Consider the following 144,179-nt stretch of genomic DNA (forward strand, 5'->3'; position numbering starts at 1 on the left):
GGAACATCCCGGCAGCGATGGAGGCGGGAGGGAGGTCTGGGGAGACCGTCATGGATACGTGGGAAATGGGATTTATTAAACGCTCCTGCAATTTAGCAAACGGGTCTCGAAGCTGCGTGTTCAGCCTCTCACCTTCTCCCTCATTACGTTTTTGTCAGAGGCAGCTTTCAAGTTTGAGCAGTGAGGGGCAATTTTCTTACAATTACCTGTGAGCTGCAAGGAAAAGGCAGAAACTATCCTTTGCCATTTGAAAACAAACCCCTCTCTTTTTGTTTCCTTTTTAGTACATCAGTAAAAAAAACGTCAAGTGCTACATAAGCATTAAACAAGTTATTACTGATAGCAGCTGATGGGTAATTTTCCCCAAGGTAATCATTTCTTCCCTACTACTTCAACAGATTTGGGAAGCACAAATAAAATCTCCCTTTTTGTTCCTTTTTTTGCAAGACAGCTGAGCACATCTGACAGCAAAGCCTCAGTGGAGGGATGCAAATTGTCATATTCTGTAGGGTGACAAACAGCTTCCCTCCGCGAAGGCACAGCCCCCAGAAGAGCTCATGTCTGCAGGGACACATAGCTGTCCAGACCTCTGCTAATTGCCATTAGTTACTGCCACTTACCTCCCACTCTGTCAACTCACAGAGCTCACGGCAAGCCAGCGAGCACTCTGCCCTTGGGGCTGCTCAGAAACATAAGTTCACCGAAAGAAACCCAGGATTAAGGAAAAGAGCCCCCTGGGAGCCCCTGTCCACTTATCCTTCTGCTTTCACGTCCCTGTTTTTATATATTTCACAACTATGTTTATCATTTTCAAATAGGTTTCAAGGGTAGGAATTTGGGGAAGGGAGGAAAGACACAAGTTTAGAATTAATTTATGCATGTTTAAGGAGAAACAAAAAATACCTGGTATTGGCACACAGCATCCTGACTTCTCCTTTTCTAGAGGATCGTTCACTTCCAACCACAACACCACAGTGAAAAAACCTCAGCAAAATATATGTGGCTCCTCTTTCTGATGCAGAAGATGCGGAGATTCAGTCACCCAAAAATGAGAGAATCTTACTAAATGAGAAAGCCAAAATTAGTAAAGAAAGCCCAGTACATTCTGAGTAGCATTTCCCAAAGCCTCTGGAGCGTGCTGGAGCCAGCAGAGAGGGATGTGCTCAGGTGAAGGCAGGCAGCTACCTTCGGGTACGATTCATGGCACACCAGGATTTTGTAGAGCCTGCAGAAACGGCTGGCTCAGGTTCGAGGTCATTAGAGGTAAAATATTGCTACCCAGCCAAAGAGCTCTGGAGACTGTGAGTTTCACACACAGGCAAACCGATTATTTGTAACCCGAGGACAGCTTTAGTGCTATTGTTCTTAGGGGTATTACTGTTTGTGATTTCAGGGGAAGCAGGATGACATCCCTGGGATATTATTTACAGAGAGGTATGTGAGCACCGGCTCCTCTGCACAGATAACTCAGTGTGGATGCTGCAGCTCCCCTTCTATCACAACTGGAAATCTCTGTTGTGATTTAAAGTGTGGCACGGAGTGACTCCCAACCAGTGGCACAGTCAAAAACACCTTCACAACAAGATCTGCCACCCTTGAAAATTTATGTTAGAAAAAGATACAGGAGGCAGATTTGGGATTTAAATGCTGGAAAGTACCTTTATGTGTGGAAGGTACCAGTTAAATGGAAACCAAGCAACGAAAGCCTCAAATACAGAAAATTCTCTTGTGTAGGTGATTCCTTTTAAATAGGGGGCTATCCCAGCACCTAAAAAACTGGCATTGAAATGGTCCCCCTTGAAACTCATGTTTGTACATCCTTTAAAGGAACAGCTCCCAGGCATGGCAAGGTACAACATCCATGGCAATAAGTCCCTGACTGTAGAATGCTGTTCCTTATGCCTATGTGGCAAAGCTGAGAAACTGAAGGGGCAGAAAATCACCAAACTCCTAAATGACTTGTCTCTGGGCACTCATGTTCTGCTCCCACCCTCTTAAAGGCTTCCAGGGGACTGAGTAACATCACACTAAATACTGACAGGAACCAAATTACTCATTCACATGCAGTCACAAACTCCATCTGTAATGTGGATCATTTGCTTGGGGGATGAGACTGTTTTGATTTCAGTGAGAAAATAAACATCCAAAATTCAGAACATCTGTAATTGGTTCACAAAGAAGGCTGTAAACTGTCTGGGTAAAAATGGCACCCTTGCTGGTGCCACCACGCTGGGAGACCCTGTTGGAGTGGATGGATAGGTGCCACCAGGAAACAAGAGGTGTGTTATGAGGGAAAAGAGCAGGAAATGTTTAATAACATATGCAGTGAATAAATCCTGAATAATAAATCTTCTGAAGCAAACATGGAACTGGGCAATTGGATATTGTAGGAGGGGAGAAAAGAAGGATAATTCATCATATAAATAATTCATTGCAAGTTTTAGCACCAGCACTGCTGTGCATTTGGTGTGGAGGACAGATGACACTGTGTGCTTGCACATGTGTCTGATTGTGTGTATATATAATTTTTTTGCCCAATTAGATGGTTCTCATTGTGGTGCAGATATGAAGATCAGTTATCAGTAATCCATTGATTAGCACTTGTTGTTAGGGGAAGGGTATTGTTATTTTTTAACTGAGGTGCTACCCCAGACTCATCAATTGATTACGCCTGATAATCCAGGCTGTGGTGGGGTTTAGTTATGCAGCATCACACAGTGCTCACTGTCTCAGAAGAGGAATGGTCTGGACAGCAGGGGCCTCGGGAGGCATCTGGGGAGCATCTGGCTTGGTAGCTGCTGCTGCCTCCCCCAGAGGAGCAACACATATGAATGCTCAGGTGGAGCCCAAGCAGCAACAGTGTGCAGGTAAGCCATGAAACAGAACGCTGTGAGCACAGAAATGATGCTCCTGCTTCCAGCAGGAATGCTGATGTTGCTCACTCGGTTTTGCTTGCCTGAGGCTGAGCCACAGGTTCCACTTGAGGAAGAGGTTTTCCTGCTGCCTGTTGGGCTGTTTGAAGCAGAGTGACCTGTGTGAGCAGCAATGGCCTTGCAGGGCTGCACAGAGCACGAACCCGTGGGAACACCTTCCCCCAGCGCTGCTGCTTCCCTGAGCACAGCCTGGGCAGGCAGGCATGGAGCAGTGTGCCCTACACACATTGCTGGCTCCCTGCTAGCCTCAATTACGGGTTCTTTGGCTAATAAGAGACATTTTCCTTACCCTCTCCTGGGAAGAACCAGAAGCAGGTGCAGCAGTTGGCGTGCAGCTCGGATCGAACCCAGTGTTTCTGCTGCATCACTTAGCAGTGCTGGTGGGAGAAGCTAAAACAAGACCCCTCGACAGCAGAGCACTGTTAATACAATTTCATGGCACCCCATTATGTGCCCTCGGCTTTCCCCAGACACAGTGCAAGCTGATACATTGCACTGACCCCACGAAATTACACATTTGGGCTGCCCCCAACTCATTACTTGCCTATTTTATCCAATTATGTTTTATTTATTAAGTTAATCTTTAAACTCTCTTGGCGTTGACTGTTTTACACCTCCAGTGCATTCATTTTAATCCTACTGCTTTATGAACTGATTAACAAGATGTATTGCTCCAACAGCACAAAAATACAACACAAATCTAAAATGTGGTCCAATCGAATCAGGTCCCCAGCACTGGCATTTCCCACATCACCACTGGATAACACCTGCTGTGAGACACTAGTGCAGCACTTGTTTAATTTGGCCAAATTTGATGTAATATCACAAAACCAGATTAAATATTAATGATTTCACTTTAAAATCCCAAATCTGAATAGGAAAAATAATGACAAGCAGAGCTTTCATGCTCCAAGCATTATTTCTTAATCATAACCTCATTCTAGTAAGAAAGAAAAATGATCCTATTTTGCATAATTTAAATAATCTAATCTACTTTCCAGATAAAGTTGTTAACAAACCATTGATTTAATCTCAAGTGCCCAACAGACTCCTTAAACTCTGATGCAAAATATCCATTCCTTTAATTAAAACAAGTGAATTTAATAAAGATAAATGGTATGATAATGAGTTGTATTAGGAAGTAAAGGCTACTTTGATCCAGAACATACACCCTTTAATTCTTATGTGACTGGGTGTTCCCACAGACACAGCCCAGACCCAGGTTCTTGTTGCATTCCTGTCTTCAAAGAATAATTGTTTTAGACATGTCACTGCAAAGTGTTGATTCAAGTCACTGTTTTCTGACCACACCATTACACACTCACACACAATGTAGCGACAAACTCTGTCCTTCCAACAGGAACCAGCTGTGCAAAAATAGTACTTGGAACTAAACCATTTTTTTCTGCATTTAATGCCTCCCATGCCCTAAACTTCAGCTCTATGTACAGCTTTGTTCTGCTCCTCATAAACCTTCAGTGAAGAAGTAGGAATTGCAGTCCTTAGGGCAAGCTTGAGGGCTCCCTAAGTCCTGTGCAATACAAAGCACTGGAACATACTGGGCAGGAAACTAGAATGGATTCAAAGAACAGATTTTGGGTTTATCTGATGGCAACAGATCAAGAAAGATTTACCTTCACACAGGACAGACAAGGGGAGTCTGTAGGAGATGTCCATGGTATCAACTTCCTCCTCTACTTCTTCTTCCTCCCTCAAGGTGAAAAGCAGCCTTTGACATCCACAGCTCTCATTCCAAGACTGAGACTTTCCCTTCTGGTTAACCAATGATAAGAAGAACGCATGAAATCACAAACTCTACTCAGCAGAAGCACCCAACTTACCACCATGACAACATTTTTCCTTTTGGACTTTGCCAGAAGGTCCCCAGCTGAGTGCAACACGAAGATGCCCAGAATTCTTAGCATTTCTGTACATCCATGGCATGGAATGTTTCTGTGTGTAGTAGATGTGGCCCTCTCTTGACAGAAGAGCCCTGGATGAGCAGTGACCCGTGTCACTGAGTGCATCTAATGAGCAGACACCCTCAATTCCTAGGAAATCAGAACATGCCATCTACTTAATAGACAGAAAACACTGAGAAAGAGGGAAATTGTCAGCCATTGACCAGTGACACCAGTGCTGGGAGAATCTGATATACAGCAGAGCTAAGATTTGAGTCTCTGTAATTACTGATAGGGAGCAATGAAGATGAGAACCTTTCTCCTCTGGGGAGCCCCAGGTTTCAACTTCACCTGTTTTCAATGTCTGCACTACAGGCTGTAACAATACAAAAAGAGGTTAAACTGAGCCTGGTGCAACATCTGGCTACTGCAAGACTGCAACTAGCTGCCACAGCACTTAAAAGTACACATTCAGCTGTGTTAATGCACATGTGCTCCTTTTTCCTTACCCAAGTGTATCCAACAGCACTTGGCAATTAGCAGGGATGTTCTGTGTGCTGGCATTCACAGGTGCACAGTGGAGGAGAGTGCCAGGCAGTAACTGAGTGGGATGGTCAGCTATAGATTGGTTCTTCTAAAGGCATTAATGAAGGGAAGCTCATCCTGTATGATTTAGAATAAAAGATCCTCTGACTGCTTTCCTCCTCACAAAGTGAGAAATCCAATGGTATGAGGCAGCAGGCCTGCTTCTTGTGGCTGAAACTACAGGCTGTTCAGTATGAACACATTTTTTGGTTGGCTGGTGCAGCTTCAAAATGAATCTGATAGCAAGTGAGTCAAACTCAGCTTTATGTTGTCCTGAGGACATCCCCAGTGCCATCAGGATGGCTTTGTTGCATTACAAGGAACATAGGTGGGCTGCAGTGACTTGCCTGTCTCATTAGGAGATGAAAATAGTGATATCCATTTGCTTTGTCTTCCCCAAGAAAGTGACCTCAGGCTGTGCGTGGAGCACGGGCCGAATCTCCCGGGTGCTCGTACCACCCATGTTGAAGATAAGCACGATGTCCTCATAGCCAGAGTGTTTACATTGCTCTCTGATGTATTGCTGGAGTAGTTTGACTACACGGATAACAAATGTGCTTCTAAAACACATTTTTAAAGGCTTTTGAAGAGCAAATGTGAGTGGTGAGGTGCATACCCAAACTAGCACGGTCCTGGTGGCAATGACACGTAGCCGGACCTCTGAATCCATGGATTACGTGTTTCAGAAAACTTTGCAGGCTAAGACATGCTTAATTCTGCTTTCTTTGCCACACTCCAAAGTTTTATTAGCTGCCCTTTGGGTAACTAAGTTTAAGGTTGAACACTTTTCCTTCTCACTCCCCAAATGTGTATTTTTTTCCTGTAAACCATTAAGCAACTTTTCCAGTGCTTTGATTTTATGTGGATTTAACCACTAAGGGATGTGTTTATTATACTTAAACATGGGAAGCATACTAAAGGACAGAGGGAGTGAGTGCTAAAACAGTTCTGCAAAATGAGACAGCGACAAGAAAATGGAAACATCAATGAAAGCTTCAAGCACTTTTGGCTGCAAAAACACATTTCCTTTTTCCGCATCTTTAGTATGGAACGTTTCCTGTTACAAGCAAGCACTTGGAAAGCCAGGCTTGCTCGATGTTCCTGAAACAATCCAATAAAAACGAGGTCTATGCCCTATTTTCCCAACCTCTGCAGCAGCCCGCGGGAGCTTTATCCCTCAAACACGAGCTCCATCTGGTGGGCTTTCCCAAAACGCCGAAGCATCCATCCAGTCCTCCTGGGGCCAAATACAGGTGCCACGAGCTGGGAATTTCAGCCACGACTTGCTTCAAGGGATTAGTTTTGGTCCACAGGGTCAAAGCCAGAGTTACAAAAGGCGCCAAGGAGAACTGACAGGACCGGCCCCCTATCGGCACTTTGCCACAGAGCTCATCTTGCTTTGGTGTGCCCTGACTGAGCTCAAAGGACAACAAACTGAAAGTTTCCCCTGCCTGGCTGGTCAGCAGAGGGAACTCACCATTTGTGTCCAGGTGTCTTTGAATTCCTGTGCTCTGGAAATAACCTACATAGTTGTCTGAAATGCATTTCTGATGTCAAGCCTTACAAAATCCCTGTGCAACCAGTACCATGTTCTTTACTGATGAGAAAACTGCGAAACTAAAAGCTACTTCAGTTTCCTGAGGAGAAGCACCTACGGCAAACTGAGACAGGTGTGACTCGTGTCTGGTCACGTGGCAAACCAGTGGCAGGAGCCCAAATCCCTCAGCACCTCCTCCAGCTGCTGCACACAGCCTCATTAATGGGAGACAGCACAGCCCAGGAATGACAAAGTTCTCAAGTTTGCACTCCAGGATGTTATCACAGTTCTGAATCCTCTCTCGTAAAACACAGGGTCCTGTGAAAGACACTCTGCTGCGCCTAAGTAGGACATCAATTCCAAAGATCTATAATTGCTTCCTGTCTCAAGGGTATGGATGATAGAGGCCAGTGCAGAAGATTACAAGCTAATTGCAGTAAATTGCATTGGCCAGGAAAGCAGAATCTGAAAACACACGAGATCGAAATGATAGAGAACACAATTATGCAAAGCTGAAACCCCAAAATCTTATGGAACAGCACAAATCTGCCTGTGCCTTAAGAACAGAGCGTGTGGGAATGCACATAACTTGTTTGCCTTCAGTGGTGGTAGGAGCCCCTCAAATGTGGCAGGGCAGCAGGATTCCTATGGATATGGGGACAGCTCACACACAGCCTCAGACCTGCGTGTGCACTCAGCAAGCCCCACTAGTTTGCCTGTTTTTCAGTAGTTGTGAGGAGCAAAAGGCACAACAGAGACGCTTCTGTTTACCACCCCCTTGTAGCCCAGCACATCAGAGCCATTCAAAAGAAATTATTTGGAACTCTGGATAACTGCTTGTTAGAAGGTGGGCAATTAAAAGAAAAATGCCAGAGGAGAGCTGGATGTCTGTGTGTGGTCCTCAGGGAATCCCACGGGAGAGCTTGCCTTGAGATATTAGGAAATCTGTGCAGATGAGCTACTGCCAAAGCCATAAGGGCCAAGGAGGAACTGATGGGATACATTTATTTAATCTTTCCTCTCGTTTTTGCAACAACAGTTGGAGGAACACAGGGAATCAACCAAATCAGACAGCATAGAAAGAGCATCCCTGAACTTACTGGCTGGAAATACTTCTGGGTGTTATTATTCCAAGTGGAATTGTTTGCTTAAAGATAATTACTTTTTTTCTCAACACCAGCTTTAAGGGTTTTTTGTACCAACTGACGAAGTATTTTGTAGCCCCAGTTTCTACTCCCACTCCTCCACACAGAACTGGCATTTATTGTCCGCAAACACCCCAACCTGCTATGCCAGAAGGAATGTTCCTAAAATCACTGCTTAGAAAACACACTGCACACAAGAAAAACACATGCAAAAAACTCACAAGCCCCAAGTTTCTTACTGGAATCTGCTTTCTCGTGGGGTCCATGGGTAGCTCTTTTTTTTTTTTAATTCCTCTTCTGCTAATCTCTCTGGGGATAATCAGAATCCAAACTTGGAGGAGGAGTTCCCTGTGGCAAACCTGTGCCCTCTGGGAGAGGGAAGTGCTCCATCACACCATACAGAGAGTGTTTCCACAGTGCTGACCAGCTGACACAGGCACTGAGGGCAAACTCATGCAATGCCTTCATGTACAACCGAGAGCTGATAATAACAGTTGCCCCAAGGACAAGCCCCCCAAAATAAGGCCATTCCCTACCTGTCAATATCCCCAGTGGTGCTGAGAGAGCAGGTGGTTCAAGGGGTCAAGGATCCTTTCTAAGATTTGCAACTGTTGGCTCAGCAAGGAGAGAGGGAAAGGAAACAGCATTTTAAAACCAAGCAAAGGCACAATAGGAAATATGCAGCTTAGAAGCCACTCATTTTCCCCATGCCCACCATAATCTCTGAGAGCAGGGTAGGATGCAGTACCTCTGTTCTCAAATGGTATTTTGTTCCTGCTAAGAAAGGAATGGGAGGATGGAGAGCTAAAGAGAGAAATGGCATTAGCATGAGCTGCAGCTTAGTCTGTAGCTGCCTCAGTAAAGGTCTGGCACTATCTGACAAGGCAGCTCAGATGCTTCCTTAGTTCATCCCACTTTTCCAGAGAACACAGTACAGTTTCTCTGTGAGGCCAAGATGATGATGCTGACCATGTCCACAAAAATCCCATTGCCAAATCAAAGGAAAAGCAGCATCAAAGCACTTCAGCCTGGCATCAATAATGACATTTCACTGTATTGACTAGATCAGCTCCCAGCCCATCACCTCATTTGTCATGCACTAATTCATAACCTTCTCCTGCTTTACCCAGAGCATTACAGATTTCCTCAGAATTGGCCCAGACCTGGATTACAAATGTTCTGCAATTTGCATGCCCATTCCCTCCAGAGCCAATAAAGCTCCTTCCCAGCTCAGTCACATATGCAGTTCTTTGATGAATTTTATGATCCCCAAAGCAGAGATGAGCCTGTACAGCAGAGACCAGATTTTGATACCTTTACTGAGACAAAGTTCCCACTGATGAAAAGGGACAGGTTGGATTCCATCTTCTGACAAAGGTGAATTCACCTATTTCCAAGCAGAAGAAAAATAACGGGAATAGATGAAGACACTGGAGTTACACCAGCTGTGTAGCATAGCTCTATTTAACACTACTTTTGAAAATGGGAGGGAGGGCTCAGAAACAGCTGCCAAAGCATTGTTTAATTAATCCTGTTGTTAAAAACATCAACTTGTTAGAAACAAGTCCCAACTTGCATACATGAATGTGCACATATATTACTGACATTTTATGTCAGTGTGTAACATACTCATCCCATGTTTATTCATCATGGCCTGCCTCTCTCCCTCAGAAAAATTTCACCAGCTCTGCAACCTGTGGGACCAGGGATGGAGACCAAACAGGCAGCATGGCCCTGGGTCACTGAAGCTGTCTCTCCTAGGGACAGGTCTCACCTGGCTGAGGTCCTGTGTGGATTGCCTGGTGTCTAACAAGCCCAGAGTACTGATGCATAAGATTTCCCTGAGCTAAAGAGTTCCCCTGCCTTCTACCTGCCCACCTGTAGGAGGCCAACACCCTTGAGACCTGCTGGCCTATCAGGTGTGACTGAAGCTGGCAAATATGACATTTCACAGGTGATACAAAGGCACAGGGAAGGTCTGGCAGGCACATCCATGGGCTCAACCAGCACAGCTTCATAAACCCTGCTCCACGGGAAACCAGGCAAAAAGCACAGATCTATTCTGCCTGGGTCCCTTCTCCTCTGTGCAAAGGGTCATACCTGTGTTTGGGAACTCCTGAAAATAATCTGCTCCTTGTAACAAAAACTTGTGCCTTGCACAATGGAAACCAGCTCTGTGAGGTGAGGGAATGGCCTGGGAAGCCTTTGGAGAAGCCAGGGTTTTTCCTGTACTTTCTCACTAGAAAGGAAATGTGTTTAAATTGCCAGGAATGGTTTTTCTTGTTAGTCTAAATGATGCCACTTTGGACAAATGCAGCTTTGCCCTCAGCTGTGCCCACTGTCCTCCTCCCTGCTGCTGAAACACCACCTGCTGAAGGAGGCCAAGCACAGGGAGGGTGTCCATTGCCATTCCAAACTATGGGCCTTTTCACATCCCATGGACAGGGAGGAGATGGTGGCTTAGCTCAGGAAGCCCCTCATTGCCAGAGGAAAAACAGAAGCAGAACAACAGTGTGCTTTTGTGAGCAGGACAGACCACTTTGGAGCCCAATTAAATCCTTCTAGTAAACTCGGAGCACTCTTATAAAAGAGTAAATAAAACCCACTGGGAACACACTTCTGCCTCAGCAGTGTGCAAACATAAAGCTGGCACTGAGAAAGCAAAGCGTGGTGGCAGGGAGTGGGCTCTGCCAGCCCTGAGTGCAACAGGTCACTAGCACAGGCAAAGCTTCTCAGCCTGGGAAGACTTCAAAATTAGACCCTGGTGAAGTTTGAACTCCAGGCTAAAATTAAATCTTTTTTTTCTCTTACTACTATGCTCTCCCCTGGGGACACAGTATGTTATGTGGCCAGGTTGAGTTTTGGCAGCCTTGCTAGATTTCTTTCCTAGAGGGAAGAGCATTTGTATCTAAATATTTAGCTCTTACCCTCCAACCTAATAGCTGAACTGTTATTTTCTATAATAGAAACAGGCAAGTACACACAGGAGCACCTGCACATACAGTTCCCAGACCACCTGGAAGAACCTGAGTTTCCTACACATGTTTTTGCTATAGAGAAAGGACAATCTGTGCAGCTTAGCAGAGCCAGACTCGGCCTGCAGAGCCCCACTGGGTTTCTGGGGACTTCAGAGGCAGAATGTCTGCACCATTTCAGGGACTAATACGTCAAAGTTTAAAGTAGCCTGAATAGTTTAGTGGAGATTTAGATGCCTGCAACAGAAATGTAGTAATTTTGGGAACAATTGAGTGAGATGAATGACGTCTGGTTGGTAGTCATGAAACACTGAGCCTGTGTTGCACCCACTGGCACACATAAATTGAGGTGCAAGGCCTGTATCATTTTATTCCCAGGTGAAGAAAGGCTTACAGTCCTCACAGGATTAAGCTGATCTAAATAAAACAAAATTAAATACTGCTCATAAACAATACTGATGTTTACATACAGAAACTAAACAAATTTGGGCAGAACAGGCTGAATGAATAAGAACAAACAAGAAACTCTTAAGGGATATTCCTTCCTTATTAATACTCTCCCCCTTCCTGGTGCTACTCAGAGGTTTTTTTGTTTGCATTTCCCACATCCCTTATCTGTGCTTTCAGGTGCAGAAAGCCACACAACACGCTACAGCTTGAATGTTTGCATTCATCAAAGTGAAAACTTCTATGAACAAGAATTCGATTATTTGGAAAAGGTTTCCTGGCAGTACAGGTCTCTTCCAGTGGGAATTCTACTTTCTGCAAACCTCGTCTGACTCAAAAAAAGAAATTACAGGTAGATGGTTTGCTGTGACTCCAAAGTCAAGGACTGCAAAGGAATGAGCATGGGAAGTGAAGCCTGTCCCAAGCACCTGTGGAACAGTAGGAAGTTATGGTCAGCTTGTGAATAGTAGCACTAAGGCTCCACGTGGGAATACTATTAAATTAACAGCACATTCAGATTAATTGCCTTTTTTTTTTCTTTTTCTGGGGACTTGTTTTGTTTCAGTTGCCCAACAGGTACCTCGCAGTGCAGAACTGCAGTGCACAGAGGTCACCCTGCAGCACAGAGGGCTTGATTTGGGGGCAGGTTTCTGCTTTTGCAGCTCTCTCTTAGCTGTGCTTCCAAGTCCTGTGTTATTGGTTTATCAGACAGGGATGGAAAAGCAGCTCCAGCGCTCTGACCCACCACACCCCAATGCTCAGGGAAGTCAAACATCCCTTCAGAAGTCAGGAGCAGTGAGATAACAACATCACACACACGCTTTGAATTCTAATTATCACTGTTAATGATTAGGAACAATCCCTGTGAAAAACCAATTTTGCTGGCGTTACTAAGACAGACTCAAGCCTGCTTTTCGTTAACCATAGTGCAATATTCATGCCTCAAACCTGACTTCAGTGGGTTCCCTTCCCTTCCAGAGAAAGGGCATCACTGGAGGCTCCAAGTCCCCTGTTTGGGACCCCCACCCTGACTTAACTCTCGACCACAGGGGAATTCTAACAGGGCATAAAGTAATCCCTCCCTTGCTGCTGCCAACATAAGAGAGTATTGTTATCCCAGTACATAAGAAATCAGCTTTTCTCCTGTGACAGCCTTTCTTTCTTAAAAGAACACTGAAAATATGGGGTGATTCCCTGCCCCTCCAAAGCTGTTTTGGGCTCTGAACAGGTCACTTATGCAGAAAGTCTTTTATTTGGAATATCCTGCTCTTTGGTGCCTGTGACTGTGTTCCTCTGGTATCCTTGCTAATCCCTTCTATGCGGCATAACTCGGATTGTTGCTTCTGACAATATTTCTACAGATTCCATGCTGGGTCATGACTATAAAGAACAGGCTGCATATTTGGCACTGAGGAGAAAAAGGGGCAAAGAATAGGAATGGCAAAAATACCAGCTCTTACTTCAATCTTCAGAAAAGGGCAGGTTTTCCTAACTTTTAGCACAGGGACATAATCTGGCTGGTGCTGTGTGCTTAGCCTTAACTAGCAGTTTAAGTGACTGCTATATTTAGTCAAAGAGAGAGCTGGTTTCATGGATAACTTGCAAAGTATCTATGCATGTGCCAGCCCTCCAGGATTAACTGGAGGCTGGCACATTGCTTTAACTGGATTAATTTGGGATTAACACGACTAAGAGCTGAGACACAGGAAGCCTGGACACAGGGAGGCAAAAAATGAAAACCACCTCCAAGAAAATTAAAACATGCCCCTCTCCTCTCTCAGCTAAACCAACTAACTCTATGAATGAAAGAAACCAAGCAGTTGACAAGGAGGCCAACAAAGGAGCTCTGCCATTCCCCAAAGCTGTAACACCTCTCTTCATCGGGTCACACAATACAAGCACCAGCAGCACACATCGTGCCCTCGCTCCACCAGATTTGCTGCTCCAAATCCTTCCCCTTGGCCATGGAAAGAACCTCAGGCCCTCCTCAGCCTGGTATCTCCCATTAGACCAACAAAGTTGTGATCCACAGGCTTAGCCTTGCATGGTCTGGACCCCTCCAGTGGCCACCAGGCTGTAGTGGCCAGTGTGGGCCTGTGGCTCTCACTCCAACAGCCCCTGGGCAGGAAGCACCTGGGTGTTTCCCTTTTACAGGGCAGGTGGGAGCTGTAAGTGAAAACACAGCACTAAGCAGCATCCTGGCTCCTGGTGGGAAAGTGTTTTATTAACCAAAAAAATATTTTCCACCCTGTGGTGTCTTGCAGACCTTTACACTTGCATCTGCATGAAGCAGGGAAACCCTTCTGTCGTTCTCATGACAAAGCCAAAATGCAGGACCCATTTTTAAACCACAGGATTTTTTTTTAAATAAGCGTGAGAAGTCCAATCTGATTAGAAATATTCTCTTGGTCCAGCTCAGGTGCTATGGGCAAGGCAGAATTTCCAGCTCATGACATACCCAGCCCATTGGAGTAGGAAGAACAGGAGGAGCTGGAGCAGCTGAGATTGCTTCACCAAAAGGTACTGTCATGCACCACCTGCTGTTTCTCATTCTATTCTAGACTACAGAAAGAGAGGAGAGGGGCATGAAGACCAGAAATTTGGGGCATCTCATAATCCTAATTACCCAGAAACATGTTGTTGCCATGTTATCCAGCCTCCCTACCACAGGATAGTGTAGGTCTGTATTTGGGGCACTCCAAGTGCTATGCCCAAAGCATTATCATGAACTCACTAAACTTTTGTACCCAGAGTTTCTCAGGCCATTAGAACAGCTCCCAGTTTTTATCAGCAATTTCAAAGTAGCAATTTTTCCTTCCTAAAACAAATGACAGCCTAAGGAGGGATGATAGTTAGTGATTTATACAGACAGACAACTTACTTATCACCAATGAAATCTTTGTGTCATGCCACACATTATCTAAGTGTAAGAGTAGAAAGAAATACCTACAGATACAGAATGGAATAAGCATCATCATGGCTGTCACCAATAGGCCTTCAGAAGAAAAACACAATTTTAAAATAACATAAATTTCTGGCAAGGCACAGAGCTTAAAATACCTGGGAAGTAAAACAGTGTTGAATCAAAACAAAAAAACTTTAAGTCATGTTGGTGTCACATCAGCTCCACAGGAAAAAAAAGGACAAAAATTCCCCAAAGACCTTAAGCTTTTCAGGGAGAACTGGGAGTTTTGATATCCAGTTTTGGCAAAGCCCAAGGAAGGAGAAATGCCTGTTAAAAACAGTCTGGTTGATTTTAACTAAAATAACTCACCCTCTCAGAGCTGTCCGGGTCACTGCAGAAGCAGATCCTTTGGGGGTGTTTGAGTCTGACAATGCTAATTCAAACAGATGACAGCACCTGCATTTGGGAGACATACATCATTCCAAGAAAACCAAGACGAAAAGCAACTTGCAGGCATTTTATATGCATTGTCAAAGATACAAATTCTCTACTATATAACAGAAGGAACACCCCACACTTAGCGTGGTTAGGATTTGTGTGAGCCGAAGTTTAGTCCTGCGCCCAAGTCTGACAAACATTAAAAGACTGTGACTAAGCAGAGAAAAAAAAGATAGCCCTGCAAACACTATTTTCTTCCTGTGAATAGCTCGTGTTGAATCGGCAGCTCGGGCCAGATAATGCTTGCACAAGCTGTTAGATAATGAGTTAAGCACCACAAATGGCAGGAGTGGTTAGTTGGGGGAAACAGTGGGAATAAATGAAGAAGGGGCTGATGCCCCCCCACCCACACAGAAGTTCGTCTGTTCGGGGGCTCCGCGGCATCGCTGAGCTGCCCACAGCGCTGGTCACCTGCTGAGCGCTCGCATTGAACCGGGTTACATTGTAATTGGATTTTCCGAAGGCACCGCATTAGCATTTTCCATGATCTCACCCTTATTAGCCAAATCGCTAATCAGGAGTAGCGGCTGCATTGTTTGCTGGGTAAATTATCTGCTGCTGTGGTGTCTGTGAGCCAGCTCCAAACTCCGGCGGAGATAAAACCCCCCTCTCTCTCTCACAGAGACCTGGGAGTTTATTCTGTAGCCAGTGCTGCAGTCAGACTGTTTCTATTGCTCCTGGAAAAGCGATTTGTCTCCAGAGGCTGCTCCGGCCAGGGCTCTGCTGTGTCCTTCCCGAGCCCATACCACGAGGAGGGAATGCCAGGGCTTGGATCCGGGGCGGCAGAATCCATCGCTCCACAGTGTCAGAGCAGAGAAATCCTTTCCCATGGAGTGTTCCCCATTGAGACCAAAATCAAATGCTGGACATGTTTAGTCCTGTAAGGTTCTCATTTCAATGCACAGGCCTTTGAACACTGAAGGGAAGGGAAATACCTGTTCTAAAAGCAGAAGTGACACATGCAGGCAATGTTGCAGCTGATGGTTCTGTCTTGGCACAGCTCAAAAAAACTGTTTGTGCTGGGTCTTAAATCCACAATAACTACTCCTGAGCTATCAGGAAAACAGGCAGGAGCTCTCATGTGGCCTCATGGTGCAAAAGTCTGCTCCTTCTCTCAGGTGGGGTCCCAGCAGGTTCAGATACCTGTCTTCCAACAGCTGCCTTCCTAAAAGCCTGAAGGGAACATGCAATCTTGCAAATAGATCATAGAATCATCATAGAATCGATTGAGTTGGAAAAGACCTCTGAGATCATTAAGTCCAACCCTTGGTCCAACTCCAAGTTTAACAAGTCAGGCTTACTGAACAACCACCCGCCATAATTTTCTGAAAAAATTTAATTGTCTAAATACAATTTCACTTAAAAAGCCAGGTTTTATTCTTGGGTTAAAGGTTACATGACAACATTCAGATTTATCACAAGAATCATTTGGAAATATAAAGCCATATTCATTGAGAACTTAAACCCATCAAATATTTCTACTAAAATTCTTCTGATACAAATAAAGCACACACTGAAAAAAACCCTGTGATTACATTTCTCATGTAATTCTAGAGCCAAAACAAAGAGTGCTGACCTGGACTCACAAAAAGAGGCACATTTTACCTGGCCTGGCACTGGTGACACCCTGACTACAATTACACACATGGGTTCAAATGGTGAAGCAGATTTTCTTTTTACCAACCAAGAAAAAGATGACAGAATTCGAGATGATACATCAACAAATCATTCTCTGGAATCAACTAATCCCCCTCATAATAAACAACAACAACATCACAACACTATTGGGCTTATAAGCTCTGGAATTCAAACCAGATGGGACAGTCTGAATTCCCAGTCAGAGCTGCATCTTTTCTCCTAAGGCTTTTTAACAGATTCTCACAAGCAGCACAAACAGCATCTCCAGAACAAAGGGTAGTAACGCTTCCCAGCAGAGTTTAACTGGATCCCGAGGATCACCAGCCTCTGTGATCTGCTTTTCCATTGTCCTCGCAGGGATTTTACCAGACATAAATCACATGCACTGAAGAGATAAGGAGCTGGGGGCAAAAAATACCCACCAAAACCAACCAAACAACAGAAGAAAACAAAATAATGAAGTTGCAAGACTTGCTTGCAGCCTTTGGTTTGCACTTGTCCAGGTGGAAGGCTGTCAGTGATGGGCTCCCTTCTCCGGGGATGAATCTGCATGAGCAAATCAACAGGAATTAGTCTGAGATGGAGAAAAACAACTCAGTTTATGATTAATTTCCCTCCTTTTTGTAACACTCACACACCCCAAAGCCAATACTGTACATCATTGGAAGACTGTAATCAATCCACTACAAGGGGCAGTAAGAGTGAAGAAGAAAGAGTAGAAATATCAGAGTGCACTAGTAGTGTGTCTCACAGTTTTCATCCAGTCCTGAGGGTTAATACAGAGCAACCAGGAGGGTCTAACGACATAAACCCCCCCGTTAAACCTTTCTAGACTTCCAAACAGCTCAGCTGACATTCAGCAGAGCTCACAGGTGTCCACGTGCACCCAGGAGAGTAGGTAAATACGAGAGAGGGAACAGCCAGGTAGCAGTACCTTTGGCTGAGCAGGTGTCTGTGGTTCAAAAGCGTGTTTGACAGCAACTCACTCAAGCTGGGAAACCAAACCAAAACTGAAGAAAGGAAATATGCACTGCTGGTGTAACACATACTCCTGGAGTTTCAAAAGGGTTTGGAAATGCTGTAACACACCTCTGGTAACACACATGCAAGCTCAGGCAGTATTTCACTTTGAAGAGAAGCATTAGGAGTGAAATATTTGCAGTGGGGGTTTGGAGCGGCCTCGGAGAGCTGCTCTGCAGCTGCTGCACAGAAACCCCATCACTCACTGCAAACCCACAGGGCTGGGCAGATCCAAAGGCACAGGAAAGAAAATGTGGTCCAAAAGGGCCACATTTGCAGTGGCTGTCCTGTGAATCACTGGGTTTGGTGACACCTTTTCCTTGCAGATTGTATCAGAGCCAAAATTCACAGTATTTGTGCACAGGAGCCGGGAAGAGCAACAATTAGCAGATGCTGCTTTGAGCAAGGGAGATGAAGTTGACTTTTAAAAGCCATGCATTTCCAAAACAGGCAACCTGGCATGTTCTGGAGTTAGAAATTCCAGGTGTGCTAATGGCCTTTCTGTTACACTGCAGCAGCAGAAATCAAGTTGCATCAGTAAAAATCCTGAAAACAATCACATTTTCCTTCCCAATGGGAATGGCAAGCTGCTAATTAAATCTGCTTTGACTACTTGGGAGCACTGATAATTTCTCATGCAATGTAGGCACTAAGACCAGGCTAATACCAAAAATATTTAGTGTCTGGGATTTTTTCCAGGAAAATTAAGATGTCAATTAATTGACTTCCCCCTCCCCCCCCCGTCTGGTTTTTATTGAAGATCTCCACAAATCCATTTTTCAGTTTTTCATTTTTTCCCCTCTCCCTACAGATGTCATTATTTTCAGTGGAAAAAACCCACACTTCTTCCAATTAGCTGTAATTATAACAACATTAGCAGCAAATTAGGTACCTTGAGGGCAAAAATCTGGAAAGCAGCAGAGTGTGGAAAGGGAAGAGGAGATGAGATTATAATGAAAGTAAGTGGGCACATTCATGTGCTCATCTGGGCATCCTTAGGGCTTTGCTGGTTGATTTCTGCTTTCCCTAATTGTGCCAAGACATTTTGGCTTCTCCCTGTGCCTGGAATAACTGGATCCAACATAGAAACACACAGCTCAGGTCACAGAAATCCAGTGGTTATATCTGATGTTCTGACTGGGCTGACTGGGGTCCTTAAGTACATGAGCTGAGAATCCTTCTGCCAAGAAAATAAATGCAGTAAGGTCCATTTTGAGAGTGAAAATGGCAATACATGCCAGCAGTTGTGGTGTGCAAAAGGGTTCCTGCTCTGAGTAGGCTTCGGAGCAATAAACCTCTTTTCCAGAGAATTTTGCATTAAAAAACTGGGTTCAGGGAAAATCTCCAAACCCAAGCTTTTTTTCCAAGTGTCTTTTCAATTTTGCACAGTTGCATAAGGAAGGAATTCAACACCCTTGCCAAATAAAGTGACATTAAGCACATTTGCTGGGCATCTTTCCTCCTTGCTCCTTAAAAATTAAACTCAAAGTACCCACAAAACCCAAATAGAATCACACAACCAAGAACAGAAAGATGAGAAATCAGTTCCAGGAGCTCTGAGTGAGCACAGGGAGGGGTGGGAGCTGATGTCCCTCCACAGGCAGCGCTGCTGGTTGAACAAGGTTGAGCTGGAACAATTTAAGTACAGTTTGGGACTAGGCTTCCTGCACAGCAAAGCACCTGGGAAGGGACCAGCCCAGAGGTGGGAAGGAAGAGTTTTTCTATTAGAAATACACTGCCAGTAAGAAAATGTCTCAGAATCTTGTTCCTTAATCTCTTTGTGTCTCCTATCACTTGCCTGTCCCTCTTTATTGGGACCTTCAGGGAAACTCCTTTGCTTTTTTGGATCATTTTCCCTAATCCTGCTTTGCAGAGAGGGGTTTGCTCTGTGAGGACTCCCTGAGTGGTTTTTACCTGGCAGCCTGAAGCAGCCCACCTATGGAGCATGGCTGAACACAAAATGTTGCTGTCCCTCTCTTTGGGAAGACACAGAGAAGAAATATTTATGTTCACAGACAAGCTGAACTCTGGTATGAGTTATCTGAGGTTTTAAGCAGCTTTTTGAGGGCTGTTTTTCTTTCTTCTTTCACCTTATTCCTCTCATCCTTCCTGTATTCTGATGGTTATTTCCAGCTAACTAGAAAGGGCCCAAGTCAAAAAGTGCCAGATCCAAACCACCATATCACTGTGGGAATTCAGTGCTGGACACAACATTGGTCCTCAGGCAACTACAAAAACACACCTCTGGGGAAAATAACAGTACAAGCTTTAGGAAATAGAGTCAAATGGCATTCATTCAGAGACTCTCACAGATTTCATACATCTTTAAACCAGGATTTTTGGATGGAAAATTATAAAAAAGATCAGTTTCACAATTCATTTCACTTCTGTTCAGCTCTAAAGTTACAACCCCAGATCCGTATTTTATAATTATTACTTAAGAAAAAATGCCCAGTGTCAAAGGAAAATTTGTTAAGGAAAACTTAAGGGTTTTCCTTAGAAGCATCAATCTCCTGAAACAGCATTCCTAAAGGAAACTGCCTCATGCCTGAAAGTTGCTGCACTGCTGATTTGTTTTTCTATAATGAAGTCCTAGCTCAGCAGAGATGAGATTTATTGGTCAGTTTATCATCTAATGAGAAAATGAAGGATGAGAGAAGAGAATTGGGAATGCTGCTGCACATACTGGCTCATTTAAACCCACCACTGTAATTAGCACTTGCACAAAATAGAAACTGGAACATTGGAATACTTTATCATCACAGATTCTTGGGGTTTCTATCTTTGAAATCTTTCTCAAAATACTTACATACAGATTTAATATAGACCACTATATATAATACATAAACCCAAACTCGTGACTTTCAACGGATAGAAGTTGGAGTTCTGAGTGATAAAGCTCATCACACAGTTGGAGTTCTGAGCTAATAAAATCATCTTTGTGTTATCAGCCAAGATAAAAGAGCCCTAAAGATGTTAAAGCAGACATCCTGCACAGTGCTATAGCAGGACTCATTAAGAAATCCTCTTTATGGGGAATAAAACAAAAAAGAGAAATGGAAAAGTCTCCAGGTGTCCTGCCCACTGTCCCACTAAAAAGGAGGTATTTGGATGTTCTGGGCAAGGAACAGTAATAGAAAGACAGAGCATGGATTTTTCAAAGGGTTTTTTTTCAGGGAGCCACAGGTCAAGTCACACAGTCAAGCAGGGTGGGAGAAGAACTGGCTTTGCTCAGATCCCTCGGTGCTCTGCCCTGGCCCACAGCTGCAGCTGGTGGCTGGACTGGTTTCATCCCTGCTACAAACACCCTCCCTGTACCCTCTGCTTCAGTAAATCACTGTGAGCACAAGTGGGAGAAACAGCAAAATGAATCTCCTGTTCTCTCGTGCAGACACAGCACTACGTTCCCTGCGACCACATCAGAACCCTCCACACAGTTGCCAGGTCATTATGGGAAGCTCATCAGCCCTACCCTCTCTTCTGGGCAAATGTGGACAACAATAAAGAACAGAATAGTTCCTCTGTAGCCATCATCATCTTCTAGATGTTCCAAAACAGCTTTTGGACTCATCAGCCTCTGCCGCCCCACTCCCTCCATGGAATAGCAGATTCCCACCCAGGAGAGATTCCTTGCTGTCCCTGGCATCCATCTTTTGAGTGGTCTGAAGCAAGTACTTCCAAACAACCAGGAATGGTTTCAAATCCAGGTACAAATATTAAATAACTCCTCCTGGTTAAAAAAAATAGTTTGTACTGACACTTTGGCAGCTAATTAACTCTGTTCACTTACATGGCTGCACTTTCAGACCTGGCACCCTGAGTGCTGATCAAGATCAGCAATGGGTATTTTGCCCTTAAAGTGAAACAACATCCTAAAGCCTGTACTTTGTTACCAAGCACTTCTAAACCTACCCCATGTTGGTACATCATCAAATTTGGTCTCAGCTGGAGCAACAGAAGCTGTAAGGAAAATTCTGAGAATCTCTTTTCTTTAGGACTCTTGATAGGTGTTTAATGAGGCAAATGTGTGATCCTATAACGTGCCATAGAGACACTATGAATTGCAGCCAAGCTGAAAGCTGTAGGGTGGGTGGTGTTGCTTCACCTGTGTTGCACATACACCAACCTTGACTCTCCGTAAGCACTCAACAGATAGACAGGAAAGTTTACTCTGCATCCCTCAAAGGCCTCCATTAAAATAAAAGTACATTTAATATATGCCCTGCACAGCTGCTGTCTTACCATTTGCCTTGTGCTGCACATCTGGCGGAAACTGGTCAGGAACACACCACTGATAGTCTGGCTGCACAGAACAATAAAACATTATTGCAGCAATATGGGCTTCATAGACACTTCAAACACAAGAATGGTGACATGATAAAAACATAATTGCGCTGTGAAGCTTTTTATTAGTCACACAAAAGTAGTTCACAAAAAGTCCCATGTTTAGCTTTATATTTCCAATGATCCGAGTCTCAGCTTGCTCCCTTTCCTATGGTGTGTGGTTTGGATGCTGCACCCATCAGGAATACTAGAAAGAGCAAGGTGCAAACCTTTCTAGATCCTAAAACTCAAAAGAAACATTAACAGAACCAAATCAGATTTTAGAAGAGCTAAGGAATAAAGTGCAGAAGGTACCAGCAGGCATCTCTGTCCTAAAAATCCCCAGAGAAACCTGGAACACCTGACAGCTCAGTTGATTAAAACTTGGTTGTAATAATGCCAAGGTCATGGCTTCAGTCCCCTGTGTGGGCCATTGACTTAAGAGTTGGACTCGATGATCCTTGTGGGTCCCTTCCAACTCAGAATAGCCTGTGATTCTGTGACAGGTGAAGCTGTTCCAGTTTCCATACACCTGCAACACCCTTCAGTGGGACAGGAATTAACCTTGGAATAAAGTTCCCTCCCCTCACAGGTGAACATTAGTGTTGCCACAGCATTAGCTGTTATCAAGTAACTTATTGAAAACACTGTGAGGTAGAAAAATTCCCATCTTTCTTATAAGTATTGGGAAGGTCATGTCCATGAAAATCTAGTTTTGTCCACGGAAATCCTGCAAGAAAGAAATAGTGCATTATAGTTTGTACCACACACCGTGGGACATGAGTAGCAAACTACCACTAGACAAAAAGAACTTTGGGACCAGACATCTCAGCTGGAACTGCCTTAGACTGTCTGTCTGGTGTAAGCAGTACATGCAAGCCTGTCAAAGTCCAGGTAATTACTGCTTTAAATTCGTTAAACTGCAAAAATAATTCTGGTTTTGCAGAAATTACTCTGGCAAAATCCTGAGTCCTCCCAAGGGGAGTCTTACAAACAAGTTTCACAGACTTCCAAAGAAGTTTTGCTTAAATTAAGGTGGCAGGACAAGGCTGTGGATACAGAAAACAGATTTCACTTTTCTGGTTTGCTGTCATTGGTACTTACAGAGCAGTAATCACTCTCCTGCACTGACAGGAAAGAAGGAGCTATTGTATTTTCACTTCAGTTGTACCATTCACAGGAATTGTTAACTAATTCTGTGCTTGTGGGCAAACAAAGTAGGCTTTGACACAAAGCAAGGCTGTGCTGCTTTAAGCACAGGTAGTTTTCCCACCAATGCCTCAAATTACATTTATTTGCACTGCTTTTTTTTTGAGTTTCTGGTGAATTTTCTGTTCTCTGATCAACTCTCCTCTTTCATACCTACTGGCACCACAGAAACGTGAATGAATAACAGAAACAAGACAAAGCAAAATGTTTCTAATGGCAATATAAAGAGGAAAGAAAAGGTGCAAGCTATGAAAAGACTGAAAAGGCAAAAGCACAGACTAAACACACAGGATTGGGTATCAGGACACTCATTAAATTCTAACACCTTCCTTCGTTGCTAACAAATTGCTCAGGGAGGCTCCCAAGGCTCAGAGAAGCAAGGAGAGGATTTAAACCAGGGTCAGAGTGGGACTGGAGTCCCAGAGCCAGCAGGCAGAGTGACCCCGGCACTCCGGCAGGGCTGTAAACCCAGCGATCCCACACAGAATGACAAACCCAGATGATGGAAGTTCAGCAAGAAGAGCCAAAATAAGCTGGGCCAGTGTCCAAATTGCAGGGAAAAACATTCTGCAATACTTCCAGTTCTGATAAATAGGCAGATAAGCACACTCCTGAAGCACAGCAATTACTTGTCTGACCACAGCTTTTCCACTGGGTTTCTGCAGCCTGAAAGCCTTACAAGCGTTTTGCAAACAGCAGATTTCCCAAATAATGAGCATCTTTCCATATGTGACAGCTTGAGAGCCAGAAACAGATAGTGAGTATTTAATATTGAGTGTTTTATGATGAAGGTTCAGAACTGGGCTCTGGAGAGCAGATCCATATTTCTGAATGTGGGTAGCTATACAGCTAGAAAGGGTTCTGAAGGTGGGACATGGATGTAAATTAATCTAAGAAATCAGCAAGACTCCAGTCAAACAACCTTGGGTTTTTTTAATTAGGGAACAAATGTTCCTTACAGCAAAAGAACCCTCTTTTTCTTCTTTGGTATTACAGATACCAAAGCAAATTTGATATTGGTCTGAAACTAACATCAAACCAGGAAATCACAGATTCAGCTGCTGATGGCACTGTAACAGCACCAGTTATTCTCCTGGGAGGAAATCAGTGTCCTTGTGACATGGAAAACAGTGGGAATCTTACCAAGTGCTGCTGCTGCTGGTGTGCCCTGCAAGGTGCTGGATGTACTCGAGGATCTTGATAGTGAAGAACCATCCCACACCTCCCATAATTCACACAGGGTGAGAGGAAGAGTGGGGGTGGGTAACTGGGCCTCTCAGGCTGTGCTGGAGGGTTTTTTGTCTGTCACAAAAAGCAGAAGAAATGCATCAGCAGCAGGATACAATGACCAACAGAATATTCAGGTACAAATTAACCAGTGAAAAGCAATGGGAAAGAAACCTTCCTCTCTCAGCATGGGTCACAATGCTGCCTGTTTAGCCCCTGCAGGCTACTTATGCTTTAAAAATCATTTAAGAAAGCTGATCTGTGCCACACCAGAGTCCTGACAATTTTTATGTGAGCAAAGTATTGGTGTCAAGACATGACAAGTGCATTCCTGGGTGTCTTCTATATTCAAGCATTCTTTATCTTCACTACACACAGTAGCTTCCAGTAATTTGAAGCAGAACTACATGGGCAGTTACTTGTAGGACAAGAAAAATAAAAAATTTGGTTATAGGCCCAAAGTCAATGGCCTCAGGATTTAGGTCTGCCTTTTCTTCAGGCCCTCTGCATCCCAGTAGAATCAACAGGACTTTGCCTAAGGACAGAGCATGGAGGGGCAAAAGATGATTAACATCCTGTGATTCTCTGAGTCACAACTAAATAATTTCAGCTTAAGAAAAACTAATAAATATTTTATATGGTTCCTCTCATCTTTAGAATACTTCACAAGCCCTGTTTAATCCAATCCTGAGGCAGGAAGAGACAAACAAGATCTCCAGTGTGAACTGTTGGTGCCCTGCAGGGACAGTCAAGTTGTACAACACACTGCAGAGCACCTGCACAGCCCTTCAGGTGAGTTGTGCACGTGCAGTGCTGCTGGAATTTCTCCTGGTCCTGCTGGGGAGCAGTGGGAAAGGCCTTTTGGCCCTATTTTTAGACCCCTCTCTAGTCAGTGCCCTGATACCAAAGAAAGACCTTACTGGTATTGATGCCTGGGCTAGTTGAGAATAAGTCAATACTGAAGTTTCTGTTTCACAACAATGCTGGGGAGGACAATAAATCATCGCAGAACACTTTGTTAACTGGCCATTCTTTTAAAACATTGCACAACTTTGTCAAGACAGGAAACCTCGAAATTTCGTCATTTTTTAATGGGGATTGAGAAAGCTCAGAGTTTTGTCTGCCATGATTTTACTATGGCTTCCTACTGACACTACTTTGAAGAGATAAAAAGGATGTTGCAAGAAAAGAATTCTTGTGGCGACTGCTCAGCTAATTTGTATGGAGACCATTTTTTTCCTCAGTGATATTACCATCACTCTGTAGTTCAGTTCCAGAGGTCAGGGTTAGCTACAGAAGCTTTTTATTTCAGACGCTGGTTTGATGTTACAACTCTTATATCAAGTGCCAGTGAAACAATCAAGGTCCTCTGGACTTGTTTTTGGTTATCCCCCTCCCGTTTCCATTCGAAGATATGTTTGAAAAGGTTTTGCCATAAACACTCCCTTCATCTAGTTCTTTTGGAAGTCTTCTCTAGTAGTTTCTTATCCTCTTACTGCATAACTTCAGAATGATTTCATCCCAGGTGGTGACCTCATATAAAACCCAATGTCAATTAATGGAAGCCAGAAAGAGTTGTGTAGAAAGTGAGAAAATAAAAATAAAATGCACATGTGCTGGCAGTGGGAGCTTTCTTTCCACTCATACCTGAGAGTTCAGTTTATTCAGTTGAGACTGCAACCTCTCGTTAACTTTCTGCAGAGCTTCCTTCTCCTCACTGAGCCTTTCTCTGTCAGACCTCTCCTTTCTGAAGTCTTCCTCATAGATCTGGACCTGCAATTGTTAATGCCAAGGATGTCATTCCAGCAGAGCCACTTCATCCACTTTGCTCTTGGGCTGCTTTTTAGACAGTGCCCAAGCAGAGGGGTGCATTCCAAGGGATCTCTCCTCTGGACAATCCTACAAACAAAAGTCTGCCCTGTCTTTTTTTATGACCAGTATAAAATGACAGGTCATGCCTATTCTCCAATGGCACCTGTCAATCAAAACTGTCCCCAGCTTCAGTATTTGTGGACCCTTGAAATTTAAAAGGCTGACTGGCAAATATCAGTTTTAAATATCATAAACAAGAAAATACTAATATTGAGCTTTTTAAGGGATTGACAGTAGCAGGACAAAGATTTTACCAGCACTTTTCCCAGTTTTATCTTCAATTATGAGCACCTGTATCTCCCTCCTGCACCTTAGGTGCAAGCAGTCAGTGAAGAACCTCCCTGCCCCAGTGCAGGAGCAGAGGGGAATGCAATGTACGCAATTCAAAAGGCAAATACAGATGCATGGCCTGGTTCCTAGAACATAAGCTGCCTCTCAAATGCTGAGGGATGCAATAGCTTAGCTCTTTTTATGTCACCAGGATTCATGGTGCTTCCTGTCATGACCCCCCAGACTCAGGCAGCGAGTGTGGGGATTCAGATGCAGAACACAAATCTGTAAATTCTTTGGTGTGAAGCTGACTGGCTTCATTCTCCAGCTAATGGGCAGGAATGCACCTGGTGAGGAGCTGGAGGTTGGTGGCACTTCTGCTGACAAACAACAGCACAGGCAAGTTCGGGTGGGAACCACCAGCAGAACTTTCAGAAGCCCTTTCATGTGCTCTTGGTGTCTCACTAGAGCCTGCTGACAGTCTGTTCCAGAGGACTTGCTTGCTGTAGCTCATGCCCTGCCCATCAGACAGATCCAGTTTTCTTTTTGCTGGCAGCAGCACTGTGACTTCACAGAAGGACTAAAGAAATGTTGGTACCTCAGGGGAAGAAAAAACTCAGCACGGGGCTCTATTAATTATTTTCACAGCCTGCCTGTCACAGTCAATGTTTTCAAGGGCTTTTTTGGCCCCAGTGGTGCCCCAGTAGATAGAACCCCCTTCCTGAACACCACTGTCAAAGAACAAAGGCTTTCTGTGTGGCCAGGGGTGGAGGAGGCTGCACAGCCCTGACCCTCCGATGTCATTTCTTCTCTCCCAGTCCTGTCCCACCTCTCTCCCTCTCACTTCCCAGCTGTTCAATCTGCTGAAGCTGCAAGGGAAGCCCTTTGGCACAGTTCTGCCATGTATTCTGTGCCGTATGGAAGAGGGGGACACCTCCCAAGGAAGGAATGCCTTCATCTCTCCTGTCGTGACCAGGGATGGGCTGGTGACAGCCAAGCTCTGGTGAGACCCTGCCACGTCCCTGTTTGTCCCAAGAGTCCCTCCTCCCTCCAGTTACAGCCTCCTGCTCCATTTTGTGTAGAAGGAAGTCTGGACTCACTGTATTGATTTATATAACTAGAGAAATACATTCATAAAATGGATACCCCATGAGAATTCTGGAAAAAAAAATTGGTTTACTCTATTTTATTGTGTAGGATGAAATAAGTCATTACTGCACAATCAAGTGCAGGATTTTGCTCTCCAGCATGTGGCAAGCATTACATTAGAGAGCAAAATCTGGCTCTGCTGTCAAACGTGACAGAAACAAGTATTTTTATTCCCATTGAATAAAATCCCCATTCTGATCACATCCATTTGTGTGTCAATAACATTAACCCTAATGCTGTCCAGGACCACAGAACCCAAAATGTAAAATTATCGGACAGCTGTAATGTTTTTTAACAGATTCTTAAATGTTTTGCCTCACACTGTAAAAAATGGCAATGCCAACACTTTAGTTTTCCAAGGCTTCCTTTCAAAGCTCTGCTCACCAAGTCTACCAGGCACAATTCTGGGGAAAGAAGGCAACATTTTGCTGTATAAAATTCATCCAGGGTTACTTCCAGCTGTTCTTACCTGCTGCCTCAGCACTTCAAGCTGGGTTCTCATCTCCTCAATGCTGTTCCTGTCACCCTTCTCTGGAGCAGTCCCAAGAACAGGCGAGTTCTTCTTCAACACATCCAGAAGGGCCTGGAATGTCAAACAGCAAAAATGTTAAGCAGACATCCATTACAGGAAAAGGAAAAGAAATATGCTTTTAAATTCTTAGAAAGAGGTTTTCCCTTCACTTGGTTTGATTATATACACTGGATATAAGCCCCATGAATAACATATACCCATGACTAAATCCACATTTTCAAAGATACCACACTACATCCATGAATTTGAATCAGTGTCATTGAGGGGACTGTATTTTTACTCATAACCATGTACAATATTTACCTATGGAAATCACAGCTGCAAATCTCACCCACACACACCATTTCCCTGTGCAAGCTGGAATTTGGGAAAACATGCAAGTGTCTAAACTCAGCTGAAGCTAAAAACGAGCAGATAAAAACCCCAAGAATGTAAGAGCAATATTTAAAGATGATCTAAAAATGTGACTACAGGGAAGTCTGACTGAAACATTTTTTGCAATGAAAGGACAGATTTCTTATCTGGGTCAGAGCAAAACCTCCCGTTTGAGAGGAAGTCGTGTATGCTCCATAGCTTGTCACTAGAGGGAGTCAGGAATACACACAACATTGGTACCACTCCTGCTCTGCTTTATAGTGAAATTCTGCCACGGTTCTTTGCAGATTTTGGTTATTTTAAACAGCATTACACAGCTCTCCCTTGGACTGGAATCATTTTTAAACTGCTCTTACACCTATCAGCCTATAACCACACACTATAATTACATATTATTTTCTTTATTCTAGCACAAACAGCATTAAGTACTTTCCAAAGTCTCTCACATAAGACATAAATTCAACTAAATTCACCCCTTTTAGAAGTTCAGTTCCTGCTGATGATCCTCGTCTCTCTCTTGCTGGCCACACTCCATTTGTGCCCCCATGTGGGAAGGAGGGAAGATAATTTGGAAGGGGAAGAAGCTGAGGGAGAAGTGGCCAAGCAGGAGAACCAGCCCAAGGATTATTATTAATTTTAAAAAGCCAACAAAAAAACAAGCATTTTTCTTAGACGAGAAAAGGAAGGGATTTTATCTGATGAGCTACTGACATTGTAAGAATTACGCAGGAGAGAAACTGGTATAATAGTGGCAAAGATTGTGTTCCATGTCAACACATAAAGAAGGCTGAACTTCAACATGGGAGGACGCAGATACAGATACCTGACTGATTAACCCTCCTTTTACCCCTCTGAGCCACTTTTCAATAACTTTTTGAGGAAGTAGTTTGATTTCAGAGAATTTGTAATAATTTCAAGTGGCTGAACCTGCAACAGCAGTGGATTAGATTTAAAAAGACACAGAGGGTCCCTTCCAGTCTTATGTGCCTTCATGACAGGAGATTTGAAGGATGCAAACACACAAAAAACCAGTTAATTACTGTTGGGTAAGTGTGTTACATGAAATTGATGCTTCGTTTAAAACAATGGTCTATTTACCAACATATCTTATCCCAAGCACATCACAAGACAGAAAATAAAACACTGCAATGAGTTGTTTCACAAACAAGACCTTGAGTGAAAGTTACACTGAAGCTTTCAGCAAGTTCTGCCAATGCATTTCAAAAAGAGCCAGAGATCATATGTTCTGTCAGGGGTTTTATTATGGCAAACATTTTGTTTTTTGGCTGGACTTTTGCACATCCCTTTAGCTTGTCAAAGCACTTAAAGTTATACAGCAATGGGTACTGCAGTGCATTTCCTCAGGAAGTGTTTGTGGCTCACCATGAAATACAAAATTGTTAGAAAACACCCACTGCTTTATGTGATCTTTTGATTAAACAAGATTACATTTATTACTTTCCCTCGGTTAAACGAAAGAAAATCCCATTTAGCTATTTAATGACCATTTCCTCAGACATAAATACACACATGTATGAATACATGTATATATGAACAGTAAGAGAGGACTGTGTCTCATGAAGAGAAATCATTATTCTCAAACACAGAATATAAGTAAAACAGTTTTAAAACTGTGTGACTTTTTTTTAACCACAGTGCATACAAAAGCAACTTTGTGCCGTTTCCTTTTTGTTCTAAAGGGGGAGGATGTGGAAAGAGCTCAGATATGACATGTAGGGAGGTTTCACAGCAGAAGACAAAGGCTCTCCTAACTTTCCTCCTCACAGTGCAACCCTCCTACCTGCCAGGAAGAACAGGCACAGGTATGGCTGAAGTGAAGTCTTGCTTGTTTCCCCAGTTCCCCAAAGGTGATCCAGATCTGCTGCCATGAACAGGCTGTTCTCCCAGATGGAAAAGGTGGGCATGTGGCAGTGTCACTGCCTGACAAGAGGGACACTGGAACTGAAGGAACAGCTGCTGGGCAGTGGCTCACTGCTGCTCCTACCTTATTGAGACGGCTGATCTCCCCCTCATAGTGTTCTTTCTTTCTAACCATTGAGGCATTCTTCTGCTTCAGGAGCTTGTTCTCTTCCCTCACCTCATGGAGAGCTTCACTGAGGGCCTTTGTTTCTTTCTGGGATGCACAAACACAGAGAGATGCTGCTGAAATGCACATGGAAACATTTCTCAAGAACAATTTTCATGGTATCTTCTGCCTGACAGATGTGTTGCATTTTTGTTGTCCCAGCCACAGCTGGGAAGGGGAGGCAACAGGAAGGCAGATCATCAGTGAACCCAGATATGATAAAAAAGTTGTTTTGACCACTTACCACATGACCAGACAGAGACAACATACCAGACCAAATCCCTGCTCTCTGCAGTCACACAAAGGCATGAGGAAGCTGGCAGGCCAAGCAGAACAGAACCATATGGACAATTATTCCAGACATGCATTTCTCATACGCACTCACAGTGTAAGGCCAGGGCTAAATGCTGGAGCAGTCCCAGCCACTCCCAGTGCCACACAACACTAAAGACAAAACCAGATCTCAGTGCCACACTCTTAGGGCTTTATCCACTACAGGAGAGACTGAGACAGGCCTCAGCCTGCTCTAGAATTACCAAGCAACCAATCAAGGCTTAAAAATCTGCCTTTTTTTGATCTCAGCACAGTTGTTGATTTCAACCTGACCATTCCTAGTGCATATGCCCCACACTGTTGCCTTCCCAGCAAACTACCAGGAAGGTGTACCTACTTCCAACAGGATTCACATGAGATGGTACTGTAAGAATTATTAAGGCAGATTTGCCCAACTGTAAGCTTGGCTCTCTTATTCTATGGCTTTCAGCGTGGCTGTTTGCAATGTGGAGTGAATGTAGATCCAAATCAGACCCTGAAGCTAACAGCATTCCATAAGCTTCCCTTGCAGGGTAATGCATTCCTCACTAGCCCACTTTTGCCAGACTGGTCTTGGAAAAAAGCTGTTTGGACATATGAAACAAAACAGCTTTTTAAGGGGGGAAAAAAAACAACAAGCATTTAAAATATTCGTCTGCAGCTGCACCATATGAATGATAAAAAGGAGATCACACGCACAGGACATCACACGAATGGTATCTTATCATAATTCCCAGCACACATCCTGCTTCTCAAAGGTTGGCACCTCCAGGAATATGGACATTCACCGCTAAGTATTTCCAGTTTGTTCAGGTCTTTGAACCATCTGAATTCTTACATCTTATTGCTTCTTATTCTACACTGAATCTTAGGTGTTATGACAGCGAGACTTCCCAGTGATTAGGTTGGTCTTTGCTTCCTGTCTCTGGGTACACAGACACGCCCAGGGGAACAAAAACAAAAATCCCATCTCCAGACCAGTCAGTTTTCCTTTGTGGGCCATGGAGGACACAGGGACAGATCAAGTTCATTGTGTGATAGCCATGCCTGCAGGTGCATTAAAAATGAAGTAAGATACCTCTGGGAGGACAGTAGCAGCATGTCACCTGTCTCGGGGTGGTTTGGTGCTGCTGCTTTTCCTAAATGGCTCAGCAGAACACCCCAAAAACTGTCACTCTGAGTGAACAAATGTAAAAGGTACAGCTCAATCAAAAATCTCTACTGTCAGCAGCTGCTTTTACAAAGGTGCAGATGATCTGCACCCCTGCATGACATCCAAAACAGCACAAAAATTCAGAGCAAACAGAAGTTACTGGCGGAGTGTAGAGCTTCTAAAGAAAGTGCTGCTCTAAGGCTGAAGTTCCATGTAGGCTAACCTGCCCTCATAAGAAATTTTAGGATTACATTTTCATTTATTTCATTATTCTTGTATGTAATAAAAAATTTGGAGAGCACTCTCATCCTTACCTTTATCAAAAGGCAGCTGGGGCTGTTTTTCCCAGATATCACATATTAAAAGGCAGGCAGTAATATGAAAAGGAAGGTGGATTGTCTCACATTGAGTCCACACTCTGAGCAAATATAAGTGATTCAGCAAGAACATAATGATTTAATTTGCTTTCAAACATATACAGAGTCCCTTTGGTTGGAAATCAAGAACATGCTTAGCCAGCACTAATTGATAAGCAAGTAAGAGGAATGCTCTGCTTATGCAGATATAAGATAAGGGCTTTGCATTCTTCTTCTGCAGCAGCCACCTCACATTTTATCTGAGTCTGGAAGTGATGCAGGTTTGCTTCAAGTTACCAGCAAAGAAGCCCCACTTCAGCCATCAGATCCCCATCCAGAACCTCTCAGGACAGGTCACCAAGTGTGTGATACCACAGAGCAGAATGAGAACAGGAAGCACCACTCTGTGTGGCTCATAAAATGGAGAACAAAGTTTTGTGTATTTGTCAGGCACCAACATGCTGCTCCCTCAGGCTGGTGGTCCTGCTGAGGTGGGGATTCAGCTTAGGGACCTAACTCTGGTGCCCAAGGAGTCCTGAGGGAGGAGCCCAACCCCTCTGGGGGTGAGGTGAGCACCACCCCAGAGCAGCTGACCAGGCCTAGTGACTGCACTGACTGTGTCACAAACATTTGCAGAGAGCTGAAACAGCCAGCACACGTGTAAAAGCCTGTATGGTCAATACCCAAATCTGAGTGCATGGAGTTGAATTCATTCCTTCAAGTATTTATTGCCAAGCACTTTGTGTAACACCTGCAATGATGCTGCTCTTCCATTTGAAATAGCTGTAGCATTTTTGTTCACAATGCAATTCACCCTGAGCAAGGAGGAGGGAAATCTCTGCAGCGTTCATATCAATCTGCTCTTTACTCCCACACACACACACACACACACTCCTGCTGTGCTGTGTGCCAGTTTCTATTGAAATGACTGTCTCTTCACACACTGCAGATGTGCCTCTGATGAGGCAGGTCATCCCCACTGCCCCGGTATGATACTGAGGAGCACTCAGCCCCACGGTTTCATCTCCTGCCAGCCCACGCTGTGCCTCGCACGAGTGAAGAGAAAGGCAGGAGAGAGCAGAACACAGAGCACAAGGGAGGTGACAGAGTGCACCCTCCTACCTTTTCCTGCAAGGGCCTCTCTCTGCCCAGCACTGCCAGCCTCTCATCCCCTGGGTGCTGCCGATGCCTCTCCTGCTCCAGCTCACTCACTCTGCTCTCTGCCACGTCCAGCCTTGCTTTCATCTCTGCCAGCTGAAAGGCAAGTGACAGGCCATGGTGGGCTGACTGGGCATTCCCAAAGGCACAGCACCTCCAAGCTGTCTACCCAGAGGCATAAAACACAACCATATTAAATGAGGATGTGCCATTTGAAATTCTCTTCAATTTGGGGAAAGGAAAAAGGAAAATAAATTATCCTGTTGGAAATTATTGGAGAGAAAATTTTCCTGATAAGCACATGAGGTCATTCTGTAAACATCCTTTTCACTGCAGGAAGCAGCAGATGAGAAGTGTCAGTCAGTGAACCAGTGTGGGTTTGGGAATACCAGGCAAAGCTGTGAGCAGCAGCTTACTGATAATGGCTGCAGCAATGATGCCACACTGCCATGACAGGGAACAAAAGCTACGTCAATTGGGATCTGGAGGGGGAAAAGGAAATAAAAAGTATTTATTTACAATTCATTTTGAAAGTCCCTGTTTAGAGACGGCACCATTCATGGAGAATTAGTCTGAGAACTTCCTCAGGCAGCTTCCAAGCACAAGAGATGGGACAAGAACCAAGAGACATGTGGTGGTGAGGAGCAGGGGCTGGGCATATCAGGCACTGCAGGCTGATTTTGCCATGGCTGTGGCTGGGTGGTATTTAAACCCAGACTTAGCTGTCAGCAGGTTACATACATATTCCAGTGGGAGTCACCAACAGTGTTACCTGCTTTTCATAAAGCTGTTTCATGCTTCTAAATTGATGATCCCATTGCTTGTTCACCTCCAGGAGCTGTAATCATCAGGAAGTCACAGTTAATAACCCTTATTTCAACACTGCCAATAAATCAAAAATAGACTGGCATTCTAATTCTCCAGCTATGATTGTTCACAACCTCCTCATCATCTGGCCAGTTCATTCCAGAAAAAGCAAGTTTAAGGTTTGGCAAGCCTTCCAGCCCATCTGCCCTTGCTTTGATATTTCAGTTAGCACTCAGGAAACATGCAAATACACCATCAGCTACAGGTGAACCACTGGCAACGCTACACCAGTCCCAGGCTGCAACTCCTAAATGGCCAAGGACTTCCCTGCTAGTTTGCTTTAAGTTCCACAAACAGATTTCCAACTAGAACTTGTTTGACTCCAAACTAATGCATAGAAAGATACAGGGTCACTCTTTAGGATGCTCAGCAAAAGACCAGCTCCCAGTTTGCTGCTACCTGTGACCGACACACCACTGGCTGGTGCTTACAGTTCTTCCTTGGCCTTTACAACAGTGATAATTAATAAAACTTGCCCTTTGTGCCATATAAATCTCTGCTCTTCTGCATTCACAGTCACAGTACAGTAAGTCATAGTTCGTTTTTAGGAACAGTTCTCCAAATATAACTCTGCCCAGCTTGGTACAAAGAAGTAGGACTGTAGGAACCAGGCATTGGAAGTGCTTGCACACTTCAAGCTGTGAAGAAATACAAAGCAGAAAGTATCCAAAAAAAACTGTCTGCCAAGAGCACAGGATGAGAATCCTACAGGAAAAACAGAGGCCTTGATGGAGTGGTGGGTAAAACAAACTGCAGCATGAATATGGTGTAATTAACAGTGATAACACATTCAGTGATTTCCTGCTTTCACTACTGATACTGTAGTGGCTGTCTTAGAGGTTATATCTGTAAAGGTTAAGGGTATATTTAGCATTACCTCTCTTCTCTGTCTTTCCAGTGAGAGGACCTGTTGTTCCAGAGAACTGGGTGATGAAGTCCTCTTTTTGGTCAGTAATGTGTGCCTTGACTGGAGAAAAGAAATGTTCAAAAATTAATGCTTTGGTCATGCTCTCTTCAAGTCAAGGTTATCACACAGAGCTGCATCCACCCTGGCAGGTGCTTGGAAAGGAACTGAAACAGAAACTTTTTTTGTGCATTGCATTTGTATTTCAGTCCCTTAACACCTGCTGACTGAAGGGGACATCTGCTTTAACCTTGCTTAGCCTGTGTTTTAATTGAAGCATCATGCAAACAAGCCCCTGAAATAAACAAAATCACATCCATTTGTACCATCTGAGACACAGGACACAACAGGATTTTAATTGTCTTACAGATGGTAATTTAAACAATTAACACAAGCCACAGAAGTTGAGCACAACTTGAAATGGGCTTAAGTAATTCCCTTCATTTACAACAACTAGAATAATTAGTAGTGTTGCCCCTGGTTAAGTGCTTGAAGGCCCAAGGTAATAAACTTCAGCACAATGGGCTCAAAACAAGCAACACAGAAAACAAACAGGCCATTTGGAGACATTAGGAAATCAGTCTGCAATTGTTTTATAAAGTATGGAGTTGTGCCCGTGCAGGACAACAACAGCTAAACCCTCATTTTTATAATGGCAGTGTCATAGTTCAGAATTTCCAAGAAGTTTCTATGGATTGTCATGAAAACAAACATGTGATCTATTAGAGAGAGAGAGAACTGCACTGGAAAAAAGAGACGTGCTCATAAAAATAGAACATACTACGCTCAGATACCTGCTCAGGGAGTTCTGTTTCCCTCCCTAAATTCTCAACTGACATATGAAAAACCAGAATAAAACTGTGAGCACTTCTGAAGCCTTGAATCTCCTGAAATAAATTTTCTTCAGCTAGAGAATTTAATGCCAAATACCAAGGAAGATCAAAGAAGAGTTTAAGAGTTTTCTTGTGTCTTTTCACAGGCAAAAATCCTGACCACATATTTGCCCCGTGGCCAGTCCTGCTGAGCTCAAATGTGAACCCTTGACTTCCAAGCCTGAAAACACTTAATCCCTCTTCTTGTAGTTCACAGAGATGTTTAATTTACAGTATCTGAAGTGATACCTGGCAGCCAGTGGAGTTATTCAGATGCTGGATTGCTTAGGCATTTATTGAAGGGCATATTTAACATTACTATTAATGTGAGTAAGACAACTCACAGATCTCACAACTACACATCCACTTGGCACCAACCAGCCTGGATATTACTCACAGAAGTTTTTGGGTCATAAAACAAACCACTTTGCACCCTCTGTGTAACAACAAAGTGTAACAACAAATTAAAATGACCACATACTTCTGGAGGGTAAAAAAAAAAACCAACAAAAAAACAACCAACTAGGAAAGGTTTTCTTTCTAAGAATGCCATATCCAAAAATATTTCTAACGTTTTCCTCTGGTCTTACACAGTGTAATCATTCAGAAGAATCCACTGGAATACAAATTCTACAATTGTCAACCTATAAAGTGACACCCCAGTGCACCAGCTCAAGGTGTTGCTGTTTTCCTCAGAAAACACTTCAGAGAAGAGCCAGAAGAGTCACTTACTTCCAGTGGGTCTGCTGGAGCTTCCATGTCACTCCCACCTGCCCAGGTGCATCCAGGGTGGCCTTGAGGGGCTGTTCCACTGTGCACCTTTGGAAGGAAGGAACAATGAATCAGGTATTTTCTGCTGCCTAAAGGAGCAGCAGAACAGCTTTAACACCCAGGAGATCGGCGAGTGGTGCCTGTGGAAGCAGCCAAGGCTCAGAAATAAGGGGTGGAATTCTGGTTTTAACCTTTTCCTCCTTCCTGGCTGGGGCTTCCCAGAAAGGATGAAGCACCCTGCCTGTGACTAATGTGCCGGCTCTGTCTCTGCTTGGAGTGTGTAAATCACAATGGACTGGCCAGCTGTCCCCACAGAGGAAGTTGCATGTGTAGGGGCAGGAAGGGGATTTGCTTTTTCAGTAAATAAGAGCACAGGTTTTTCTATCCCTGCTTCCACTTGTGAAAAGGGACTTATGTAAGGATGACAGCTATGAAGTGACAATAGGGCAGAGTGAGCTATCACAACAGAAAAACGAGTCCTGCTCATAAAGGAGCAACAGCCAAGCCTGTCAACAGCACCATGCAACAAACCTTAACATGCTTAGGGGAAAACCATGATTAGAAAATTGAGTTACCTCCCTCAAGAAAAGCTGCCCAAAGATGAAGAATGACAGGAGTTGCTATTCCTCTCCTAAGGACACCTTATTTGCACTTCTGCTACTTGTCTTACCTAGGCTGGATCTGGTTTCAAGCCACTCAAGACTTGAGTACTCAAGGTATCCAACACTCCAAATTTGTGCCTTAGTTTCCCATTTGGAAAAAGAGCTTAACTTTACCTAGTTAAACTCACAGGAAAGATTAACAAAGAAAAGGCTTCCACAGGCTTCACAAAGTTAGAATGAAATAGAAAAACGCAAAGTATTGTCGCCTTCTGTCTCGGAATTCTGAATAATTCTGATTTGAGAAGGAAGTGAGAAAGCAAACTCATATTCCTTGTTGTGGAAAGATCTCTGGGCCTGTGGCTTTGTCAGTGGCAGCAGAGATTGCTTATGTCATTTCAAGGAATGGAATGAAAGCTACCCTGTGAAATTTGACATAAAATCACATAAATCCTTCTTTCGGTTTTCAGAAAAGGATTCAGACAAAGTAAAGCAACCCTGTGAAATGCTGGAATTTGACAGCCACATTCCAGATCTCTGGGTCACAGTATGTGACTGAACAACCCTTCTTTTGCAAGATGCAACCCCAATTTGGAAGAAAGGTCCTATTTTATGATATTTGCATATGACATATACCCTCCCTACCCTGATGTACTTTTTATGTTTTCCTGGTTTATGGAGTAGCTGGAAATCTTGTGAGATTATTTTAAGGTTATTTTAATGAAGATATTTGAAATTCTCCATTCTACTCATCAAAAAATAAATGGATTTTGTCTGTGCCTATGCCAAAACTAGTCTCTGAGCACATCCCTCCCAGGTAACAACACTGCAGATTATAAACTATATGCCAATGAGCAGGGACCCAAAGCTCAAGGTCTTCAGAGGTGGTGCTGTTCTTCCAGCAAAAACTGGGGGAGTTGAAGCAAAATCATTGCCAGTTATAACAGCACTGTAAAGAGACACAAGGAGATGACAACATTCCTTTTTGTTGGTACTGCAGAGATAAAGACACTACACTTATGTCTACAGCAATAGCATCAAGAACAACTCAGCTGTACAAGAACACCTCAGAACCCTGAGATACACAGGAATCCTTGAGAGAGGGGCTCTCTGACAGCCATCAGACTTCAGAAGTCAAAAAGGCAAAAACATTCTAAGGCATTTATACTTGGTTTGAAGCTATCGAACCAAATACAGTTTTACACTCCTTGGAGAACTCCAGCTGACCACCAGACTGTAAATGCAGTCACAAACCCAGAAATCTGCCAGGTGTGGAAGAAGCTTCACAGGAAGCAAATGGGATCAGGTAGGATTTGGTGCCCCTCTGACCTTCCCTGAGTTAACCCCAAGTGGCAGCAAAAACTCTGCCTCCAAGGGCAAAGGGAGACCAACTGATCAGAAGCCTCTCACTAACTTCTGTTCTATTTCTATGATATTCTGTAATTTCTATTTGTAGCAGTTTTCAGGTTGGGCTTTTTTAAACACCCCGTTTAAAAATGAGAAACATTTTAGTTAGAACTTAGGAAGACCTAAGTTCTCAGTGTAAAAGCCTTTTGGCCATCTTTGGGAAGCTTCCAATGGGAGAAAAATCAAAGCCTTGGAGCTGTAGCCAACACTGAGTCCCTCACAAGCATCGGCACCACAAGAAGATAAAAGCTCTCATTTTCAGAGTGCTGGATCTTAGTTCTGGAATGCCTTCAGTTACAGGATTACAAAGTATCACTCATAAATTAGGATAATGAAAGCCATTTGTCACTTCTGAAAATTATGTCTGCTCAGTGTAGTGAAGCCAAGACCCATTAAAAGGCTTGAAGTGAGCAAATGTGAACCTTTCCTTGATGATGACAAAACGCTGAAGTTACTTTTTTCTGTTTTCTTCCCTAGCCTGTCATGTTTCTGCTGGGAGGTTTCTTGGGCATTTTCATTTTTGATTTATTGTGCTGTTCAGCTGCAGAATTGTAGAAGTTAGATTAACTCTGAGACTACTTGGGTTAAAATTTGGTGGCTTCTGGAGAACCTTGTTTATTTGCTGGTTGAGCTTTGGTTTTGGATTGATCCCTGAAGCAGTGCTTATCACAAACCCCTTCTCCCATTCCATGCTTGAGGTGAAATGAGAGATTTTACTGAAGAATAAAATTAGCTCTCAAACCAGAAGAAGCATCTACCTCTCCCTGTCCCAGCCTGGTCCACGTGCTTCACCCCAGAAGTGCTGGGAAGGGATTTTCCCTTCAGGGAGTGTGTCAGCCTCAGCCTTTTGTGCTGCTCAGTTACATACTAGTTGTGACAAAAACTTGCAGATGCAAATGTGTGTCTTAATATGTGGGAACTGGATCCAGATAGAGCAAGATGTGGTTTCAGAGTAAGTAAAACAGCACAGGCTCCTGCTCCAGCATTTCCTATACCCCCTGTTTCCCACTAGTGCAATGAGATCAGCCAGAAGGGTATGGCCACTCCAGTACCCAAGCATTTGGAAACTCAGGCCTGATGAGGAAAATCCCAGTGGACTGGATGATAATTTGTAACTCAGGCAAACAGGTTATTTTGTGGTTTACAATATAGTGGTTGCAAGTACAGATAGCCCTTAAATTAATTTCTTTTTTCTCTCACTTCACACCCAAAGTTTATCATGGCCTTTTTTTTTATTACCATGAAATGTCATCTCTCTCCTTCCTGTGTACAAAATCTTGATCAGGCCCTATATACTCAATACAATCTGCATTAGTCCTTCTGGTAATATCTGTCTTCTGATGCAAACCTTTTCCCTCTCTGAGTGGAGAATGCAGCACCATGACAAGCTGCAATTCAGGCAGTACAGATGAGGGAATCATAGGCTGAAGGGTTTGTTCTGCAGACCTACATTTTCTCTCTCTCTAATATTTGCATTTAAAACCACACTAATATAATAAATTCCTACAGGAAAAAGTCCTGGTGAGAAGGGGAATTTGTTTACAGACATTTTCGGATAAGTCTTGGAAGTGATTTAAGCTCAGACAGAAAAGCCATTTTGCAGAGTGCAATTTATACTCTTCACCCCAGAAAAAAGTTACAGAATGAAAATGACTTGCTGGCTCTGCCAAATAACTTCCTGATGAATGACCAATGCTATTGGGAAGGCTACACCTTTGTTTCATTAAATACATTGTTTCCCCCTCATTTTAAGTCTAAATCAGCACCCAATTTCACAACCTGACATTTTCTGGTGTGTTTTTTTTAAATACTGTTTCATGACCTTCATAACTGAAAGTCTACTAGGTGTTATAAACACACAGTCTGAGATATGTGCTCCTGGTATCTTGTATTGAGGCTGTTGAAGCTCATCCCAACTATCAAGCTGTCACTCACTTGAAGTCCAGCTCAACAACCAGTCAAGCGAAAAGTTGCTTGACTTAGAAATATAAATAAAAACCAGCCAGCACGTTTCTCGTGCAGAAACATCATAAACTTTTCTTTCTTTAAGCTCTGAAAACCACCCATCTTTCACAGGCAAAAAAAGGTGCCATAGATGTAAGGAGAAGCAGGACAGATCAAACACAATGTTCTGGGTGGAGCACTGAGGCACCCATAGAAGCAGCTGAGGCAAGCCCATCCTTTTTCCTGACCAAATCCTTTCTTGTGTCTCCTTCTGCTGGAGGGAGGCTACCATGGGCAGCCAGGTGTTCCACAGATCGTTTGTGGCTTGTGATCTCAGAGCTCGATGCTCCTCGACGCTGTGCTGACTCTGCTTCCTCGCGCTCCTTCCTGCCCTGCCCCGGGAACCCCCATCCCTGCCTGTGGCTTCCCTCTCACTGTTTCTAATCCCACTGGTCTGACCCCGGGCTGTCTCCTTAGGCTCGGCTCAGCTCCGTGCCCCGAGGTCATGACTCATTTTGGAGATGGCGGTTTACATGTGAAAGGAGCGATGCGTAATTTCGGATTTCATAGAAGGGAGTCATCTCTCTTTTAGCTCCCCACCGATTTCCTGCATCGTGCCTTAGGGCACAGCCTTCAGGGGTTTCCTCCCCCCGCCCCGTGGGGGTGGCACAGGCAGGTAAGTGTGTCACCCCTTGCAGGTGGATGGCACTCAGGGCTTAAATCACTCCCTCCTGCTCCCAGTTCGCAGAAAACAGCGAAATTCCTTTCGTCCTTCTACCACATTCACTATTTCAGGGCAGAGGAGTGAAACTGAGAGGGAAACCTGAGAACAAGTTTCTGTCATGCTTGTTAACCGCTGCTTCACTGCAGGCAAAGACAAGTGCCTTGGCAGGTGGCTCAGGATTTTCTGTTCATAATAGTACAGCAGTGTGGGGTTGAATCATCAGCAGTTTCCTTCTTCTCCCCTCCTATTCATCCAAAAGCCTTTCTGGCACTCCCAAAGATCTCAGCCCCCCCCGCACGTCCGCTCATTGCCAGTTAAATCAGAACTACCAAATGCAACAACTTAAAGAAGTAACAATGCTCTTGGGGTTATATATTTTCAGGGATCTGTGCTCTCCAAAAGGCACATGTGGCTACAGAGTGGACAATCAGTGGGTTTAGCTGACCTTCTAAAGCACTACAAAACAGAACTTCTCAGTCCATCTTCCTCACAACAGAAAATAGCTATATCAGGAAAAAAAATGTGTAGCAAGTTGATTGCATCATTTCAGAAATCCAAGAGTTTCATGCATAACCAAGTCACACAGGGAACATCCCCTGAGTGTCCTTTCCTGGCAGATGAACATTGCAAAAGCACACTGTGATTACCTTAAGGGAACACGAAGTTCTCTGGGGGTTTGGACTCTCTTGTGCAATGGGTTTGGGGTCCTCACACGACTGGGAAGTGGGACTCTTCCCTATCAGGTTCCTTATTTCAGCATCGAGCTCTTTACTTTCACACCTGCTTAGAAAGAAAAAGCAACATTAAACCTGACACCACAACCTGGGGCAAAGGGAAGGTAAATTTGCCAGCTCCCTCCTGAATGTGAGAACACAGCACTGAGCTCCTGGCAGGCAAGCAGAGAGCACCAAAACAGTGTCACACAAGACAGTGCCTCCGTGCTTCGGGGCAGAAATTAATTTAAAATAGTTACACGAGCTGCCTTTGTGAATTTTACTACATTGCACCCACAAAATCCAAAGTGACCCTATTGGGGATTACACGAAGACTGCCATGTGCCCTCAACCCCACCCACTCACATGCAGCCTCAAGAATTTGAAATTCAACTTTAAACAAAATGCAATCAGAATAGTTAAATTGGTTTGGAAATGAAAAACTTGGTGCTCAGTTCACAAAGTCTTTTGATGGCACGTTTTGTTTTCTGTAACACTTTGCAAGAGATACCTGACATGCTTTCAAGTTTTTTCTTTTCCTTATAGGTTCCTTTTAGAAAACATTCACCTCTTGTAGAAATTGGTCTGTTGTGAACATTTAAAATCATATTTGTTTGGTGGGGAAATCTTTTGCTTTCAGTCTCTCTGCTAAGGACATACAGGACTTACGTGCATGTAAAGGCTCCAATACCACAGAACTAAACACCAGCCAGGGCTGATTCACCTGATACTCTGCAATGGTGGAATGTGACTTTCAGGGAATGGACTGAGGCAGAGTTAAAAGGAATCCCCAAATGTCCCAGATCAACCCAAGTTATCAAGAAATATTCAGCTCATTTGCAAGCTCCGACCTTCGTTTCCTGATCAGCTTAAACCAACTCTACATACAAGTGAAGCATGACCAGAAAGCAAACTGCAAGGCTCAAAATTATCACCAACTTGGCAGAGCAAGATTAGTCCTTCATTTAGGCAGAAAATACTTAATTCTTCATTTGAACTACTGGAAAAACTGAAAACAATATGAATTTCTCAGTTATGCTTCCTGCAGTTTAGACAGGCAATCCATGGGGATTGTACTGCAAGTTCTGAGGAAGCTCTTGAAGCAAAAATTGATAAAATTACCCAATAAAGAAACCCATCTATCCTAATTATACCAGTCAATAAGTGTGGTGAATTTCATGCTGGTAGCATAGAATGATTCATTTTATTCTCAATATTTAAAGCATAGGGCCTACATCAGTAATGTATCTCCATTGAGCATGGATGCAAAAATCACTTTCAGAGGTACTACAATGAAACACCAACAGTAGCAAATAAGGACTGGTAAAACTCAAAAGCTATTTTTTTGTGACTTGTCAACTAATAGTTAGACAAGCTGGAATTTCATGGCCACGGTTCCCTTTCAAAGCCACGAAGATGAAGAGAAATGCACATTTTCATGGACTCCATGGTGGTGCAGCTGCTCTGGAGGGTCTGGCAGCTTCTGCAGCCCCAGCTGTGCGTGGGTAGCAGGTGAGCCCCAGCAGCAGCACTGGCAGGGGACAAAACTACAGAGGGAGAACAACAAACCTTGTGAGAGAAATCCAGCCCTTCTGTGTCTCGCTAAATATTGCAAATTCCAGGATAAGCCAAGGCAAGTGGCACTTTTCCTTTCTTTAAGCAGCTCTGGCTGAGGTTCCCAAGACCAAGCACTCCAGGGCACTTCCCTGGAAAAGAGCATCTCCAGCCCATTGGGAGATGTGGAGCAGCATTGGATACACTGTGCAGAGCCCTCGGGGCTTGTGAACCTGCTCCAAAGAACTGAAAAGCCACAGCAGGAAGCAGCGCCTCTCTACTGCAGTTCACCATCCCCAGCTGCCTGCACAGCCTGCTCACCTGGCTTGGTCAAAGGAGACAGTGTTTCTTCAACTCTTTAAAGTCAAATAGAGCAGCTTAGTCTAAAAAAGATTCTCAAAACAAAGGCGCAATACCCAGGAAAACACAGTGAAAGATGGGCAGCAATCTGGCAGGACTGCAGCAGCAGCAAGTTTAGCTGGGCAGCACTCCCCTCTGCTGCTGCTGGTTTAGCCACAGTGAGCTGAGATGGGTGACCACAACCTCTTGAGATCAGTACATGAATCAGGTTGAGAAATACCCCACAAAGATGGGGGGCTGGCTCGAAGCATTTCTTCTCAGCCAGGAAGAGTTCATTCCTCTGCTCTGCTCCCCGTAGTGTGATGTTGGGGCTGTAAATGATGTTCACCTCTGGCTGCTCCCAGCCTGTCTCTGCATTCTCCCTTCTGCTCTTAGAGGTACCTGGGTGAGAGCAGGGCCCAGCTGTGCCTGGGTACAAGAAGGGGAGCTGCAAAGGGCTCAGATCCTTACAAACCAATTGCTGCTCTGAAGTGGTTTCATCACCAAAGTCACAAAGCACCTTCACTGACTGAATTTATCGGTGCATTTGGTTTCCCCTCAGTTTTTAGGCCAAGAAACTTGTTACTCCATTTTTCTGCACTTTACTACTAGCCACTTGGATAGCTGGAAGGATATTTATTTATTGTTAATAAATAATATTGTTGATCATATCTGACCCAACCTAGTATTTCCACTTTCAGAGCACAAAGGTGCTCTGAGTGCTGGAACACATCCTCAAAGGACTCGTGAGGCGGAGCTACCCCAGGCCAAGACAGTTCCTGCTGATTACCAAGAACTTCCCCCACTGAGCTCTAGAGGGCACACAGCATTTACCTTCTGCAGAAAACTATTTCCAAAGCTACTTCTGGTTTTGTGAAGTTCACTGGTGCACCTCTGTACCATTAAACCGTCACTGTTCTATGCTGTTCCCAGCGTTTTCTAATACAGGGCATTTTGGGGTTTAATAATTAATTTATGCAAATAGGCAATGTCAGGAGGAAAAAAAAAGCAGAGAGAAAATATACCTCAAATTGGGAGGTATATTTTTTATGTTTTGTAAAATGAACCATCAGAGAACATTGAAAGGATTTTCATGTGGTCATGTAGGACAAATGATCCGACAAATGACCCTTCTGTGTGCAAAAGCTTTCTAAAGTATACAAAAATATAAAAACTACACCACTCATCCTATCTCCACAGCATGCTGTGATTAATGCAGGAGACAATAAAACATTAGAGTACTAACTCCTCTTTGTGACCTGTGAGTTAGTTACTCAGTTTCCTTTTTAGGGAAAAATTAGGACATTTTACATGGCAGCAGAACTTACAGGTGTATTTGTGGTATCCCAGCATAAGTTTTAGCAGCTTGCAGGAAAAGGGGAAAGAGCTCAACCTGACTCACGATTTCCATGTCCTATCTGAAAAGTAGCAGCCAATATCCTTCCAGCCATGTCCTCCAAGGGTAAGACATTCCCTTTGGTTTGGCAGTTGCCATATCCATGCAGAACTTCACTGTGCACCTCCCCATTAGAGGTGTTTTCATTTCTCCCATATGTTTACCCAGCTGCCTTTGAAATAGTTCACATTTTTTTCTCTATGGGACATCTTTGTGCCACTTCAATTTCTAGGCTCCACTGGCCTATGTATAATTATTTATATTATTTATAACATTATAAAATGTATAATGCTCTAAATAATTATTATTTATAAATGCTTGCATACCTTTTTACAGCAGTTTCATTTTTAAGCTGAGAGCCAGAACACGATGAGCCACATACTTTGGGCTTGTAGCAGCATAGATTGAAGGCTGAGAAATACCAGTTTATCAAATAACCAGGTCCAAGCCACATAAGAGTCTCAGCTTTGCAGCTGGTACCATCTGGGAGCTCCTGGCTCTGCCTGGTTTCCACTGGAAATTGGCATCATTCCTTAGAACAGTCATGTGGCAACATTGGACACACCTACAATAAGTCCCGAGGCATTTATTGCACAACATTAATACCCAGGGCATGCAGTTCTATTTGAAATAACAATTTCAAGGATGGTGTGCCCAGGCCATTCTCTTGTGATTGATGAAAGCACAAATACACACCAGCAAACACTGTGAAGAAGGGGTTTAAGCCAGGATTTACAGCCAGACAGCCACACCACAGAGTCATATTTTGAAAGGAAATGAATTCCAGAGCCCAAGGGTTAAACACGTGCTTCATCCCCTCGGGTGGGCATTTGGGATGTGGGATCCCTGCTTGGCTCAGCCCAAGGAGCTGATCCATGGAAAGAAATAAATTTCTGCATTTGAATCGTGGAGGATGAACTGATGTGGATAAATTAAAAAATGTGGCAAATCCCAAGACAAATACTTCAGTACTTCAGCAAATACTTCCCCTATTTGTGATAACACACTCCAGGTCAGAAGGAGGCCTGCAGAATGTGGGGGAGAATGAGACTGAACTACAGAATAAACTTAATCTAACTTGTACTAGAAATAGACCTAAAATAGGAACAAAATTAGGGATACAATCCTTATTCTCCTATGTTCCATGTGATTTGGCAGGATTTTTGCTGTCTCTGAATTCAAATTTATGGAATTCTTAAGATCTTTTTCACGTATATACATTAGGATTTTTATATTAAAATCCTATCCAGTAAAGACTAAATAACAAAGAATTCCTAGTCCTACAAGCAACGAGAAGAACAAAATTTTGCCAAGAAAACAAAACCAAAATTTTGCCAAGAAAACAGAAATACTTTTGTTACAGGAAAAAATTTTGCAGCCTCATAAGGTCTTAGACTTTAGCAGATTCTGAGCTGACAGAGAATAGTTACAACGTGGTGCAGCTTCCTGAGGATCAGTGGTGTTATTCCAGCACTCAACACCCAGCAAGAGGACCTTCACTCAAAGGTTAGGATTGGGAACTTCAACCAGAACTCTTGAAATTGAGCCCCACTAGTTCCACCCCACATGCACCACTATAAAAAATATTTGACTGGGCATAAAGCATACTGTGCTGGTACAAACACAAGAACATCTGCCCTTGAGGATTATGAGCATATACTTAAAGTTCAGGGAAAAACCAGAAAGGCAATACATTATTTGACAATAATTTCCAAATTAATTTTTTAACCTAAGTTTCACCCCCCAAAATTTACCCATTATTTCAAGGGTACCAGCAGCACCTGAGATCCACCTGGCAGAGCTGCACTTCTTCAGAGGGAGATGTCCCAGATGTTGCACTGTTGCTTGGGAGGTAAGTGTGAGGTTATTTCTAATCTCACTCCAGCCCCACGAAGAGAACTTCAGCAGACAAGGTGTGTGATAGGGGTTAAAACATGTGACTATAGCAGAGAAACCACTTAAACTTTCGCTGGAGTCTGATGTAGCCAAAACATCTGCCTATCACCCCATAAACGTCCCTACACTTCTGTTCCCTTTATGACAAAGGAATGGGGCTTTTAAGGCACATTTAATGGCCAGCAGCTGTTTGGCTGTCAAATGCCACATCTGGAGAAGCTGTGTGCTGTTAATGTGAACAGAAACAATTATTCTTTAATAGTTTTGCTTAATTTTAAGAATTACACAAATGACAACCAAAGAGGTGCATGTTCTTAATGGAAACACATCTGGTTTCTCTGAAAACAACCCAAAAAAAAAAAAAGGGGTCCAGTGATTAAGTGAAGCTGCACCTATAATCCATCCTGACTCAGTGAAGAGAGAAGGAAAGCTACTGATATAGAAGCACTCGGTGTGTCTCAGTGTTTGATGACCCCCCTCAGTAAATTTGCAACATGCAAGAAGACCATGAGTAGCTAATGTGCATTACATGCCCTGTTCCTTATTACAGGGCTCTGTTCCCCTCCATGCCTGGAGGTTCCTTTCCCTCGGGCCTGGATTTCCATGCTGCTGCCTCCCTTCTGCACCCTGCAGGGCTTGTACGTCAGGAAAACAGCATCATTCCCTTCTCACTTGGATCTTCTGCTAATTGTACTACCAAGCCTGAATGTCTTCCTGATGGACAAGGTTTGGGCTGAGTTCAAACCTCAGGAAAGCCAATTAAATGATTTCCCCCAGCTTTGTGAGGCTGTAAAGGAGCCGTGAGCGAGCCACAGATGGCTCTGTCCCTGGGGAAGCAGCACGTGGAGCGCTGCCACCCAGCCTCATCACCCAGGGCTCACGGAGCTGCGTGAGGATCACTGGGGGAACGGGAACTGAAGTTCTACCATGAAAATCCATCATGGAAAGCTCAGCCAGGCAGGGCCACTGAGCAGCGTGTGCTTTCTGAGCCGATGAGTTCCCCACTGAACACCACACACACAGAAAGCTGAGAGGAGGTGGCAGGAGGGCATGGAAAGAACTGAAAACTAAGAGTTAAAAGACCAAGAAGGGGGAGAGATCTGGATGTTTTCAAGTCTCACTTTTTTTCTGTGAAGATCAGTATCTAGAACAGGGCAGTCCCGTGGTGTAAAGGAGAGCGCTCTGGACTCTCAATCCCAAGGACCTGAGTTCGAGTTTCAGTGGGACCGCCCCTGGCATTAAATGCCTCCCTGCCATCCCATCCCGTCAGATCTCGGATGCTCAGCAGGGTCAGTACTGGTTAGTACCGGGTGCTGTGACAGTCCAGAGGACTTCACTGGCACTGTCCAAGCTCACTCGGCCGTGGTAGATGGACCTTGGGACTTAAATGGTGGGGCCAGTTCTGCGCACGCTGTGCCTTACCTAAAACATCCCCTGCGCAGGCTGGAAGGGCACACCCACGTGGGGACAGCCCTGCCCAGATCTGCATTCGGAAAGTCTGGCCATACAATACATACAGTATCTAGAGAAGGGCCAGCATCCCTTTCAGGACACTTTCCTATCGTCAGGACATTCCTTTTTGCAATGGCCTCCCTCCCACGGCCCTTTTTTGCCCTACAAACACAGCGTAAGCACCACAGGTCTATCCATGTCTTACATGTACTCATTGCTGTGGAAAACTGTGATTCTGATGCAATGCAGTGCCATTGCTGACACTTTTAACTGGTCCTTTACATCACTATTCTTTCTTTTTGAATCAGGCATCACCACAAACAGCCTCCCACTTCAGCCTTGGCCAGGATGTGGATGGTTCACCCAAGCCTCACTGACCTGGGCTCTCAGCTGGGCTGAACCTTTGCAGGAAAACAAGTCCCTGATTCATTTTGAGTCTCTGTCTCCCACACAGACCTGAGATATCTTCAGTGATCTACTGACAGCACAGGCAGAATAAACTGATGAAAATCGTTTGGAATTGCAGCCAGGAAATTTCACGCAGTAGGAGCTGAAGGAGGACAAGCAGCTCTGTTAAGTCAGGCCAACTCCAGGGATTTTATCAACAGGCAGGAACCTGGTGCCTCCCTCCCTTCACAGAGACAGGGTGGAGGCAAATTACAATGTCTTGGATAAATGGGAAAACCCAAGGGATTCCCAACCCAGTTATTTCACAATAAACTCACCTGAGACAAGATGTTTATTTACAGGAAGAAAGTAGGGTAGGATATTATTTCTTCCCCAAACAACCTGTAGTTACCTTAAAGCAATTTTTCTTTTTCTCTCATTTTCTAAAATCCACACACTGTACTTCATGCTATCAGTGTTCTCAGTAGAACTAATAGAACTTTGTGAGGCAGCAGGTGCCCAAAGAGGTTGTGAAATCCCCAGATACCTGGAGATATTTGAAATGCACCCAGGCAGGCCCTAAGCAGCCTGACCCAACCAGCCCTTCTGGGAGCAGGTCAGTTCAGATGGTCCCTTCCAACCTACACTATTCCCTATTATTCTGATCTTCCAAGTACAGAAAATTTCCATATTTCACTCATTTAAACAGATGTCCACAACACAGAATAAAGAAGGGAAAAAAGTATTAAGCTGTGTTTCCAGAAGATAAATGGACACACAGGGAACACTTAGCCATAGATTTCCAACAATATAATGTAAATTGCCTTTTAAAAAACAAAAATTAAAGAAGTCTCCCCAGGTAACATTAAGATAGTTAATACCTTTCCATCTCAACACACTGATGGAGGCAAAACTCCAGAGGATCCTCTGCATCCTTATTCTTCCTTTTGAGCTGCTCACAGCAAATCTATTAGGAACAGGGAAAGAAAAAAGCAGACTTTAGGGAGAAGTAAAGAGATAAACAAATTAAGAAGAAAAAGTTAAGAATCCAAGCTACAGTGAGAAGAGATAATGGTGTCTTTCTGTATTTCTATTTTCTTCTTCATTCATAAATGGTTGACAAACAAGGCAAGAATCTTCTTCCTTCCCAGCACCATCCTCTCTTTCATGCATCACTGTGTCAGGGACAGTTCTGCCAGGGCAGGAGCAACAACAGTCTCTGTGGTGGCAAAAATCTACCCAAGGAACAAACTGTCAGCAGTTGCAGGAACATTGAGAGCATTGCAAAAAACGAGTTTCTATTATTCATCCTAAAAGAATCCATTATCTTAAATACTTCAGGGTTCAAGCATGTCCTCACAGTTGTCCAGAAAATTCATATGCTCAATGGAAACATCCAGTAAAATTACTTCTCCAAAATTAAGAGAATTTGAGCAATGACTCTGATCTAAATCACTTGGAGAGGGGAAGAAAGGAGCCATGTGTAAGTTATTGAGCATGAGGGTGTTGTTCAAGCATTCTACAAGTTCCTAACAAGCTTCCCTCCAGTCAGGGCCAGTTACTGCCCAGCACTGAATTTCCAAAGCAGAGAAGGAAAACAAATCCAAACAGTCCACATTAAGATAATCCCTTAACACTGGAGGTTTTGGATTAAAACTCCAAACATGCAAAAAACAAACACCACCTCTCCACCACAAGTGGGAGAACAGATGGTCCAAGGAGTGAGCCAACACCACCTCACCCACAGGAGCCATCCCTCCCCTGTGCTGCTTGGGGACAGCCCTGGGTTTGTTTCCTCAGGCTATGTGGGACACCTCTGGTTCATCAGAACAAGAGCCCACAAGTCTTATTCTTCTCTTTAGATCCACATGACAAACAACATCAGTGTGATAGTTGCTAGAATTAGAAAACTGACCTATGTTAAAGACAGCAATGTGACCACTGAAATAAACTGGGGAGCCATCAAGAGCTAAACCTGCTATTTATAAGCAAATAAGTTTTCAATTACAAGTCACTCTTTATTGGTAACATCAACTTAATGTGAAACCACAGCTGACCCTTTTATAGAACCCATGCTGCTTCATCTATGTGCAGAGCAGAAATTTAAAATGAAAGGTTGCCAGCAGAAGATCTGAGGTGTTTGGCATCCCTCCCCCACTCTTAATTCCAATTCCTGCAGGCATTTCACACATTTGAAATGCATCTGGTAATCACTAATTACAAGGATCCTATTAAGGGAAAAAAATGTCAATTCAGTTTCATGTGAAATTTGATTCCAGCTTGTCCAAGTTTTATGAGTGTGTGTTTGATCATAACAAAGTCACATTGAAGTAGGGAAAGCTGCATTCCATTGAAATCAGTGGGAGCTGCAGACTCTGGGGACTAAATGAGGATTAAGCCTTATTTTGGAGTGCTTAAACTTGGCTTTCAGGTGTCCAAGCTTAAAAATATTAAATTTGAAAACTGCTGACCTGGAATGAACACTCTGTACCAGCACTGAAATAACAACAAGAACAATAAGAAAATGATAAAGGAAAACTGATCATAATTTTCTGAATTCAAAACAAACAAACAGAAAACCCAAAACGCTGCAGAACTCAGATTCTCCTCCAGCTCTAATTCATCCCACTGAGCTGTGACATGTGAGCAGTTTCAGGTGTATGTGCCAGGCTGGGCACAGCACTGCAGTCCCCGTGCTGAAACACTGGCCATGTTAAAGGGATGCAGGTTGGATGGCACTGAAAAGATGACACCCATTGTAGCTACAGTAAAATTAAAAGTGAGCAATTCAGATCTATATAAGATCCTGTAAGACTGAAGCCAGCCTGCACAAATCCTGTGACACAGCTATCAGCCAGAAGCAGCAAAGAGCTCAGCTGCTGCTGGCTGGTAGGGAGGAGGGTTACTCCACAAGAATTCACATAGTAGGAATTCACAGGATTCTGCAGGTGTGTGGAAACAGCCAGGATAAGTTACTATAAACATGGGACTTGTGAGATTTGGGGTTTCTAGTGAGGTGGTGTGTAACTCTTTTTAGCCAATAAGCTGTAGTTCTAACCCCTATAAACCGTGTGCTTTGTGTAATAAGATGTCATCACTCTAAATCTCATAGGTTTGTTGTGTGAAGTCCTTTCTCTCTGCCATATATTGTTTACTTTAACCCGTGGTGGGTAAGAGTCATGTAAGAAGAAAACAGTGCTCTGAAAAACTAAAAGAAAAAGAAAGCAGTGAAGAACACAGAAATAAAGATGTCTTAGACATGTCCCTTGCTGGTCCTGCAGTGCCAGGATGGAGAGGCCGTTCCAGGGGCTCTCTCACGACCCGCACTGCGGGCGCTCCTGGTTTTCCATGGCCCTGCTCTGCCAAGCCAGGGAGGAGCAGGGAGAGGAGCTGCCGAGCCGTTGGCCCGGCTGCACACCCAGGCAGTGTGAAGGAGCAGCTCTGCAGAAGCCCTGCTGCTCACCCTGCTGGGGTGGGGGATGTTGGACATGTTCTGACTCTTAGTCATATGTAGATTTGGCAGCGACATCCAACCCTCTGCCCGTGGACCCGAACGAAAGAGATGCAACTGCCACGGTGCCACGTGCAAGTGTCTGCCATTAGCACAGCCATAAGATTTTACAACTATAATATGCAATATAATGCTGTAGCTTTTTATTAGATTGGGCAGATTGAAGCCAAGATGGATAAAATTCAGCTACTTCAAAGAATTTAAGAAGGGGTTGTAATGGTCATGTAAAGGATTGCTCAGAATTACATAAATTTTCTGCTTTCTGTCAAGGCTTTTAAGAACAGGAACACCCTGAAGTAAAACAGATTCAGTTCTGGTCACAGATTTATGGGGTTTTGCAATAATTGAAAATGTTTGCTAAAAAGTGTGTAAAATTTCCTTGGTGCTCACCCACCAAATTTATCAGGGCTCCAAGCCCTAATTACTCCCCAGATATACCCTAACAGGCCAAAAAAACCCACTTTTTAATTGGAGTATTAATTTACATTAAAAACCAATTTTCCACAATAGAAAAAACACATTTGGAGAGAAACAAAAAACACATCACTCAGGAAAGACAACAAGACTCACTAACTCTAATGAAATCTTAATTGCAAAAACAATCACAGCCAGACAGGCCCTCAGCAGGCTGGTGTTTCAAAATGTTATGCAAAATGCATTTCACAAATGTCTGTGTTGTAAATGTTAAATCCTGCACCGCTCTTGCCCCATTCTCCTTTTCTTTCTCCAAGTCTAGTTCCAGCTTAAGAGCTCCTGATGTTCCCAAGCCTTTGATTGTTTCCCCCAAACCTGCTCAGTAATTCACTTGTTCTTCAGCTGTACCAAAGCAATGTTTTGTGGGGTGCAATGAAAAGTGAATGCCATAAACATGCCAGCCTAAAAGAGGCAGAGAAAGGAAAGGAGATGTTTGGTTTTCCTGCCCAGATCAACACAGTGATTCCATTTTACAGACCACCAAGATAACTGTGCCAGTGGAGGGAGCAGAAAGCACAGCATTCCAAATAAATGGAAGCACATGCTAACAAATTACACACAGGGAATAAACCCATTAATAGGTTATCTTTCCAGTGATACCAGCTTTGCATTGTGAAAGACCCAGGGCCTGTCACAGCCAGGCTGAGTAAACATCCCTCGTTCAGGCATTGCCCATATTGCAAAACAGCTCCCAAACAAAGTGGAACATCCATCACCATCAATGCTGTTGGTAAACAAGCCAAGTTACAAACTGTCTGTGTGTGGCTGCTGTGTAGGAGGAGTGGGCAGGAGAAATGCATTATTACTGTAAATGTGACCAAAATGGAAGAACAACCCGAGAAATAAAAGAGCATTTGATAAAGGAAAGCCTAAGCAACACTCAATAAAACCAATCTAAAACTGGAATAAAGATTTCAAGGCTTTTTTTGCTCTGAAGAAATCAAACATTTCACATTTCTGTGATCTCCTCCTGCCTGGCCATGCCCAGGCTTGGTTCTCAGAGCAGCACTGGCAGTGCCCCCAGCCTTGAACCAGCACTGCACTGCATGCCTGCTCTCTGCTGAAAATGCAGCTCCACTCAGGCAGAAGCTGCCAAGGGAGAGCCACAAACACAGCAAGACCTGACAGTTCTCTCCCTCTCCTTGCTATTTCCTCATAGAAGTGCTGAAACTTCAATACAAGACAATTTCTAAGCAAAATCTAAAATCTGAAGCTTGATTTTTGCCAAAAATAAAGAGTAGTTGCATTCCTCAGTTCTGCCTTCTCTAATTTGGTTCAGATGAAATGAAACTGGTACCTGCCCCTGTGTGACGCAGGAAGATTTAATGCCAAGTATTTAAAACTGATCCCACCACTAAGTACAATTCTCCTTGGTGGGGGTAACAGTAGATTCCAAGCAGCAATCCCCCCAAAGAATGAATCACAGCTGCTCTCCCACAGGGCTCTCACATCCACAACTGCATAAACAGTCCAGTGTATGAGGACATCTAAGAGTGAGAAAGTTATACCTCGATGAGTATTAATTCCTTTTACAAGTAGAAATCAGTGCCACAAATGATACCAAAAAGCAACCACAGTCATGTTCAGGCTCGGGTGACAGGCTTAAGAAGTGACCAGAGGAAATCACAAATATCGTCTCATCAAGCCATAAAAATCACACACAACATAACTCAGAACACCCTCAATACTCCTCTCACTGAAACCAAAACCCTTTATTTTTAAAGCATTTAGAAGAAAGCTGTTCTTCATGAGAAAATGGTTGATTCAACTGAAGCCAATCAGTGTAGACAGGTCTGGGTGCAAAGTCCATGATACATTTATTGTGCAAAATTTCCATGGAAATAAGTTGTTGCTGACAGAATACAATTCCAAAACCAAATACAATTTATTGATAAAATAAAGCCCTCAACAAATAATATCTTTGATTTGTTTAAAATTCATTTATCAAGCAATCACAGATCTGTCAAATATGCAGAAATCTGCCAAGTACACAGATCTACACAAACCAGTTATAACCTATTTAATGGGATAGTACTGCATGAGCCTTTCCAATGGCATTTTCTCATTATCTGTATCCAGCTTTAATTAGCACAACAAATTATTTGCAGATGGACAAGATGGGAAGGAAGTACTTAGATATTTGCTGAATGCCAGTTCTAAATTATGCAGCAAAAAATGGTTCTCTATTATTATTCATTGCCAAAGTAGGGATAGGATAAAATACACAATATAAAATACAGGTGTGAAAAGGAAAAATGCTGCAGAACAAAAGATTAATAACCATGATATTCATTGCCAGTGCCCAAGATGTTTTTGCTGAACAATTTTTAATAGAGATGTCATTCCAGGGAAACTGTGATAAGAAAGAGAAAGGAATGAACTTGTACAATTCAAGCCAAAAGTTAGGCTGCATTAACTCCAATCACTTTGGAATTGAGTCTCTGCAGTGTAATAAGGGAGAACAAGAGATAAAAGTTAGGCTGCATTAACTCCAATCCCTTTGGAATTGAGTCTCTGCAGTGTAATAAGGGAGAACATTGCTCCAAGTACAGGACCCACGTGGCTGAGAAGGAAGCCAGGCTGGGAGAAGAGAATTCAAGACAGGCAAGCCCACCTACAACTATCTGTGCACCTACAAGAAGGGAAGAAAGGCTGAATTTCAGGCTCCCCTGCCAAGCTTCAGAATTCCAGGACAAAGGGAAAAGAGAAAGAGCCCATAGAAAGGCAGGAAGACTCCAAATAGCCAGTAACAAAAAATCATTGGTGTTGCTTGGCTGACAGGAACACCAGCTCTAAACAACTTGGCATATACGTTGCTGTCCATACGCTCCAGTGCTCCCACACTGCTGCAAACATGGCCCTGCTGCTGCTGGAAATCTGTACTCTGGCAGCAGCAGATCATGGTGCACTGAGGATGCAGAAGCAAGCCAAGGGAAGAGGACCCTTTAAGAAGCCCTCTTTCTCTAGGATTTGCTGGGATTGTTTTAGAATCCTTATTGACAGTTTGAGAGGGGGGAAGTAGGGCAGTCTGGAGCTCCCAGAGCTGTCCTCACACAATGGGCATGTGCCCTCTGGCAGCAAACAACACCAATCCTGAAAAAAGGTTATAGCACTGTGGCTCTGAGAGTTCCTTACTCAAGGCTGGAATGCAACAAAACTTCTTCTGAGATGCAGCATTAATGCAAATTTGCAGCAACAAGGCAAGCAAAGTGTCAGCCAGCCCAGAGACAAAGCCCAGCCCCAAATGCTGAGTGCATTATAGAGAACAATTTGACAGAACCAGCTAAGGGAATCCTGTGCCTGCTCCAGTAGCACGGGGAACATCCCAAACTCTGTGGAAGAGGTAAAAATTCCAAAGGTCTCAGCAGAAACACTATCCAAGAAAGGAACGTGGGTCAAAGCCTGTACAGGTACACTAAAGCTTTCTGTCACTAGATTTACCCCAAAATAACTGGTAGACATAGTCTTAGTGCTCTATATGGCAATAATCCTTTACTATTGCTCTACCATTCATTGCCCAGCTTCATGCAGGAAAAGTAAGCAAAAGAAAATTCCTATAGTTATTCTATATAAACAATATGAAGAAATTAAAAAGCTATACAGGGGAAAAAAAGGCATCCTTAAAGTATCAGGTTTTGGATTTGAGGTCTTTTGGGTAGATAAGCAAGGAAAAGAGGGACATGACTTCGTTGTGAGGGTAGGAAGAGACCCACTGACACAAGCTCCAAATGAATGCATAAGTCACTCACCATATTTAGGGAAGGTGTCCGTCTCTGTACTCTTGGTCAGGACATGCTAGTCTCAAATAAAGGCTCTCTGAATCAAATGAGAACTAAGTGGTTTGGAGGCAAAAGTATAAGTGTATATATATAGATCTCAAGTTTTAACCTACACCCCAGGCTTAGGGAAACCCCTTTCTTAAAGTCATTCTACCATTGAGAGCACATTCATCTCTCTCAAGAAAACACAGCCCACACAGATCTACTTGAAAGCACTGCTGGTGAGAGACCACAGAGGATTCCCTCTCGTTCTTGGGCTCAGCATGGAACAGCGACACAACGTCCCGCCCACGCGCCAGCCCCAGCGGCTCGGTGGGAACAGCGGCGCTCGAGTGGAAAAGCTGCATCAACCCCAAAGGCTCAGAACACAAATATCAATCTAGAAGCAGAATAATTTACTGTAAGGGGCAAATAGGTCAGGAACCCATTTCTAGGAATGCATTTTGATTCGGATTTATTCTGAAGGCTTCCCTTGAAGAATCAGCGCTCGGTTCGACCAGCTGCAGTCCCCTCCTCAGCAGTGACATTCAGCTCTGCCCTGACCAGAAACACTCCACTATCAGATCTGATTTTCCTTCTGATGAAGAGGGCAGAGAGAGGTGAAGCCTGCAGAAACCCCTTCACCCAGACAAGAAATGATGCAGCATTTTCAAGAATATACTATTCATTTCAGCCTACAGGCCACTGCACACAGGAGTTGATTAATCAGGTTTCACAGATGATAAGAGTTAACATTATCATGCTGTTGTCTAAAAGTGAAAGATTCATGACAGGCAGGTTCAGAAAAACGTTCATCTCTCAGCCTGATTCTTGTATTGGTTTCGGTTTTGACGACAACAAAACGTCTGCAGTTCTGCAGCAAGGAGTAGAAACCATTCTGAGATTTTTAGGAGATTCCTGCTGTCTTCTGGGTTGGAAATACTAGTGATCCAACTGCCCTGGGAACACTCATCCTCCTGGCAGAAATATCACAGCTGCTCAGCAGAGCAGGGTGGATCTTCTGTCAGAGCATTTACACTCGGCTTCCCACGTCCACACTGACAGCGATCAGTTGCAAATTCACGTCCAATTCACTGCAGTCTTGTTAAAACAAAACTATTCTGGAGACATTTGCAATTATAACAGAGGAAACAACAGGCCAGGGTCAGCATGTGGGAGACCAAGGTTCAATCCTTTCCCCTGCCCTTGCCTTTCCCTGAAGGAGTTCAACAGTGTTTGAGCTCCAGGAGAAATGTTTTAACTGCTGGAGTTGCAGGGTGATTTCTCCAGTCTTTTGCAATAGCAATATTCCACTACATAGGAAGTATTTACTCTTACTTTGTTGGAGATGTTCATGACTGCAGTTTAATGGTTCAGGCTTTTACCAACAGAGTTCAGATTTACTGGCTGACTGGTTAAAATAAATTTAAAAAACAGCCCCTATGGCACCAACATCCTCCACTCCTCAGACCGGTGTCCTATTCACTCAGCTCCACAATACCAACTTTTTTTAACCCCCACCTGTAGTTTAATTTTATACAAGCATTTATAAAAGGCAGAACAGCCTCCACAGGGGAGGTTTGAAAGCAACCCAGCAGCAAAAGCTCAGTAGCAAACTGCTGGAGCACTGTCTGGGAGGTGAGTGACACCTGCTCAAATCCTTCCAAGCAGCAAAAGAAATCAAAGCCCAAAGATACATCTCTGAGAAGAAACATTTTTCCCACTGGATGACTGAGTAAGAGGGGAATAACATTAAATCTTATTCAGTAATGCATTCACAAAACAGCACAACAAATTCAGCCTTCCATGTTTTTAGCTTTCACTGGACTCAAACAAACACAGCTTTTGACTTTTGACTAACTAACAGGCTAAATTTCTCTGGGACTGGGAATAGTTCAGGGCACAGTGGTTGTCATTTTGTCATCATCTGTCAGCTCAGCAATGATGGGTTAAATTAAACCTTCCCCTGTGTGCAGTTCCTGGTTTAATGTCCATCCCCTTTCAACTGAACCACGGTGGTTTCTGCCAGGGAGGCTGGAAATAGGCAGTTTTCTCCTCATGCAGGACGAGGCAAAGCCAGGACTGCAAAGTCTTTAAGGTCAGGTGCCTTTTCTCTGGAAGGCTGGATGCCATCCCAGGAGCTAAGAGAGGGGATGGAACTGTGGGCTCTCCCCCCTTTTCCTGCTAACAGCAGCTTCACAGCCATCCTGACTCAAACAATTACAGTGTTTCTTAACTCCTCTAAATATTGATGATAAAAAGTATTGACATTTTCATCACAGCAAAGCAGGCACAACAAAATGTTTTGTGGAGGCAGAGAAAAGCAGTCAATGGAAAAAACTGAAGGGGGAATCCCTTCTCCCAACCTCCAGTGGAAAATTGTGGGGGTACATCAGAAATCACATATGGCCCTTTTTACCTGACCTCTCCACTCCCCCCATTCAGAAGAGGAAAACCCCTTTGGCTACACCACACATAAACGAATAATGAAAATTTCATTGCTTCTTATGCATCCCCAAGCCACTTAGCCAGAGAGAGGCCAAGCTGGATGGCTGCCATTCAAATTATTTTATTGTCCACTGAAGAACTGCTTGTTTAGGGGCTTTCCATTGGGGAAAAATAAGGAAACGAGTTAGAGAAAATTTAATATAACGCAAAGACAGCAGCTTAAAGTTCAGGATCCTTGGTGACTTGTAAGGGGCTTAATTGCCATGTAAGTATTATTCACCAAAGACCACTACAAGGAAGAGAAGTTAAAAAAAATAAAAGCAGTTCCAAAAGTGTTCAAAACAGTTTGGAACTGCAGTGTTCTGGAGAGGAAGCTGAAGACAGACTTGCTGTCCAGAAATGTTCTGGGATATAGTTTTAATTTCTTCTTGGATACCTCCCTCAGGGCACTGGGCACTGCCTGCAGTGACAGGCAGACCAGTGTTGCTCCCTGGCTGTGTGCACTGCCCTCCCCTCTCCTTGCTGCCTGAATGAGAACTGCTCCCACGCACTTGGGTTTTCCTCAAGCTGAAATACCCTCTGCTGCTGCCCTCAGAAATAGCTGGGCTTCTCTCCTCTTTTTTTAGTTATGTATTTCTCAAACAGGTTCACATGTGGCAGGTCAGTGAGACTGCCAGGCCCAGCTGTCATGTTTTTCAGGCAACTAAACATCCTAAGGTGAGGGTGTCTCTTATCCACACTTCAAACAGTATTAAAATATATTTTTGTGCTCACAGAAGTGACTTTCTGAGGGAGAAAGATGCTGCCACCCAGTTCTACCCTAAATTTCAGTGAACTGCTTTGATTTTAGTTTGGACTTATACAGCTTTTGCCTGAGATGTATTAAAAGTCAAGGCACTTCCCACCCATTTTGTTCCTGGTCCCTCTGTGGTTTTACTGCTTAGCCATGAATCGAAGACCACCCACGATAAATTCTCCCTTCCCTATGGACAAACTGGAAATGCCACAGCTCCTTTATGAGGTCTTAGATGGCAACTCTATGAATTCTTTATTTTTACTTCAATGTATTCTTATGCTCTTTCACCAGATTTCCCTGAAGATGTTCATGAAGTTGATACAACAGCAAGTGTGTACAGAGGTTTTACAGCAGCAGGTTCCTGCAGAACCATCACATCCATCACGTCTGCCAAGCCCAAAAGCTTTAAGCACACAGTGCCAAGGAAGTGTGACTGTAAACCTGTTTTTCTGGGCAATAAGGCCACCTGGTTCCCCAGCTGGTTGCCCAACCCACTGGTTCCTACTACTACATTTTTGCCTGAAATATTGCAGTGTTTAAATTCTGGTCCAAACTGGAATAAAACCTGATTTTAAGCATTGTCAGAATCCTCCAAGAGAATGTTTTTGCACTGACTCCAGAAAGATTTCTTTCCTACCCATTCTTATTTTCACCTGCTGGCCAATTAACCAGAAAAGTCAGCCCTGAAGTTATACTCAATTTACTACTCTCTACGTCAGTGAAATCTTAGGGCAACATTTAGTGGTTTGACAGAAAAGTGACCTTTACCTCATGGAGACAGGGTATTTTTGGATGAGGCAAAGCATTTTCACCCAGATTCAGGGACTGGCATAAACGGCAAGCTGCAGACACTTTGCTGCCTTTGCTACTTCTTGGCTGAGCTATAAAAATAAAATCAGACACAGAGCCCAGCAGGACAAGAGGGCACGGGCTTAAGCTCTGCCAGGGGAGGTTTAGGTTGGATATTAGAAAGAAATTCTTTACAGAGAGAGTGCTCAGGCATTGGAATGCCCTGCCCAGGGAGGTGGTGGAGTCTCCGACCCTGGAGGTTTTTAAGGTGAGACTGGACGTGGCACTGAGTGCCATGATCTGGCAATAAATGTGGGGCTGGATTAAGGGTTGGACTTGATGACCTTGGAGGTCTCTTCCAACCCAACTGATTCTATGATTCTATGACTTAGAGTTCCTGGTCTCTGATTTTCCTCTCAGCAGCAAGGAGTGCAGTGAGCTACGGTGTTCCACTAGAACAGAGGGTACCTCCACAGAAAGGGGCAAGAAGGGAACACAGTGATACACAACAGTATAAACCACTATTGTCCAGAACAGCCTCTGCCTTGAACAGTCAACCTTGGGAGATTACCAGCAGTACTAGAGGCTGCACATCCTCAGCTACAGGAGCTACACAAGTCCGTGCTCAAAAGGAAAGGGAAAAGGAAGCAAAGGAATAAAAGAAGGAATTCTGATGAGCTGGTGTTTGCCATCACTACATAGGGCTGAGCACCCTCACCTGGGTGTGCAGCTCACTGAGGGCAAACAGGAAGGGAAGGGATCCCACAGGAGGTATCCTGGTTGTTGGTGGACAGGAGGAAAGGCCCTTTGGAGCAGAGGAAGGTGGGGAGAGGTGACACATCTGCAACATTTCAGATGAGAATTGTACCCTATGCCAGCTTCTCCGGAGGACCTGTTGGTCTATTTGCAGCCACAAGTATCCATGAAACACTGAAGCAGAAGCTGTTCCCCCACCCTCCCTACAAGGCACGTGAACTTAATTTTCCCTTTTTGTGAAATCATAGAATCACAGAATCAATTGGGTTGGAAAAGACCTCCGAGATCCAAGTCCAGCCCTTGGTCCAACTCCAGTCCCTTTACCAGATCATGGCACTCACTGCCATGGCCAATCTCAGGTTAAAAACCTCCAGGGATGGGGAATCCACCCCCTCTCTGGGCAGCCCATTCCAAAGCCTGACTACTCTCTCTGGAAAGAAATCAAAAGTATTGTCTGCTTACAACTTTGCTGTATTGTTGTTCAAGTGTGTGGTAGAGGTAATAACCACACTAGAGAGAGCTCTCTCATTGTTAGAGGCCAGATCCAAATATTCCTAAGGCAGCTCTCCCTCACATAAGCATGCAGACACACACACACAAATCTATAAAGGCAAACACTCCTATATATTGTCCTACAAGCAAACTGCCTCAGAGCTGTTTCCTGTTACCAAAAGAAAGGACTATAAAAATGAAGGAACTCCTGATCTTAGGCTGCTATTTCCACCTCACATGACCTCAATTTTATGGAAACTGTACCCTTGTGTTATTTAGATTTTACTCATAAAACATAGACAGAGGCAGTGTATGGGCATTGGGGAGCAATCAAGAAAAATGTAAAAGTTCTTTGAACAGCAAAGGAAAAAGTTGTTAAAATGATTAATTTTTATAAATTATGTAAGGAAAAGCCATTTACTGTAGTGGAGATAAGGTCCTTTTTTTTCCTCTTTTATTATTTCCTTTAAGAAGAAAAAATGAAAAATGTTCTTGGAGCACTAGGATGCTTAGCAGACTAAATTTTACTTCTCTTATGTACTTTCCCAGCAATTACAACCTAGAAAAGACATTAAACACTGAGGATTGTTTTATAAAGGAGGGATATATATCCACCTATTAATTATAACCTTACTCTAAACTTTGCAGTACTTCTCCACATGTTCTACTGTTAAGGAAGGCTTAAACCACAGCAGAGTGCCAGGGGGTCTGATAAATATCCCATTCCTACCTTTAAATCTTCCAAATGTTTGTTAGTATTCAAGTTCAGTTCAATCTAACCTCAGAAAAAAGCACATTCAGCATTTGCAAAGTGAAGATGGACATTGAAAAGCAATTGAATAAACATGAGAGAATTATTCAGAGGAGACATTCTGCCACAGGAGAAAAATAGTAATGGTCATAGAAATAATAAAGAAAAACATATCCAAAATTAGCAGTTCACAGCCTAATCAAACTGCCAAGGTGAACTTAACAGGCTATGTAGAGGTCTCACTGCATCCATCAGACAATTCAGGGCATTGCTATAGGATTCTGAGTCTTCAGCATTAAATACCTTTGAAGACTCATAAACCCAAAAACCTTTTGGGGACTGAGGGATGGAGCTGTCAGTGTCCTCCCACTGAGCACACTCATCCCTGTTAGGAAGTTAGGAAACAACTGCTTCCTGAAGTCTAGTTCAGAGCAAGGCCCCTTCCAAGCATTCTTCCTAAGGAAATCCCCTTACCTTCTAAGAGTGGATTTTTAACTGTTCTTTTACTTACAGCATTAGTCAAAGGCTATGGGAAATTGTACATCTTTGTGGCTTTTATTAAGTTGCCTCCTTTCCAGCAATATGCTGTAAAACCAGTAATGAGACTCTTCCTAAACTGGAGTGTTACTGTGGCACTATCAGCAACCTCATGGTCCTGTACACACCCAATAACCATCACATCTCGGGAAATAACCACAGCCCTCCAAATCTTAATATTAAAAACATTGACACAAAAATGGCCTTTAAATGCTGCCTTTTGTGGTTTTGGGGTTTGCCTTGTTGTAGCCTGTAGCAGCTCTCAGGCTAACTCTGAAAACAAGGAAGGAAATCCAGAGGTGAATGAGTGTGCCAAGTAAGTGTTCAGTGGATAGACCTGGATGTCCTGCCTCCCTCTGCAGAGATGAGGGGGCAGGACCAAAGCCTACTTCCAATTGCAACCTCCATGTCCTGGCTGCACACCCACAGGCTTGGGAGTTCTTAAAAACTCCAGCACATGGAGAGCTGCAGCAGCTACTTCAGGCAGAAGGAAGTGTGAGATGATGGTTTCAGAAGATTGCAGCTCAAAGCAGCAGGGCTAGACCAGCAGGAACACAGAGATGAGGGCAGTCAGATTTATAACCAGAGAAGCAAATTGAGAGCAACCTTCCATGTCCAAAAGAAGCATTTTTAAAGCAATTCCATTTTGAATCCATAATGAACATATACACACACACACACAAAAACCCCAAAAACCTAAACAAAGTGTGCTTCTTGAACATTGGTGGAAACACAAATTATTATGGTCTGAGGCTGTTATTTGGTTCTTTAAGAACAGAACTCGAGATACACAACTGCTTTTCAGTTAGAGATTGGTTTTGATCTACTAAACTTGTAAATTGCTCACTTCTTACTGGCATTACCACTAATCCCCAATTTCATGAACAAAACCAGCAGCAACACCACTTGCTTACCCTACAACTCCCCCAAACTTTTCTGTTTTAAACTGCAACCTACGCAATGGAACAGGATTCTATTTTAGCAATAATACTATTTTATAGTTGGAATCCCCTTCATTTTGAAGCAAACAGCAGCAGTGACTCATCACAAGGCATTGAAAGAAAGGGGATTTCCTCCTGAAGTAAAGCACCAATGAACATCACAGAAAGCAAAGACCAGCTAAGATGACAGTAAAGACGGAGCCCAGGGAATCACTAAGGGAGCAATATCATAATATAAAAGAAATAGGAGCCATGGCTCTTATTTCAGCAATAGGCTCATGATCCAAACTGGATTTGTTATTCTAAAACCAAAACTAGGATGACGACACACCGACATGTGAGGCTTTGCTGTGAAACCCAGTTGAGTCAGTGCAGGGCTGCTCTCACCAGCCAGCAGTGGGTTTGCAGTTCTCACTTCATTCTATGTTCTGGCAGGGACAGAACCATCCTACCTGTCCTCTACAATATTGTACCTGCCAAAGGACCAGGCTTTAGTTTAACTGTTGCACAAGACAGTAGGAAAATGTCATCAAGCAGCAAGCCCTTCACCAATACCTGGGCTTCCTCTGTGAGTCAGAGCAAAGCCCCCTGCTCCTTTCAGTAAGTATCAAGGTCATTTTTGCACTTACTGTTTCTAGTAAAGATAAACTCCCCCGCAGAGTGAAAGCAGGAGGGTGGTTACAAACGACGTGGGTTGTTTCATACGTAGGCTGTACATAGGAAGAGGACGTCTCCCACCTTGAACACAAATGCCAACAATTAGGATTTTTAGTAACTGTGATGGGCCAGTGCAGGTTCTCACAGAGCACTGGCACACCACTAAGTTTGCAGCAGCATCACATTATTGAGGGGAAGATCAGCAGGGGTTGTTCTGCCACTGACCCACAGTGCTGCCTCCCCAAGTCACAACCATGTGTTTGGTTCTGCGCCGGAGCCAGATGGGAACTGCCCAGTTCAGTGGCCCTCCTGTCCCCCAACAAAAGGGGTTGCTGCTGACTGAGTGGAGCTGCTTTAGGCATCACCTCTGTACTGAGTGTGGCTGCAGAAGTTCTTCACTACAGAGAGGTGGGAAGGGGAGGCAACACCACCCAGTCAATCCATTCTCTGCCTCTGCCTGTGCTGTCAGCACAAAAACAAACACCATGAAGCTGAGCATCAAATCAAATATCTCACTTTCAAATGCAAGGCATAGAAAGCAAGAGATAAGCAGGCAATACTAGTATACATTGATTAAAAGAAAAGCAGTATGAGGGGCACCAAACAGCTTAAATTCTCCACAGCAGCTGCTGAAGGAGAACTGGCCAACAGTTCCACCAACCTGGCTGTGCAATCCTTATTACTATATAAATTAGAAGAGGTCAGACTCACCTGTTTGTAAAACTCTTATTCTTTGCATAGCAGAGTTTTGTGGAAGGCTTTTTAACAGAACAGGTCCTCTGGGTTGACTCCTGGATTCAGGTATTAGAGACCACTTTTTACTTTCCCCAAGCTCAGGTGGCCCAGAGCTTGCATCTACAGGAGAGACATGGAAACAAAGACAACTATCAATGGAATCAGGGGCATCAGTTAAAGGATAGTGAAATGTTGGCTAAAGGTCTCTAAATACTTGGTTTTGAAGAGAAAAAAAAAGTCAAGTTATTTATTTGAGCTTTTTTCCCCTACCAGAACAGCAAATTTTCCAAGCAGGACAACGAGCCATGTACTGAGTCCACCTAAATCGTGGCAGCTGCAACTGATTCACATTTTCTGAATGTCCTCCTCTCAAGGGAATCTGAAAGATTTATTCTTAAAGGTTAAATTTTATTTCTGGATAACACTATATATGTATAGCCACACCAATGGTGACGTGTGTAACACCTCAATGGATAAGGGAAGAACAGTTTCAACACGAGAGAGGGGATCTCTATTGCTTTTTAACTATAGGCAGAAGTTCAAGTGTACCCCATGGGGAGTATTTGGGCAACTTTTATGATCAACGATCCTTTCCGTTTATTTTTGCCTCAAAAAAAGTATAGACGATTCTGTCGAACATCCCACAAGGTGTCACTAGAGATGCATCGCCCAAAACTCCTCGGACACGCTCCCCTAGAGATGCTTCCCCTTCCTATGAAGGTTGAAAACGTGGACAGAAGGAGTTAATGCCTGAGAAGGAACATCGTTCTGCAGCGCTGGCCTTCAAGCTGTGCTAAGCAATGATTTGAGTGGTAAGTGAACCGAGGACAAACAGATCAATGGGAAATGCAAACTTCTAACGAGCTAGCTCAAAAAACGTGATGGGGTTTGCAAAGCAGCAGTCAGCAGAACTGCTGCCCCCTTTTCAGACTCCTAATACAGCAAAAGGAACAAAATCAACCACCAGCTCTGCCTCAGTTCCACGTTAATACCAGGAAAGATGTTTTGTCTCACTTTAGTTTGACCATTCACAGTTTTGTACCCATCTTTCACACCTACCCCTGAAAGATACACAGATGTTTTGCAAGTACCTGTTATCAGATATGATGGTGCAGTTATTGCTTAAGGCCCTTTCTATTGGACACAGAAAGAACACAGAATGAATTCAAAACTACTCTGTTGGACTAAAAAAATATATATATTCCCCTTTCTACCACCACCCATATTTCCCTTTCTTGGCAAAAAAAACAACAAAACCCCCAACATATAACTTGAGATAAGGATTAATTAACATTTGAAAACCACCTCTGACACAGAGCTCTCATGCAGAAATTAAATTCTAGTGCTTATTTTCTCACATTCTTTGAGAAATCTGTATAATTTACAGCCCTAGAGTATAACATCTTCACTCCCAGGTGAACAGTGCAGAGACACATCACTGAGCCAGCCCCCACCTGCTCCAAAAACTCAGGTGCACAGGGATAGTGACTGACTTTGGCTCCTGCCTTGCAGCCAGTGCTGCAGAAATGAGTCACCTCACCCCTGTGCCACACGTCAGCTTCCAAAGAATTCCCTGCACGATGCCAGCAGCCACGCCCTTCCTGTGATCCATAGGACTGACCTAAACTGATTCAGCCATTGCGCATTGTCCCTTATTTCTTTGATGGAACCCCTTGAATAGACACTTCCCCTCTATTCCATCCTTCAGGAGATGCAGGAAGGCACAGACAATCCATCAAACCTTTGCAGAGCAGCAGCAGGTCATCCAAAAGTGCACACTCTCAGTTAATCCCAGATGTGACTATGGTCCCAGCTGGAGCTGGAGTGTTTTATCCCACTGATTGGTGCATTAGGACCATGATAGCACTGGTAACACCATGTCCAAATACACTGCCCAGGAGGCATCACTTTACTCTCCCCAGCATAAGCAATTGAACCCTCAGATTAGTTCAGTTGGTTAAAACTTGGTTGTAATAATGCCAAGGTGATGGGTTCAATCCCCTGTGTGGGCCATTGACTTAAGAGTTGGACTCGATGATCCTTGTGGGTCCCTTCCAACTCAGAATAGTCTGTGAGTAACAGGCCTATTGAGCTGCTCTGCAGGGATAAGTGAAAACAAGACTAATTAGCACAAGGCTCCATGTATTTTATGCAGAGGTAGTTTCTCAACAGCTCAGGATCATGTGTCAGACATAAGTGAACCAGATACCAACAAGTGCAGCACAGCTTCTAGGAACAAACATTCCAGAAGCATTTGGGATCTCTAGGAGGCATTAAAAACCAGGAGGGAATATGATGGCTACTGCAAAGGCAGCAGGAGCAGAACAGCATTGCCCATAACCACTGGAACAGGCAACTGTGCCAGACTGCAGTATCACTGCTTTCCAAGAACATCCAACCCAAATGTACACCAGACTCATGGGACTACAACTTCCCTTCCTGCTGGCTGTGTTTTGGATCTTCTTTGTAGCTGCTGAATGGATTAATGGCTTTCTTGAGATTTTCTTCTTTAATCTCAAAACTCGGTAAGTTTATTTTGGAGGGAAAAATACCACAGGCTAAGAAAAGTAACATTTCTTTAATATGTTCCTTTAAAAAAAAAGAAAGAAAATAAACCACTGTTTGTCTTTTTTTCATATGATTATCAACTGTTTCCATTCAAAATAGCTGATTACTGTAAACCCAGCAAGTTTAGGTCACTTTGCAAACAAACCACTTTTGTGGCCACGGCCTTCTCTGCTCCTCCCACTCCATGAGTTAAGTGGGTTTATTCCACTGCAGACTTTATAAACACACACCAGTAACTCATCAAAAAACTTTACCATTTCACGAACACAGAGCAAATTATGACAGAGACTTTCCACTTTTTCTCATGGCTTATGTTACCTTGGATAGCCAGGATTCTTATCCCCCATTTCCACTCTTCAGCTCAAATAAGAATTTGTTCATTTGCTCTTGTATTTATGGACCTTTGACTTAAACCACTATGGCCAGGCTTTTGTTTTACAGCTGATCCTGACAAGCTGCTAAACTTGTTTCCCTGTACAAGGGTCATTTTTTTGCTTTCCTTAAACTTTAATAGGAAGGTTTTTCCTCTCCCTTTGAGATTTTAGATACTTTTTTCTGTGCATAAAATACTTAAATCAGTATCTTTGAAGACTAACAAAACCAGATCTCTTCTTGAGACCCTTTACATTTTTCAGTTCACCACTGAGGAACTAAGATTTCTCCCATTTGTTAATACATAACTCTTTATTCTCTCCCCTTCCCATTTCCCCTTTGGCTTCCCTCCACTGTATCACCAGATTTGGGAAGTGGGATGCCTGCAGCTATGGCCCTTTAATACACTCCAGGGAGTCTGGAAATGAGTTGTCTGAAGGATTTCAGAGAGCCTTCATCTCTATTTTTTCTTTTTTTTTTTTATAGATCCATTCACTAATTCATGTTTCAAATGCTCAGCTTCAAAAACAAGATAGACCTAAGTGTGGCATTTGTTTGTTTTGGAAAACAGAAGTTTTGCAAAGCAAACAGGATAACTTTTAGATGAAAACTTAAAACATCTAAGACAAGACGAAAAACCCAACAAACACAAATAAATCCAATTCTGATTGGATTATTTATACCATTGATCCTTAGTCACTCATAAGCTGCAACTCAATAGCTCAGCTTTTCATCTTCCCACTGTGTGAGCCCAAAGCACCTCTTACTGCACCCTCCCTCCTATCAGAGCAGACCCGCCCCCTTTCCTGCCAGGAACATCCTCTTCCCGCGGGGAAAAGCATCATTTTAAAGAACCAAGAATGGATTTAGATGTTCAAGCTGACAAAATCAGGGAAGTATAGGCTGTCAGCCTCAGCATACCCCCAGCACATCATGGCTATAGCAGCCTTGTAAGCTGTGTCCCAGAAAACAGCACAGAAACAAGGATGAAAATAAGGAAATCCTTCCAGAAATTCCTTGTCACACGGGACACTGAAATGAGACCCAGTCTGTATTAGCACGATCAGAGGAAAAGAGCTGTGTAACCAATGCTTTTCAAAGCAACACCTCACAAAAAAAAATAATCCAATACCTTTCTCCATGTTTCTTCCTAACACTAATCCTAGGGAAGGAGGAACTCTCAGCCAACCCTTACCGAACCCGACCATCAACTTCATGCTTCCAAAAGACTGTGGGATAACATTCTCTGTGGAATGATGGAAAGAGCACGGCTCTTCCTGTGCAGCAACGATGCCACCTGCAGCCTGAGCGAGGCCACAACAGCCCACCGAGCTGCAGCCGGCAAAGGTTTGCTCGGATTCGCCACAAATCTGCTCGTCAGAATTCAAGTCTCCTGAGGACGCAGCTTTAGTAGGATATTTAGGAGGATAGTTTTTGCCTTACCCACGGAGGTGCTATGTATCTTCTAACGAGGCTGGAGAAGGGAGTGGAGCATAAGTACTATGGGGAGAGGCTGAGGGAGCTGGAGGTGTTTAGCCTGGAGAAGAGAAGGCTCAGAGGTGACCTCAGCACTGTCTAGAACTACCTGAAGGAAAGTTCTGGCCGGGGGGGGGGTTGGTCTCTTCTCCCAGGCACTCAGCAATAGGACAAGGGGGCACGGGCTCAAGCTCTGCCAGGGGAGATTCAAGTTTGACTTCAGAAAAAAATTCTTTCCAGAGAGAGTAATCAGGCATTGGAATGGCCTGCCCAGAGAGGGAGTGGATTCCCCATCCCTGGAGGTTTTTAAACTGAGATTGGATGTGGCACTGAGTACCATGATCTGGTAAAGGGACTGGAGTTGGCCCAAGGGTTGGACCTGATGATCTCGGAGGTCTTTTTCAGCCCAATTGATCCTATGATTCTATTTGTTCTCAGATTGTATGGTCTTTAAGACTCTTCAGCTCTGAACCCACTAACAGCTAAACTGGGTGTTCAACAGATCTATCTATGGAAACCATATGTTAGAGGCAGGAAGCAGAAGAACGTTCTGTTTCTCTTGTCACACACACAAGACACTACACAGGGTGTGTTTTACAGACTCCCAGAAGAAAGTTACTGGACTTTTTTATAAGCTGTCATCTCTACAATGAATGCAGGCACCTACACTCATTATTTGAAGCAAGAAAAATCAACTCTCCCAGTGCTTGCTTTCTCTCTCTCTTTCCTTCTTTCTCTTTCTATCTTTCTGTCCATCTCTCTTTCCTACCAAAAGCAAGCCAAGTGTAACCAGTGCAGTGAGCAAGGGCTTTCCAAGGGTGCCTGGAACAAGGACTGGAAATGCAGTTCAACAGATCCGATGGCCAGCCTTGATGCAATACTAGTTCTGAACCACAGGGCTGCTTCACTTCAGCATCAAAACTCATTGCCTGGTTATTGTAATCTGTAAAAGAGAGATAAGGGCACTGGGAACTCAAGGAGTTGCTTAAGGAAAAGCAATAGGATTAAAAAAAGGACAACGTGAAAAAATGAAACAAACTGAAGAGATGAGAGCAAAAAAAGGAGTGAGGCAAGAGGCAGATGTCAAACCTTGCCTTTCCACTGAATGAAGTTTTATTTTTTCCTAAAACAATTAAACTCCCTCCTCCAGTGGGATGGATGTGGAAGTCAATGCATTTCTGCTTTATATAGTCAGCCAACCTTTCATTCTTCAACATTTGAAAATACAGTTTAACCCTGAGTAATTTTTGCTGGAGCAAACTGTTGAAGCAGAAATTAAGATTGCACCTGTGATACTGCTAGAAAATTATATTTGATGCTGCAACAGTTATAGGTACATACATTAGAATATTTATCAAGGAATACAAGTAGAAAGGACATCTATTTCAAATGGGAAAATTAAATGGATTGACAAATCAGCTACAAGTGCACTGAAAAAGCCTGAAATCTCTCTCATGTATTTCCAAGACAAAAGAGAATTATGGAGATCTTGCATTAAATTTTACATCATTTAATTAAGGCTTTGCTCAGGGACCAGGGGGGAAGATGGTATAAATAAGAGATTGATTTTGAATAAAGATGTAATTTTAAAATGTAGGAAAAACCACCTCAAGTCTGTAAACCAGAGTCTGCAGTTTATGAAGAGGCATGAAAGTACAAGTTTTCAGTCATATATCATGAATTCTGTACAAGGAGAAAGTTAAGCATCTGAAGTCATTTGTATTTTGGCAAACAGAGCAAACATACAGGTGCTAGGCATGGTGAGTATTTATTTCACGAGGCACTGTTACACCTGAAAAGCTGCACACAATTTGATCAGGCATGTTTGGAAAAGATTAGAGAGAGAGAAAAGGATCATGTCCAAGGGAACAGTGCACTCATGTGATGAGAGAGAGTCCTGAGGAGCCTTGGTGCAATGAAGTTAGAAAAAAATGAGTGTTGCCATTGGAAGAAGCAAATAAAGACCAGGGAGCTATAAAGAGATTTCAAACAGAAACTTAAAATCAGAGATTCTTTCCTCTAAGAAAGGAGTCCAGATCTAAAGATGTCTTCAATGTAAACACACTATTATGTCATTTTAGGACAGGGTCCCTTTCATAAGCTGACCATATTCCACAGTATGTTTGGGGCTTTGAGAAAAATATTGGAAAATATAAGGAAGTCAGAACTTTTCACAGAAGGCTTTGTATTACTGCACAGGAGCCTGGTCAGCAAAATTCAGTATTTTTCAGGCAGCAAACATCTTTCAAGCCTTGGTTTGAGTTTTAAGCACCCTACAGGGCACAGATACAATTTCTTGAAGTTTGTATGTAACTCCACTACATTTCCAGGTGCCTTTTATATGTTAATATCCTTAAACATTCTCCAAACCAGCCCTGGCTTGTGGGGCAGCCCTTTTGCAGAAAACAGGTGGTATCTCCACTTGACTGGAAGGACTGTTAGTCTGTATCTACAGGAATAAAAGGAACCTGGTTTTGGCTGACCATGTTTTGTTGTGCTGATGTAGTGGAAAAGGTGGAGGTGTAAAACCCTCTTAATAAAACAGAATGTGACCCTTTTTGATCCAGATGTGCCTATTACAGGGTCACAGAGCAGCTGCCACTTTTGTCCAGACAGAACCAAACCCAGACATCCCAGAAGAGGAAACAATGCAGGCAGCAGTGACCAAAAGCTGGTGCAGAGACTATCACATGCTGACAGCAGCACTGAAAATAGTAATTGGAATCAGAATTTATTACAGGATCAGAGAAATTCTACATAATGTTTGAGCAGAACATCACATCCTAAGAGTTTTGCAAAGTAGAACCACTTGCAGTGAATTATTAACTAAATATTAATACCATGAGTTCATTTTCATCTCCAATCACCAGAGTTTGTAAAATAACTTCATAATGTATCAACTTCACTGGAGTTTTGACAGAAGAAGCTAATGATGACTTGAATTTCCAGAGATACCCCTGAAAGCCAGATTTGAGGTGTCAAAGCTGGTCTTGGAGTATAGACAGAAATAAAAAGGTTATGTGGATGTTTCTGAAGGCACATATACAATCTGAACTCCTGTGTTTCTGCATTAAATCCACATTTACCTGTCTCCTTCTCAGCCTGACGAAGCTCCTGCTCCATTCCACTGGCACCAAAAGGGCAGCTTTCACTCTTCCCAGCCTTTTGCCCTGTGCACTGAGATGCTGTTCTGTTTCCAAAACTGCTTTAAATAGTTTCTAAACTTTCCCAACTTCTGTAACACTCAAATCATCCCATATGTATATAAAAACACGCCTTGCCACAATGATTTTCCTATTCCCATCTCTCCATGTCAACAGCTTTACTAAATCCTTTCATCTACTTACTCCACTTTTACTTTCCCTGGGCAATATTAATCTAGACCTCATCTTCAGTGCTTTTGTGTAATTTCTCTCGTCTCTCAGGTGTCCCTTCCCCTATGCTGGATCACTTGATTTAACAGCTTCTGCCATACCCAGACACTGCAAGCACCATACACAACCACTGCATATTGGCTAATCATATAACCAGCATATAGACAGGGGCTAATTCATCACCACGCTGAGAATTTATATACTTACTCCCTTGATGTTGGCACCTCACACATCTCTGCTGGTCTGGCCATCACTGGCTGCCTCCCATTATTCCTTGGAACAGGATGATAGTCAATATTTTTAATTGCCATCTTCTAACTCTCTCTCAAAAAAAAGATCTTTCCCCTAATGCCTGTTTGGCCTTTTCTCATCTTTATGAGTTGCCATTATTACCTAAAAAAAAAATTGTAACTGTTTTATTAGGTACTTTACAACATGTACTCTCAGCTCAACAACTTTTCCAGCAAGGCTGAGCAGAGGACTTGGATCTGTTCTTCACAACCAAGCCTGGGGCAGCTGAACCCTGGACACTTTACGTGTGCTTTGCAACTGCCCATCTCTGTTTTGCTCATGTAATCAGCCTTCAAGCATTTGTCCACCTTTCCCTCCAACATCTTCTTTATATTTAGTGCATGGTCCCTTCTAAATCCTCACCACCACTGCCATTCCCTCCAAACAGATCTTTTCCCATATTCTACCCAAGCAAACTGTGCTCAGCAAGAGATGGTTTCTTTTCTTCTTGAATGAGAACCATCAGCTTGAAGATTTACAGCTGATCTACAAACGTTTTTGCATAACCTCATTTTGCTAAGATTAGGCAACAGATGATAACCTTACCCATTACACAGCCAGCTACTGATCACCTCCTCCACCAATGTTATCCCTGCCCAGGGAACAGCCAAAGCCTACCTGAAAACAGATTGAAACTGAGAAACTTCTAATGGCCAAGCCCCAACCTGCACCTGACAGAGAGTGGGAATCCTGCAGCTGGGAAATCCTGCAGAGTGGGAAAACTGCTGGTTTCTGAGAGTATTCACTCCCTTTACTCACTGTTGTCCTTGTTAATACTCTGCTCTCAGCTGAGTAAGCTCACACATCTGACACTCTTGCCTGGTCCACTCAGACTTGCAGTCTCTGCTCAGCTGTGTCCTCTCAGGCTCCTGGCTTCGCTGCCATGCCAGTTCCTGGCATCACCTCCTTGTAACTTGGAGCCTTAGCCCCTTACAGCTGAGGACAAAGAAGTTTCTCTTTAATTTTATCAAAGAAATTACAAGTAATTCATAACCAAGATATTTTTTCCTCAAAGAACACAACAGTTTTGATAAATATTCCCATTTTAGGGAAACGAGTGTGGTTATTTTTCTGTGCTCTGGTAAAATCATCAGCCAGAAATTTCTGTGATCAGATGCACCATTAATTCTGTTACTGCAAGGTGGGAAGAAGCACAGGCAGGCTGGGGGAAGGCAGGGCTGTTCTTCCCACAGCAGTGCCAGCTTCCTCTGGCTTGGAGCACTGAGTTACAGCCACACACATGGTATAAGGCATTCAAAAGACAGGCTACTGGTCTGGACTAACAACTCACCCTGTTCAGTAGAACAATTAATTTTGTTAGTTAATAAAAGGTGAAGCTCTGACATGTTAAAAAAAAACAAACCCATGGGCAAAATCTTGGTTGTGTTAAAGTCAATAATGGATCTTTATTCCCTGCAGCTATGATCATCTGGCTCCCTAAAAATCTACTGTGTCAAAAATGCACAGATAATTCAGTTACTATTAGGAACAGTGTGAGAACTGCCTTTTGTATTTTGGTTTATATTTAATATAGCCATATAACCATAACTACAACCATAGCCACATTTATCTGCGCTGAAACATCTATCACTTCTCCCAAGAGACCGGAGGGTTTTTCCCCTTTCTCACCTTATTCTGCAAAGTCCTTTAAATTACAGCTCTCAGGATTACAGGAACAGCTGACACCTGTAACAGGACTGGAATTTAATCACTAAAGAGCCACATATAAGCTCACATGAATCTTTAAACAAAGAGAAACTTAAAGAATGAAGTTTACAGCAGATATTCCCTAGAGCAAAACAGCACCAACAAACCCAAAAAGGAATTTTAATTAAAAAAAAATACAATACTACAACAGTTACTCATTGGCATAACATTATGAGACAATAAAAGAAACAGGTAAGACAAAACAAAACCATCAAATACTTGGAAGTTTTTGTAAAACACTTGTTAAAACCTGCCACTGAATTTAGCAGTGCAAATAAATAAAAACCTTAAAATAAATTTGCTTCTGTGAAGTCACAACAGGCTCTGGATCTGGTCCTCTTCTCTCTCCAAAAAATGGCAACACCACATTTTCAACCCATAAGCCACATATCCAATGACTGTAAATTAAACTCAGTGTTTACAGACCACTCCTCCAGCACCTGCACACTTTGTGCAGCACTTCAACCTCCCCATTTTTCAGCAGAACAATGCAGTTTCCAGGGCAGTACACTGGCATTTAAATTTGTACCCAAGAATTAACCTGTGAAAACAGCACATTAATTATGCATGCATTGTTAATTACTAATATGCTTCCTGTTAACAAAATTTGAATATGCATGCAAGGTTTAAATCTTAATCTCTTCAGTGTCAAATTCTGGCTGGCTGTTTCTTATCCTTTTCTATTTTTGCTAAAACAGCATTGCATCTCAGTCTGCATCTTTCCTGAACCCACATCTGAAGCTCCTCTGTTGTCAGAGCAGCAGAGAACAGATCTTGCAATGTCAGGCCCATGTCAGATTTCCAGGTTGTCCAAAAATAGTGCACACTTCTCCATCTCCTGTCTTCAGGCATCCAGCTGTATGTGGTCCAGACACAGAACACACAGAGCAAGCAGTAGTTTTTTTGGCTTACCTAAAGCAAAGGGCAAACAAGCCCTAAGCCTGCTTAGGAAGAAATTACTTATCCCCCATAGGAAATCACACAGCAATGTTGTTTACCAAAGCTTTACTCCTCATCCTTATAGAATAAATATTACATTTTCTCAACCATTATCTCAGCATTGTAACAGTCTGCAAATATTTCCCCGCTCATTTCAGCATGCAAAGTAGAAAACTGTTTTAAATGGCTTATTGAGAGTTATCACACAGACAGAAGGATTTTTCCATGCTCAAACCCCTGCAATGCTACTGTCCATTTCCATGCACAGTGAGCTCAGAGCTGAACAGGACAAGGTGCCTTCTCAGATTCCTTTTGGCAGCTGGCTGGTCGCAGAACTTCACCTCGATGTTGCCGTCGCTGAACGCCTCCCTCCTGGCTCCCTCCGAGTCCAGGGCATCTCTCTGGGAAACACTTGGCTTTTGCCTCCTCATGGTAATCCCCGAGTTCCCAACCTGCCTGGCTGGGGATGCATTTTCTTTCACAATGCAGAAGCAGATGGCAGACAAAAAGTTCTTCTTGAAGTTCTCGTTCATGAAAGCATAAACAATAGGGTTGCAAATTGAATTGAAGAATCCGATGAGCTGGACAATTGCAAAGGTCATTTTGACTGTCACATCATCATACTCCCTCTCAAAATTACCTGGAAGGGAGGAAAGAAATCTGCTGTAAGCACAGGATGGCATAAATGCTTCCTACTTAGCCCAGTTATATCCAGTCTGGCATTAGAAGCTTTTGTTTAAAATCAACAAAAGACCTTGCTGGAAGTTCTTAATATCAGCAAAAGGGTTTGATCAACAAGGAAAAAATCAAGATCTATCACACATTTCTGCTTTCTATGGATGCAGTAACAGAATCCATTGAAAGAGGCAATGTGTGAGCCAGAGGAGCTGTCCAATGGCCATGCAACATTGAGCCTCCAACTTGCTAAGCACAGGCCTTGTTTATTCCAGCTGTTCTTTTGGCTCCAAGTGTCACGTCCTATCAAACAATATGTACTTGAACACTACCCCCTGTCTTGTCACTGACCACACACAGCTAAAAATGCATCATCTTGGTCTCATCTCTCACTTCGTAATCATTGAGCTCACAGACGATTCAGAATTTCTTGAATTCAAGTACTCAGTGACCAAGCTGGATAAATACTGCAGAGGTTTGTATGGCAAGTAAAATAAAGGCCTTGCAGCACCTGAAATAAATTCCTGAAATTAGCAATAAAAAGAGAGCAAACAATTCAAGGAGCGTTTTGAGCAACCTTAACACTGGACAATTCAATTTTAATAGTCAGAGCTTGTGCATGTCTGACTCTGCCCAGACATAAACATCATTTGGCTGAACTACTGATGTATCTGCGACAATCTTGTTTGTGATAGAAGACAATGAAACAGCTGCTGCCTTTGGCAAGCAGAGTTAACAACTATGAAAACTTCCTCTTGTTCCTGCACACAGCCTGCTGCACAGTCCCACATGTTAGTTAGCCCAGTACCCATGAGGAGATGGGAGATGAAGAGAGAACAGGGCAAACAGCAAAAAGCATAGAAAACAAGCATTGAGGGCATTTCCAAGGCAGTTTTCAGTCAAGACCACTGAAAAAGTTCACTTGGATTCATTATTATCACTGTGATGTCTAGAATTTGTATTTCCAATATGCCCACCTCATTAAAACCAGAGCAAGTGAAAGGGTAAATATTTCATCAGCTTAACTTCAAACAGTTACATTAAATTTAAATTTAAATTAAAACAACACTTCAAGAGGTTTTATCTTCCAGCCAGGCACTTTTAACCCTTCGGCAAACGAGGGTAGCAAAACAGACACAGAAAGAAAAAGAATCTGCAGAGATATGCTCACCACCCCAATAGTCTTGTCTTTTTTTAAGTCTTTTAAGGCCTAGCAAACCTTCTTTCCAGAACTGGATTATGTGCAGTGCAAATTCAACAACAACATTCTTTCTAAAGAGCTTACATTCTAAAAGAGTAAATGGAGAGCTTGAGTTCCCTCCCACCCACCCTGGATAAAAAGCTCAATGTAAGACAAAGATTGTATTTGGGGCTTAGGGTTTTTTGGTTTGTTTTGGGTTTTTTTGGGGGGGCAGTGTTCAATTCAAAGAGGGGGGAAGAAAAAAGTGTGACTGAAAAAAGTGTCTCTCAGCTGTAAGGTGTCTCCCAAACACTACATTAAAGGTCCTTTCCAACCTAAAAGATTCCCTGGCTCAGTAATAATAAGGTTTTTGAAATACACTCATTTTCCATGAGCACTGCAGGTATGTCTATCACTCACAGCTCCAGAGTAACTCATCTGCCACTGGCTGTGTAACTCTATTCCAAGATTCAGGATTTATAAGCACATCAGCCTTTGCTGGCAGAAGCTGCTCTGCAGCTGAATGTTGCAGCAGCACGAGCTTGTCACAATGTGTATTTCCATCATTAAAAAAACTAAGAAAGGCAGGTACTCACTGTATTCTATCATCATGTGAATCACATGGAAAGGGGCCCAACAGACTGCAAAGAGAAACACCACTGTCACCATCATAACAATTGCTCGCTTCTTCTTCCTGAAATTGCACCAAGACATTCCACACTGAATCACTAAGAACTGACTGGCAGTCAGATGTCTCTCCTCAAGTTACAGCTGTAACTGTGTCCTGATGGGTGCAGATGCAAACAAAACCCTCGAACATGCTCAGAAGTGCACAATTCCCTTGGAAACAAAAGTCCAACATCACATAAATCTGGTACGTCAATTAACACCTTTCATTTTTCTCTTCTGGAAAAGCACTTTGCAGCTGCAGCAAGACATGACATTAGTGTATCTTGCAAGGCATTTTAAACTCTGTTCAAGCAGATGCAAATAATTCCAAGAGTAAGAGATGGGAGGGAACATATAGGACAAGGACAATAGGACAAGGGGGCACAGGCTCAAGCTCTGCCAGGGGAAATTGAAGTTGGAGATCAGAAAAAAATTCTTTCCAGAGAGAGAAATCAGGCATTGGAATGGCCTGCCCAGAGAGGGGTGGATTCCCCATCCCTGGAGGTTTTGAAACTGAGATTGGCCGTGGCACTGAGTGCCATGATCTGGTAAAGGGACTGGAGTTGGACCAAGGGTTGGACTTGATGATCTCAGAGGTCTTTTCCAACCCAATCCATTCTATGATTCTGTGATATGAAACTCCCTTAATTGCTCAAAAAATAAGAGTCCCTTCTTAAATCTGGGAGCACTGACCATGCCTGCAGCACCTGATCAGAGAATCTGATAGAGTGAGTGCTTCCTTAGGCACTTTGTTAGACAAAGACCTCAGGAATAATTTATCCTTAATCGGCTTGTCAGGATTCTCCTTACAGTCAATAGTCAAGGAGATACTCTGCCTAATGAACAGAACTGCTGAGGGTTTGTGGCACATCACAGGCACAAGATCAATGTGCCCAATGAAAAGCAAAAACATGAGGCAATATTAAAGGCAGCCCATATTTAGTGCTAAATAGCAGAGTTAATAATTATTGATTTTTATAGCTTTTCACACAGAGCACTACCATCTGGGAAGTCTCCCATAAACACACCTGAGAACATGCAAATGCTTTCTAAGCTCTATCAAGTTAAGCTGCTGTTCACAGTCTCAGAATTACATAAAGGACTTTCCATCGAACACAAAAAAATAATGTAGCAGCATTTTCCTCAAGCCATCTTCTAACTGATGGCCTCCATCTTTTGAAAAAGCAAGCACTTCACAAAGTACAAATATACTGAGAGTTGGTGAAAGGGTTCACTCCAAAGTGTGGCTACACTAAGAAAAAAATTATCTGTTTAACCTGTCTTAAGCTGGATATCTAAGTGTTAAATAAGTAGGTAGCTTTAAAAATCTGGGCTATGCTATACTCTCCAATGCATATGGAAATAAAAATTTTATTTTTTCTTGCACTTCTTTATGAAAACTGTCAGGGGAAAAAAAAAGACTTTCTAGAAATCAAAGTTCCAAGTGTATTTTGCTTACAAACCTTGATATTTTGGACATTTCACTCCCATGAATGGTTTGAAGAACTGAAGCATCTCCCACTCGTTTCTTAATCCAGAGTTCATAGCCAATTTTAGTGTACAAAAAAAGCATCAGCATCAGTGGAAGAAGGAAGAGTATAACAAGAATAAAGGTAGTGTAGATCTTCTGATAGATGGGACTGGCCCATTCTTCCAAGCAACAAACATACACTTTTTCATACAGAAAGTCATATTTAACCTGTAACGAGTGCAAGGAAGATGAGTCACTGAAGTGTTTACCCAAGTGTAAAAACCAAGCACATTCAAAGAGTCCTTGTTCTTAACAGAACAATCACAATTCCATAGCAAGTGTTGGGTTGATCCAAGTTGGCAAAGAGAGGTCAGGAGAAGCTCTGATTTGCATTTCAAAGGAGACCTTGGTTATGAATTTTGCAAGTAAAGAAGAATGTATAAAAACTTCACATATGAGCCACTTAAAAAAAATTGTTAACATTCAGACTCACAAGCAGCAGACTCTGCCAAGAATTTTTCTAACCTCCAAAATGTACAGTAACGTCATCAACTCAAATGAGCAGCTCATTAATTTTAAAATAAGCTCAGCTCTTCCAGATCTGGGGGAACACTTTGCCACTCTGAACAGTAACCTAAGTCCTACATTGCTGTGCCAGTGGACCCATAAACCAAAAGGAAGCCACAGTGAAAGTACAGATATAATTACAGCTTTGACATAGGGTAGGTGGAGAGGGTGGACATAACTAGTCCCTGTTGGTGTCCCTTCTTCCAGTTCTCCTGCTGACACACGGAATAAAAGCTCCACCTCCCTTACTGCCCTCTAATTCCATTGGAGTTGGTTCAATTTCACTGCTAAAGGTACAAAAAGATCCAGCAAGGGCCAAGTTTAAGGTGAATTCCCATTTCCCCACACGTACCTCCAGCCGTTGCACGTGCCACATGGGTGACCCAACAATGAGTGCCAGCAACCAGACTATGCCTGCAAACAAACACATCTTTTAGTACTTTGTACAACAAGCAGCATCAGTTCTGGTATGAAACAGCCCAACAGCTTTACCTTTTAAAAGTCAGGTAAAATAGACAATTTTAATAAAGAACATCTGTTAACATTCAAAACAACAACTCTTTTGTTCTCTTCTGTTTCTCAAACAACCTTAATTTCTTGTTATTCAAGTGGAAAAGCCACTTATAATTTGTTTGAGCAGCATTATGTAAGTTCTCTGTGTGGCAATGGAAGGACCATACAGCTGTGACATTGCTTTAGCTGTGCTTTTACATTTTGAAACTGTCTTGAAAAAATGAAAAGGCTGCTAAAGGTTTATCAGAGTCTTTGTTAAGCACATTTTTGCCTTTAGATGCCAAGCCTATTGTGAGGGGTTTGGCCAGTTATTACTATACAAATAGGCACTATCTTTGAGCTGTTTTATTAATGTCACCACTTATTAATTAGTCAAAGCCTTCTGTTCTGTCATGCCTTCCACAGTGAAGATTATTTCTTTACATGCATGATTCCTGGAGGTGACTGAAGTCTTACCAAGCATTGTGAAAGCTCTTTTATTGGTGTACTGCCACTTCATTTTCAGTGGATGCACAATTCCCTGGTGTCTCTCCACAGCAATGCAGGTCATTGTAAGAATCTCAGTTACAATAGCAGTGGACTGAACAAACGGCACCATCTTGCAAGCAAAGGCACCTGCAAGATCAGAAAGAAAGGTATTCAACTGTTGCACTTCATGTAACAGCTTCTGATACAAAACTCCATTACTAAAAGAACAGACCAAGATTCTCTGATTTATTTTAACATCCAAACTGATAAATCACCAGTTTAAGCTATTCACCAAATGCAGCTTTGAGCTATGTCTGCTAAAACCAAGATTTCTAAGGACATATTCACTGGCTCTGTATCAGTTGGACATTTATTCCCATTTCATTTTGACCACATCTTCCATCATCTGTTTTCAAACACACCAAGTTACAGGGACATCCATTATTTTTTTATCTTGGCAAATTACTCTCCAGTTCTATGAAGGCCTTGGCATTACCTATTTTAAAGTTTACCTTTTCTGCTGTTGTAGATACATTCCTTATGCTCTTTTAAATACCACTCTATTTGTACATTTTAGCACTCAGTGCATCATCCTGCCAAGTCAGATATACAGGGGAGTCCTCTCTAAGGCATAACATAAGGGAAATTATTCAACCTCTTCATCATCCTTCTGTTCTCACTCTTCCCTGATTAACACATTATGTTAACGACACTGGTGAAATCAAATGCAATTTCCTGCCTGCATTTTCAGAGTTGCACAGGTTCCCACTGTAATTCTGCACCTTCAGGTTTTATTGCTGTACATGTTCAATTCTTGACTTACTACTCATCCTCCAATGCACATCTTCAAGTCCTTACCAACTTAGAAACTGGTATAAATTATTCTCTCAAAAATCTTAAGTTAATACCTTTCCCAATCTGCTCCTCATTTACTCATTTTCTGGCCCTGACATAATTTTTTGTCCACATTCTCACAGCTCCCTCACACTCTTACACCTCAGTATCACTATTCATTTCAGCAACAGTCAGGGTTATTTTCCTTACTTGAACCTTACTTATACCTTACACAGATATATTTCATAAACTCCAAATAGCCAAAGGAATACCTGATCCAATTTCAAGTCAAGCTTTATGATGCTACAGACACCTTAAGCAGTAACAGCATAGAAAACAGAAAGAAAACAAACTATCAAAACTTAATGCTACCCCTCCTGAAGGGAACAAGGAACAGGGAAATTTATGTCTGCTACACCAGGCTAAAAGTCACTCTAACTTACAAGAAGGAACTGCTTTGCTACTGGTCTTATCCATTCTAGCTGTCCAAAAATCACTTTTTCTGTGGCTCCAAAAGGGGAAGGAAAGGGCAAGGGGAAAAGGATGGAAATCAAGTACCTTTGAAGTACATATTCAACACCAGCAACATGATGAATGTGCCCACAGATTTGGCTTAAAACAGAGTAAAAATATACCATGCAGCCCCATTTCAAGCTACTTGAATGAAATCCTAGCGTGGGCAGCAGTGACACTGCATGGAAGTTGATGCATTGGGTTGCATCTCTGTTTCCCCCCTAGTATGTATTTTTCCAGAGCAAGACAAGACATCCTCATATCTTGTACCAACTGCAACATACACAATAAATCTCCCCCCACTTCTTCCTTGGCTTCAGTGAGCACCAGGTAAGCCCCTTGGATAACAGCCATGTCTTCCTCACTCAGCACCTGAGCAGCTTCTCAGTACACAGACAGGGACCAGACCCATCTGTCAAATTCAATCCTTCAGCCTTAACCTTCTGTTGTGAGATAAAACAAAAAGCAAGCTCAGGTCACACCTTCCTTGCACTAATGGTCAATCAAACCAAAAAGTTGGTTTCAAGTTTTTCCTTCCCTAAGTTAGAAGGGACTCCTGATACAAATAACCAGCAGAAAAGCAAAACTTGTCAATGAAATGGTTAAGTTCCTGTTTCACTAAAAAATCCCAAGTTTGAGTGTTGGAGCCCTGGCAAAACCAAAACCAAACAAATAACACAAAACAAAACCCCCAGACTTTCACCTTATGCTATTTTTTACACTTTGGAAAAGGTCAGACTTAAATGAAGTAAAGTCCACTTGAGCTATGCTGCATTACAGGGATTTTCCTGGACAAGGAGCAACACCAGCACTTCCAGAAATGTGAAACAAAAAGACATTTTTCATTAGACATAGTTGGCTGAAATAAAACTCTTCTTAGCTTTCAAAACTTTCATAATTTTATTTATAAATATGTTTATTTATAATTATATACCAGCCATTCCAAACTGCTTAGATAATTACTAAAGATTTCCTGCAAGTCTTTTAATACTTTCAATTATATAACCTGTGTTTTCAAACTACAAACCTCATCAGCTTTTGTACACATGGAAAATGACATTTATTGTTAAATAAGGTAATTATTTCAGAATGGTGTGGCAAAGGCACATATTAAAAACATGTCAAGCTAATTTTCACATGTTTGTGTTCAGACTTAGCAGAGTAACAGAAGATTTTAAAGGGATATACTGACTAACATCTTTTTTCTAACCAAGCTGGTAAAAATGTAGCTGTTTAGAACATGGTTGGAAGATTATATGTTTAACAGTCAGTGTTGTTCCAGTCTTCTTCCCATGGCCTAATATGACTGCTCTATATTTTAGTTATTTGTGTCAGGTACTGTGCCCTTGTCATGACACACTCACCTACCATGAATCAATAATGGATTAAGAATACAATGAAATTCTGTATCTCCCAACCAACCTGAAAGTGAAAATGGGTTTGCTTTTCTATCTTCATGATAAAGGCACTTGGATTATTTACTATTTATTTCTTTTTAAGAACCACATTCTTCAAAACATAATTTCAGATCCTTCCTGAAGAGGACAATTATTGACAGATTAATGTACAAACATAAAGAACAATAGTCCACTTCAGTGGGCTTTGGTCAGCATTATTTAAATCTCACTCCTTAAGTTGTTCCATTGCCCAGTTTTAGCACAAAAGGCTAAAGAATTGCTGGGGCCATCTCAAAATGGTCAGTGTACCAGAACTGTGTTCATTTCTGCAGTGGAGACACTATAGAAAAGTGTTGTCTTTTCTGAATAATTTAAGTAATAACAATACTTTAACTAATACCTTCAGTATGTATCAAAATGTTTAACTTCCTACAAGGTAAGCAAACACTTCCAATAGAATGTAAGTCAAGACAGCCCTGCAGCATTTAAGATTGACCATTTCCAACTGGGAAATAAAATCATTTGCAGAAGGACTCTGGGAATGAAAATAACTAATTGCTTCTCTTCCTCCAGAAGCTGAGAGGTTCCCAAAAGTATTCCTTATGCACTGCTGAAATCTGCACACATTATTCAAGCAATGATTAGTTTTCCCCAAAGGTAACACATTGAGAAGACTGCAAATATAATAAGTGTTACTCTCTTAAACAATGTTTCATGCCTTCATTATCAGAAACTGTGTCTATATCTGTGATTTACCCATTTTAACACCCATTTGAAAGATCAGCTTTTTCTTTTATTAGGGTAACAAGGGCAAAATCCTGAAACCGTTCTTTGACATAAGTTGCTCCTTCCTCTGGCAAAATGAGGTTAAATTGTTGACCAAACCCTTGCACTAAAATCTCTATCACAACTTGTAATGAGTTCTCTCCACTCCACTTTTGATGAAATGAAGGTAATTTTTCTCTTCTTTAGTAACTTGGGGCAGGACATGTCAGTCATCATCATACAGGTGATATCCCTGAGGGTCTTTCAGACCTGGGCAACCTGTTTTATATCAATACTTGGGCACAGAGGCATTTTCCATCCTTAGTAGTTCCCCATGCACACTGGCCAAGCCTCTTCCATGTTACCTACAGAGGACAAAGAACATTATACACACATCTGCCCAGAAGAAAGCAGGAGGGTGGCACATGACACAAGCGACCTGTGGCAGTTCAAGTCTGGTTATGATCAAATACAACAGCTGAAATAAAATGACATGGCATGAGCCCATGCAATTAGACCATGAACATGGAATAGCCCTCAGTTTATCTATCAATGCTGGATGGATTTAAGTTGGAGATCAGAAAAAATTCTTTCCAGAGAGAGTAGTCAGGCATTGGAATGGGCTGCCCAGAGAGGGGGTGGATTCCCCATCCCTGGAGGTTTTGAAACTGAGCTTGGCCGTGGCACTGAGTGCCATGATCTGGTAAAGGGACTGGAGTTGGACCAAGGGTTGGACTTGATGATCTCGGAGGTCTTTTCCAACCCAGTCAATTCTATGGTTCTGTGAACTGTCATGTCAAGGAGCACCAGATATGACAGATACCTACAGAAGACCCATTGGTCTCCTGAGAGGCAGCTGGAGGCCAGACAAGATACAAGAGGGCACCTCAAATGCTGCTGTGTGTCCAGGAGTGCCTCAGGTGACTGACCACTCCCTAAGTCACAGGTAAAGTCACCCCCTGGCACCTGTCCTGAGCACACATATTCTAACTGATAAGATGCAAAATCCACAAGGAAGATGTACCATAGCAGTAGCTGTACTGTAGCCTCAAGTTCTGCCTGTATTTTTTACTACAGCTGTTAGATCACACAACATTGAAGTACCTCTCCAGTTGCTCAGGCAGTTCTGTAGACAGTACTATTACTCAGGTAACTAAGCTGTGTGAGAAAATAAAGCAACTCTCCTAATATATGACCCAGAGACAAAAGCCCAAATCTACCTTAAATATTGCTGCCACCAGTGTCACAAGAATACCACCACTATTGCTTCCCTCCTATGATCATTTGAGAGCAAACCCTCAACTGCTCAGCTTGCACCAAGACATATTATTGCTGTATGCATCCATGTACTCTCACTCAAATTCCCCTTTATCTTTCTTACCAATAAATATGACCCCAGTGATTATTTATGCCAAAGTCACAATTTTAATTTTCTTCCACATTACAGAGAGATTAGCTTGCAGGATTTTAATTAAAGCTCCCCTAGAAATTACAGCCATTTTAGCTGCAAAGCCTAAATTTGAAAAATTAAATCATATACTATCACTATTACAGTCTCACAGCCACACAGATTAAGAGATCAGAAAATCAAAATTAAGGCAAATTCACCTAATTTTAATCATTATGGTGCTGCTTCCAGTTGCTGCCTATAGAGAGCTAAAGGGTCTGTGTTAATGCTACATAATAACCAGGCAAAGTGAGACACATGCTCAGTTTTTCAGCTGTAGGTGAGGTTAGGGTGTATTAATTAATGTTTTGTGGGAAAAGTCAGGGCAGTGCAGTGCTTTACTTCTTCCTATCTCTGTCAGAAGTTCTGATAAGCATAACAGAAATCTTCAGCTTCTAAAGAATTCTGACAAATTACTGTTAGGTGAGTCACTTGACCATCCACAACTCCAATTACTTCACCAGCTATCAGCATTCTCCTATTATAAACTACACACACCTGGGACCCTTAGGAGTGGAATGTTTCATCCTTCCCTTTAGAAGGACCAAAACAATAAGAAATCCTTTCTGAAAGCAGCCCATGGTGTCTTAAAACATAAGAGCTACTCTGAAACTGTGTCTGTTCTTTTGCTTGTATTAGTGTGTTTGCAGTTTTGTCCTCTCCCATTCTGCTGTTGGTTTCTGAAGGGGAAGAGGGAGAAACACACAAATTCAAGCACAGAAATAAAGGACCAGTTCCAATCAAAGTACAAACACCCACATCTCAGTTCAAACAATCCACATGCTTGTTTTAGTGATGCAAGTGCAAACAAATCAAGCTACCAAGTGACTGCTCAGAACTCCAATAACATTTCTAGCATCAAGTGTCTCAGGATGCACCACGTTTTTCAGCAGGGATCTATTACAAGTCAATCCTGGTTTTCGTAACAGAGTTGGAGCTTGCACTGCTCAGCAGGGTTGCATTAAGGTGGATGAAAATAAGATTTTTCAGAGTACAAAATAAAAGGCAAAAGGAAAACTAAACCATCAAAGCTAGCAAGGGAAAGACTCCTCCAGGACTGGCAGTATAACTGTAATCACCCTTCATGCTTCACAGTGTAAGACTCAGAAATCAGATCCCTTGGGATACCATCAGTTCACATCTCATTTATTTTCCTGAATTTTACATCACAACCCCTGCTCCCAACAGTGAAAGATGAACACTCATCAATGGTGTTGTCCCAATACTGTGTTAGTTAATTATCTTACTGGGTCCATAAAGGCTCCTACCAGTGTCAAAGGGACCTGTGGATTCACTTGTACTGAAGATGCTCTAGCACAGCAAAGAGGGCAGGCAAAGAGTACAGTAACCTCACAGAGCAGTGTGCTTTAAACATCCACATACTGAGTATCCAAAGATATTTGTTGCTACTATGCTATGCTTTTTACACCAACTGCTGCTAGATTTTTGTCAAGCATCCCGGGAAGAGAAGGGAAATGAAAACACACCTGTTTTCCCTGTATTGTTGCACATGCCTGTGCTCTAATTGCTGTAATTCAGCACACGTGGAAGCTTCACTCCACCCAAAGTCAGTTGATTCTGGTCTGATGTGTGGCCAAGTTGGCAGACCAGACCCTTCCTTAAGAGAAAGAATCACACATCTTTAGGGAAAACTACTCAACTCAGTCCTCTCTTCCCTTTATGAGATTGCTTCATGTCACCAGTGACTTACTCTTGTGTTCTTCTCCAAGGAAGCAGAACTGGAACTGCAACAGTCAAAAGTAAGGCACAGCAATACAGCTGTCAATTTATCTCATGGGTTTTATTTATACATTCTAATAGTTTTGAGGTTCAACATCTGTATTATCTTAAAACAAAAGTTACCTCTCCTTAAAACAGACCTTATGAAAATGCAACAGTTGTCCTTACTATCAGTAGCCCCAGGAGTTTGGTATTCATCAGAAAATTCCTGTTTTCAGACAAAAATATGTTAAAATAAAACTGGGATAGGTATCAGTGTGCTTCTCAAATCTCCTCTGACCTGTCAATTCCCATCCTGTATTGCAGTCTGTGGGAGGGACTGGAAGTAAATCTCCAGGTTCTAAACAATGTTCTTCACTGTTGCCCAACAGAAGCATAGGAAGCCTTGGAAATCAAAATATAAATGTATCACTTTTCTGTTAATATTGAAATATTCTGAAAAATATTTCAGAATATGTGGTTGTACATGATGTCTGCTACTGGCTGCAAACCATTCCCTTCTATTTTTCCACTCATAATTGTCAAATGCTATTTTAAGAACAAGAAAAGGAAGAAAAATACCATGTATAGTCTTACTGTGCCTTTGTCTGTTCTTTACTACTTTGGAACTGGGATGCATAGAAGGGAAAAAAAAGAAAATCACTCTTTCCAGGCACCAGGTAAAGCCTTGCCCAAAACTCCTTCACATCAACAGGAATACAACGTAGTTCCCAAAAAAACAGAGGTAATTATTTCAACATAAATTCTGCATGTTCTCTCATTCCTCTTATTTCTCCAAGGACATTTCTCCTCACAAAAGGTTATGGAGGTCTGTCTCCGAGCTGAGGAACTTAAGCTGAGTAAAGACTAATACTTCGCTTGCCACACAGATCTGATTACTTATAAAAGAAAAAAAATAATACGGCAAGGCCGCCTCATCAGCACCACACAACGAACCGTCTGCCACACACACCCCGCAACTTTTAATGAATACAAGCAGAAAAGGTTTAACATAATGCGAGGGAGGGAAGAAGAGCAGATCCCTCACGGGAAGGGGTGGGAGGGAGAGGGGTCCGGTCCCTCACGGACGGCGGAAAGGAGAGGGGTCCGGTCCCTCACGGACGGCGGGAAGGAGAGGGGTCCGGTCCCTCACGGACGGCGGGAAGGAGAGGGGTCCGGTCCCTCACGGACGGCGGGAAGGAGAGGGGTCCGGTCCCTCACGGACGGCGGGAAGGAGAGGGGTCCGGTCCCTCACAGGGGGCGGGAAGGAGAGAGGTCCGGTCCCTCACGGACGGCGGGAAGGAGAGGGGTCCGGTCCCTCACAGGGGGCGGGAGGGAGAGGGGTCCGGTCCCTCACGGACGGCGGGAAGGAGAGGGGTCCGGTCCCTCACGGGCGGCGGAAAGGAGAGGGGTCTGGTCCCGCACGGACAGCGGGAACAGTGGCCTCGGCGGCGGCGCTGCCGCAAGCGCTGCCCCTCATCGTCCGCCCCGCCGGCACCTCCCTGCAGCCCGGCCCTGCCCGCCCCAGCCCCGGCACCCACCGCCCAGCCAGTTGGAGGAGATGTTCTGCAGCATGGTGAAGGGCACGCAGAAGAAGGCGATGAGGAGGTCGCTGAGCGCCAGGGAGCAGATGAAGATGTTGGTGACGGTCCTCATGGCTTTGCTGCGGGTCACCACGTAGAGCACAAGGCAGTTGCCGAAGAGGGCCAGGGCGAAGATGAGCACGCAGATGAAGACGAAGGCCACCTTGGTGCGCCCCGGCAGCTCCGGGATGTACACCAGCGGCTGCAGCTCGTAGAGGGCGATAAACTGCTCCCGCGTCACGTTGTTGTCCCGTAAGAGCTGCGCGAACTGCTCCGGGGTGATGTTCAGTGACCGCATGGCGCCCGCTCGGGAACCGACTCCCCTCCTCAGCCGCCCTCAACGCCGCCGCCCGCGCCTCGCCATCGCCGGACCGCCGTCCTTCGGCGCTCAGCCGGTCCAGCCCCGGCGGTGCAGCGCAGGTAGGAGCGCGCAGAGCAGGGCTCAGCGCAGGTAGGAGCGCGCAGAGCAGGGCTCAGCGCAGGTAGGAGCGCGCAGAGCAGGGCTCAGCGCAGGTAGGAGCGCGCAGAGCAGGGCTCAGCCGGCCCGGCCCCGGCGGTGCAGCGCAGGCAGGACGCGCAAAGCCGGGCTCAGCCGGCCCGGCCCCGGCGGTGCAGCGCAGGCAGGACGCGCAAAGCCGGGCTCAGCCGGCCCGGCCCCGGCGGCGCAGCGCAGGCAGGAGCGCGCAGAGCCGGGCTCAGCCCGCGGGCGCTGGGGCGGTGGCACCGCCGCGGACACAAACTTCGAGCGCCGGCGCCACCCGTGGCGCGCGGGGGACGGCGGCCAATCAGCGCCGAGCGCGCGCCCGCTCCTGCCCGGTCCCGCCGCCGTGGAGAGGGACGGGCGCGAGGCGGCTCCGCTCGTGAGGGAGCGCGCGGGGACCTCCGTCATGGGGCTGGGACCCTTCATAGCTGTTCCTTCACAGGGCGGGGACCCCCATCATAGGGCTGGGACCCCTCACAAGGCTGGAACCCCTCACAGCTGTTCCCTCGGAGGGCGGGGACCCCCTCATAGCGCTAGGACGCCCTCACAAGCTGTTCCCTCACAGGGCTGCCTCTCGCAGCGCAGCCCCTGCCCACAGCCCCTCACATCTGCTCCCTCATCAGCGTCGCGCCTCTCTGACAGCTGTCACCTCACAGCTCTGTCACCCGCTCCCAGCTCTGTCACCCCTCCCAGGGCCGTGTCCCTCTCACAGCGCTGTGGCCCCCCCCTCACAGCCCTGTCCCTCCCTCATAGCCCTGTCTCCCCATCACAGGCTCGAACTCCCGAGCCAGCCTCTGCTCTCACGTTTCAGCCAGGCTGAGGGGCAAATGGAAGAGGTGGTTCCGTGGGCACCCAGCCCCTTGCACCGGGGGGGCTCATGCACTTTTATTGTATAGCCTGAAAAACGTATCAGTAAAAGGACAGGCTATTTTGTACTTACTCCTGTTGCTGGAAAATAAGACAAGGATGCTGTCCGTGCCCAGCCCAAAAGAGGCAGTGCAGGGATTTTATCTGCCCTTCCAGCGCCCTCTGTGCCAAAGCCACTGCAGTCTCTCGCACGATGATGAGCCAAAGCTCACATAAAAATGTAATTTTGCAAACCTTGGCCACTGAGCTCGCTGAGGTCCCCGGAGACCCTTTCCCAGCAGTATAACCACCCTTGCCAGCAGAGATGTGACAGAATCCCATCCCACACACCCTGGCTCCTTAGTAAGGTTTTGTGGGCTACTGAGGTGCACTGGCTGCAACAGCAGTCAAAAAATGCCACTGCAGTTTAAACTTGGATAATAATGACAGTTAATGTCTAACAGAGGGACCTTATGCATTGAAAATATGCATTGAAAATATGCATTGATTTGTCCTCCAAGCCGATTAAATTGCCCACTACAGCTTTCTCACTAAATCAGGTATATCCCCTTTGTCCTGTACAATAACACATTTAAACAGCAACAACTGATTAGTCACATAATGAATTATCCAAAAGAATCCAGAGAAGGCAATAAAACCAGGGAAAAGTGTTCTGACAACTCTTACCACCTCCCACAGAGACCGATGTTCATTAAGGAAACCACAATGCCAGGGAGAATGCTGTGAAGTTGACTTTGTACAGAAGGATGCTCCGTGCCCTGGGTACATGTCTTGACCTGTACACCAAGAAAGTATAGAAAAGAATTAAGAAAAGTTTAGCAAAAGCTGTCTATTTCTAAGGTATTTATAAGGTTTCAAGGTTTCTTGCTGGGGGAGCAAGAGTTTACCACCAAGTCATTCTCAGCCACATGAATATGCTCACCAGGACCAAAGATATTTTGTGTCACTTTTGAAAAAATATTTCTGTTAAGTGGAAATCAATGGAGAGAAATTCCAGTGCCTGCACTGGTACGTCTGTATTCCAACCTTCATAGATCAGTCCTCCAAATGGTGACAATCCTCTTTTAAGGCACAGCTCCCCAGCAAAGAGTCCCTTCATTAGCCTGTGCTGAAAGGGCCCTGCAGTACTGCCATGTGTTTTCCACTTGGGACCAATATGATCAGGCTCCCTCTCTGACAGGCTTTCTAAGCTTGCTCTGGAAGGCAAATGCTCACTGGACAGGCTCAGTTCCTGATGTTCAGACAGCCCTTTTCACATTCTCTTCCGTCTGCCTTGTTGGCTGGAAAAGCTTGGCCTTTTAGTACTATAATGGACCTGCTGAGCTTATGCTCCATATCACAGACAGATGTTTTTTGAGTTCAATTTTCCCAGCTCCTTTCCTTGGACTATATATTAACTACAGCAGGTATAGCCCAAAGCCACCTTCATGTACTCTGTTCACACATTCTTTCCTATACCTCTTTTCCTTTTCCCCTGAAACCTCATTTAGAAGCTCTTGTATTAACAAACAAGCCAGATGCATTTCAGCAGATTTAATTCCTATTATAAATGAATGGCCAAACCTGGAGGCCAGTCTGTCATTGAGGACTGCAGTGTTGTGTTACTCATTGCAGAAAGAATCCAAGTGTATCAGCAACAAATAAATGGGAATAAGATCTCCCATAAATACTGTAAAGAGTTTGGCTTTATGGATAACATGGACATTTGTTTTTTCATATATCCTTATTTTATTACTATGTCTGCTCATTACAAGTAATCAAACAGCATTAAAAATGAACAACATCTGAGCAGTTAATCTGAGGAACATCAATTCTGAGGCTGTGGGCGACGGACGTGGCCATTACATCTGCTGCAGATTTAGCTGGGGGGTTGCCTGCAAAGAAAGGCATCATGCAGGTAATTTTACAGACAACTTTTCTCATTAGTGTTTACCCACATGGGGAAGATAAAGGTAAGATCTACAGAAACTTTCATTTCCTATGAGCACTATCCATCCCCTTAGCTGAAACAATAAAAGCATGGACATCACACAGGTTTTAGGGCAAATCACTAGTAACTGTATTTCCCAGCTCCTTGACCTGAAGAAAATTGTATTTGGAGTAAAAAGGGTTGAGTTACAAAAGGTGACCTCACCTAAAACCTGCTGAAATTACTGAAATGACTTCTCTGCTTCCCTGGGCTACAAATAATTAGTAGGAAGCAAAACGTTCTGTTTACTTTTCAGAGCAGGAACTTGTGTTCTGTCTTATCCTGCACCCCCACAAAGCAAAGCCATGTTGGGCTGCTCTGACTCTTCCCACTCTCAGTCAGCTTATCAGTAAAATAACCTGCCTGTACATACCTTTATAGACAATAATAAATTACAAGGCACTTTTCTGATCCTTTGATTATTATTTGTGAAATTGATGCATTCAGAAATATAAAGCAGGGCTTGAAAGAAACCAAAGTATTCTAACAAATAAATGGCTATACAGAGATAATGCATTTTTTATTATTCTTAACTTTAAAAAATGAAGTTTCCTAATAATTAAGTGGCTAGAAATATTTTACTGCTGTATCTAGAATCCCAATTGAAGAGTCCTGCAACTTGAACACAGATCAAGTCTTGGCTTTGCCAGTAATTCTACTTTGGCTTCAAAGAAACTGTACATTCCTTGGTCACAAACCTACCAATTGATGAGGATGAAAAGGGGTGAAATACACATTGTTCCAGATTGCTTCCTGTCAAAACCACTCATTTCTTCATGCCATCACATGCTAATATTTCTGCCTACATGATTCATCTGTATGACATTTTATTGTCATTCAAAGGGACAATGAATTTTCTGCTGACTGAAAAATACTGTTAGTCAATTTGTAACCTTTTCTCTTAGAGGAAAGAAGCTACAACTGCTGTTTCCCTTCTAGCAGCAAAAAGTCCATGCATGGCAGCTATGAAAAAAGGGCAGTGACAAGGAATGTGCATCCCCAGTGCTGCCTGAGTTTGGTCAACTGAGCAGGAAGTTTTGTGAAGACTCTGAACAGCCCATGTTGGGAACACTGAGAAAGCACACACTTATTCTGTAATCCTAAACCACAAATGCTGAAAAGAAATTTTTCTCCTTCCAAATCACAACTGATATTGTCTAGTTCAGGCAAGAGAAATAGATGACAAAACTCATCATCATGGCAAGGCTTCGCAAACGAAGATTTGGCAATGACAATACTAACAAAAGAATCCCTTTCCTCCTCCTCTTCCACTCCCTTGACATTCCAAAATACTTAGGAAAGGACAATCCAAGTCCATGTTACCAGCTTGTAAATAGCCACTGCAAGTAAAGATTAGTAACCCTTCCTAGGCTTGGATCCTCTGGTAGATAAGTTGGGGATGAGCTCACCTCTAATCCAGATGAGCACCACAGCTTTTAGGATCACTCTTCAAAGGAATGGAACAGTTTACCATCATCATTAGGTAATTTTAAGTTGCCAGAAAACAAGTGGCTATTAAAATTGACAAGACAGCTTCTGAAACATAAATTTAGAGCAATTGTTGTTAAGAACATAGGTTTGGAGAGAGCACTGAAGCTAAATCTTCACCTTTAGATTTACATTCTTTTATACACTTAGACAAACAAACCATAAATTATTCTGGGAAAGGGACCCCTTGACACTAATTGGACTAGAATCTTAGTTGGTAACTAAGGATACAGCTCAGAGTTGATTTTATCAGTGTATACTTATTTCTGGCTATTGTCTCATCTTCTTTGTGCTTGCTTTGCTTTCCATCACTTGAGATGACAGGCAGCTCCCACAAAACAATATTTATGAAGAAAAGCATTGATATTTAAAACAGAATTGCACAGAGTTGCAAAGTGTGTTGCAGTGGCTGAACACAAAATACAGTATTATGTTAAGCTAATGCATGGGCTAAATCCAAAATATTTTGTCTCCTCCTGTGTGACTCTGCTGATAAACACTCTGGCTGATAATCTTTATTCTGGTGAAGCCTTTACACCTTTAGATTTAGTGACCCCCACTGAGCTTCATAACCCAGCTCCACCTGCCAGTGATATTAATGTCCAGGGTGGGGCAGACAAACCTTCCAGCCCTATACAGCCTGTCAGTGGTATTTTTCACAGCAGTTAAATGAGAATTCCATGCAGGAACTAACCTTGGTTTAACCCAGGGGAGCCCAGCCTCACTAGTCCTGGACTCATTCTTTTGGACACTTTGACTCCTCTTGTTATCCAGAAATGTTCAGTGAAATTGTGGGGTTTTTTCAAGAGTGGGTTTAATTAAAAAAATTAATTCATGATGATGTACACATGTGCAAGTAGCATTTCATACACAGGCCAAAATACTAAGCCATGTATCGATTGGGTTTTTAAGTTTCTTCCTTCTGCTTGTGCTGAGAGGCAGCTCATCCATCCTGGATTCACTAAATCTTTGCCCTTTCCACTGACAATTCCAATTGGTATTCCCTTTTATTCACACACAGAAAACCAGCTACTTTTTGCCACTAGTTATGAAGTGCCACAGTTTCCCCAAATGTGAAATTAAATTTCCTCATCTTCTGATTTAATCCCAAGTCTAAACTCTGCTCCAGACCCATTTGTTAGAAACAGCTGGAAATCCCTCACCAAACAGCTTTCCCCTTGACCAGCCACAAATATTTCTGTTGTTCTCAGAGCACTGGGAGACAGTGGGGACAGAACCATGATGCAAAAATCCTCACTCCTTGTAGCTCTCGTGTAGTTTTCATTGCTTTCAATGATTTCCACAATACTTCTATCTAAAAATCACTTCTAAAGCTCATTTACACCTACATTGAAAGGTTCTCAATAGCAAATGTTTTCTTTCATCTAAAATCTTTCAGTTGTCTGCTCAGCCCCAATATATTAGAGAACCTGAATGCCTCTTGCTTATTCTATCATTTTAAGTCATCATTCTTGTACTAATATTTAAGACTTTGACTGTAACAAAAAGCCTTAAGTGTAAAAGACCTATTGCCTTGCACAGCTTTTAGCTGTTGGCCTTCTTTTTATCTTGCACCAGAATTAATTCTCCATCTAAGAGCAGACAGAAAAATTTCCACGCTTTCACCCAAGAAATAAAATGTAAAAGTAATTTCTTTTCCTGATAATCCAATTCTCATTTTCTTTCTTTCTACTGGTACCAGTATCCAGCTTTGTCATTTGCAAGATATTGGATTAAATGACTGTACTACAGTGTCTTTTCTCCTTTGCTTCTCAAGTGAAGAATTACTTATCACAAACCAACAGATTCAGTTCTAGATGCCAAGTTAAAACTGGGGGAATGTTTGGATCCGAGCCTTGAGATGGAAATGTGTATGATCTTACAGGGGAAACTTCACTATTTGGGAAAAAAGGCACTTATAAGAACCATCATTAGCATGTTAAACTGAAGTTTTATTATTAAAATACTGTGATATGAAGATTATCATACTGTAGTGCTCTCAATAATTTTAAATGTTTCTATTTATATAATTAATTTCATGTTGTCAAGTAGAGATTTAAGCTGCTTTGACCTAAAATGACTATGTGGCAAAATTTCACTCTCTCATTTTCATGTATCCAGTACAGCTCAGGGAAAGTTCTTTACTAAACAATATAAAGCTGCAGGTCTGTATGTCAGGAATTTAGTTACACAGATAACCCTAAATTATTTCTGAAAGAGAAATTTCTATTAGAAAATGTACTTTAAAAAGAGGAGGGAGCTCATGCAAGTTTTGTGAGCAACATACCAGAATCTTACCTGTTTTCTGCCAGGCAACAATTGTGTTAGTCCTGAAAGGGGTTCAGTGCATTCCACTTGTCCTGGATCATTACAATGATCCATATTTTGCTTTAGGACAGAGGATTTCATACTTTAGAGCTGCTACATCTTGAAGAATGGCTTTTGCTTTCTGGAAGGTACTGGAAAAAGCAGTTAATACATGTTCTGATGTTTTACAAGCTGCTTTAAAGGCTGCATATTCCATACTCTGGAGCAAAGCAATTGAATGACTCCCCTTTTATCCTTGTCTTGCATAAACTTGTAAAAATCATAGCTCCTGTTACACAAAATGCCACCACTAACAGTTAAACAGAAGATGCCATATATTCATTTCTACATAAGGATTTTTTTCTAGATAAGACCAGTATTTGCAATCCTTTAAAAATCCTTTTACAAGTTACAAAGAATTTACAAAGAAAATAAAAAACCACTTCAGAGGCAAGAGAGTGTTTCTGAGAAATAACTTGGTAAGAAAGCTGATGAATAGAATAAGAAACCTTGGAAAGATAGACTGCAAATAAATAACCAGGGAGGATGAACACAAAAGTATTAGCTAAATTTGGTGGCATTGCTTGGCCTCATAATTCCCTTCCACAAAAGAGCTTTTAGAGCAAAACCACAGATAGAAGGAGATGAAGGTTACCCACAGGGAGATAAAATATTTCTTATCCTTTTTGATGAAATCAGACTCTCAGAATTTTTTTTTCATCTAGGAGCCTTCCTACTGTGATTAATCTGCACTTTCTCTGAGAAGATAATTAAAACAACCACAGTTCTGTGGAAGATTTTCAAAACCCATCTGATGACTTAACAAATACTAGTGCCAGTGAAGGGCAGTGTGCACCACCACTCAGAAAAATTCCAGGAAATGGCTAATCCTGCCCTTCTGGATCTGGGAGTTTGCTGTTTCCACCATGATTTGAGCAGCAGCTGGATTGGCCCCTCTCAACTCCAGAAGGTTTTATTACATCCAAGCACATTCTGTCCCCTGCATGTTTGGTCTGATTGGCAGCTTTTCTAATTTAGAGAGAATCATAATATTTGAGATAGGATGGAAAAAAAAATCAGTTTATGAAATACCCTGTGCCCTATTCCACTTCATCCAACCCACACAATATTCCAGGAGGGGTAAATCACAGGCCCTTTAATGTGGCCCTTCATGGGCAATGTGGGGCTCGTGAGTGATAATCAGGTTCTTTGGGTATAAAATATGTGCCTTTTAAGTGATTTTTAATAGTGTTGGGACTGGTGACCCTGCTAAGAAGCTATTGCACCATCATATAGTTAGATGTGATTAATTCCACATAACCCTTATTATTCTAAATCAGATCAGCTTGCTCTGAATAATTTCTTCCATTCAATTAGAATATTAAATCATCCTTCTTCCTTTGTAATGCTTTGCAAAACGTCAGCTTAGGAAGGGGAGCATCCTGTGCCAGGCAGCAAGAGGTGTGTGCTGGCACATTTCTGCTGCTGCTTGTGGGGATGTTACCACCTGCTGTCCCCAAAAATACAAGTTACACAGGGAGATACATCTGCAAACACTGGCAGATTCCAGGGTACAATCCCAAGGAATAAACTGATTTAAAACACTTAACTGAGTGCTTATGAAAAATGCCAGGATCAACAGGACACAGAAGCAATGGAATTTTGTACCTCTAAGGGTTTGGGGGTTGTGTTTGGCTTGGCTAAAGGTGATGATAACAACTTCATGGGCATTTACTTCCAGTTAATGTATCTCCATGAATCAAGTGTCATGTAACATCACAAGATGTCAACAACAGGAATAGGTACAATTTGTCACACAGAGCCACAGCAGATGAACGAGGCAGTCAGTGGGCTGGCAAAAGCTCTGGCAAGAATGAGAGTGAGGAGAAAGAACAGGAGTGGGAAGAGATTGTCACACAGAGCCACAGCAGATGAACGAGGCAGTCAGTGGGCTGGCAAAAGCTCTGGCAAGAATGAGAGTGAGGAGAAAGAACAGGAGTGAGAAGAGATGGAATCTCATTCTCACACTCCATGTGAGCGAAAAAATCAGTTTATTTGCCCCTTCAAGCACCACTTCAGCATTAGGTTATACCTCGCTTTTGAATAACAGCTTAAAAGTAAATCTAGTTCCAAGAGAATTAAAAATATTATTAAATTATTGAATAACCAAATGCCATAATCAGCTAGAAAAAGACAGGCAGAATTTTTGTTGTTAATTATAGAATTCCAGCCTAAGGCTGAAACAACAAAAAGCTCTCACAGGTAGATACAATCAACAAAGACCAGAATTTTGGACAATTTTATGCTCTGGGGTGGTATTGTAGGAATATAAAACAGGAATATATAAGACACAGGAAGCTTCTATGAGTACCTAAACTGTAAATAAGTGTTATTTACAGAAGCAACAACTTTCTCAGTGTAATCCAAGGGTAAAAAAGGACAAGGAAGTGACAAAAAGCATTAAATTGTGTAAGAAATCCCAGGAATCTTAAATTAACTGAAGTGCACTAGACCAATCTGATCTTCAAACAGTGTGAGTATCAACAGGCATTTTGGCACAATTCATTTTTCACATCACAGAAATGTATTCAGGGGCACCGTGGTCTTTGTTTTGTAAGAATGTGAGTGGTTTGCAAAGTGAACACCATGAAATAAATCTAAAGAGTTTTCCCCTGAATGTAACAGAGACAAGAAAAATAGAGGTATGAATCAAATCTTTGCCATTTAATATTTCACAGATATTGTTACACTGTGCACTGCTCACCATGAACTTTTAGATCATTTTATGTGGAACGTTCAGAAAATACTTAGCCTATTAAGGAATCAATGGCAGAGAAGTTGCTTTTTTCCAAGGAGTGTTTTGGCCATGGCTCCATGGATTGTTCCAGTCCTTTATGGGCTAAATGAACACTTGTTTAGTCACAGATCACAGACTATTCAGAGTTGGAAGGGACCCCAAGGATCATCGAGTCCAACTCTTAAGTCAGTGGTCCATACAGGGGATTGAACCCATGACCTTGGCATTATACAACCAAGTTTTAACCAGCTGAGCTAATCTCAGGGTCACACCTGAAGGTCATCCTCCTTCTCAAACCGAATTGGAGCAGTCTGGCCAGCAAGCTCTGTGTGCTGGGGGCCAGCCACAGGCAGTCAGCAGCCACTCAGAGGGCACAGTCACGTTAATGTGGCACCCAGTCTAAGCTAAAGTAACCTCTTTCTATTTAGCTTGAACACGGCTGGTTTGCAGCCCAAGTTTGCCCAAACTGCCTAAGATGATCCTGTAGGATGGTGCCAGGAGATGAGTGTCAGAGCTCGCTGGAAATCCTCCCCTTGCTTCTGAAGGTAGTGGGACCACAGATGCCACAAGTGTGTAACTTCTGGTCAGTAAATTCCTAGGAAAGTTTTCCTAAGGTGTGAGCTTTCCCATTTCTCCCCTACCCAGAATCTCTGGCTGCAGTCCCAAATGTAACATGGGCAAACAAAGATTGGTTCTAACAAGGAGCCCTTCATTATAGGAGAAAGGACAGATTACCAGCAGCTCACAGCCGGCACATCCCTCTGGAATGCAGTCACGGCCTGTCATCAACTGACATTCAAACACTTGACAAGGGAGAGCAGAAAATGTTGGTAAGGGGAAGCTGGGTTACAGAGAGACATCATTGATTATTCTGTACACAAAACCAGGCATGGGACTTGGGCATTAGACCAGCGTTTTTCCCACTGGACTACAACTCCCCCTGCCACGAGAAATTCAGTGCATAACTTTGCTTTCCTTGCCATCAGCCCTTGCCTGAGACAAACTGTGTGTGCCACCTTGGCATGGGCCAAGGGGGAAGGAAGAGTTCACACCTAAACAGCTCCTTCTCCCAACACCATGCACTATATCCCATCCTGAAAGCTGGAAAACTCATCTGAGACAAATACAGATCTGAGGAATCACTTTAGTTTAATGATCAGGGATAGTGAACATCTTCACAAAACCTTAACAGTGCCTGTCTATTCTTTGCCAGGGTGCTGAACTGATTCCTCTCAGTTTAAAACCAATCCACTCCAGCTGGAAAAGGCACAGAGAAGGATGATTAACAGTACCAAGTTTTCTCATGTTCAAAATCCCTCAGCTTGGAAATGAATGATTAAAGGGGACAGAGAACAGAAGTCTAAGATAATAACACCAAGTGACAGAAAGTGGTGAAGTGAGCATGATTGTTTCTTAAAAAAAAATTACCTGGTTATATTCTCTATTTCCAGGCTGGCAATGCCTGCAGGAATCTTTTCTCCAGTGCAGCTTCCAGCAGACTTGCTGTCTGGGGCAGAGCCCAACCTCTCTGCCTGAGGGCCCATTTATGAGTTCCATTCAGAGAGGGCAGGAATCTGCTTCACCTTGTGCTGGTGGGACACAAGGGCATGAAGGAACATGGAGAGAGGGAGCAGAAAGTGGTTACTGGACATACAAGTACCTTTTCAGTTATCACTGATTTTAGATGACACAGCTGAACTTCACCTGTGCTCAGGATACAAGTGTCATTTTCTGATTTCTCTGCCTTCCATATCCTGGAGTTAATGACAGCCAAGCTATTTCAGTGCACAGCTGAAACAGAAAAAGATTTCAGGTTACTGCTTTTGAAAAAAAAAATACCTGCAACTTACACAGTTTTGCCTAAATACATTTTCTACCTAAAATTACATTTGGAATAATTACATTGTTTAAACATAACTTAGAATTTTTGGACTTTCTCGTTAAGCACCAACATTGTAAAGAATGAAAACCACTGGGTGAGGAAAGTCACCGACTGAGGAATGGGTAATGAAGTCTTTTGATAGCTGTCAAAGGGAACTGTGTGGAATTGATCCTGAAGGCTTGACTTCACTGCAAATCAGCTTACCATGGCAGTTATCATTCAGTGCAGGTCAGATGTTCCCTGCAAACCAATTAAGGGTGAATGCTGAAGCCAAGTAAATTCAGTTATGAAAACATGATTGCTTGCCCCTTGCTTTAAACCACACTGGTTTATATCAGTCCTCATTATTTCTCCTTATCTTTTTGCCTTTGCCAAGAAGTATCATTGAAGACCTTTTCTTACAATTTCCATGCAAAAACAAAACATGTATTTCCCAGACTTTATTATGCTGGGGTTTTTTTCCATTCAGAGGCAAAGTAAATACCATGGCAATCAGACACCTGGTATTTAATATTTGATAAAATATGAGACCTTCAGAGAATCATCTGTCAGATTCTTGGGTTTCATTTGAGAAGGGCATATCCATCTTTCCTTAACTTTATAAAACTCTGCTATCTCCAAAGATTGCCCACAAACTGCTACAGAAGAGCACTACAGAACAGTTATAAATAAAATAATTTTTTTCCCGCCATCCCTCCAGATCTCACAGAGCCCTCCTGAGACTGGAACTCTTCCCATTTTAATACGGTTCCCTGGAAACATTGTTAGAGACACCAGGCAAGCGGATACCCAAGAAATGTTCCAGGAGAAAGTGTTCCCTGTTTCACCTGCTCCTGACCCACGTTAGTTTCCCACCTTAAACTACCTGCTGGTCTTCTCAAGTGCTCTTCTTGTGCAGTTTCTCTCTTAGCCATCTTTGGGGTTTTGCTACTTGCAGGAAAAATAACTCTGAAGAGACCCTCGCATGGGTAATTTGTCAGTGCTGTTGTGTTCTCATTCAGAGGGTGACTCACTGAGCTGAGGGGCACAGCATAAATAAGCAGCATGTCAGACATCCAGCGCTGCCTTGGCTGCCTGTCCCCTTTTGCCCTTTGTTCCTGGCACTTAAATTGCACAAGTTTGGCTCTCTTGTGACCACAGCACACCTCTCAACCCTCTGGGAATGAGGAAGCCCTAAACATTTCCCAGAACCACAGTCCTTTGGGAATCTGGCACAAATAAGTGGCTGAAGAGCAATTATTATTCCATTGCCCCTTTCCCAGACCTGCCATTCAGGCAGGGCAGGCTGAGCCTTCCCTGTCGCAGGGGCTGCCCCACATGAGGGCTGGCACAGGGCAGGGGCACCAGAGGAAAGGGGACCTGAACCCTGAATGACCTCCTGGAAACACTACAAGGTCTTTATAACTTGAATATTGTGGTCATGGGTTCAATCCCTTGTATAGGCCACTGACTTAAGAGTTGGACTCGATGATCCCTGTGGGTCCTTTCCAACTCAGAATAGTCTGTGATCTACACATGCCCTAAATACCCCCAGGGATGCCACCACTGCCCTGGGCAGCTCTGCCAGGGCTTAAGGCTTGGAATTCCACCTTATTGATGGGTGCTCAGTACAACCCACCTGCTACTCAGGGGTCAACATAAGGGCACAAGCTGCCTTTAGAAAAAAGTTTGCTGTTTTTTGAGGTGTTTTCTGCTCCACTTTTCTGTTTGAGTTGCATCTTATCCCCTTTAGTTTCCCTCTGACTCCCCTACACAAAGCCCAGAGAATTTAGCCTGAAGTGCTGCAGCTCTCCAGAAGCATCAGCTTCCCAGACAGGGAACAAGACAATTGTTCCTGAGGTGGCAGTAGTAGCAGGAAAGTGAATGAGTGACATAAGTCCTGACAGCCCAGCAGCAAAGCTGCTCCCCAGGCTTCAGAGAAGGTAGATCTTTCAGATCCCTGCAGGGCACATTCAGGTCTATCTCCAACTCAAAGGTGATGCTCAAAGCTGAGCATTTACATGGAAGCAAAAACGTCAGGCAAAGACCAGAGAAAGGATCCTTTGTGCCCGCAGGAGTCCTGTGGCCCCCTCCCAGCCCAGCTCAGCCCCAGAGTGCCAGAGCAAGGCAGGGAAATGGCTTCTGTACCACTCACAGCTGAGGAATGAAGCATTCCCAGTCCTGACAGGAGAGCCATCACAAGGATTTGTCTCAATGCAGACTCACAGATACTGCAGAGAAAAGCAGGCAGGGAAAGCCACTCCAGTTAGCAGATGTACTCACAGTTTTGAATGGCTGAACATAAGAGCTTGATTCAAATCACCAATTCCAGTTTTCATTTGCACCTGCGCCCCACAGCAGTTTTCTGTTCCCAATTTTCTCAGGAACCGTTGGAATTTGCAAGTAAAACAGGAGCACAGGCACTATTGAAACCAGTGCTACTCTTCCCAAAACAAGAGGGCAGCTTTAAATACACACAACGTTAAAACAGCAGTCGTGGAACTCGGTGCTTATTTACTGCATGATCAGGTGATATTTTGTTTAAAAAGTGCAAGCCACGAGCCAATTCCCATCGAAACAACACTAACACAGCATTTCATATTTATCAGTTTTTTAACCAGCACTACTTTATGTCTGTTCTGCATTGCTCCTCATGGGCATCACTGTCTGCTTTCCTGAGCCAAGTTGCAAACACTTCATTAATGGCCTGAGCCCAGCAACAGGCAGGATTTGTGCCATGGCCTGACTGACCCCACAGCCCAGGGCAGCTCCCTGGGGTTGCTCTGCACAAAAATGGCACCCCCTGGTCACACTCAGAGCCTCTTCCTGTGCCCTAAACAGGGGACAGGATTCCCTGGCAACCTGCTCTTCAAATTTCCTTCCATGACCAGGTCAGTCAAATTATCTTCCTTTACTGAGGGCTGAGGAAATTCAGTTACCTCAGACTTGCCTTCAGCCATTCAATTACTTCATGTCTCTGCTCCATCATTTATGGCCAGAGTACAAGGTTTTTACCTTGAAGAAAACATCTCAAAGATGTCTTGCATTGTGAAACATGGTTTATATATTTTTAAGCTTTCCATACTTTAAAAGAGATCACCATCCCTATCCTGGTTCATGTAACCAACCCATGCATAAATTGTACAGCCCATTGCACGTGAACTGGGGATTCCACTGAACTCTCAGGGAAACTACCAGAAAAACAACGTCCAAATTTACATTCTATTTAACTTGAAAGTACTTTTTTCTTGGTTTTTACTAGAATGAATTCACTTGTATTATTATTTTTTAAAATGCCAATGGTGTTTCTTTCCTGCTGATAACTTTTATTTTTCTCTCTAGCAAGAAAATGTTAAATATTCACACCTCTGTGATTCCAGGAACTTCTCTGTCTTTGGGGTCTATGTAAAGAAACTCACCCTGTGCTCTTTTTAAAAGAATGAGCTGCTTGTAAAACAGAACTTGCTCACAGGCCTCAAAACCCTTTCCACAGTGACAGACAGTGACAGCCACAACACGTGATTTGGCTTCAGCAAAGAGGACAGCTACACATATCACACCAGCCTCTGGCCAGACTTCTCCAAACAGGCTGAATGCCTGTTCCTGGACAGCTTTGGAAATTAAAAACCTTGGGTGAAATTCTTCTATTTTCATCTGCTGGGCTAAATCAGTGTTTTTGCTGGCACTGGCTGGCAGAGTTCATTTATTGGTGCATTTGTCTCTGCACTGCTGGGCAGCAATTGCCAATCTAATTACTGCCAAAGTGCCTCCTGGGGCTTCTGCACAGGTGTTTAGCTTAATATCAAATCTAAATAAAACCCTCACGAGCAGGGCCCTGTCAATACCAATTTGTGACATGAATGCTCTCCAGGAGAAAAGGCATCACTTCCAACCCCCATCCCCTCCAGCCCTTTGCTAGTTAATTCTTCAGGCAGTACCAGTGTGCAAATCAGCAAACATCACCCCACCATTTCCAGGTAACACTTTCAGAGCTGCCCACTGAGTGCTTTCACATGGGGCTTTCCCTCTCTAGCCCTGCTGGCAACAGAACCCTCATTGATTTGGGAGGCTTTATCTCAACAGGACAGCTTTGTTCATTTCCTTCAAGTCCTGCTCTTGGTAACATCTATACAGTCCCACAGATGCAACTGTCAAGGCTAATAAATAGTTCCATCCAAAAGGCATGAGAAGGAGTTGAAAGTAAGCCAGAATGGCTCAAAAAGCAATTTAAAATGCATTTGCTACTCTACAAAGCACTCCTTTTCTTTGGGAAACCCATAAATACACAAATACAACAGAAGATGCCCTACTAAACATATTTTAGTGCTTCTCAGTAACTCCAACAGCATAAAAGACTTGCAGTCTTGAAACAAACAAATTTTTTAGAAGTGCTGTGTTTTTCAGAGCTTGATTCCAAAATTGTGATGCAAAGAGCACAGCTGAGACCAATACAGAGAAAAATATTGTAGGTGTTTACACTCCTGTTCTTCATCCCATGCCTCAAGATTTGATATGAAATCTCTGTGTAAGTTAGAGGAGTGTTAAATGAATGATTAGCTCGTTCATTGTCAGCTGTGCTTCTCTAGCTCACAGGATTTATATTATCAGAAAGTTATGCTGAGAGAGTTATTTAATTAGATTTTCAAGTTTTGCCACTTGAGGGAAATATGAATGTAGAAGACAGGAGAAGAAGAATTATATACAACAGTTTCTTTTGCTGACTTTAAAGAGGTTTTTGCTTAAATTTTACTTTCTTCAGAGTCTAGAATCTCCTTTACCTGTTTTAAATCAGCCAGTGGCAGTCCCTTTCCAGCCCCATCACTGATTGCTTTACACTGTTCGAAAGAACAGGAACAACCCTCCAAACAGCCTTCTGGTGCTGTTCCCTCCTACAAGGTAATGGAAAGAAATGCCAAGAGCAGGTTTGTCCCCTTTTCAGTCCAACATGGAAGAAAGGCAAATTTCAAGTTCTTTGGCCTGTGATGACCCATCTTCCAAGGGCTTCCGACTCAGCATCTGAAGTGTTTCCTTCAAAGCAGCTTATTTTGCATTCCTTTTCCTCCTTTCCCTTTTCCTCCCTCCCTGTAATCGCAGTCCTCAGTGTAACCACCCAGCACTCTGCTCTCCTCAGCTCACCATGCTGTACCTTTCAGTGGCCAGGAGAAGCTTCGCTCCTTTCACACCCAGCACGCTGCTCTTCTGCAGTTCCTTCTTTCTCCCACAAGCTGTTTGGGAGGAGAAAGGTAACGACAAGATTTCTAAAGGAAAAAAAAAACCAAATCAAGTTACGATGTTTGTCTGAAAATGTGTTTCCCTGAATGTTCCAGTCTGATTTTTCAGACCACAGGTACTTGAAACCTCCACAAGCCCCTCTGATGCTGCTCGTTGGTAACTGGATTTCAGTATTTCTGATGGGCACTGTTGTTTAACCCGTGTCTTTGGGCTTCCAGCCAGTTGTTCTGCCAACATAGATTGTTCTGCAAACCTAGATTCCATACCGGCTGATAACACCAAGCCATAAAAATCTTCCCTGTCTCCACTTGGAAATTCTTATACCATTCACATAGTCATTTCCTGCTTAATCCTGATTCCTGTAGTCATCCTGCCTGCCCACAGTCCTGCTTCTTGTGGGCAGTCCCGTAGTGTAATGGAGAGCACTCTGGACTCTGAAGCCCAAGATCCTGAGTTCCAGTCTCAGTGGGGTCCGTCCCCTGGCATTAAATGCCTCCCTGCCATCCCATCCCGTCACATCTCGGATGCTCAGCAGGGTCAGCCCCGGTCAGTACCGGGTACTGTGACAGTCCCGAGGACTTCACTGTCACTGTCCAAGCTCGCTCGGCCGTGGCAGATGGACCTTAGGACTTAAACGGTGAAAGGGTGGGGCCAGTTCTAAGCACGCTGAGCCTCACCTAAAACCTCCACTGTGCAGGCTGGAAGGGCTCACCCACGTGGGGAGAGCCCTTTGCGTTCGGGAAGTCTGGCCATACACATAACACAGTCCTGCTTCCTGTAGTTATCCTGCCTGCCCACAGTCCTGCCTGTTATCTGAGCTGTTATTTCTGAAGTCAAATGCCAATTTGCTTTGGGAATGGAGCCAGGAGCTACATTTACCCTGTGGCTTTCCTTGCTCCCACTACTCCTCCCCACCCCACACCTGCTGCTCACGCTGCAGGGAGCCCTATGAAAGCCTCTTTGCCTTTAGCTAAATCGTAAAAGGAGCAAATCTGCTGGGATCCAATTTGTCCCTTGCTGGTGCATAATGTGGACCTCAAGTCGGGGCTGAACCGCATCAGATATTTGGTGTCTCAGCATCCTCTACAAAGCTCTTGGCTTCATTGCACATCCCCCCAGCACAGCTGCAAAGCTCCTCAGCTCCAACTCGAGCCAGACCGGCCCCAGCGAACGATGTGTGGGGCAGGGCAGGGCAGGTGGAACTGCAGCGCCGCAGCTGTCAGTGTAATTAGAGTTAATGAGGGAGACGCTGCAATGACAGCGGCACACACAGGGAGCAGAGCCCGTGCCCGCTGGCTGCGGTGGGGCCGTGTCACCTCCAGCACAGAAATAAAGGAATCCGCTGGAAATAGTTGCGTTTTATAGCCAGGTCCTCATGGCACGACAGAAAACATTAAGGCTGTACCACGGAGCTAACCCAAGAAAAGGGAGATAGCTGGGTTTGTATCTCTCCCTGTAGTCTGGCTGCTGCTTCAGCCATCATTGATTTCTCTTTTCCCAACCACGGCAAACTAAGACAGAATTTATTATCAAATTAATCTGAAAGAAAACTTTAGGGCTTTACAGCATTTATTATTTCCTGTGCTTGAAAGCCTCAGCACTGTCTTTCACTCCTTGATTGCATTTCCCCAGATATTTTCCTTGTTAGAGATGCAGTTTGTTGCACATTCTCCCACATGCCAGGAATAAAATTCTCCACAGACTCAGCTGACTTTCCCCTTCGTGTGCTCCCAACACCATTTCTCTGTATTCATAAAAACAGGCTCCCCAAACGGTGTCCCTGCCTCGAAGCACATCACTGTCCCAAATTCCACGTTGTAAGGGGTGGTGTGATAGAAACCTGCACGTAGAGGGTGATGGCCACGCAGCTTTGGATTAAGCTCCCTAAAGCAAGCTCAGTGATTTGGGGATGTTACATGAGTTTGGCTGAAAATAAGAGATATCACTAATGTGTTCTGCGTGAAATTGTAAGATGTGAGTGACCAGTTGTAGTAATTGAAAACACTAGAGCAGAACAGTGGTAGACTGGCTATAAATTTAATTTCCAGTGTGTTCCCGGGGATTCCTGTACATAATTAAGTGATAAAATCTTTCCCAGTCATTTCTCAATGTTTATATCTCTCAATTTGTGTGTTTTTCTGACCAGGATTTTCTCCTGCTCAGTTATAACCACATGGGTGTGAATTTTAGATAGAAGTAATTTGCCATCCACTCAGGTACTGAACAAAACTAATCAAGAGTAAAACACAGAAAGTGAATTAGAAGGCAGAGACAATTTGTAATCTTTCCTGTGTTTTACACATTGCAACTCAAGTCGAATAAAACTCATTAAGCAGGAACAATCAAGCAGTAAACTGGCCTTGACCTTGTGAAAGACAGTGGAAGCCTTTACACTGACAGCAATTCATGTTACATTTTCTAGTTAAAAGGAAAGCAAGCAAGGCTTTAAAGAGTGACTAAGTGTTCCCATGTGCCAGTACCTGATGCTTTGGGTTTATCAGATGGAACAATCTACATCTCCTTTTGCACTGTAAAATGCAAATGCTTGTCGGGCTGGGGCTCTCAATGGCAGCGCTGAATCAACAGCTTGATTTTTAAAAATTTAATGACATTTATTCTGCCAAAAAATATTCAGAAAACAATCTTATTGAAAATTTACAGGTTGCCAGAAGCAAGGCTCTCGAGAGTCAGAAGTCCAAGAGAGATAAAAATTAAAAATAACTTCTAAAAGATGCTTCCTCCTCTATGTTCCAAAATCTCACCCAGGATACAGCTTTATGCAACAGGAGATCCTCCTGGGGGCTGCTTCTCGACTCGTCTTTTCTCAGGAATCCCTCTTAATTCCAGTAGAAACTATTCTAAGGGCATCAGAAAATGTGCATAAATGATTTATACCAAACTTTCATACAAGAGCTTAAAAAACATTTTTTAAAAAGTTTGTGGCATTAATGTGTCGTCTGTAGCTGAGATGATGTGATAAAAATAATGCAAAAGAAATCAAAGGCAAGGCAGAGATCAGCCAGCTCAGATTTAAAGTGCCTTGGGTTCCTCAACACCATTTGGGAAGGGCATCAAACAGATTACAGAGCAATGAATAAATTAGAATTAATTTCACCAAAATTTAGCCAAAGTTGGCATAAGGATGATCAAAACTATTCCTTAAGTTTGCAAGAAAAAACACAAGGACTGATGTTGTTCCTGTCTGGGTCAACATCCCAATGAACCCTGTGAAAACAGCAACCTGCTCATGGAAATGCAGCACCAAGAGCACTTTGGAAAGGATAAATGACTCACTCCATGCCATTATTACAGCTATTTCAGCTCTCACCAAGGGCATGGAAATTGGCCCATAACCACCAGGGGAGCAGGGAACTACATGCAGGGTTTGAGAATAAAAAACAAAGGAAAAAACAAAAATAATAAAAAAAAAACCCCTACCACAAAGCACCCCAAAACTTTATTCAGCCCCAGCCAGCTCAGTATTATTTGTAGGCTGACACTAAAGGGGATAACTTTTCTAATTGCCACAAGAGGAAGCAAAAGTGAAAAACCAGTCCATACCCTAAGTATGGGTAGCACATACATGTCAACAGGTTGCCAAAAGTGGCATTCCAGACGTGCTGCACCACCACACAAATGCCACAGCTGCTCAAGGGAAGCACACTGTGCAAGGAAGTGTGTCCCCAGCTTGGTTTTCTGCAGGAAAAAACCTGCAAAATGTACATCAGACTTGTACCTGTCAGTGAGTCCCCACAGCCTCTGCCAACACCACCAATAACACCAGACTAGATAGGCTTGCCTCTAAATTTAAATTCTAGACTTGCTAGATTTGCCCCTAAATTTAAATTCATGCTCCTTTGTATCACTTCCCTTTTTTTTCTATTTCTATAAAACCTACTAATCCTACTAATTCAGTTCTAGAGGAAGGAAAAAAATTACTTAATGCTTCAGTAAGAGAAAAAACCAGCCAGGCATTCTGAGCTGTGCCAGTGAATCCCAATGGCAGGACAAGGGAGGAAACCACACCGAGCTCTTACCTGGCTGCTGGGAGTTGCTAAAGCCTCCTGGAGAAGAGTTCATGCTCAAGAGCAAAGAGCCTGTTAATATTTGTCATCTGAGACCTGGAGCATTGCACTGGAGCTGGCAGACAGCTCTGTTTGCAGCTCACTTCTCCTGGACACAGTTCTCTTTATGCCTTATGTCCAGATATCAGTGTCAGAACAATTATGTTAACACCTTACAAACATGTGAGTGTCAGCTGAGAAAGATTTTTTCTTTTTAAAAACTGTTTCAGGCACCATTCACCACATTTTTGTCTATTTTTCCTCCATACTCTGAATAATCTTTTTTTTTTAATTTTAGGGAATTATAGAAATTACTTCCTAAACAAAAAGTTCTAGTAGAGCATCTAAGTTACCTTAATACACATTCCTTTCCATCCTAGAGGATTCCATTTTATTGCTATAAAAGGGGGCTTGAGAGTGGTTGTTTTTTGTTTTCTTTGCTAACAGGGCCAATTTGTGGTTTGGTTGATGAGATTCCTTTCAGAGACAGCTTCAGTACTTGCCTATTCACAAATAATTTTGTACTGTAACCTGGTGGTCTGGGCTGCACTGGGCTGGCAGAAGATGCTGCACACTGTTGGGAAAGCAGGGACAGTTCTTTAGGAAAATCAAACCTCCTCTTTGAGGCCCAGCAGGGCTAAGTGACATTTTTTTATATTTATGGGTGAAAATGTAAAAGAACACAGCTGTGAAAATGAGATAAGCTTATCTTGAATCTCAGATACCACTTGGCAAGTAAATCCAGTTTGTGAAGAGGGGGGGAAAAAGAATTTCTTTGCCATGATTAGCTGGTGATCACTGACATGAAACACTGTTCTTTTCTTCCAGGTTGTGATCCACCCACCACTTTGTAGCTTTAGAAAATTCATTCTGATTAACTGTATAATGACTGGCATAACCTTCTGCTTTGGTCACACAGGGGCTCATCATTCCTGCAAGTTTTCTGCTCTACCAGAGAGCAGTGGCACCCTGGGGACAGGAAGGGGTGTGCCATGGCCCTGCCCCTGGGGAACAGCCCGGCAGCTGGGCTGGATCCCCTCGGGCTGCCCTGGCAGCCTCAGCTGACCCTCCCAGGAGCCACAGCAGCACTTGGAGCAGGGAATGGCTCTCCCAGGAGCCACAGCAGCACTTGGAGCAGGGAATGGCTCTCCCAGGAGCCACAGCAGCACTTGGAGCAGGGAATGGCTCTCCCAGGAGCCACAGCAGCACTTGGAGCAGGGAATGGCTCTCCCAGGAGCCACAGCAGCACTTGGAGCAGGGAATGGCTCTCCCAGGAGCCACAGCAGCACTTGGAGCAGGGAATGGCTCTCCCAGGAGCCACAGCAGCACTTGGAGCAGGGAATGGCTCTCCCAGGAGCCACAGCAGCACTTGGAGCAGGGAATGGCTCTCCCAGGGGCCACAGCAGCACTTGGAGCAGGGAATGGCTCTCCCAGGAGCCACAGCAGCACTTGGAGCAGGGAATGGCTCTCCCAGGGGCCACAGCAGCACTTGGAGCAGGGAATGGCTCTCCCAGGAGCCACAGCAGCACTTGGAGCAGGGAATGGCTCTCCCAGGAGCCACAGCAGCACTTGGAGCAGGGAATGGCTCTCCCAGGAGCCACAGCAGCACTTGGAGCAGGGAATGGCTCTCCCAGGGGCCACAGCAGCACTTGGAGCAGGGAATGGCTCTCCCAGGAGCCAGAGCAGCACTTGGAGCAGGGAATGGCTCTGCCCTGAGCTCTTGAGCTGCCCCTCAAATATCACGGCCAGACCAGATTGTGCCTCTGCTCCACTACCACCATTTCTGCAAAGAACGTGGCTGAGGAGCCAGATCATGCTCCTGAAAGCAGGAATTCCAGGAAAACAAGTGCTCAGAGCTCCAGCTGGCAAGCAAGAGATAAAACCATGCACTCAATTTCATGGTAAGAAAAGCTGTTATCTGCTTCAATGGCTAAATTGTAATTGGAGAGCTTATCCTTGGTACAAATATATCTCACATTTACCAGGGGCAGCATTTGCTGATCTGCTTTAATCCATAAAGGAAATCCTATCTCCCATCTCAACAACAAGCCATGCATCTATTTCCTGTGACACACACATTTTTCTTCATCAGCCTACAAACCTTGTTGTCAGACAGTGCATTCCCAAGGCTGGCACACAAACGGTCAGGCTGAATTTACAAACACTTCTTTTCCATGGTGTGTCTCAGACCAAGTAAGAGTCTCGTCTGCCTCTCTCACCTCACTAATTCAGTGAGCAGAGGTGATAAATTCACCAAAGTACCATTACACTTGTACACAAATGGCTTCTGAGAGACAACCACTGCCAGGTGAGGCCAACCAGATGATCAGGTTAATCAAGAGAAAGTGGTAAGGGACAAAAGATGAAATAGCAGAATTCTTTCCTTTCCTCTCCTTGGTGTGGGCAGCTGTTTTGCCAGAGGTTTTCAGACCAGCTCAGACACAAGGGGATGTGCAGGTGCAGGGCACTGATGTGGCACTGCATTGCTTTCAGGCACTCACACATCCCTTTGGGATTGGGATAGGAAACACTCAGGCACATCACTCAGTGAGCCACAGGCAGAATCTGATATGAGCACCCAGCTTGGAATGTGACTGCTTTCATCCCCTGGGAAGTCAGATGTATAATGTGGGCTGTTTACTGTCAAACTCTTACCTTGAGGCCCTGCAGTGGTGGTAATAAATACCTTTGGTAACAGAAATTGTGTCTAAAGTGTCCATGGAGGGTGAGGAGGTGGTGTCTGTCTCAACCAGTGCCATCAGTTCACCAAAAGGCAATGAAAGGCAGTTTGATTTTCAGTCTGTTTCAGAGCTACCCCTCTGTAGTTCTGGCCATCCAAACTGAAAATCCAAAAGAATCCAAGCCAAGATGCTGCACAGGAGTGGAAGGCAGAGCAGCCACCTCAGCAAGAGGAGAGTTGCTGATTGGCCCTGTGCAATCAGCCTGGCAAATCAGGAGGGAGGCAGGACGTGGCTGCTCCCCACAGACACTCTGACATGGAATCCTGGGAGGAACAGGTGCTGCTCAAGCTCAAAGACCAAGAAATGGGAATACAGTGGCTGATTCTAAACTGCAAATCAGGAGGATCAGCAGAGCAATGATGTCCTGGGACAGTCAGGACAGAGGGCAAGGGAGATTTTAAGATGGAGTAGGTACATTTACAAAGGGAATTATGGTGCCTGTGACAGCAAGAAACAGGGCTCAATCCCCCAGGATAACACTTCAATCCCATGTTCAGGAATGTAGATATAAAACAAGGCAGAAATGTTTTTTTCCCTCCTGCTAGAGAAGACACAAATGGAAAGGCACACAGACAGCTGGTACAGTGCACACTCAATGGGTGGGAGAGCTGCCTCTCAGTGACAGGCTGCAAATCTATGAGGGATTTGGCAAAAAAGACAAAACAATGCTAATTACAGGGTTTCACTTTCAACATTTCAATCAGTGCAGAAACACCTTCCAGAAACACCAATTAGCTGCATCACAACTGCAAGCCACTGATACCCATGTGACACTCAAAGTCTCAAGTCACCTTCCATGGGTTTCTCTGCCTCTTCTGCTATGCTGTGGTTTAGAAATAAACAGCTTTTAAAGCATCAGTCAGGAAATTACAAAGCCACACCATCGTAATGAGAGACAATCTCAGTTTTCCCTTGACTGGAGCTGCAGCAGCCAGCCCTGCCTGCACCATTCCACTGCTCCCACAGCAAAAATCTGGGAGCAGGATCCCAAATTCCCCGTGTTACAGCACAAGGTATTTTAGGTCCAGGTCCTGGATTAAATTCCTCTCACTCTGGGGCACATGTGGAAAACCCCCATGAAAGTCATGCCCTGAACATGGATGTTCTCAGGGTGCTGTGCTCAGGGAAAGGATCCAAGGTCTCACCTGGGTGAAGGAAGAGTGCAAGAGCTGACAAGCAACAAACATCAGTATTGATGGAGAAGTCTGAAGCAAATGCCTCCCTTGACTAACATTAAAGGGGAAAAAGAAAGTGTCAAGATCTGTAAGAGCAAAGTTTCTTCCAATCTCAATATAAAAATCTATACAATGGAGAAGGAAAAAAAAAATCCCACAAGAGAAAAGATAAAAACACTCCCCCTAAAAAAGACAACCACAAAGCTCTTTCCCTCTGCAGTTATTCCTCTCAGCACCTGCTACCCATTTTAAAAGGGCCTTTCATTTCTTATTTGGACTGCTGCATTTCAAGAACAGTTAAACATATTTACAGGGAGCAGACTGGTCTCATGGCTGGTTTTCTAATGTCTCAGAAGTACCTTTTCCTACACCTGGTTACTGACCCTGGACACAGAAACAGCAGCCAAGAAACCAACCACTCCAGCAAATTATTTCCTCCTTTTTTTTTTTTTTTAAATTTCTGAGTGGATAATTGTCCCTCACAGCGGGCAAACTAAAATCTGAGTGTTTAATTAAGGTGATTGTACAATAATACCATGAAGGCAGGGCAAGAAAGCAAAGTTCTGATATACCTTTTTTAGTGCTGAATGGTTGGGAGTAATACAGAAGGTTTCAACTCGTCTGTAGCTCTGATTGGAACTCCACTTTTAAAGAAAAAGAAACCCAAACATGTAATTGCTATACAAGTCCAAGGCTTTTTGCAGCTTTGGCAGGACTGATTGCTGGATATTGACTTCCAACTCTGCACACCACAACACTTCCATCTCATAAAAGTGCCTTTGGTTTAGTATTAAAAAAAAATAACAAAAACCAAACCAAATCTATAAAAAATTGAGGCAAGAAGTAGCAGAAATCTATCTTATATCTGACTGCATTTTATGGCAACAGACAGTATGGCTGGAAATCAATTCCCTGAAACTGGATGCTGCATCTGAATTATTACTTAGGAATCTCTGGCATAACTTGAAATTGGGCATTTGTTTTATCTTCTTGCAAATGTTAAGACATGTCAGGAGAATGAGGTCTGATTGCAGTGAACTGTGTAGTTCATCTAATTTCCATCCTCAGGCTGTCATTTTGCCTTGCTCTTCATTCTCATAAGCAATGATGGTTTTTCATGACACTGGAGGCTTGTTTGTGTTCACTCCTTACAGATGATGCTTCCATCCTTCAACACTGATTTTAGCAAGCAAGAATAAGGTGACTAGACCTGAGTAGAGTTAATTCTACAGATGCATCACTTCATCTTGAGAAATCAGATGAAACTACGTATATAAAACATGTTTCAGTGGCCATTCCTTAGTTCTTTGGAAAGATGAATCTCTTATTCCTCGCTGTCTCAGAAGGTAAATGTTGTTTCCAAGGTTGCCATTAGCTAATAAATACAAGGCTGTCAGTAAACAGCAGCTGGGGATGCTCACAGTTACCACAGGTTACCACTCACAGAGTTACCAGGGGGTACTAAATTAACCATCAGCAACCCAGAATAATTTCTAATTTATCTGAATTTACACATGAGCTTTCTTACTAGAGCTGGACAAAAACTTGTTAAATGTTCTCCAGAGCAGACACAGGGTTTGCATGAGGTTCTTAAGAAAAGATTTTAGGCTAAACAATACCAAACATAAAACACAAACAACTACACATTACTTTCTGAGGCCTGACAATTCATTTCTGTCTTTTCTGGCATTCCTTCCCCTTGTCCCCAAAGCCTGGGAGGAGCAGTAGGTTGGCATTGCACAGTACAAACTACACATCTTTTCCCAGGCACTCAGCAATAGGAGAGCAAAGGGGACACGGGCTCAAGCTCTGCCAGGGGAAATTCAAGTTGGATTTCAGAAAAAAATTCTTTCCAGAGAGAGTAATCAGGTATTGGAATGGGCTGCCCAGAGAGGGGGTGGATTCCCCATCCCTGGAGGTTTTTAAACTGAGACTGGCCATGGCACTGAGTGCCATGATCTGGTAAAGGGACTGGAGTTGGACCAATGGTTGGACTTGATGATCTTGGAGGTCTTTTCTAACCCAATTGATTCTGTGATCCTATGATGAAAAATAGGCCCTTGAGCCAGAGGAGCAAACTCCCTCCTCTGCAGCCTCACAGGACCACAGCTGGGCAGGTGCACACTGACAACACTGTGACTGATACCCAGTCCCATGCCTTGCACTGGAAGGAGCCTCTCTGCTTATCTCTGCATGGAGCTGGACTGGGCCCCTCAAGGACCTGAGGCATTGCATTGAACCAGGGAGGAAGGAACAGCCACAAGTCCTGGCACAGCTCCCTCCTGCACCTCCATGCCCACAAAGCCCCATGAATTCAAGCCCAAAACCAACCATGAGCAGCTGCTGTTTGTTGGGTGGCACTAGGGATGCTGCACCCAGAAGTTATCCAGCTGCACTGAGCAACCAGGTTTTTCTTTGTCTCTGCTTAGAATACCAGCATGCACTAGCCAAAATTAGAATCACAGAACCATAGAATCGATTGGGTTGGAAAAGACCTCCAAGATCATCAAGTCCAACCCTTGGTCCAACTCCAGTCCCTTTACCAGATCATGGCATTCAGTGCCACGTCCAATCTCAGTTTAAAAACCTCCAGGGATGGGGAATCCACCCCATCTCTGGGCAGCCCATTCCAATGCCTGATTACTCTTTCTGGAAAGAATTTTTTCTGATCTCCAACTTCAATTTCCCCTGGCAGAGCTTGAGCCCATCGTGCCCCCTTGTCCTATTACTGAGTGCCTGTGAGAAGAGACCAACCCCCACCTGGCCGGAACTTCCCTTCAGGGAGTTCTAGACAGTGCTGAGGTCACCTCTGAGCCTCCTCTTCTCCAGGCTAAACAACCCCAGCTCCCTTAGTTTTACTAAGACTTTAAGACAGACAGCACTTTTATTTGAGCCACCAGGAGACAGCTGACAGCATGAAATGAAAGGCTGGGAGCTGCACACAGTTGTGTTCTCGCAGACTCTGCCAACACCCCCACCTCCATCTCTGGGCTCAGCCATAACCCTGCAGCCCTCCTGTGCTGTGCTGTGCTCGTGCTCTCCAGCCTCCTCTCCCCAAAGTCTGGTCCCAGCTCTTGGCACTGCTGAGCCCCTTGTGGAGCTGAAGTCCCAGAGGGGCAGAACACGAGCTCCATGTCAGCCAAGCACACAGTGCACATCCTCCAAAAAGTGCCATCCTGGCACTGCAGTAAATTGTTCAGTGTCCTTAAAGCTCAGAGTTCATTATGCAAAATATAAATTGAGGCTAAACCAGCCACCCACAGAGTGTAAACGGGGAGTAAAGATATTAACATCAGATTCCTGAACATCCTAGCACAGAACTACACCAGAGGGGAGTGAGAGAGAGAGACCTGTGGGCTGAGCAACAGTAATGAGCAAATGACAAACAGCCATCCCAGTCCCCATGGGGAGCCAACAGCGTTTCCTACAGCTGGTTCTGTGCGTGCACAGAGCGGAAAGAGGTGCCAAGGCCTGGGAGACTGGGCAGAACTTCCCTCTAAAACTCCCTCAGGAGTTAAATGCCCACTCCTGCCCAGCCCAGTGTTCCCACCAGTTCCCACCCCACGTGCATTTACTGCCACAAGTAACCATTTCTCCCTTGGAAATACATAACTGGTACTTAATTTTCCTACAGGAAATCAATGCCAGTGAAAAGAACATGCTGCTGGTGTGGAATTACAAAAGCTACAGGAAAGGACCTTCCTATTTCCAACCACACAGATCACACAGACAGTACACAAGAGGCTCATCTCGGAGAAAATTAGCAACAAAACTACAACTGGAAATGGTAATATTGACTTCAACCATTAAATAACTAGTTAAATACTTAAGGAGTAACTTTTTGCATTAATATTGGTTATACTAACACTAATTGCTACTTACTAATTACTAATATACTATATTAATACCAGTTATAGTAGGCATTCCAGCTGCTGTTAAATTCTGCAGCACTTGCACATCACTGATGGCAAAGCTTGAACATGCTATAAAGCACCACATACATTAAAGCATTTATGTTGTAAGCATTTCTGTATTTTTAGATTTAAATAGAACATCAGCTGTTTACATTTATGCCAAATTATGGAGACCATCACATATGTATTAGGCATTATCCTTCTGCCTCTTTTTGAAAGCATAAACAATTGTATGATGCAAAATAATGCAGAATTAGTAGAGGGGACTCTCCAGCCCTTCTGTGTGGCTACAGCTTTTACAAAATAAAATGTTTTGGTTGGAATAAGACATTCTACTCAGAATAAAATAATGAGAAGTGGCAGTGGAAGTCTCTGTAAAGAAAGTAATTGGGATTTGAAATAGCAAGAAATAAAGACTTTTGTAAACAGAGAAAAAAAATCCAAGAAATGGAAGAGCAGCCCCTGGTGTGCCGTGAGGAGACTCTGCCATCCCTCAGCAGTTACTCACCTACACTAATGGGTTGCACTGCCTTCCTTGCCACAGCACCTGCTGCCCTGCACTGGGCTCTGAGCCAATGGCACCTTGGGGAGGTCATTTAACTCTGCCCTTCAGGCTGGGGCTTCCAAATGAGTCTCAATTAAAATGTCTGAGAAGATCCACATCATCATTTTTCAAAAAGACACACAACTATCAAAGCTGAGCTTTACAACTGACACAATAATCCAGGAGTCTTAACTGAAAGGCTAAGTAGCTGAGCTGTTTAAAAAGCTGGATCCTCTGCCATATGGGAAATTCCAACAGTGTTTTCTTTTTCCCCTGTTCTGAATGAAAATGTCAACAACAGCAGCTAAACAAGCAAACAAAAACCCCCATCTCAGAACAAGCTCAAATAAAGCCCCAGCCATTTCTCAGAAGTACTGAACTACTTGTTCAGTTCAGAACTGCAAATGGATTTCATTTTATTAGTGAGGAAAAAATGGTTTGTTGAGGTAAATACAAAGTCACTGAAAACGATTTAAGATTAAATAGAGTAGAAACAATAAAACAGAAAAAGGCTATTTCAACATAATTTAGATGCTACCAGACTATATTAAACTTCTCCTAAGACTGACAGATTCCACAAAATATTCTGCTTGTTTTTACAACAGTGGCAGTTAGCACAGAATCCATTCCACTGATTTATTTATCCATCATGTTTCACTACAAAGGCAGGACAAAGAACAAACCAAGCAGAGACAGAAGTGTGGCAATTAAACTCAGAGGAGGACTGCAAGCATCCAAGTCTGTGTTAACTATCACAGACATGAAAGGTCTTGCTCCTACACTCACCTTAAGCCAGCTTTCCCCTCAGGTTCACCTCTAAAGCTGCAGCAGCAGCTCAGTGGGAAGAACAGCACACAGTTTGCCCGAGTTCCTCATGGCTCTGTACTCTGTGTGATCACTTGCAAGTGCATGGCCGTGTACCATAAAGGGCTGAGGCATTTTACAGCCACACTGCACAAGTGCAAATCACTACACAAAGTACAGAGAGGTGACTAATTGGGCACAGAGTGATACTCAAGGTGCAGAACTTGAAACCTGTGTTTGCTGGTGATGTCAGCTCTGGGATGCAGAGCACTGGGATGCAGCAGTTCCCCAGCTCTCAGCAGGGCACTCAGGGCAGCACTGGTGTGCACCCTCACCCAGCCCTGCTTCTGCCACCTGCCAAGCTTCAGTCTTGCTCCGTTCAAGAGGCAGGGCAGATCCAAGTCTTTAATAACTCTAAAAAGATAAGGAAATTCATAAACTGCAGATCCTGCTGTGTGTCAATCCCATCCTGACAGATGGCAAGGATTAGATTCCCACCCCTGGAACATACCCTGAGTGAGCAACAGAGGCTTTTAGTGAAAATGTATTCAACACTTTTTATTTAACTGAACTCATTGCTAATGAAGGAACATTTAGGGAATGATCTAATTTATATGTTTATTACAGCAGTGAGCAGAACAAAAACCCTGGGATTAATCACAGCATTCCACAAGTTGATTTGAAAGAAAACAATGCCTAAACAGCTGTTCTGAAACCAGGGTAAATCCAACCTCATGCCTGCTTTCCTGAATGTTCATTATCTCCTTTCTTTGGTCAAAGACAGTGTGTGCAAGCTTGCTTTCCTCCCCTGCCTCCTGTGTGAAGGTTCTGGAAAAGGAGCTTTCTCTGACTTGCAGGGAAAGCACATCTGTGCCTGTCTCACTGTAAAACCAGGCTGCTCTGAAATCCCGTGTATATCCCCCCCAAACCCCAAATATTCTCTGCCATCCTAACTCACTGGGCAGCCTCCAACACACCCTGAGAGGTTTTAGAGGGATTTTAGCTACTGGAAGAAAACATCCAATTTGTTTCTTTTCACGTAAATTATGCATGAGTAATCTAAATACTCCCATCACCCACACTCCTAAAACTCCTCCCTTCTTCCAGAGCTCATCGTTCCCACTAAAAAATTGGTGATTACATTTTCCCTACTTTAAATTCTCTTCCTGTTCTCAGCAAACACCATCTCTTGCTTCCCCTACAAGTACTCAGACAGAATTGTTGGTGCCCCATGACACCATCCCATACCAGAGGCAGCACTGGGATCTTGTGCACATCCCAACACCAGGCTCCCTCAGCTTTATGGGAGGATGCAACACTTTACCAACTCCCTATATCTAATCAAATCCTGTAAAGCAGAGTGAATTCTCTGAGAAATGCTCATCAGGAAGCCTCTCCTTCCCAGGCACTCAGCAATAGGACAAAGGGGCACGGGCTCAAGCTCTGCCAGGGGAAATTGAAGTTGGAGATCAGAAAGAAATTCTTTCCAGAGAGAGTGCTCAGGCATTGGAATGGGCTGCCCAGAGAGGGGTGGATTCCCCATCCCTGGAGGTTTTGAAACTGAGATTGGCCGTGGCACTGAGTGCCATGATCTGGTAAAGGGACTGGAGTTGGACCAAGGGAGTTGATGATCTCAGAGGTCTTTTCCAACCCAATCAATTCTATGATTTGATGTTGTATTTGGCACAGCAGTAGGAGGGCTAAACCTGAGGGGATGAACAGGTGCCACAGGAGATACCCCCAAAGCCTGGACTGAAGGCAGCAAGTGGCACACTTCCCTTCCCCATCCCAGATTTGGCTTCAGCAGGTGTCCATAACCTTTAATACTGGGTCTGGAATTCCTCACTGACTGAGGGAAATGCTGCTCATTCCACAGTGGGAAAACTCTGTTATCACCCGTGTGAACGGGCCAGAAAGGGCTGGGCCAAAGCTGCGTGGCAGGAGCCAGGTGAGCCCAGCCCGAAGGGAACTGCAGAGAGCACCCGTCACCTCGTTTGCAAGTGAACTGCAGTGTATCCTTCGGGGATGGGCAAACCCTCACAGAAACAATCCTGGTTAATCCCTTATCAGTTTGTTACAGCAAGGCTGAAGGGCTTTCTAGGGCTTCCAGAAGAATGTTTCAATTATCTTTGGCTTGTAGCTCTTCATGCCTTTCGGGCAATCACTGAAAGGTCGCAGCCCCCTTCAGACTGGGAGTCTCACAGCGCCTGCCTCTGCTCACCCTGGCTCGGGATTTACAGCGGGGGTGGCACCAAGGACAGCTGCCCTGCGAGGGGCACACTGAAACCGAACTAAAGGCAAAGCCAAGCACTGCTACAGGAGCCTGACAGGCAGAAGCCCTGCCCGGTGTGTGCTCCACCCCGCAGAGCTTCTCCCTCTGCCCTCCTTTCAGCAGGAGGAGGCGCCCAAGGCAGTTAGACCCCAGTCAGATCTGCCCCTTCCTTCTGGGGCTCATACAGATGACAAACCAAATTCAGTTACTACAAACTAATGAGCTAATTCCTTTGCTACACCCAAATCCCTCCAGCCTGCTCTTGTGAGACCCCACCTGGAGTGCTGTATCCAGCTCCGGGTGCCCAGCACAGGAAGGGCATTTGCTGCAGGAGGGAGTCCAGAGGAGGGTCCCCAAGATGAGCAGGGGGATGGAGCACCTCTGCTATGAGGAAAGGCAGAGAGAATTGGGTTTGTACAGCCTGGAAAAGTCTCCAGGATGACCTAATTGCTGCCTTCCAGTACCTGATGGGAACCTACAACAAAGATGGAGAGGGACTATTGACAAGGGCCTGGAGTAACCAGACAAATGGGAAGGGCTTTAAACTGAAGGAGTAGGTTTAGATTAGAAATTAGGAAAAATTTCTTCCCTGTGATGGTGGTGAGTTCCTGGCACAGGTTGACCCAGGGAGACTGTGGATACTCCACCCTCTGGAGGTGTTCAAGGCCAGGCTGGAAGGAGCTCTGAGTAACCTGGATGAGTGGAAGGTGTCCCTGCGCACAGGGGTGGGAACAAGAGGATCATTAAGGTGTCTACCAACCCAAACCATTCTATCACTCCAAAGTACCAAAGATGGTAACAGAGAATAAACAGAAGGAACAAGGGAGAGGGATGGGGAGGCCAAGGAGTACCAAGTGCATGCCTAGAAGAAGCTCTTTGGAAAAATAAAACAGAGTTTCATTTAATTTTTAAGTTTGCAAGCTAGTATGCCCCATATTAAATTAAACATCAGACTTGAATAAAAAACACTTCTTTAAGATTCATCTGTCAAATAATCAAAATCCAAGTGCTCCCTCTCAAGGATAGAATATCCCAGAGTGAGTATACAAGTATATAAAATTATATAAACAGTTCTCTGCAAAGCAAAACAAGTGTAACATATTCAACAAAATATCATAAGATGCAATGGGAGCAACATGCAGAGATCCCTGGGCCTTTCCAAGAGGGACTAGAAAGGTAAAGGAGAGGTACACAACATCCTAATGGCTGCTCACATCCCACTGCTGCAGCACTGGGGAACATCCCAGCTCACAGAACCCAAACAGAAGGGCTGTTTGTTCCTGCATGAGCCACAGGCTTGATGGATACAGGGAGAACAAGGGAAAACAGCACTTCTGTGTATGAGAACAACCCTTCAGCATGCTGGGAACAAAATCCCTGTTTGGAAGGACTGTCACTGCACTCCAGAGCATCACTGTTTGTGAGGTTCAAGCCAGCCCTCCAAAATTCCATGGGACTAAGCACAGCATCCATTTAATTGGGGAAATAGCCACTCTTCTCTACCAGCAGAGCTTGCCAGTGGGAATCTTCCCCAATGGACATGTGCACTGGGTGTTAAACACAGGCTTTCAGCATCTGGGCAGTCAAGTATCAGTATAACGAGCACAGTCCTGAGCTGGAAATGAAAACCAGTACTGACCATCCAAGAGTACAAATTTTCATGACTGTGCTTGTTAGAGCTGCATACAGAAGCTTCACCTGGTGAGATGTCCAGCAGTCCCTGTCAGTTTGTCCTTGGGCTGCTGGCACCTGCCAAGGCTGTTCCTCAGGTGCTCTGGCACCTTCAGAGCTGTCACTGTTCATGGCCTTCCTGCTACAGATTTGTCCAAAAAGGAAATGATGGAACAATGAAGGAATGAGACGGACACACTTCTCACTTAGGCTACCAGAAAGCTCCTTCACTGATTTTCTTTACTGTACCTTTAGCAGGTTTTCACCCCTATGGGCTCTAAATCACCCAGCAATGAGAGGTCAGTGCTTCCCAGGAATTCATTTACACAGTAGTTCTCACCATGAAGAAATTAATCCTAAATGTTGTACCTGGCTTGATTTCATCCTATTATTTTGGCTGTAGCCAAATAAATCAATCCTCCATCTCTATTCTGCTTAATGTTTGTAAGACATCAGTTCTTCCATAGGCTTCCAATTTGAGTTAGACTCCATCTTGTTTGCCAAAAAAATCTGTCTTAATGACATGTACAATCCATTCTCCTAAAGTATAAAGGTGTACCAAGGGTCACTCCCTGCTCAGTAACGAGGATCCCACACAACCCAGAACAGCTCCTGTTGCTGTTACATCTATTCGCCTGCCTCCTTGCAGAATTTTATTTTACAAGTTTCTGCCCAAAATCCATCTCCTCACTTGGGTTATTTTTTTCCTTTTATATGCTAATTTGCACTTTTTCAACTTAGCTATAAACTTTTCTGATCATACAGTCAGATCTCAGGCCCTGAGCCATTACTCTTGTCTCTAGAAGTGACCTTCTTAAGACATAAATTAGCTTTGCAAACCAGCAGCTCCCCCCAAGGCCAGAAGCATATACACATCTCTTATGAGTAAGGAGTAAAATAAATAGTCAGAAGTTTCATATTTTCAATATTAGAAGTAGAATTTTTTTGTATTTCAGTGAGTCATCCCAATAGAGACAATGATTCTCATGAGAAAAGTGAAGGACTTCTTGCTGAGAATGTCTTTCACTTCAAAGTCCTTCACATGTCTCTAACACATTCCATGAGACAGCAAAGTAGGATATGAAGATCCCAAAGCATAAAGAAATGCTGAGTATTGTACACCCACTGCAACTGAAGCATCTGTGGACAGTTGTGAGAAGATTCCTTACCTGCTCCCAAAGAGTTCCTCCAAACCAAGAGCACACTCACTGTGACCCCATGACATGGCACCGCACTGCTCACTCGTCTAAAGTACTTCATTATTTCTCTTCACTGAAGAAAATCCCCCCATCTGAAGCCAGAAAACCTGGGAGGTCCTGAGGAGCCTGTTATTTACCCACTCTGATAATCAGAGGTATTTTCTTGAAAGAGCAGAACAGCTGAGGAGAGTAAAGTCAATTCTCCCTCCAGCCCCTATGACACCTGGAGCCTGAAGTAATTGCTAAACATGATGAAATGCATTTAGACATACAAATCCAAAAGCAAAAACCACCAGCCTCCTGCAGCATGATAACAGCAGGGACAATAAGCTTCTTTACACTTAGAACTTTCTTCAATGTGGTTATTTGTTCTTGGGACATGTTAGTTAAAAGTGGATACATCAGTCATTTATTGTAATCACTGATTTCAGAGATGATAAAAATAATTCTGACAAAAGAACTTATGAATCCAACAAGTCCACTCACCACCTTCAGGGCAGGACCAGCTAAAATTTCTCGATTTTGATACATTTTAAGCGACTGTTACAAACCCTCCAGTCATGCAGGTAGGGCCATGACCTCCTTGTTGATCCCATACAACAGCCTGTTCTCCCTCACACCATGACCAGGAGGGCTTTGACAGCCTAATTAAAAGCAGAATTGGCTTTCTGTTGAAATGGAGTGAGATCTGCAGTTTAAGAAAACATAAAACACATTATGGAAAAGTGATGTGCTCTGGTAGGAAGTGGCAGTTCAATTTGTTGGCACAGAACAAAGTTCCTTTCAAACACTGTCATTGGGCAGCAAAATAAGGTGTGCTTTGCCCAGTCCTGGAGAGAGCTGTGGAGCCTCCAGAAAGAACAGGGATTACACACAATAGTTTTGGAGCATCTGGGAAAGCACTGGAGGAAAAAAAGTTGTAAGGGCCAGAACAGGACAGGGTGGGAAAGAGCCTGAAATGCAGCAATTATCCCTGGCCAGCAGAGCATGGCTGTGAGAAATAAGCAAAAGTCCTATGGGGAGAGGCTGAGGGAGCTGGGGGTGTTTAGCCTGGAGAAGAGGAGGCTCAGAGGTGACCTCAGCACTGTCTCGAACTACCTGAAGGGAAGTTCTGGCCAGGTGGGGTTTGGTCTCTTCTCCCAGGCACTCAGCAATAGGACAAGGGGGCACGATGGGCTCAAGCTCTGCCAGGGGAAATTGAAGTTGGAGAGGAGAAAAAAATTCTTTGCAGAGAGAGTGCTCAGGCATTGGAATGGGCTGCCCAGAGAGGGGGTGGATTCCCCATCCCTGGAGGTTTTTAAACTGAGATTGGCCGTGGCACTGAGTGCCATGATCTGGTAAAGGGACTGGAGTTGGACCAAGGGTTGGATTTGATGATCTCGGAGATCTTTTCCAACCCAATCGATTCTATGATTCTGTGATTCAGCTGTTTGCTGTGCAGAGCCTCAAGGGCTGCCCTCCCTTCCATCTGAGTGGCAGGGAGCTCTCAGCTCCCTCCCCCAGATCCTCAGTGTGGCTTCCCAAAGGCTGGAGGAAATCTTGCTGCATTTTCCTGTTCTCTCCAGAGCGATGGCAGCCCAGGGGTCAAGAGCCAGAGTGAAAATCCCAGCCCAGTCCAGATGGTTGCACAGAATGGCATCCTGCAGCCCAACTTGTGTTCATGGTGGCAGAGCTGTTCTGGAGAGCCCCACTGCAGCTGAGGGCCACCAGCCAGAGTGCCAGGAGTCCCCTAATCATCCCTGACCCTGGAATAGGCTGCTACAGGAATGGCAAAGGAGCAGCTAAAACCTTTGTGGATCACAACAGACCAACAAGGACCACTTTGGCCACGCCAGGCAATTCCAGAGCACACATCTGTTGGGGTGGCATGGCAACAAGGTACCAAGAGCACAGAATCACAGACTATTGTGAGTTGGAAAGGACCCACAAGGATCATCGAGTCCAACTCTTAAGTCAATGGCCTGTGCAGGGGATTGAACCCACGACCTTGGCATTATTATAACCAAGTTTCAACCAACTGAGCTCATCTCAGGGTTCATTAATGCCAAGCTCCTTTCAACCTGCACAGGCACAAGAGAGGAAGTGAAAGTGATGAAGATCAAAGTGAAAAGGGCTCTGCACCCATATGGTGATTGCCACTGTGCAGGAAAATGTCTTGCTTTGTGGGATCCCTCAGTGGGATGTTACTGGGTATGGCTTTGATGCCACATTGGCATTCAGGTGGCAGAGAAATCTCTCTTCTAAGATACACGGGCAGGCACAGTGGGGTTTTTTTCTTTATGTAAGCCAGTACAAATGGCAACACTGCTTTACACCAAAGCAGTTTTGCTCCATTGTGCATGACAGCAGATAATTAGAGCCACAGGGCAAGAAACAAAACCTTTGTTTACTATGCTAAATGTCTGCAGCTTACACCACACCCGGGGAGGAAGAGTGATTTGTGCCATCATTAGGATCTGGAATGTTGCTCTGGCACATGTTTTGGGGACAACAGTTTGAAAAATCCCGAAAAGATGTTTAAGCAATAAAGTTTATGCCTAATTTTTTCCACCTTATAGTTGATTCTTGAACGTCTAACAACTTATATCCACGAGCCTGGAGTTTGGCCTGTAATTCCATGCTCCATTGCTAGGGCCTTTAAAGAGCAATAAACACACAAAATATTCCAACATTCAGACTTTCCATTAGGTTGATATCTGATGAGCCAAAGTTTCATCCTATTTTGCAAAGTCTTATGCTTGGAGTGCTTTAAAACAAAAGCTCTCATAACCAACCCTGTGACTTTGTTCTTATTACACCGTGAATCTCCACCATGCTGGTGTCATTGGGAAAGGAATCTCAACCAGGACATGACCCCTCCAAAATCACAGAATCATAGAATTGATTGGGTTGGAAAAGACCTCCGAGATCATCAAGTGCAACCCTTGGTCCAACTCCAGTCCCTTTACCAGATCATGGCACTCAGTGCCACGGCCAATCTCAGTTTAAAAACCTCCAGGGATGGGGAATCCACCCCCTCTCTGGGCAGCCCATTCCAATGCCTGAGCACTCTCTCTGCAAAGAGTTTTTTTCTGATCTCCAACTTCAATTTCCCCTGGCAGAGCTTGAGCCCGTCGTGCCCCCTTGTCCTATTGCTGAGTGCCTGGGAGAAGAGACCAACCCCCACCTGGCCAGAACTTCCCTTCAGGCAGTTCTAGACAGTGATGAGGTCACCTCTGAGCCTCCTTTTCTCCAGGCTAAACACCCCCAGCTCCCTCAGCCTCTCCCCACAGCACTTGTGCTCCAGTCCCTTCACCAGCCTCGTTGCTCTTCTCTGGACCCGTTCCAGCCCCTCAATATCTTTCCTGAACTGTGCAGAGTTACATTTGTCCATTGCTCCTGGCCTGCACTGCTTCCTCTAAGGTACACCGTGGGTGAGATCTGCCCTACTAGAACTCTGTAGCACAATATATTGCTGGTATGAATAATCCCTTAATTTTGGCTGCTTTCATTTAAACCTTTATTTGTTCCTAATACCTTCAAATACCACATTACAACAGTTGCTTCTCCCCAATTCCTTTAAGATAAAGCAGAGACCATGCAGGGCACCCCTGTGATATCATCCCAGCCAGTGTCCCTGGGGGCACATTTGGGCCCCAGACATTTCTGTGTGGAGAAGCTCAGACTCCTGGAGCCCATCTCAGTGAACAGAGAATGCTGGCAGCATTTATCCTTCACAATCCAGCAGCTCCCACCTATGGATGTCTGGCTGCTTCCAACATTCTGTTCTCCTTTAGAGATTTACTCTGAATATCCCTGGAGGTAACTGAGCCCTGGAAGTCACTTATTGAACTACAGAAGGAGCTCAGGAGTGCTCTGGTGCAAACTCCAGGGGCCAATTTCAAACTGTAGAGCTGTTCTCCCTCCTTCATAAGTGCTGACAAACCAGTTGTCTTGTAAGGTTTGATCACAGCTTTCTAAGGACTCTGGGAATACTCTCACTTCATAACATGGCCACTAAATAATTTATTGCAGTCTTATTTTTGACCATATGCAAAACAGAGACATGCCAAAGATCCAAAAGGCTCTTCTTTCCATATTAGAAAGTGAGATTAGGATACAGAAAGCATCTAAATTAACGAGAGGAGTTGACCCCACAGGAGTTTCACAGCAGCTGAGGTGACATTTCCCATATGCCAGCAAGGCTAACAGAGTGTGCTCTCCAGAAAATCACTTTACTGAAATAACTGTTCCACATCATCTTTCTTCAAAACCATGCACCAGAATATAAAGTGCCAGGGGAAACAAACCCCTGTGTGTGTTGGGTTCTGCTGGGAGTTTGTGTGCCATCCTAATACAACAGGAAATCCATGCCAGACAGAGAATTCCAAACTGAATTCCCTGTGGTGTCTTCCTGCAATGAACACCAAAAGAGCTGCCTTTACACACAGATTTCTTTGCCCAGAATTTAGGTTTGGATTGTTTGTTACTGCCCAGGCAGGAGTTGTCAGCCAAGGGAAAAGAGAACAGGGCATGGCATGGCAAGGAGTTGGGGGACACCTATGGAAAAGAAAAGCAGTGAGTAGCTCTCCTGCAGCTGTCCTGGGAACCTGGTTGGTACAGGTCAAAAAGGACAGCTCAGAAATATCCTGGAATTCCAAAAACCATTGTTAGGGTACAGTGTCTGTCACTTGGAGCCATGTGGTGGTTCCTCTCCTTCACACCCTCCAGACCAGCAGCCTGCATTGTGATCACTAAGAATTGGCATCACTTGGGTTCAGCGTCATTGTGGGAATCAGCACAAATTTGTGAGAAGTTATTTAATGAAATTTGAGGGGGAAAAAACCAAAATAAAATAAATTTAAAAATAAAATGCTCCCCATTATTTGCAATCTGCTTTGGCTACAGAGCAAGCAGGAAGTCATCCCTCTATATCCACTGGCTCAGAAGGAGTCACTGGACATGAGGCAGCAGAAATAACACACTGACGGTCTTGTACTGGACATCTCTGCTCACACAAAGCAAACCCAGGGGCCAGCCAGACCTTTCTGAAGGTGTCACACTCTGTTCTGTGTGTAAAAAAGTGGCTTTCCTCCATCTTACAGTGACAGCTTTACCAAAATGCACATTAAATGACTTCCAGCACTTTCCCCTACCCTGCCATTACCACAGTGTTCCTCCTTCCTTTATGTGGCATCCGTGACACAGAGAGCTGATAAACCCAGGGGTAATGTGTTCCAGTAAAAAGTCTGGACACTTCATCTTCCCTAAGCAGTTACAAACCCATATGCAAAACCCTCACAGCAGCAGGGAGGACATTGGAGAAATAGGATAGATTCCCTTTTCCTTAATCTTAAGTTTTCCCTGTTTCAGAACCCAGAATTACTCAGTCTGATTATTTTAAACTTTTGGCAAAATCAATTCCCTTTCAGAAAGCTTGGAGTCAAAAACACCCAAAAGACAACTCAAATGTGTTGCTCAAGGTGTCTTTAAATGTAAATTTTATAAAAGCTCTACACCACAACCCAACCCAAGGGGCCTGAGATGAGGGCAAGGGAGACAGAGTGTGCAAGTGTGAGCACAGGATGGCACCTCACAGACCTCATGTCCCAGTCTTACAGCCTCATTTCCTGCTTACACTGTAAGGACCTCTTTTTTCCTTAATCAAATCTATCTGCTTACGCATTTTTAAGCAAAACACTCTGACTGTTTTGCTTCTCACTAGGAACAAGCCTTTTTTTCCACAGCATTTGCTCCCAGCCAATAAAATGTTTTTACATTCTCCTTTGTAGCAGCATAATAAAGAATCCAAAGTTAGAGCTGGCTCTGCTGCTCTTCATTGGTTCCTGCTTGTAATGCAATCATTGATTTGGGAGTAAAGGAGATTAATGGTAATTGGCACAAGCTGCAGCAAGGAAATCTTTGAGTAGCAGTAAGAGAAGGAAGTATTTACAGCAACAGCAGTTAAGCACTGGAACAGACTGTTCAACAAAGCTGTAGGATATTCCTGGGGATACTCAAAACTCAGCTGGACAAGACCCTGAATAACCGGACCTGACTTTACAGCTAGTCTTGGGTTGGACCATATGACCTCCAAAGCTCCCTTTTAATGTTAATTTAATGCCAGATCAAAGGGTAGGCATTTCTTGTGTGCCTACAAACCTTTGTGGATGTACACCCCAAATCATTTTCACTGTTAGCCCCCTGGGCATAAGGCACAAACCAGGCAATTCCATGCCATTTGTTTGTCTAGTGTTCCTTGCCCCCTTATCCCAAACCTACAATGACTTTAGAAAGCTGACATAAGATATATTTGATAGAGGTCTCGAAGATATTCCTGAATGTTTCAAAATAAACAAACATTCACACCCACTGAGCAGTCCCACAGCTGGAGGCAACACAGTTAGTGACGGCTCTGCCATTAAACCTTTGACAACATCCCTCCTTCCCTGCCCAAAGGCTTATCCTGAACGACAAACAGCCACAAAGGGACTGGCAGAGCAGCTCGGCTGCATCACTGAGGGCAGATGCAGGACAGAGACAACAGGAACATACCTGAATGTGCCAAAGGAGTCTAAGGAAAAGCACTGGGCAGGAGAAGGTGGATTGAGTCCATGTTTATATGCAGATTTCTCTCCTCACATGTCAACTTTTCCCTTACGATTCCCTGTGTCTTGGTAACTGCCTAATATTTCATAAAACAGAAAAAAAAAACCAAAATAAAAGCCTCTAGAAAGTGTCCTGCTGAGTAGAATAAGAAAACCACACAGCTCTGCAATGCACATGAGATCTGTCAGCAGGACAGGTCCCTGCTTGGCATCAGGAGGGTCACACCAGCACCAATTGACCTGCTTTTGTGATTTCCTGTGTGGTCCAGACTAGAGACACAAACGGTACTTTAAACAAGATGCCTAAAAGGAAATCTTCAAGGTTCCTGCTCCTTCATGAGAAATTCATCCATTGAACAGGGGGCACAGGCCAGATCACTGCAAAAGCAACTGAAAAGCAGCTCAGAAGCACATGAGAGAAGCAAGGAGCACAGACAAGGGGCATTAATTGTGCCTTTCCTTTGAAAGCCCCCAAACCTCCAGCGTTTCTGATGTTGTGCCCAACTGCCATTTTTGCCCAGACTATTCTGGCAGGAAGCAGAAGCTCCAGGAGCAACGAGCAGCTGCAGGAAGCATTTCCCACAGGGAGCAAGGGAGGCTCAGGGAAATTAAACAGCGAGACCTGACAGAGAGAGCGAGGCTGTGAGTTCACACCTCCCAAAACACAAACAAGGAACCAAGCAAAGATTTGCCTCCTGCTTCATAAAGTTCTGAAGTACTTCAAGGTCATGTATCTGTGAAACTTTTCCAGTGGGGATCTGTCTGGTTTTCAACCAAAGTGACTTGTGTCACCACTTCAAAGAGAGGGTTCCGAGTTTTTGTGGAACTTCAGGGGTAAGATGTGACTCAAGCGATTTTAGATGCATTTTGTCATTGTTTTTCTGTTTGATTATTCCATTTTTCGGACCCCTAAATCGTGATCTTGTGCACCAGCTGGCATTGACCTGCTCTGCTAAAGGTCATAAAGTCACTTATGCCATTACCACAAGCAAGTTATTACTCTGCAAAAGGATTGCCTCAAGCCTTCCCTTGCAGAGGTTGTGAGCTCAGCCTTCGGGAAGTGTTAACAATTAATTAACTCTGCATTAGCTTTCCAAAGAGGTTAAAAAAATAAATCTAAGAATTATCTGTTCAGATATGTGCAAACTAACAAACTAATTTGCTCTGGTCTACTGAGTGCCTAATTCACCAGTTAGATTCTGGTTCAGGCTAATTTGAGCCAGCAATAAATATCTCTCAGAGTTCTGGTTTTATTTTCAGGAGACTTCTGTTTGTCTCATCTAAATTGTGGGAAGGAAAAAACATCACCCTTCAACATGCAGCCCCCACAAAAAAATCTCACTGCTTTTTTTAAGGAATATAAATTAAGACAGACAAAAAAAATGGCAATAGCAACAACAACAAAAAAGGTCTTTTCTCAAACCTTGGTAGACAGAAGAAATTAAATAGCCCAAGAGTACCATGTTCTGTTTCTTTTTAACATTATGAAAGAATATTTCACTTTTGAATTTCCAGGGGCTTTCTTAATATATGCTGTATTAATTCATGTAAGTTTAATCATAAAAATTTAACTTAATCTTACTTATTGTACCAGCATGTCAGCATTTCACTTTCTGAGTAGCTGTTCCAGCTGGTTTTATAAAGCCATCTAGAAAAACCAATTCCTCCTAACGTTTTTCTGACACTTCTCATTCAAAACAACATGACATTTCCTTAGTTCCCACTGAAGTCTCCCTCTCATTTCTCTCTGGACTTACCTACTGAGCCAGGCTTTGCAGAGCAGCCTAAATATCTGTCACCCATTAAATCACTTCTTTTTCCCAAGTTCCAGAAGGCTGCAAGGTAAAGAATAGAAGTCTCTTGTACCACCAGGCAGCCTCATGTATTTCACTGGAACTCGCAGAGATCACTAGAACAGAAATCACATTACAGAGCACACACATCAAAGGGGAAATGGCAGGGAAGCAGCAGATAGTTTTAACCCTGGAACAAAATTCATACCCAATGGTCACAGCATCCAACAACAGAGTAACTGAGAGTTTGCAGAAAGGCTTTACTGAAGTTCAGCCTGTTCCAGTCACACATTTAGCACACATGATCCCAACATCTCAGCAACCCTCACGTCACTGAAAGGCTGTGTAACCTTGTTAGTGTGGCCTGTCACAGCCACACCTGAACAGGTACCTGTGCAATGCACAGTGTTCCTGTAAGGCATCCATGCTCTGTTAAGGTCTGATTTCCAGCTCTCAGTGCTCTACTGAAATCCCTGTGAGATACTCTGGAAACTTCTGAAGCCTGCAAGAGTGAAGGTGCAGGATTTCTTGTTGGAGCACATCTGTCTCGACAGCTTCAGAGCTCACCCTCTCTTCCAAAGCCAAGGGGACTTGCACCCTCTGTGCAGGCAGTGCCCCTGCCATGGTGCAGGGCCCTGCAAGGGACAAGGACAGCTCTTCTCTGCCTCTGTGCTGTTTGCCCACATCAGGCACAGAGTGACTTCTTCCAATCAGCAAGTCCCTAAGGAAATTGTCATTATGTCAGTGCCTTGTTTTCAATATCCCTCTCTGATGGGGAAGTGTGACAAATTGTGAGCACGGACAGAATTTGCTCTTGGGGGATTTATGAGTTTATTCAACACTTTACTAAGATGTCTCTCCAGCAGAGATCCATAAAGTAGACTATCCATTTAGCTTTATCAAGTGTATTACATGGAAGGAGCTAAATTACATATCATAATAAAGCCAGATGAACTGATGACAAAAGTGAGTCAACAGCTGAATTAGGCTTCATGCAGAAAAAGTATCAGTTCAGTGGTTTGTTCCCCCCCCCTCCCAACTGTGTATGACACTGTTGCCATTAAAATGATGGATAAGACAACAAAACTTGACATCTTTCTTATATCCAATGGGATATCCATACAACCATCAGCAATTCACAGGCAATACTGGCACCCCAGGAGCCATCAATCAGCAGTTCTGGAGCGCTCAGAGCATTTTGTTGGTTTAACAACAGTGATGCCAGAAGAGGGAAACCTTCACTGACTTGCTGTGTTGAACCTGGACAAGATACTTGGGCTTTTGCTTCCACTTTCACAGCTTGAGAAACTACAAGCTCCAGTTTTCATTTGCCAGAGGCTGTCTCATGGGTTACACAGATGGATAATGAACCATCTCACACTCTTGGCTCTGCAAATTCCACTTGGGTTTTGGTGGGAGACCTGACAGAGCTCTGACAGGGGCCGTGCATTTCTGGGAATGCATTAAGCATTTAAGCAGCTTCCTTGTGGATTTGCAGTACTTCCTTTGTTTGTGCACCTGTCTAAGATTGCCTGACGTGTTCTGGGCTGGACTATCCATAACTTACAGTTTTCCTTCAGTGCCATCAGGTTCTAGGGTTTGCAGCACATCTCCAAAGCAGTTGTGACTACAGCTTTGAACTCAATACTGGTGGTTTCTGAAACAGCAAGATCACAGCACAGCCACAGAGCCCAAACCAAACTGCCCCAGCACTTGACCCTGAGATTAGCTCAGCTGGTTAAAACTTGGTTGTAATAATGCCAAGGTCATGGGTTCAATCCCCAGTGTGGGCCATTGACTTGAGTTGGACTCGATGATCCTTGTGAGTCCCTTCCAACTCAGAATAGTCTGATTCTGTTCCGGCTGCCCCTGCACAGGCTCTCGGTGCAAAGGGCTGTGTTGGGCTCTGCTTTCTCAGTCCTAACCACACCCATAAACAGCACTTTGTTGAAGGACTGATGGGTGGGAATGGATGCTCTTTCTCCCTGTTTCCTTCTGTGGGTTTCTGTAACACATCCTCTGCAACTGTAACTATTGCTAGAAAAAAAAGATGAGGAAAAAACCCCATGAGCTTACAAAGTCTGGGACTGAAAACAATTTTCTCAGAGTTCTGCAAGGTTTCCCTTATGTGAGCAGCAAATGAGACTGAAAGGCAATCCAAAACTGCTCAGAAATGCCATAAAGTCTTGATTTGTTCCCATCACTCTGTTCTCAAGAAACTTGCCCACATTTCAGCTTTTAGTGGTTGTGACTCGACACTGTTTAACCCCAATCACAGCTCCCTCTGTAAGCACTTGGCCACGCTGCTTTCTCCAGGACCAACAGCATGTTCATGGGATGAAAACCACCTCCCCTCATCTGCCCCAGCTCTCTGTGCAAGCCAACAGGAAATGATCACAGTGCTCCTTGGAGCAGAGACATGAGGGAAGGAATGCAATGCCACCAAGTCAGTGTGTCCCGGGATAACTCCAGGGCAGTATAACACCTGCATACCCCAATTGATCTGATTTAAGGCCAAACCCAAATCACACCTCTAGAACTTAGAGATGGATAATTCTCTACTACACATGGCTCTGTTCATTCAGCTTCTCACTACTAGTTGATCAAGCACTGACAGTATCAGAATTGATGTTCTTTTCATAAATAAAGCCTCATCATCCCTCAGGAAACTCTAGGGGAAAGAAGAGTGCAGTTCAGCATGTTCAAAGGTCCTTTTATGCATAAAGGCCAATTCTGAATCTGCAGAAAAGGTTCAGACTTTGCTTTTACCTGAGGAGCAAAGAACAAAACTTCTGAACAGCAAATGGGCAAGTCACTCCTTTCTTGCCTCTCCCTCCACTGCTGTGAAAAGCACTCTCGCACTCAGGGAACACAGAACTTTCAGCTCCAGTGGAAAAGAACATCCAGACATCTTCAAATGGAACAAATGTAATAACAGTTTCAGACAGGCTCCCTCTGTAGAGGCTGTCAATCGATTGCAGTTGCACTCAGAGTCCTCAGGGCTCTCAGGCAGAGTGCTCTGCCCAAAGCTCGAGTTGTTCAATCCCTTATCTTTGATGCATGTTTAAGCCTAACTACTATTCCTACTATGGGACTCTGTAACAAGGTGCCTTAAGGCCTAAACCACATGCAAGTATTCCAGTGTAGTTCTTGTGCTTCCACCCACCAGGATACAAGCCAGGCATTGCAAGCACAGGTTCTGTGAAAGTGTCTCCAGCCAATATTACTCCTCTCACACAAGTTCCACACCTACCAGTTCAATGTCCCCAGTCTAAAAACACATCCCTTGCCTCAGGAGGCCTGGAGAGCTCTGTGCTGGTGACTGTTTGATCTTTCCCTCACCATTACTGGGGAAGCTGAGTTGACCAACTTGAGGAAGGGAGTTCAGAACTCAGACTGTACAACTATCAGGCCTTCAAAAGGAAATTTGTCCTGATAAAGCAGCCTGTGGAAAAAGAAGGGAATGCAGGTGGAGAGAAACTGCTGCAGCTTTTAGCATGTGTGGACAAAAATAAATGTGGCTGTTCCCACTGGCAGGTATAAATAGCATTTAGTCTAGTCATTTATTCCCTCAATGGGGCTGTTACCGGCCAGCCCAGGAGATGCTGGGCAGGTTCAGTGCCAGGCACTGGGGGCATCCTGAGATGTATAAACAGGAAGAAAAAGGCAGAGCTGCTTCTGTTGAGGTCAGACCTTTGCTGTCCATGAGCCCTGGGCAAGCACAAAGCCCCAGGTGGGAGTGCAGGGGGGGGTATCTCTCCTCAGCCATTGTTTCCAACACTAAGAACTGGCAGAAACCTACTGAAAACAGAACTCCTTGAGAACACAGTCTAACAGACCACTGCAATACTGACTACAAGGGCCTGGTTCTCCTACACACACACATATGTGAAAATGATTGAAATGGGAGGAGACCACGGAAGAACAGACACAGCTTTCCTTCATTTTCATTGACTGCTTCTGTTTTTCAAGTAGGTTTAGGTGAGTCTTCAACTAAAACAGGTCAAGAAACACTGCCCTGTCTTCTTCCCTCCCCAAAGCAGGAGCAGCCACAGCGGTAACACTCCTGGCAGACTGTTGTCTTCACCCAGTCACTTCAGCTCATCTCAGAATTCATCAAGGTCACTCCCCAGAGGCCATTAATTAACAACCTCTTGACTTAATGCAGCACTTTCTTGCGTGGAAAAATCTTACAGGAACATTTTGCATTTTTAACATGTGACTTAGCAGGCAGTCAAGGGGAAGGCAAACTCATTGCCAGCCAAGGAGTGAAGGGGTTAGAAACAAAACCTGGTACCTGGCTCAGAGGATGGGAACGCAACCCAGTAACTGGCTGCCAGCAGCAACAGCCACAAGATGCCTCAGAAGCAGAGCTCTCTGCCAGCTCCCACACAGAGCACCTGGAACAGTGCAAGCTGCACACTGCACCTGCTTTAAAACCTCCCAAAGAACCTCTCTGTAAGAGCTTGTCTTTTTTTCTTACAAGTGCCACTTGTAGTCATGGTCTCCACAGTGCCATTGAATAGCAGGTTCTGTAATTTAACCACATCATGACAGATTTTTTTCCCTTTCATTTGTTTCCAAGCTTTCTACCTGGCAATGTTGCTGGGCCTTGATTTGTCTACTAGAGGAGCAGTAAGTGACTCCTCCTCTTGTCCTGGTCATTCCTCAGTTCAAGGTCTTCTCTCATCCCTCCTTCCCACCCGTCATTCAGTCTCTGAGCAGCACATACAGGTCACAACATCAAGGCTCTGCCTGCACAGGACTGAAGCAAACTGTACAGGTGATGTGGTGTGTAAATGCAGCACTAACCTGAGCCATGTGTGCTGGGAGGGCTGCTTGGGTCCCACTCTGCAACACAAGAACTTCATCAGATACACGAGACAAACAGAGAGAGGCTCCAGATAAACACACATCATAATACATCAGCCTTAAGTGGAGGTGACACAGTGGGTTCTGAGCCAAGGCAAAACACAGTGTAAACAGGTTAAATAATTAGGCAATCAGTTTGCCTGGGTTTTGTTTCCTGTAGCCAGAGGATGTCTTTGATGGATGGCAGTGTAGTTTTACTCACTGTAAATGGCATTAGAGGTGGCTGCTGTATTATACCCTTAAGGTTAACAGATGTTTTTCCCAGCTGTGTGGGAGAATCACTGTGCAAACTCTTCACAGAGTAGGAAGTTAGATTACCTGAAGACTTAAAACATTTTACAGATCCTGTTAAAATAAAGCAGGAAGGAAAGAGAGGAAAGAAGAGGGGAAAAAAAAGACCAAAAACTAAACAAAAAATCCAGCCTCATTCTTCCTTCAGAAGGCTTATCAATCATGTCTATTTTACCACTTAGGGAAAATTTTGGCTGTGTCCAGTAAGGAACCTGGGAGAGACTGTTTCAAGTGAAGCTCACGTGGGGCTTGCATGTAACAAGCAGAGCAGGCAGTGCCATTGACATGGTGAATGCAATCAAAGTCTAAGCTGTGATTAAACACTGCCTTTCTTATCTGTTAGCAGCAGTGGATGGCAACAAGGTAAAGTCAGTTTTATTGCTGAAACACACCAAAAATGAAGGCACTTATCTTCTTTTTTTTTGGCATTTATGTTCACTTGGTGGTGCCAGCACAGTCAGGATCTATAAACTCTTCATTTCCTCCATTCATCCTTATCATCAGGATGTTTTCTGAAAGCAAACAGAAAATGACAGAAGGACGAGCACAGACAAATAGGTAGAACAGTTAATGAAGTTTTAGAGGCACCCACAGAGTAACTGCACTGCTTCATCCTTTCTGCATACAAAGACAAACCAGGCAGCATGAAAGAACAGCCACGTGCTGAATGTACAGAGCCAGGCTGCCCATGGCATTTTCACTGGAGTTCAGAGATACTTCTGTGCCTTTCAGGGCTCATTATATGCAGCCTGCTATTATTGAAGGAGGCTTGGAGAACAGGAAGGGTGAGAGGAAAGTCCATTTACTGTAGAGTCTGTGGAAATAACCACCTACACTGGTTGGCAGTTTCTTTCCTTCCTAGATGTGTGTACAAGAATGACCAAGAATGACCCCTTGTTCTACCAATCTCTTCTGAGAGCAAGGCTAGAAGCAGCCAGAAGTTCCAACTATGAGACTTCCCTGTGGATGAAGTTCTCTGTGCACATGGGAGGATTTATGAACCCATTTCCCACAGATACCAATGGCAGATTACTCTGGCCAGTTTTTCCTGTGGTACCAGACTAGATTAGTGTTTTACATCATCCCTCCTCTCTCCTGCTCTCACAGGTTGTCATCACATCATACAAATGCCACCTCTGTCACCACAACTGGTTGAAACTACAAGAAGCCAAACCCACCACCTTTCCTCTCTTTTCCATTCCTACAGTAATGAGTTTTTCCTGTTAATTAACAGTTACTTTCTAAAATATCAGACCCTCCACAGCCTTCCAATTTCTTTACACAGGGCAGGGCAGTTATGCTGGTGCTTGAATGACATGAGATCATCCCCCAGGATTACTAAAACGTGGTAGTAATTGAGGGACTGCAGGTGAGAAATCTGTATATGAAATAACAGTGTACAGCAAAATTTGCTCCACTAAACTAACAAGTTCTAAATGCACGAGTTTAACAAAGACATATTTTCTAAATTACTCTTAATTGTGACTGGGGAGGAATAGTGGAGATTGTCTGTGCACAGATTGTAAAAGCAAAATGCTTAACATTGATAAAAATGTCATGCACGTAAACCCAGCTTCTGTTTCCCAGAAAGTATATTGTTCACTGTTCTCTCTCATTCCACAAAATTGTATTAAAGGATTCTGAAAACATTACAACAAAAAATTCAGTTGTCTGACTCATGCTTTAGGCTGAGGAAAGCAGAGAGAGCAATCTGAAAAGGTAAAAAAAATAAATCAGGCAAGTGATTCATTCAGTAGAGAAAGAAAATCTTGAGGAGCAGCACCATGACCTGCATGAGGTTCCTTGGAACAACAGCACCATCCCCTGCCCACACAGTGAATGGCACAGGCATCACCTGGAGAATCATAGAATCAGTTGGGTTGGAAGAGACCTCTGAGATCATCAAGTCCAACCCTTAATCCAACCCCACTTTGATTGCCAGATCATGGCACTCAGTGCCACATTCAATCGCACTTTAAAAACCTCCAGGGTTGAAAAATCCACTCCATCTCTGGGCAGCCCATTCCAATGCCTGACCACTCACTTAGAATTTCTTCCTAATATCCAACCTAAACCTCTGCTGGCAGAGCTTAAGCCCGTGCCCTCTTGTCCTACTGTTGGTTGCCTGAGAGAAGAGACCAATCCCCACCTGGCTACAACATCCTTTCAGGTAAACATCACTCCTTGTCCCTTTGGGAAATGGGAATTCAACTCAGGACACCCAGAGCAGCTTGAGCTGTAACTACAGACACAGAAACGGGGAGCAAACCTCTCCACTGAGCTCTTTTTGCTGGTTATAGTAAGACTTCTTGGTGGCAGAACTAAAAAAAGCCTTTTGTGGTTTATTTGCTTTATTTGCAGCCACTCCATGAGGTTTTACTGTTTCTGTAGATGCTCTGTTGAACAGGGACAAAAGAACCACATGACTAAAAGCTTTACTGAGTCAAAGAGATGAAGCCTTTTGTTCACAGGTCAGAAATGCAGCACCAGGAGCAATGAACTAGAGTTACCTGACAGGTGAGTTAGCCACACAGTGCTTTGTAGTCACATTCCACACACCCATTCCAGGCTCCCGATTCTTTTTCAACAACATCATTTTTACCATAGTCTTTCTGAAGATGGTTTTTTCATTTAAAGCTTGCAAGACATAGAAAGGCTTAATCAGAGTTCCTGTTTGTGCTGACAGCCACCCAGGGCAGCTGCGTGTTGTTCACCTCCCCTGAACGCCACATGGAGGCAGATGGGAGCCTGCCTGACACTCAGGTAAGGTTGTGAACACAGGGATAAAGTGGGGGAAAAGAAACTCCTGGAGCTGTGAAAAGGTCCCGTTTCTGAGGCACTTCATTATCCTTCTGACAGGACAAAGATCACCATGTGAACAGCTTCAGCAGGGAAACCAGTACCTGGGGTAGCTGAGGGCTGACCTCATCTCATTGCTCCACATCCACTCACAAGCTGGAAATGAAGATGTACAAGACCCTGAGATTAGCTCAATTTGTTAAAACTTGGCTGTAACAATGCCAAGGTCCTGGGTTCAATCCCCTGTGTGGGCCATGGACTTAAGAGTTGGACTCGATGATCCTTGTGGGTCCCTTCCACCTCAGAATAGTCTGTGATTCTGTGAGTTAGTGCCCTGTCCTGGTCCATCAATCCCACCTCTCTGGGGGGTCAGGGCAAGGGGAACAAAATGGTTCTGAAGGCTAAAAAGTGGCATTTGTGAAGGACACCAGAAATACCTGCACACTCCACACAGCACCACCACACTCCTCAGCTCCCTGGGACCCTGCTGGTGTTTGCTCTCAGATGTGTTGCACACTAAATCAGGAAGGAGAGCAGTTATTGCTTAGAGCTCCTCATGCATAATATTGCTGTGTTCATAAATCACTGCTTTCAAGACAGATTAGAGTAAATAAATGCCCACAGCTGTCAGAGAGTTGAAGTGGGATAAGGAATCATAATTTCATATACATCAATAAAAAATTGAGGGAACAAAAAAAAAATCAAGAAACTAATAATTTTACTTCTTTCCCCTCCAATATACTGCGTGCAACAGTGAAAAGATAAATGTGATGAAACAAGTAGAGTATCATATTTCTCATAGTAAAACAGTAGCTCATAAAACACTTTCCTGTGGGGGAAAGAGGGACAAAGGAGGAGGGACAGTAGGCTCTTCAGGCAAAACAATATTTGAATTACTGAAGTTTGCTTTAAAACAGATCCTTCAGAGGAACAAGGGCTGAGTTCAGTGCTCATGCTCCAGTTTGCCCCTGACTGAGCAAAGAGACTGATGGGATTTCCCAGCACATCAAAGTTGTGCCAGAAATGAACTGAACACAAATGTCATGAATCAAAATCAGAAGAGGGAGAGAACACTCCCCCCCTCCCCCAAACACAACAATGATTGACTATTGCCACAAAGGGGGTAATTAATTCATTGGCAGCTGATTAAAGCTCTCTTAGGAATGCACTAACCTGGAGATTCCAAATTTTGTATTCCTAAAAGGATGTCACATACTAAATACAAGAAATACTATAATTCAATACAATTCTTTCCATTTTAATTAGACATAAGAGAAAACACAGGTTTGCAAGACTTCATTTTCTCTGTTTAATTATTTCAAAAGGGAATTTCGAACCCTTCTGCCTGTTTGCACCTTAGAACTTCCTGCAGGTGACTGGTATTATACTGACCCCTAACAAACCCCTGGTCAGAGTTACCACTTACAAATCCTGGCAGTAATTTAGGTCAGCCCATTTAAGCCAAAGCATCAGGTTTGGGACAATGGCTGCACTTTGCTGGAATAGCTTCACACGTGAACCAGAATCTACAAGAGGAGTGAAAACAAATCAGGCAGATCAGATGCTAAGAGTTCTGAAGGAACTGAAAGCAGCTAAAAAAATAAAAATATATAGTGTCTCATCTCTTAGCAAAGATGTCTGTCCATGATTTTGCCTTGGCAAATATTAAATCACTTACAAAAATAACAAAAATGCCTCAAATCACCAAAACTTGCTGTCAATGCCAAGATATTCCCAGGCAGTGGCCATCCAGTGTGAGCAGCTGGCCATGCCACTGAAGGATGACCAGCTGTGCATTAACAATCCCTGCTCACACAACTGTTACTGCTTAAATGTCATTACCATTA

The 144,179-nt window shown here is 43.7% G+C and overlaps 2 protein-coding genes across 6 annotated transcripts; both read right to left on the reverse strand.

Moving 5' to 3' along the window:
* Positions 1-16,994: 16,994 nt before the first annotated feature.
* Positions 16,995-57,253, reverse strand: TNIP3 (TNFAIP3 interacting protein 3). Of its 4 annotated transcripts, none has more exons than XM_071555074.1 (13): positions 57,166-57,253; positions 50,313-50,398; positions 42,342-42,474; positions 36,982-37,068; positions 35,351-35,440; positions 34,379-34,444; positions 33,571-33,702; positions 30,547-30,675; positions 28,104-28,217; positions 25,991-26,116; positions 24,260-24,418; positions 21,827-21,887; positions 16,995-17,110 (listed from the first exon to the last, which is right to left on the reverse strand). In XM_071555074.1, the coding sequence occupies exons 1-13, from the start codon at positions 57,166-57,168 to the stop codon at positions 17,079-17,081; spliced, it is 1,218 nt and encodes a 405-aa protein (XP_071411175.1). In that variant the 5' UTR covers positions 57,169-57,253; the 3' UTR covers positions 16,995-17,078. The 4 variants fall into 4 exon arrangements, with proteins under 4 accessions (XP_071411175.1, XP_071411174.1, XP_071411173.1 ...); XM_071555073.1 differs by having other exon boundaries at positions 42,342-42,477; XM_071555072.1 differs by lacking the exons at positions 50,313-50,398; positions 57,166-57,253 and adding an exon at positions 46,023-46,196.
* Positions 57,254-72,024: 14,771 nt separating this feature from the next.
* Positions 72,025-91,369, reverse strand: QRFPR (pyroglutamylated RFamide peptide receptor). Of its 2 annotated transcripts, none has more exons than XM_071555502.1 (6): positions 90,563-91,369; positions 82,335-82,493; positions 81,718-81,779; positions 80,791-81,026; positions 79,255-79,352; positions 72,025-77,443 (listed from the first exon to the last, which is right to left on the reverse strand). In XM_071555502.1, exons 1-6 carry the CDS (start codon positions 90,900-90,902, stop codon positions 77,049-77,051), a joined length of 1,290 nt encoding a protein of 429 aa, XP_071411603.1. In that variant the 5' UTR covers positions 90,903-91,369; the 3' UTR covers positions 72,025-77,048. The 2 variants fall into 2 exon arrangements, with proteins under 2 accessions (XP_071411603.1, XP_071411604.1); XM_071555503.1 differs by having other exon boundaries at positions 77,355-77,443; positions 79,255-79,299.
* Between the last annotated feature and the right edge of the window lie 52,810 nt (positions 91,370-144,179).

This window comes from Pithys albifrons, chromosome 5 (assembly GCF_047495875.1).
Source record: "Pithys albifrons albifrons isolate INPA30051 chromosome 5, PitAlb_v1, whole genome shotgun sequence".
Lineage (NCBI taxonomy): Eukaryota > Metazoa > Chordata > Aves > Passeriformes > Thamnophilidae > Pithys > Pithys albifrons.

Bases quoted from the DNA above. Each gene is read 5' to 3' on its own strand.
- QRFPR (XM_071555502.1), bottom strand. From the start codon at position 90,902: ATGCGGTCACTGAACATCACCCCGGAGCAGTTCGCGCAGCTCTTACGG. The intron at 81,780-82,334 runs GTAAGACTTCAG...GTTTGTTTGCAG, and splicing joins AAGAGCTTTCACAATGCTTG to GCATAGTCTGGTTGCTGGCA. The intron at 77,444-79,254 runs GTGAGTACCTGC...CCTCCCTTCCAG, and splicing joins TCACATGATGATAGAATACA to GTAATTTTGAGAGGGAGTAT.
- TNIP3 (XM_071555072.1), bottom strand. From the start codon at position 46,150: ATGTGGCTTGGACCTGGTTATTTGATAAACTGGTATTTCTCAGCCTTC. The intron at 42,475-46,022 runs GTATGCAAGCAT...CTTTCTAAGCAG, and splicing joins AATGAAACTGCTGTAAAAAG to GTGTGAAAGTAAAGAGCTCG. The intron at 30,676-33,570 runs GTAGGAGGGTGC...TGTGCATCCCAG, and splicing joins AGAGGCCCTTGCAGGAAAAG to AAAGAAACAAAGGCCCTCAG.